This window comes from Dermacentor albipictus, chromosome 5 (genome assembly GCF_038994185.2).
Source record: "Dermacentor albipictus isolate Rhodes 1998 colony chromosome 5, USDA_Dalb.pri_finalv2, whole genome shotgun sequence".
NCBI lineage: Eukaryota > Metazoa > Arthropoda > Arachnida > Ixodida > Ixodidae > Dermacentor > Dermacentor albipictus.
Window position 1 is genome coordinate 147,227,882 of NC_091825.1, and position 142,465 is coordinate 147,370,346.

Consider the following 142,465-nt stretch of genomic DNA (forward strand, 5'->3'; position numbering starts at 1 on the left):
GCCTCAAAAGACATTTCTGTTCCTCGTTGCCCTCTTCGGCAAAGCGTAAACAAGGTTTTCTAGAAAAATGAGGCATGGAACGTATTGTATTTAACCACTGAGCTGCCTTGATTTTATGAGCAGTTTCTCTTCGGCTCCGAAATGGGTAGGCCACGCCTCATACGTACTCCTGAGGAGCAGGCAGCATTCGATCGGCAACGCCGCGAGCAGAACTGGGAATGAGCTCGTATACGCCGTGCCGATGCTACAGCCCGGGCACAAGAACAGGCTCGTGCAGCCGAGCGCAAGCAGCAACTGCGCACCGGGGATCCGGCAGCCTGCACAGCCGTCGTTTAATGAACCGTCGGGATTGACCCAGTGATTAAAAACGGGGCCGCATGTTTCAGCTTCGCTGGGTAACCATCTGTACGGAGTGCTTGGGCAGTGTTTATTATTATTATTATTATTATTATTATTAGTAGTAGTAGTAGTAGTAGTAGTAGTAGTAGTAGTAGTAGTAGTAGTAGTAGTAGTAGTTCAATTCTTCTGCACCTTTCCGCAGCTTGTACACTACACTGTCTTCCTCAACTTGAATACCCTTCAGTCGTCTGGAATGGCTTTTCTAGATCCAACAGTGACATTATAGATTGGGTCCATACAACGTTTCTAAGCATATATCTTTCCCGCGCTTTGCTAACACGGACACGGGGTCTTGTTCTGGCATAGTTGAATTATTTACATTGCCCATACTTCGCTGCGGACGTGATCGCGCGGACCTACGGTTATACATACATACATACATACATACATACATACATACATACATACATACATACATACATACATACATACATACATACATACATACATACATACATACATACATACATGCATACATGCATACATGCATGCATGCATGCATGCATGCATACATGCATACATACATACATACATACATACATACATACATACATACATACATACATACATACATACATACATACATACATACATACATACATACATACATACATACATACATACATACATACATACATACATACAATAGTTGCAGCGACGTGGTTCTTAAAGCGCACCCGCGATAGAGAACGGAAGGAGATATAAACGTGCGTGGCTATGGTACGGACGCGAAAAACTGCCTTAATACGTTTAGAGACTTGAGAAAAGTTTCGTTAGCAACCGATAACATGGCAATCATCACTCGAACACGACGAGAGAAATTATTGAGACATGGAAAATGCCCTTGAACTAAGTATGGTTTGCGAGAGAAATGCTTGTAAGTATTGAAAATTTTAAAAGATGAGGGAATACAAGATAGGCTCCGCGCTTACCGAAAGGATGGCGTCCGCACGAGACCACACCAGGCACCTTACTGAGACATGGAGCGCTCTGTGGCCGGAACAAAGCCCCCTTCTCTGCCGGCCAAGCGCAGATAACGTGCGTTCCAATGGCTCAAGGTTGCGCGGACATAGTTTAGTTTGAATCGAGCTAACTCGAGCGGCTCTAGAGTCTAGGAAAAGCTTACGCAGGTGCGAGCGTGGGAAGCTAGCCCGAGTAACCATCTCAAGGAGTGCTGCTCGCGAGAGTGAAATACCTTTATGTAATTACAATAACCCTAATAAGACTACTTTCGAAAAGTGAACGGCCCAGAGGGCTGTACTACGAGTGCTATGACTAATATATATATATTGCCTCTCTGAATTCAGAAATGTGCCATGGCGCACATCCTTCGACGCTAAGCCTTTGCTCGGCAAGTATCAGCAAGATAGGTTCAAAGTCTCACGTCTGTTGCTCGCATACCGAGTGGACGTTCTCTCTTATCCCCTTGTATCCCCCTCGAGTGCACTGCTCACCGGAAGGACAAGAAATAGCGGCAGTCGCAGTCACGTTCAAGCGCTCGTTTAAAAAAAATTAGGAGTCCTGCGCCCTCTTTTTACAGCTATATTCTCGGACCGTGGCCTTCTCCAGGCATTGCCAAGAGGGCGTGATGTGCTGTGCGGATTTTTTTCTTCTTTTCGTGCAACCTTCCTTCACATTTAGGCAGACATATTGGTTGTTGTCATGAGGCTCTATTGCGTTAGCGACATATGTGAAGTCCGTGCGGATATATATATATATATATATATATATATATATATATATATATATATATATATATATATTGTAACCATGAAGAGTAGCCGCCTGCGCCACAGCACCATCGCTACCGGCATGAGCTCATGGTTGCTGTCTGTCGCCGAACGCTTGTGACAGCTTCCCGTTCGCGCCCGTTCCTAATAAATCTCTTAGCAATATATATATAAATATATATATATATATATATATATATATATATATATATATATATATATATATATATATATATATATATATATATATATATATATATATATATATATATATATATATATATATATATATATATTTTTTTTTTTTTTTTTAATCTCATCTATGGGATCGAATCCGAGCGCTGTTGCTTTATTTCTGCGTGTAGTATTTAAGAGAACGCCGAACACAGCCGATGTTCCTTCTCGGCTGTCTCCTCCGCGTGCACTTCGTCGCACGACTTCAAAGTTCTGCGGTAAAACAAAAAACAAGCGTAGATGCAAGCTTGGTTTATTGCGTTAGCCTCTTACAGCCTGGATTAGCTTGCCTGAAGAAAGACGTTCGAAGTGCAGTTACATATACTTATATGCGAAGTAAAAACACCCAACATTACTCGCACCATTTTGTAGCCCAAACGAGATTTGCAGGCTCGTTCGAAAAAACAAAAACTGAAATGGGCATGTAGCACAAAACAATGTTATTATATTAGCATGTTTCGCACTGAACAAACTTAGACGTTCTTGCTGGGTGACAAGACATGACATAAAAAATCAGGATTTATATCGCGAGCAAGCATGCCGTCTGGGTTTATGAGCTAAGGTCCAGTACATATCGAAATCGCAGGAACCGCCTGGAAGACGTTAGTACATCCTAAGTTATTTATTTTATAGCTATATTGATTTCATTTATGCTTCTACGACGTTCTAGTTTATAAATGCGAAGAAATGTCCCATTACATTTTTCAATTTTGCGCGCTGAGCCCGTCTGATTGGTGGCTAAAATCATGGCAAGATTAAAATTTCCCCCTCCTCGATATCATCATCATCATAACAATTATCATCTTCATCAGCCTGGTTACGCCCACTGCAGGGCAAAGACCTCTCCCATACTTCTCCAACCACCCCGGTTACCGCACACCGGATATGTACACAATATATTACTAGTCATGGCTATATGTGGCGTGAGCCGCCTCCCGATTTAAAGAGTTTAGCTTTATCCTTCCTTCCATCCAACCAGCTGTTTCGCAGCAGCGGCTTATTGACGCGTTAAAATACGTTTCTTTGCAAGTTGTTTTGTTATTTGCAGTAATAACGGTTTCTTACGGAACAGTATGCCCCTAGAACTAATGAAAGCGGCGAGATGCTTTTTTTGTTCTTCTGCTTATTTCGACAGTTTGAGCTATTCGCATGGTTCGACGTCGTCTGCTAAAGCTAAAGGATGACGTTAGGTCGTGCGGTAACTTTACAGCAACAGCTTGTTGGTACACGTGCATTCTTTACTAACCTTGCCCTTTACTGCGACAGCACTTAAGAGACTCAAACTGAGTCTTCTCTGTTAATTATTTCCGTTACAGCATGCCGCCGTCCTCGTTGTGCCGTTCTTTTTCGTTGCAGACAGTAAGGGACCTTGCAGATGACTGCAGAAGATGTTGCGCTGTGCTGCAGGTGTTTGTGGCCGCAAGTGCTGTCGTATTAAATCAGTTTAGCTGGAGAAATCGCTGAAACGTTGCCTTTTTCCTTCTTTTTTTTTTACGATATGCGATTTGGTAAATACGCCTATATGCTGTCGTTTTGCTTCCATGAAAATTTGCAGGTTTATGAGCAGCAATAAAATTACAGTGCACATTTTATTTACGTTACAGAATGCTAACCATGCATGCCATAATTGATGAACTACATTAAATGTTTGCCCATTCATGTTCTACATAATTTGCAGGCAGTGTCTAATTAGTATCACCGCCAGGATGATGCGAAATTCAAAACAGGATTGTTCTTTTATTTTTTTCACTATAAGCACAGTGAAGAATAAATAAATCAAATCCCGGAGGGAAAGGTGGCAAATTCTTAGCCTATTCGCGTTTATTATCCTTGCAAGGCGCATAATGCAAGCTAATTCTAGAAAGAGGTTTCAGAGTAAAGCCGCTATACTATCGTTTCTTATATTAAATATATAAGAGTAGCAATGCGCGTAGGAAGAGTGTTAGCGGTAGCGAAATATTTCTTGAAAGAGTGTGAAATTGAACAAAACACTAAAGCAACCAAGAAAGTTAATTTAATGGTCATGGAAAGCACTTTATTCACGGCATTCGTCAATGTACTCATTTGGTACATGTAATTGAACATTTATCAGGCAAACTAGTCAAAATACGTAGCACACCAAGACACTGGAAAATAATTTAGACAGAACTCATCCATTCGCCGCAGATTTCGCTCCCTTTATTACGATGTTTGGCGTCGGTTGGTGCGCGAACAAATACGTCTCGGGAGTTCACCGGGTAGGTGTTCGGCAATTCAGACCGAAACAATGTTCGTCAAGATTACAACAAGCGCTTGGAAACCTCCTCGGTAGTGCCTAGGCAGAGTCATTCAAGGAGCAAAAGCCCCCGAATTTTCTCTCTCGCACCCGCTCTTACTCGCGCCTGCGCACAAACGGCTGGCGATCCCTCAAATGAACGTCTCGTGATGGATGGATGTTGTGAGCGTCCCCTTCGCAACGGGCGGCGGTGGGTTGCACCACCAAGCTCTTGCTATTATACTGCTTAATCTCCTTCCTAGGTTAAAAAAGAATAAAAGAAAAAAATTATGAACTCCCACAACCAAATTTTCTGATCCCCTGTTGCAAACTTTGCTTTTGTACGTATCTGTTTTTTGTCGTTTGTCTACTTTTCTTCCACCAATCTTCCAATCGCCTCTTACTAATCTCTATTGCGGACGTGTTTACTTTTCCACTGCTCTCGCTGAACCCAAGGGTTTCAAGGAGGCCAGTGGTGCCCAAATCGACCGCTGGGCAGACGTCTTCACATTCTAATAAAACATCCTAGCTTATTGTTGTTGTTGTAGCCTGTCACATGTGTGTCCTACCCACTAGGGGGGATTAGCTTTACTACAGCAAGCACATGCTTCTTCTTTCTTCATATATCTCGCTTTATAGGTGCGTGTTCTAAGGCATCCCGATCTCGCTTCGAAAAGTAATGAGCTTCCCTTTGAGTTATCATAAATTGTTTGTTTCCTGATTTCGTATTTCTTCTTAAGTAGTTACCCATGACAGGTTTCTTTTCCATTGCCGCCACCCATCAGATTATCTCAGCCTCTCTGACTTTACGCTTGACGTTCTTTGTTGCTGTGTTGCTTATCATACAGGCTGCATACTTGCTGGTATGTTTCCGAGTTCTTTTCCTCCCCTGTGAATAAATGTTATTTCTCTAGAGATACCTGAACACTCTCCCAGCCCATTTACTTTCTTCCATATTCCTCAGTCGTTCTTCATAATTAATTTTACTGTGAGCTTCCCTCACTTCAAAACTTGTCCAGCCCATATCACCCTGCACAGCTTCATTTGTAGTGTTCCCGTGAGCGCCAAATGCGAGGCGGCCCACTGACCTTTAGTTCCCATCGAGTCTTCATTGTGCCCCTGATTTAAAGCAAACAACCGCATTTCCAAAAGTAAGTCCTGGAACCATTACACCTTTCCACATACCTCGGAGGACCTCGTACCTATTGTATCCCCATAGCGCTCTGTGCTTCGTTATGACTGCATTTCTGTTCCCCATCACTGTTATTGTTTTTTCCTGTGCTTTCATATATCTATTGCCCTCGTTTATTCATGTACCAAGGTATTTATATTCTGTTACCCGAGGTATTTCCTGACCCTCTATCACCACTGTCTGTTCACTGTTTTCATTGAATACCATAGCACCTTATTTTCTAACTCTAAATTTAAGACCTAAATTATTGCCTTCCTGTCCACAGATATTAGCCAGACGTTGCAAATCACTTAGCTTGTTAGCTAGCAACACAATGTCATCCGCATAAAATAAACCTGGGAGCTGCTGCTCTACTACTCTACCCGCCGGTTTGTATGAGAGATTAAAGCCGATATTTCTTCCTTCTAGCGCCCTCTCCATCCTCACCATGCACATCATAAACAGCAGCGGGGATAAAGGGCACCCCTGTCTCAGTCCCTTGTTGATATGAACTTTCTCCTCACTTCTCATGCCTTCCCATTCATCGCAAACGGTATTTTCTAGGTAAATTTCTCTCAAAAGCTGTAGACAATCGTCACCTAAGCCTTCCCCTTTCAGAATATCCGACAAAATGTTGCGTTTTACGTTGTCTTAGGCTCCTGTAATGTCTAAAAGGCCACATATAACGGTCTGCTTTCTACTTTTGATATTTCAGTACACTGAGTAAGAACAAATACGTTATTATCTAAACACCTACCTATTCTGAAGCCATTCTAAAGTTCTCCCAAAATGCCATTATTCTCGGCCCAAGCTTGAAGCTTTAATACGATTGTTCGCATTGCTAGCCTGTATATTACCGATGTAATGGTCAACAGTCTATACGAGTGAATTCTATCTTCTCCCCCTTGCCTTTATAAATTAAATTCATTCTACTTTGTCGCCATCTGTCTGGTATTCGTCTATCTTTTAAAGTTTGTTCCACTGCTTTCACCAGAGCTTCCTTACTTTTTGGTCCTAGTTCATTAATCAGCCTAACGGGGACCTCGTCTAGCCCTGTGTATGTGCGCTTAGGAATTTTCTCTTCCGCTTTCTTCCAGTTTAAATTTGTCAGCACCAGCTCATTTTCCACTTCGGTCTCTTTCATGCTCTTTTTTTCTTCATATACAACCTCGTCATTTCCTTGGAAAGATTCGGCTGTTATTTTTCGGATGTAATTTATTGCCGCTTCTCCTTCCAGTCTGTTTTCATCTTCGTCTAGGATGTGTTGTTGTATTGTTGTTGACTTCCTGCCCAATAAATTTATGTGGTTCCAAAATATTCTAGGTGCGGCCTTCTTTTTCTCACGTATTTCTGACAACCAACGTTCACTTTCACCTTTTAATTTTGCTTGCACCAATATTTGAACCATAGACTTTTTCTTCCGGTATATTTCCCATTTACTGGTTACTTCATCCTGCGGCAACTGCGCCTTCTTTGCCTGCCTGTGCTCTCGAGATGCTTTCTGTCGTTCTGCGATCGCTACTCGTAAAATCTCCCTGTTCCACCAGCTTTTCGGTTTCTTAGTTCCTTTCCAACGAACATGTTGTTTCTCTTTCCGTATTTCTGTCGTTATTACACTTCGAAACTCACCATATTTCCACTCTTTACTTGGCCATTTGCCGATTTCTTCTTCGACTATATTTGCTATTTGTTCAGCCTTCAAATATGGACTGGCCATTTTGCGCTCCTTACTCTCTTTCCCAACTACATATCCCATTTTTAAAATGATACGTTTATGGTCACTTTCTATGCTGCTATACCCTTCCTCATCAATGACCATTTCTCTCAACTTATCATGAATTCCTTCTGTCATCAGACAGTAATCAATGATCGATTGCCGGCTTCCCACTTCCCGCGTGATCTGCCCTTCACACTTAGGCCCTGCATTCGCGATAACAATGTTATGTTGCTCAAAAATGTCTAGCATTGACTTCCCGTTGTTGTCGGTATAGCCATCTAAATCATGTATGTGGGCATTCATGTCACCTTATAGGACAATTTCAGCACCATTCCCGAAACTCCTAATATCAGCGCTTATGCATTCCACTAACTCTTTGTTCTTCTCTATGCAATTATTTCCGGTCCACAAATACGTAACGCCCTGCCAAGTTTTTTTCCCACTCATTGTACTTGATAACCAAGGATGCTCTTACATTTTGAATTTACTCTTTACCATTTGGCTCCCTGATGGATGAGCATTCCGACTCCCCCTCCCTTTCTTTCCGACTTAGTTCTGTTGCACTCTTCCCTAACATAATTCTCAATAACTGGCGGCTCTTCTGAGTCTCTAAGGTGCGTTTCTGTAACCGCATACACCCCTATTTCTTTTCTATTGAACTGCTCCTCAATCTCTGCCCACTTTTCGTTTTTTCTGCCACCCTGCATGTTTATGTAGCCTATTGCATGGCGAGCTCTCCTTCTTGCTTTCCTCCTTTCCTTTCTATCGACGGCGATGCTTTTCTGAGGTTCCCCTTGGGGGCCTTCTTCATTACTATCTACTCTGGCCTCCTGAGTGCCCGCGGGCCCCCTAAAAAAGCAACAGCGCGACCAACAATTCGCCAGCCCACTTCTTGTGCCAGCCTGTGATTAAAGTGGACCCCGTCTAGTTTAAAACCACCACACCTTCTCACTTCGCTGTTTACATCGACCACCTCGAAGCCTCTCTCTCGGCTCATTTTCCATATTGCCTCATTAGCAGCCGTTACGGCTCTTTGTACGTGACTGTCACATACAGGCACCTCCGGCACCGTGCACACCACGATCTCCACCTGAGGGAATAGCTCGCGCAAGTCGTCCATACCCATCTGTAGTCTTCCTGTGAGCGCCCAATGCGAGGCGTCCCACCGAACTTTGGTCTTTGGTTGCCATCGAGTCCTGATTGTAGCCCTGATTTCAAGCAAACAACAGCATTTCCAAATCTAAGTCCTGGAATCACTACACCTTTGCACATACCCCAGAGCAACTAGAAAAAGGCGCAGCAGCGCCGCTTGACGGCGGCTACCGTATTTTATATACCAATTATATCCTCCGAGATATGTGCGAAAATTTCAGAGGCCATAAGGTAATGCATTGGCACACCCTTCCGCTTGCGCCACTAGAGGAGCATTGTAAGTTCACTTTAAGGACAGCACAATTTGAGCAAGCACAAAGCAGTAAGTACAAAAAAACTTGAGGGGGAATGGCATATTTTCGGCAGATTTCCGGCTCAATCCTTACTGCAGCTTTCTACCAGCCAAAGCATGGCCTTTAAGATTTGAATTCTTAAATTCAGGGGGCGTCATTCTGAGACATGATGGAGTCTGTATATGGCACCGTTTGGTATATGGCTCCTTCAGGGAGCCATATACAGTTACTTTGGGGCGTGGATTTGAAATCATAATTTCTCAGTACATTAACGTGTTATAGTGAGAAACTCTATTTTTGCAATGTACACTACACTGGACACCACCAATCGCTTTTGGTAAATGCAGTCAGTAAAAGCATGGCCTCCGAGATCAACTTTTGTTGCCCAGAGAGCCGTTCTGGGGACACTTTTGCCACCAGGGGAACGCAATATGCTGTCTATGAGCTGAATACGTCGCAAAAGCAGAGCGCGTTCTGCTGTAAAAAAACTTTTGCCATCAGTAATGAAACTGGTGTGTGAAAATAAAAAGCCACCTTCGTTACCTCGTCGGCTTTTCTCTCTCTCTCTCTCTCTGGTGCACTTCAACCCAACCACCCCGTTTCAAGCAATACACTTACATATCCATCCAGTCAGCTGGCCATGTAGCAGAGGTGGTCAGCTGCCTACTTCATTATATGAGCTGCCTGTCAGCCTGTCAGTTCACCGAGGGTGAGTACAGCAGTGTTGACTGCTTCCTTATGTGTTTTGCTGTGTTGACAACGAGCGTTTTTATTTGGCAAGTCCGTCCGTGAAACTTTGGATTTGTCCGTTAATTCAGCCCAGCATTGTGTTGTAGGCATTGCTAGAATTCGCTGCGCCTCTTCTGTTGCTTTTTTTTTTTCGCTTTTTACGGACGTTTTATACCATAACGCAGCGCTTGATTTTCTCCACTGCACTAAATCTGAACGCCTTCTCCACATTTAAATTGTCACAATCAGAAATTCCATATTTCGGCCTGCAAACCGCCGCGTCCGCACAGTAGCATTCCAGCCGTCTTAGCACTCCGAAACTATACTATTGCTCAACCGGGGTCAACCCTGTTGAGACCACAGTTGGGACGCCCAAATGGCGTTAACACTAACTAGTGCAAGCACCATTGATAGTTAACTATCGCAATCACTGCGGTATTGCTTCATTTTTACCGGTGTGCCTTTAGGTACAGTGTTGACACCTCGTTCCCATTTTATACCGATGTCACACAGCCACTTTCGATCACGATGGAGTTCAATCCTTCACCACTGCGATTTGCTCCTTCCGCAGCTTGCACAAAGGAGCGAATCACGACCGAAAGTGCTCCGGGTGAAACCCGTATTCGGGAAGTGACATCTTTGTTGGTTAACGGCAGCACAGTGTGAAAAGTTGAAATGTTCGTGTTCGAAAACACTCGGCTCGCGGTGAGAGGTTGCATCAGCATTTGCTGTGACTTGCCGCGTCAAGTTTTACTGTTACGTAGTCGCACGATGTCGTTGCATTTGCATATAGACTACAATGAAAACGTAGGTGGACGTCTTGAGAATTGTGCTCTACCTTCCGTGTTGTCACGCACTTTTTTCATTATTGACGCCCGTAATGTATATGACGCATCCATTGTCGCGAAGCGTTTGCTTTATTGTGTGCATTAATTTGAGTCATAAGCAAATTGTTAACGCTGCTGAAGCGCATTTGGAAGAGCAGTTTCTAATTACGCAGTTCCCGTCCATTTCTGAAGTACTATAGCGCCAAACAGACAACACAGGAAGAAGAGACACGGACGAGCGCTTCCTGTGTCGTGTCGCTTCCTGTGTCGTCTGTTTGGCGCTATAGTACTTCAGTAATGTACCAACTAGCCCAACAAAAAGTTTTCCCGCCCATTTCATGGTGTGGTACTACTGTCACACGGCGCACTTTCGATCGCACTTGGAATCGAATTTCTCGATCGCTATTGGCCCCTTTTCGCGAGCTGCGGGACGGAGCGAATTGCGGTCGAGAATTTCGATCTGGATGAACTCAATATCTATCCGAATTGAGCCTTATGACAACGGCATTAATGTAATGGCCATTCGGAAGTTTTACGTTTTGCGCAGCCAAAGTTTGGCAACTCAAACTTTGGCTGCCAGGCGTACAAAAAGAACGCAAATATGTATAAAGTGAATGCAAACAAGGCGTGGGTCTCTGGGTACTCAGACGCTTGGGTGCACTATTTATAAAACTCCCTATTTATGCCAAAATGTGGCTGTCGCTTTTCAGGCTTGTTCACTTACGATTGTAATTCCCTTTGTCAAGGTGAGCAATGCAAGCAGAAGGATTTCGAGGCCGAGGAAGAGGCCGCGGAAGAAGCAGAGGTGATGGGAACCGGGGCAGAGGCCATTTGCAAAGCAACAGGCCGCAGCCACAAGAGACAGATCTGTCACGCACACCACCCCGTGCAAGTAAGGACCATTCAAAGATTCATGCTTCAGGAATTTGTAATTTGTTGACTGATACCATAATGTTGTATGTGAAATCCCCTTCTCGGGTGTAGTCGTTGCTTCATTGGCCAAACTGGCTGGTGTGTCAACGACTACATTGCAGAGCATGCCAATTACTAAAGCCAAATACGCCAAATACTAAAGCGTTACTGGCACCTGTGTGCACCTTAGATCTGAGGCTTTCTGCATTGACAGGAAAGCCGACACATGCATTAGCGCATTGTCAGTATTGCTCTTCTCCAAGAAATTTATTTCTTTCAAGTTGACAATGGACCATTTTAGTGACTTTTTTTTCGTTTTGTTTTTAATGTCTTGTTCCTTTACTTGCAGTTCAATTTGTTTACTGTGCCTCTACCCTTTTGAAATTTCACGCACCTTCATGCATTCTTGCGTGCACAATAAAAACCAGTTGATAGTAGTCAGCTCTTCACCTTGTCCCTTGCAGTTGCTCTTTTTGCCTTCAACTTGTACCAAGCGGCCCAAGTTCACCTTTTAAGGGTCGCGACATCACACATTACTGACAAGCAATACTTTCAGGCAACTCCCCTAAACAATTTACTTTATTTACACAATAGTACACAACAATTTATTTACACAATAGTATAGTGTGTAGCTTGAAACATATTTGAATTCAATTTGAAGCATGTGAGGGTAGTTAACCTCAGTGTGCAGCACCTTATGACATTGACATCAACTTGGTGTGGCTTGTAAACATTTAAGGCCAGACGCCGCCACTTGTCGCAGTTTTGCCAACTGTGACCGAGCAGACTGTGCTGCTTGCACCCTTGATTGTCCCAGGACTGCAGTGGTGCACTGCCACTTTTCCTCGGCTGTTGCTTTAGGTTGAACACTCTCAGTGCTCGTGCATTTTTCCCTTAAATGCACACAAAAAAAGATTTTGTGCTCACTGCTGCTTTGTTCTTGCAGAATTATTGCAAAAAGATTGTATTTTAAGGTCCGTATCGCTCAATATTACACTTGGCACTCTTGCATGGCTCCGGTTTCTAAAGAGCAAAAAAAAAAGCAAGATTACCTTCATCTTTGAGGAAGCTAGCTGCTGCCAAGGCAGCATTAGCATAGACTTGTCTCATGGTTGCGTAGTTCAATACCTGCAGAAAACAGCCATTCCAGCAGTGTTTTCAAGTGCAAAAGGTGGTTGCTATTGTCACATTGTAGTGATGGCAAACAACCACAGCAGCACAGCACAAGTCACGGAATTGTTTATTGCACGAACCTGTGCCCAGCAAAACGAGCAACTTGGTAAAGGTATGCCAGCAAGCGGAAAGGAAACCAGGAAACATATGGAGGCATAACACAGAAAGGAACAAGAAGGTTGCTGGACTAACAGGTGACTTTATTTCTGGGAAACAGCATCCACAAAGACCAAACAGCATGTGTAACAGTAGTGCAAGTCACTTGAAGCCAATCTAACTACACAAGACAACCTTTATCTAAAAACAGGAGCTCTTTTCTCAAGAACACAGGTGGCGCGCTCGCACATTTGTCTAGACCAAGTTACTTTCCATAGGCACGGGTGGCAATCTACTGATACATTGTAAACAATGTAGTTGTGCCCCCCTTTTCAGCAACATTTCAGTAATTGGGAAAGCTAAGACTAGAAAGGCAAGGGAAATTATGGAAGCTTTTCACATGTGCAAACTTGGTCCAGATAACTATGTGAGTGTGGCATCTATTATCTTCATGAGAAAAGAGCTCCGGTTTGTGGATAAAGATTGTCATGCGTAGTTAGTTTGCCTTCAAATGACTTGCAGGGCTGTCACGCATGCTCCGTTTGGTCTTTATAGATGCAGTTTCTCAGAAATGGTCACTCTTAGGAACAAATAACACTCTGAACAATGATAGCGGTGAGCAGACTCTTTGAAATATGATCTGCAGGTCAGATGCATCGGCTATTATATATCTGATTCATGGAATGTCCAGTACTATTCATATTACACATGCAATCAGGTTACAAAATGTTCAGCGACAACACAGTCAACAGAAAGATCGTCTACAAGAATCCCCAATGTTCAGATTTGGCAGTCCTGTGCTGAGCAGTGAAGTTCGACATTTGTTAGCCAGTGAAAAGCGGTCACCAGAAAAAGGTAAACACGTGTCAGCGCCCCGCACTTAAAAATGAGCATTGTCTCAGTGCTGCAAACAGAACACAAAAGTGGAAAAACAAAAGTGCAAGCAGTACAGAAAAATAAGTCCCGAAGTTCATCAGCGTGCATAGAATAGCTTTCGACTCGCCATCTGGCACTCTTAGGTTGTGCGTGGTGCTGCTGTGATTATGTAATACCATCCGGCATGACCTCAGTCCGGTGTGCCGATTGGTCGGAGGATCTTGCAGTTCAAATAACTATAGTCTCAAATAATGTATAGTATAGTCTCAAATAACGTTGCAGTAGCTTTTCACTCTGTCCATGTTGGCAACAGAAAGCAGAGATATAATGTTTGGGCACTTATACATGCAGTAAAGAAGAAAGGTTAACAGAAAGAGAGTTGTATCAAGACTCGTATTCGAACTTGTTGCTTTCATGTCACATTTACTTAGAAAGGTGGTTTGTTGGGCGAGCTGGTAATACATCCTTGACTTAGACAGTGCGAAATAACATAGGCAGTGCGGAATAACACACAGAAAACACTTTCCCTCCGTCTAAGTCAGACATTTACTACTAGGTGGCATAGCATTGCCACCCATAGCATTGCCATCCACTGAGTGGCATAGCATTGCGCTGCTTAGCCCGAGGCCATGAGTTCGAGTCCCGGCCACGGTGGCAACGTTCCAAGAGATTTAATGCAAAAAGATTCTCGTCTACGGTGTTTGGAATGCGCAGTCAAGACACCAGGTAGTGAAAATAAATATGGATGCCTGCACTAAGGCATCTTTCAGTCCACTTTTCAGCTTCTCAACGTGAAACTTAAACCCTGCTATTTAACACAACTGAACACTTTCCACACATGTGCACTTGAATAGCACACCTTTATGCATGTGTATCACATGCAGGATAACGGAAAAGTTGGGTGAATTATCTGTTCATTTTGCATTGACACACACGTATTGTAAAAACAGGTGCAGTATACAGAGACGAGAATTAAATCTCAGCCTTCGGGCACACCAAGTGTGAAATGTAAATTCAATGTGACACACATAAGATCAATAAATACCCTATCTCTACAGACTCCCGAGAGTGAACATGACCACCTGCTGACTTGTAGTTTATTTTTAAGCATCAAGTTAACATAAATGTTCACGCTTGCCTTTACTTAAGCCACAATTAAACTTTTTTTATTATCGCAAAGATAACAAAACAAGAACTGGCCGGAAACTAATGATTACAGGAATGAAAGTGCTGTGCCAGCCTGCGCAAAAACGCTAATTTAAAATCAAATTGCCAAATTTATCAGGATCTGTGTGTTCAATGGCAACCACACCTCCATAGACATGCATTGGCTAGTGCTTAGCCCTGCAATCCAAGCCTGAGAAATCTGCTACAGCGTCTGTGTTTTTGAAGTGTGGCTGTGTTTTGTGGCATAACTGTAACTAGGCCACAATAAAATAAAAACCTTTTCGTGTTGTGCATTGCATTATGAATGTTTTGTAAAAGTGTTATGCATTTGTGTATATGCTGACCAGCTAAATATGATTTGAACTGGCGCTCATTTCATGGGGCAGTCGGGAAGAAAAGCCGCGCTGAATGAACAAGGTTGTGCAGTCTGCTCAGCATGTAGCTCCTCACTTTCGTTATACATTTTAGCACTTGATATTGCGCCCTATTGGTACATCTGCATTGGTTAATGGGTGAACACTGTGCATGTGACATTCTAAATTTATTTCACATGTGCACCACGTCCGGTCACCGGGATGATAGTACAGCCAGAGTCCTTCCATGTTTTTCTGGTCACGAAACTCCGCCGTCACTCTATGGGAGAGGTTCATATACTGCCCAAAGGTGCCGCGACGTGGCGCCACTGTGCCACAGAGGGCATCGTTCGCGTACCGAAATGCGTGCGCAGTGCGAGGCGAGCTGACTGATCGGGTGCGTTCTGCGCGTGTGCTGTGCTATTTTTCGAGTGTTGGGCTGTTTGGTTGAAGTGGTGGGGTGGGACAACGATGCCGAACACGTGTTGCATGCCTGGGTGCTGTTCCGGCAACAAGGGCACGACTGAAAACGTGTCGTTGTTCTGTTTACCAAATAACAACGATCAGCGCGAGAAATGGAAGCGGGCCATACCGGGGCAGGGAAGTGGCGGTTTTAATTTCGAATCGAAGTATACACGTGTGTGCGCGAAACACTTTGACGCCTCGGACATCGTCACAGCAAAGGGGCGAGCTTCATGTCCAGCAGGGGGTGGTAGGAAACCAACCAGTTGAAGCGGTACCAGTTAAAGGGACGCAGTAGGTATCACGATTATCGTGTAAAGGTGACCACTTATAAAAAATTGCGATGCTGATGATGGAGAATAAGGGTGTTGTGAGATCTGATCAGGGCATTGATGACAAAACACTTTGCTTTATGCTTTGTTGCAACCTCAATTTGTGTTATACCAGGATAGAGTAGTTCACAGCAATCGCGCCCTTATCCCGACCATCTATGAAAGGTATAGCATTAGAATTCCTTTAAATGCAAGTGTTAAAACAGAATAATATGCATTGCTTTATTTTCCATTGTCCTTTAGTCTTGGCTATTGGTGGGCTACAATTCTTCAATTGCATGTACTTTTAAGTCTATAAGCTGCTATGAGTAAAAAGGTTATTAGCACACTGTTAGCTACATTTGTATTGTGATTTGCTGAGCAAGTTTTGTTTGCATGTTTAAGTTATAACTGAAGAAGTAGAAAGGTGGTATCTCTAACAAGCCATTTAAAAAAAAAAATTGCTGTATTTGTGATGTGGCTACTTGTATTCGTTGAGCAGCGTGAATAAGTGCTGGGCTTACTGACGCTTCTAAACGACTGCTTGCTAAGGCAATTGCCTAATTACTGCTAGTTTCAACTGTGCAGGTCCTAACACTTCAGGTTCGCCTTAATCCGTTGTTAAAAGCCGCACCGAAGACATTTAGTAGCGAAGTTCGTCTTGCATTAATTCTACCTAAATCTTATTCAGAAATGGCATCGCTTCGCAAGAAATCTTAAGCGCATGGAGCAACTCAGTTCCATTTTCTTTGTCATTAAGTATTCTGCGGTAGCAGCCCTTTGCAATAGCAATTTCATTCTTTTGATCTCGCTATAAGATTCTGCCCACAGAGTCCTTCTCTGCCACAGTTTAACAGAAACTGAACAGCTGTGCTCGGCGAACAATCTGGCGCTATGCGCAACGGAGAATTGGCGCTTACTCATCTGGTGATAAGTGGGACCACTGGCGTTTTGTTGCGAATGCGCGGTGTTTAATTTAAGGCCAATATTAAAAAGCGGAGCCCACCGAAGCGTTGAGGCGAACGGTGATGACGAAGCAATCCGGACCGAGACCGCCCGGCCGTGTACAGCGGACGCATTTCGACGGGGGCGACATGCAAAACACCCGTTTATTTAAATTTAGGTGCACTTTAAAGAATCCCTGGTGATCAAAACTAATCCCGAGTCCCCCACTACGGCGTGCCTCATAATCGTATCGCGGTTCTGGCTCTTAAAATTCCAGATCTTTATCTTTTTCGGTCTGAGACCGCCGCAAGCTCCATGTTATGAGCGTTTTTTTTTTTTTTTTTTTTTTTTTTTGTCCCATGCGCTCATATCATCGCAGAAGACACGCTCAGGCAGTAATTTAATTATATTCAATGTTAAAAATAGTTACGTGAGAGTAAAGCGATCGTTAAGGAAGTTGAGAAAGCTAGAATACCGAGGCTGCCCCACACACAACCACAGCGGTAGCGGCGGGCGCTGGCGCTATATGAAACTGAGGCGGCAGTTTCGTGACCAGAAAAAACATGGAAGGACTCTGGTACGGCTTACCGACAAATGGCCTGCTTGCTTTCGTGGAACTTCTTGGTCACAAATATCCATTGGCAACCGCAATCATCACTCAAATTTCTTCTCATGGTACACTATTTTCTGCCTGGCCACACCACAGAAAATTAAGCTCACGGTGCCACAGAAATAAAGCCAAGGATGTAAAGTATAGTATTTAGTCAACCTTAGCAGCCAAATTGTGGTCGTAATTAAACATTCTGTGAAACCGCAACCTTCCAAAATTGCATTAGGGGCAACGGTGTTCACGATGCGACTTGTGCAGATTGAATCCGAAAAATTTTAATTAACCTTGTTCAGTGAACAAAATATCCATTGCCTTCTTATGGCTTTATGGTGCCTGCGACATAACCACGAATAAGCTTGATTAATCTAAGTAATTCAAAATATTGGTCGGCAATGCCGGCCGGTAAGCCTGTGAACATTTTATCCCTTTATAGTTTTCAAAAATATCGTGGAGATTTTGCTGGACAATCGCCATGGGAAATACTGGCAAACATGCAATGACCATAATAATTTAAATTCATAAACTTGCCTACTCTATGAGATGTAAAGGAAAAAGTTGTGGATGATGTTGAGAAATGACCGATAACAGCATTTAAAACCTAGGATTCGTGAAGACTTTCTATTAACAAGAAAGCAAGCCCACAATATGGATTAACAGAAACTGCTGTGACCATGACGATGCTTCTGCACCCCAAAGATTGCATCAGTCTTTACACGAATCTCGTGAAATAAGGGCACTAGGAATGAGCTGCCACGCTTTTTTCTCACTGTGTCGGCAGTTTTTGGCACGAATTTTTCGTCCCTATCAAATGCAAAGTAGCGCGAACTTGTATTCCGAACCATTACAAGATCGTGGCCCAATGCATGTTCGTAATATACACGATGCACTAATGACGATGCTTATGTGCAAGACCACTTATATTACTGGTGTGAGGATATGTCACGTTTACTTTTTTTATTATTATTATTTGCAGGCTTCTTCTTGTTTTCTTTTTGTCGGAAAAAAGGACCACACAAGACCTAAGTCGCTATATAGGCTGTTATCAATAATTTATCAATGTATTCCATAACCTTTCATTGATGCTTATTGAATCAGTAAGGCAATAAATATTAGTTCATTAAAATTGAATATTAGTTGCTTGTTCACAATGCAAAAATAAATTTGACAAGCTTTAACACAAGCTTATCAACATAGAGTGGGCACTGTTCACAGAAAACTTCGTTTTTTTTTTTTTCTTGGCCACATTTATTTGGCACATTCGGAATGTAGTTTAGTAGTGGTTCCTGATAAACTTGTAGCTTCATGCTGCAGTTAGGTGGGAGATAATTTTTCCCTGTCATGCATTGTGCTCACTTTGTGGGCTTCCGCAGAACCGGCCTGCTGTAACCCAAGTGTTGTACAAAGTCAAATAAGGAGTACCTTTTCTTTATATGCCTGTATTTCGCTCATATTGACTGTTACTAAGCTGCTCCAAAGCGCACATTTACTGCTCCAAAACGGACAATTCTTGCGGCAAACCTGCTCCAAATTGCCAAATTTGCTGGTCCAAGAGCTGCTCTAATGTTTCCTTGGCCGCTTCCATCCCTGCGATTATTTCGGTGGAAAATTACTGTATCGAAAATATTTTGCCTTAGAGACAAATAAAATGCGCAGAGTTAATGCAGGCACAAAAAAGCTCAATGCAGATGTGCATCTTTTTCGCACAAGCAGTTTCTTTTTTCCAGGAGCTCCATGCAGTTGATGTAACAATGCAGGTAACGCTGTGCTTTTGCAACATTTGAATGGTGAAAATAATTGTTTGAGCTTGATCCAGATCAGATGGTGTAGATGTCCTTCAACATGAAGCACTTGTGGCTAACGGTCGGCATACAATTAATGCACGCAGTCAGGCAGACGCACAATATCATGCTTCTACAATGCAGTGAAGCGGATGAACACACACTGCACCCCTGGCCGCTGTAAATTTTTTGCTGTAGGTGACGTCTGTGACTGGTGCCCCGCATGTTCCTGTGTTTGTCTATTGTTCTGCAGCGAAAACGAACACAGTCTGCATTTAAATGCCCTAGGGAGCCTATCAGTCTTGCCTTCATAGTACTGCACTGGGCTTTGTAACTGCGGATCTGCTCATTGTTGTGAAGCGATGTCCACATTTATTTCCATGTAGGCGGCATCGTCCTGTTTGTCTTGCTGGGGCAGGTCAAGAGGGCTGCAGGTCACACAGAGCATCAGAGTACTTCAATCCAGATAGACCGCAGCGATGTTGAATTCCTAGAGTCTGACTCCACTGTGCTAGGCGACCTAAATGGTCCTTTAATATTGGCAGCCCCAACACAAGGCTTGGTGGTCGCATACGACTTTGTAGTGCCTCCCTATTATAAAATAATTCGCTTTGCTTTCAACAATGACCAGCTAGTTATCATAAGCTGGGTACTTTCAACTTGGTCCTTTGTTTGAACTAGCATGGCATCAAGGCTTGTTGGTATGGACTTTCCTTCTCGGGGTCTTCATCAGAGTTTGTAAGTATCGGCGGTGACTGCAGGCATTGTTTCAGCTCTTGAAGGGCTTCGACTTGCTGGGTTTCCCACATGAAGTCAATGTCAGATTTCGTGAGATAGGTTATTGGCTCGGCAGTGCGTGAAAAGTCTTGATGAAGCAGCTGTAATAGGCACACAGGCCAAGAAATTTCATCGCCTTCTTGTCGAAGGGCCACAGGAACATAGCGACGTGATCTGTCTTCTGCAGGTCGGTATGGATGTCAGACTTTCGGATGACATGGCCCAGGAACAGGAGCTCTTCATACGCAAAGTGGCACTTATCCAGATTCAAGGCGAGTCCAGGTGATTTGCCTTGAATGTGGTGAAAAACAAGCAGAAGGCGCTTGACGGATTTCAGCAAAGCTTCTCTAGCCAGCGAAAGTTGGTTCGAGGCTCGTGAAGCTTCCAGAAGTTGAAGCAGCGCTCATGGTGTGGCTGCAAAATGCGAGAACAGCCAACTTTTCAATCACCACGGCATTGATGATGAAGGCAGACACACTGGCCTTGCAAATGGGCTACACAGGTTTCAGCTGCAGCAATGGCTAGTTTGACAATTTTAAGAAGCAGAAGAATGTGGTGTCAATGCCTGTACACGGTGAAAGTGGCAGTGTCGACGTAGTTGCTGCAGACAACTAGCGCAACAGTCGGCTCGCCAAGCTGCAAAAGAATTATGCCAACAGACATTTTCAACCTTGATGAGGCAGCTCTATTTTATAAGATATTGCCGAGCCGCACTTTCACACTGAAGGGCAAGCGTGCTCAAGTGCAAAGCAGTGAATGGACTAGAGTGACAGTTTATTTCGGAGCCTGTGCCTCAGGCGATGAAGTCGCCTCTTCTCATCATCAGCAAAGCACCGAAACCTAGGTGCTTTCAAAATGTAAGACTGCCAAACGGCGTCATCTATCGAGTCAACAAATCGGCAAACAATACATCCGCTCTGTTGATAGCAAGATGGCAAAGATGAATAGGAAAGTCCTATCCATTGTGGACAATTTCCCAGGCCACAGCAAGATATATAACTTGGAGGCAGTTACAGTTGAGTTTCTGCCGGCCAACATGACATCTGTGCTGCAACTGATGGGCCAAGGTGTGATTGAAGTTGCCTGCAAGCTTGACAGAAAGAGCTTGCTGCAGTGAACTTTATTATCATACAAAAACAGCAAAGGATATAAAGTTGGCTTGCTGGGAGCAGTCCATCTCTTCTGCAGCGCTTGGCAGCAAGTTCGTTCAGCAGCTATCGCCAGCTGCTTTGTGCACGTGGGATTTTCTTGTGCCACCAGTTTTTCAGAGGTGGAGACAAAATTCACTGGTTGAGAGGAACTCTGCCAAAAAGTAATGAAACTTGCTGGGAATGGTGCTACAGAAAGCAACGTAAGCTTTCACGAGTATTCGCTATGCAAGTAGGATGTACCGGTGACAGGTGGACTTGGTTACTCCAAAACTGTTGGGATGCCTACAAATGGAGGAGACAATGAAGACGATGGCAGCGATGACAAAGGACCTTGAGAGGTGCCGGAACAAGCAACGTGCTTTGCTTGCTGCAAAATAAAGTGAGTGCAGCAGCTCAAGGATGGCTTTCTAGGTCCAAGTGCTACCACGAAGCAGACCAGCCTAACGCAGTATAATATGGAAGTGCTGCTAAACAGAGCTGGTTGACATCTCTGGTCTGTTTTTATTTTTTCTTTGGAACCTTTATGAAGAGCCACTTTAGAAGCTCTTGTTTAAAAGCATTGATTGTGATGTATTTTTTTTAAAGGAACTCGACTTTTCACTGCAGTTCTGCAACTTTGCTTATCTCGGAAATCTGTCCATCTCGAAATGTTTTCTGGTTTTTCTACTTCAAGTTAATGAGGCATTACCGTAGTATGTTCCAAGGACACCGCACAGTCCTCTCCTCAGCTTGATGCAATGCATGGACATTTGCGAAATAGTATTGATTATGTTTATAGCTGCACCAAATTGACAATGTTGTGAAATTAGTGTAGCTGCCACTCAGATTTCTAGGGTTTGTATTGGCATTTGTTTTTCTGGTTTTCTCCGTGTTATATATTTTTTGTAAAGCCTTAAGATGCCTACAGAGACCACTGAACCCCAAGTGTTAAACCTCTGAGTGTGTGCTGAGAAGCAGAATGCCGTAGCCCTTGAGCCAGTGCAATGGATAGTCTTGCCACGGGCAATTTGGAAACCATGAAGCCTACTGATGAACTATAATTGAAGAAAATTTGGTTAGGAAACAAGTGGTAAGGGTGAAAATATATATTAGTGCAAAGGTGCTATGAAACTTGGTTTACATGCTCCGATTGAGCTGTGAAAAGTTGTGGTCACTGTTCCCATTTTTAACACAAAAGTGTTTTACGCTGGGGTCGATCATCAATTTTCTGTAACGGATGTGATGTAAGCACGAGTGTGTAAAATATGCTCTCTTGACAAGGATGGTGCCACCATCTAGGAGCGGTGAAGTGACATACTGCATCGTGACCAAGTGCGTCGACAGCGAGTGCTTCGGTAGTCTCAGCGCAGCAGAGGCTCCAACGCGGTGTAGCCTGTTATAGGCGGTGTAGGCATTTTGCTGAGGTGACGCCGTAGTTTCCGCACATGGTTTTGTGGGACGACCAAGCACAGTTAAGAGCACAGGGGTTTTATGTGTACGTCCTTTCACTTGATGTACTTCATTGTTTCTAACTCCTCTTTCTCATCTCTTAAACTGTACCCCACTATTCACTCATGTCTGAAACCAGCGACATGCCAGAAGAAGAAGAAAAGTTTGCCACAGGTGGGCACCCCCTGCGGACAAGTGGCTGTGATCACTTGAAGAGGTGTTCATAATGGGAGCCAGTTTGATCCTTGTGATAGCAACCATGTTTCATTCCCATTGTGCAGGATTGTGAAATGGTGTTCAGAATGTTTGATGATGGGGGAAAGGACGTCGTAGCATAGCTGAAGGGAACGACGAGGCATGTCAGCACGGACCAAAGCATGTGAGGATGTTTGCTGGTGTAAGGGTAGGAAAATGTGCCTTTTCATGTGAGCAGAGGTTGGTGACGGACGCAGGTTGTGCATGAAAATGCGTAGATGCTGGATAAAAGATGAATCGGAAATGGTGGGCATAGATACGGGGTTGACAAAGTCGCCAGGTAAACGGAAGGTGCAGCCGTTTACCTGGGCTACAGAGCACCGAGTTCTGGTCGGAGTGTTGACCGAAGGCCGAGCATCACGATTGGAAGTGTGATAACCAATCCTCCACGTGATGCTGAGTGGCAAGTGCAGCTTTCAAGTGTCGATGTAGCCTCTCGACAATGCCGCTGGATGCAGGATGGTAAGCAGTTGTGTGAATGCATGCACATACCAGAAGGGATACAGATGTGAAAAGTGATGCTGACAGTTTGAGTCGGCAATCAGCTGTCACCGTTGATGCCAAACCAAAATGGCTAATCCATGTAGACAGAAAAATATGAGCGACTGTCTTCGCTGTTATGTCAGGCATTGGAGCCGCTTCAGGCCACCGTGTGCACCGATCAATTTCACGTAAGCAAATACGTATAACCACGGCATGGTGGCAAAGGACCAACAATGTCCAAATGAATGGGGTCAAAACATGCATTGGAGAAAGGGAATTTGCCCAATGAAGGGAGGCTTGGTTTGTTGTTGCACCTTGATACATTGACGTGCCGTACAAGTGCAGACCCAATCGTGTATATCGGCATGTATGCATGGCCAAATACAAAGTTCAGTGATAAGGTGTTCTGTGGCAGGTACGCCTAGATGGTAAATAGAGTGCAGTGTATCAAAAACTGCATGATGAAGAAGAACAGGAACATGAATGCAGGTACTGTTAGGTGAAATGTTGCACCAGAGTGTGACGTCGTGGTCTGGAAAGTTTACTTGCTCCAAGTGGAGGAATGTAGAAGATTGGAGTCGTGGAAGTTTATCGTCCCATGCTTGAGCCGCCACTAGTGAAAACAAGGAAAGGTGGATAGAACTTGGCATGGTGTTGATGGTAATACAACTGAGAGCATCCACTGCCCTGTTAAGGCTGCCTTTGACGTACTGTATGTCTGTCGTGAATTCGGCAATAAAAGCAAAATGCTGGAGCTCTCTAGGAGTATGGGTGGCACTGCAGGAACATAAAGCCAAAACAAGTCGGTAAGAATTGTAAATTGTTGCTCTTTAAGGAAGTACCTGAAATGCTTTACTGCGAGGTAGGCCGCGAGGAGCTCCCATCTGAAAGTACTGTATCAGCGTTCACAGCGTTGCATAACTTGCGGGAAAAGTAGATGGGGGCCCATGCATCATGAAGTGCAGCTCCCACAGCTTCTGAGGAAGCGTCCACCATAAGGCTAGTGGGAGCAGACTGTGAAGGGTAATGCAGGAGGACGGCTTGTGCAGGTTTGGTCTTAACGGCAGCAAAGCTTGGTCAATGACCGTGTCTCAAGGAAGTGCAGTAGACTCAGCCTTCGAAATGTAAAGGAGTACTTCAAGAGGCTGCACCAACTTAGAGCATGCGGGAGTGAAAGGGTGATGAAAATTTGAGTCTTTGGAAACTTCACAAGCTATATGTGGACTTTGGTGGCAGGTAGTCGATGATGGCCTGAACCTTGTCAAGCAGTGGAGTGGTGCCATGATTCGTGATGTAATGTCTGAGAAAATCCATCTCCGGAACCCGAAACTGACATTTGTGAACATTGATGACGAGATTGTAATCGCGAAGTAGAGGGAAAAGCTGACGTAGATGTGCTTTGTAGGTTTCAGCATCTCTGTTGGCTACGAGATCATCCTCTATGTAGGCAAAACGAAATGGTAAGCCTCTGGTGACTTCATCTATAATACGCTGAAAGGTTTGAGCTGCATTGCGCCATCTGAAAGGCATGCGTAAATACTCACGGTCAAACATGGGTAGTTATAGCAGTTTTTGGAAGGTCGGCAGGCCCAACAGGGATCTGGTGAAAAGCTTTCACAAGATCAATTTTCGAATATATTGTGCCGATTAAAAAGGCATTTATTTATTAAAAGGCAAGTATCAGTCGAGAACAGCGACTGCATTCATTGCGCTAAAATCACCACAGAGCCGCCAGTCATTGTTCTTAGGCACCATGTGTAGTGCTGACGACCACGAGCTTGATGATGGCTGAATGATGTTTAGTTGCAACACATGCTCGAATTCATTGCAAGCAACTCAAATTTATCAGGACCAAGTCAGCGGGGTCGGCAGTGAACGGGCGGGCCTGCGGTAACAATACAATAGGCTACAGTGTGCTTAGGAGTTTTATTCATTGGACACAGTGTAGTAATCTCTGGAAACTCGTTAAGTAGAGGTGCATACAGTGAGGTAGGCAGCTTGGTGAAAGTAGGGTTGAGAGCAGTAGCATGCAACACAAACCGGTGACTGGCAATGAGTTCAAATACGAACGTCATTGATGACATGCAAGGCTGCGATGTGCCGATTTCTGCGACCATTACATTTGAAGACTTTGCAGACGTCGACCGCGTGGTGTTGTATGTCGAACTGAATGTTGATGAAACAATTGAGCAAGTTCTCCCAGTGTCAAACTGCGACTCTGGCCTTTCTCGAGGATCTTGCTTACAGTGCCAGGAACACGTCTCTTAAAATGGTGATCGTGTCTTTGTTTGGGTTTTTACCGAAACAAAGACATGACTGGCTGAGAGTGTTAGTTCAAGGCGGTAAAAAAACCGAACAATGACACGAAAAATCTGAGTTACCGCAAGTTAGCTGGACAGACTACGGAGTCCATATGGCAATGTAGAAGTTACCTCGCGTTACATATACAGCCGGCAAGATGTTGTGAAGCGAACACGTCACCATGTTGGAGACCCTAGTGTTCCTGGCACCGTAAGCAAGTTATGAGAAAGGCCTGAAATACAGTTTCGAGGTGAACCTCAGCGGACAGCAGCTTTTGGCCCTAGCAAGAAATGTACATGATAAAGCAGAAGAAAGCGAGTGAGAACGAATCATCAATGAGGCTGTGGACTGCCCCCTGAAGAATGCCAGTTGTGGGACGGGTGGGACGGCATCCCGACCTCCACTCAAGAGGATGGTGACATGCCTGAAGGACAAAAAAAAAACTGTCCGTTCTCCAAGCAGATAAAGGAGGAGTTGTGGTGCTGCCAGAAAACCTGATGAGGATATCTACCAACCAGGAAAACCGGGAATTCTCAGGGACTTTGAGTAGTCTGGAAATACTCACGGAATCTGTGCTTCTATTGGAAAATTAGCTGCAATTTTATTGAAAGGGAACGAAAGTCGCGGTAATGCTGGCTCGCGTAACAGAGAGGGATCCTAACGAATAGGTCTTTTGAGACTGTGTTCTCAGCTGGAGGAGTTGGCAGTGCGCAGTCAACGACAGACTTTATGCGACACCCGATAATTTGGACAGCTTCGCGGTACCACCAACTACCCCACCGGGTCAGTGTATAAGAACGTCTGAAATTTCGGATGCAAGAATCCTTCGCTGTCGGATTTTCCTGACATTTTGCCATGACCACAGGTCTGAAATGACATTAAATCAAAGCTGCCACGGCCACCATTTTGATTGCCTCTCTGCCTCTAACCGGCGCTCTCACACGTAAATCCGCTGGCAGCTGTAGCCACCACCGTGGCAATGCTAGGCCTAACTGCTTCGACATTCGCTATTAAGCTTTGTGCCATTTGGTATTACGGTTTTCATTAAAGCATTTTGCCGCTGTCAGCAATGGCACTGACACCACCTTTGTAGTCCTCGCGATTAGCTTCAAAGCTTGGAAAACACGGCGCATCGCATAATGCCGGTTTCGGAAAGTCAGCTACGCCTCAATACACCATTGTTACGCTGCGAAGCATGTGCGAAAGTATTTGCAGTAAAGCATAACAAGCATGGGAAGGGGTAATTGTCATGGAACAAAGTTTGTATTCCTGTTGTAAATCTCGGCGCTGACGCCCCTTGTTGCACCTGGGCCGCAAGCCCCAAGGGTAGCGTTGGTTGGCATCCGAAGGTCCCGGCAAAGCATGAGTCGACTGCTAACAGAACAACTTGTTTATTCTAGCATCGCAAAAGAGCGGCCGGTCAGGTCGACTGAAGTGGAGAGACGGGAGAGCACGTTACTCAACAGAAGAAATCGGAGCCTCTCTCCTGGCGTCTGGGGGCAGCTGCTTTTATACTCTCGGAGTTGAGGGCAAGAGGGAACGTCGCGGGACGAGGCCACGTGACAGCGGGGCAAGGACACGCTGAGAGACATGTTGAGATGAGTGCAGCGACGCATCCGCCGAGCCGGCGCCGGTCAGACCTCCTCGCTTCACACTTGAGGAGCTCCTCTCCCCGGTTGCCGTGCTTTGACAAGCGTGAGCACACACACACGCACACTCGAAGACTTGTGGCACTTAAACATGCCTGGACGCGCTTGACGGGGAGGCGTTGCGGCAGCTCCGAACGGGCCAAAATGCCCGCCGCTTTGGACGAAGCTCCGGCGTCCATTGCATCCGCGCCGGCTATACCTCGCGTCGTAGGCGAAACGTAACAATTCCTAAATTATACACGCGTGCACCTGCCATCTTCTGTCGCAGTACCAGCACCGATATGCCTAATAAGTGTACTGGCTGGCCTTCAGAGCTTTTTTGGGCATGTCTGTGGCGATTTGCGCCCTTAAGGGCAGTAAAAGACATGCATTCATTTTTTCGAGCTGCTCGAATTTTTGGACGTTTTCGCAGTCTCTAGGAAGTCCATAAAATCGGATGTTGACTGTACAGCTGACCAAGAGGATGTTTCAAATGGTTCGTGGGGCGAACGCATGATGGAAGGACAACGAGAACAAACAGGACCGACGCATTGAGGAATGAACGGGAAAGGAAGCATGCCACCACTTCTTTGGAGGAGCCTGAGCTCAAAAAAAAACAGTGTTGGCTGACGCCGAGGTGCAGGTGTCCCTCATCCAAACTACAATAAACTCTTAAAATCAGTGAAACGCAACACTGAGGTGTTGTGCGTGGTCCTAGAGTATGTCGGAATAGTTGAGCTTGACTTACCAGCTGTTGTAAGAGAGTCTCACTTGAAGTTGTGACAAAGTATCGCTCATATTGAAAAATATGTGCTTCAGTATGCATCTCCTTCTTATTTGTATTTGAGAATGTTCGACTCGATTTGCGATGGGTTTTACGATTTTCTTTAAGATGTTTTATTTGCTGTGCATTTTACTAACCCCTCCCTTCTGTTTTCTTTTGGTATAAGCATTGCTTAGTATTCAAACTGGATTAAAGTTGTTTTTCTTTATCATTTTTAACATGCTTACTAGAGAGTGATAGCATCAGGTGACATGTTGTCAGCCCATCTTGACATAAAGCTAAGTTCTGCATCACTCAAGGATCTTGCAAAGGCACTCAGGGAAAACCTGTAAAACTCGGGGAATTTGGAAATGTCAACTTGGTAGACACCCAACTGGCCAACTGGCTTCAACGACAGGGCCAGACAGCACAATGACATTAGAAAAGGATACGGTAGTCTTTCGGCTGAACACTGCAAGAAGTATGCATGTACACTATGTTCGGCTACAGAAATTTCTTGAGTAAAGAATACACAAAAACAATGTGAAAAAGTTGAAGCGTATTTTATAAGGAAGGCAGGTGACAAGTGTATCGCCTGTCTGTCTTTGGCTTTGCAGGAGAAGAAAAAGAAGTGACGTTTCTTTTTAGGTATCTAGGCACGTGAACTGATTGACCATACAATCGTATACGTATGATGATGAATGCATGATGTACATGATGCACTGTGCATAAATAGATGATTGTTTGACATAAACGCCACTTAGAAGTAGTGCCAGTCCTGTCGTATGTGTTATTGCACATATAATTGCCTTTATTGCATTTATTGCCCGTGTCTTTATTGCATTTCTATGAAAACTGTCAAGATTCAGTAATGTGGAAAGTTGGGATAGTTGGTGATTAATTATCATACCTTGCTGGTGAAGCAGCGCACACACACGGACACTGTGTCCGTGTCAGTGCGCTGCTTCACCAGCAAGGTATGATGTCAAGATTCGTGTTCTACTGATTCCTGTGAAAGAGGAATCGGCCATCATTTTCTATACAACCGCTACCACAACAGTCGAAACCTGCTAGATTGCTGTATTTTCTGGTGTCGTAAGAAGCTTTATTTTTTCCAAATTTTTCACTGTGTTCGTCTTATGCCTGCTGGTGTGAACAGTGTGTTTTTTCAAGAGTACAAGAAATTGCGTGCCACAGTATTCTGAAAAATATCGAACCTTGCTTTAACAGTGGGGCAACCCTCGTGACGAAAAGTTAGGCATACTAGCTAGCTCTTAAACTTTAGTTTTTCTTAAAGAAAAGGTTAAACAAATGAAACTGATGCCATAAATTTTTTAAATGCACACCTTCTTCTGTCCTGGTGCTTGATTTACACTTATAAAAAAATGCCACCGACAGTGTGTTGGAGCATGAAACTTTCAGTGACTTTGAGCTATGTTCAATCATTTAATTTCCAGTCATACAGATGTTCAATTTGTCCCCATCATGCATTAGTCTCTTATGTCTAAGAGGAATGTTGGTTCGTTTTATTCTGCTAGAATTGGTAGCTTGTAAAAAATTGTTTACAGAAATTTAGTGCCCTAAAATGAGTTAGTACAGCATCTCACAACGATTGTACAAGTGTACATAACCTTTTATCATGCCAGTTAGGTCAAAACATGTGTGACTAATGCAGTAGATTTAGTGAAACCACATTATAAATCTAATACTGGCACCACAAGCATGGCCCTCAGGATGACCGAGCAGCAGAGAGCCTAGGTTTTGCAGAATTACACAGCTAGCCATTGTTGCACATTTGGAGGAAGTGCATAAGGACATAGACTGCAACATTTTGTCTTTGTATTATACTGTGTATGACTAAAGCCCCTCCATACACGTTTCCGCCGACCAGGTCAAGTACCGCCAACCTATACTTCTCCTCCACGCTCCTCTCCCACTCACCCCCTTAGCTTCCGGCATCAAGCGGAACTTGCGTAGCTGCAGCTTCCTGTTCCGAGTAGGAGTGACGCTGTCTTTATTTATTTATTCATTTTCTTAAGCGTTGTTTACTGTCGCGTCGATGGAGAGGCTTTATTTGCACCAGCTGCGGTTTAAACTGCGAACGCGATTCCATCCAAGAACCACCGCCTATTGTAATCGGCGATCTGATCGTGTTCGCTGCTTCACATCAACCTGCGACAGGTTGTGCCACAAGAGACAACGTAAAGTGGAATGTAGTGCCTATGCACTTGGAGACCACTGCCATTTTTCGTGCATTTGGAAAACGGCGACCGCAAACTACTACTTCAGCAGAATACAACAGCTTGTCCCCTTCGCATTCATCTCGTGGTGACTGCCACAGCTCTGCTAAGCATGCGTGGGCGTCTCACCATCGTCTAACAGCAGTCAAAGTGAAAGTTCCCGCAGCGCAACTCCAGGAAGCAGAAAAGCCGAAACCGGAAACCTTGAAACGGGAAACCTTGAAACCGGAAATGCCAGAACCGGAAATGCCGGAACCGGATTTGGTGCGAGGGGAAAAGGCAGCGCACAACAAAGGTTGTCGCTACTTAAGAAAGCGGCGGTGACGCGTGGATGGAGGGGCTTTATGTATGACCATATCTGTATCAGTACCTTGCATACCAACACCTCCACACATCATTGGAGAGTTCTTAAGTAGCACAATTAAGCACAATTGGTTAGCACTGTACTAGCACAAGCAATATGGAAAGAGAACATGAGAACTGAGGGGCATATAGGCTAACGGCTTAAAAATGCTGAGTTTATAGAATGTGAGGATGATCTCACTGGTAGATGGCAGTAATAGTGGCTATAGTGGCTGACATTTGCCACTGCCAATGAAGAGGCAAGTGGGAGCGTAGACAAGAATGGCGGAGGTTGAGGGACGATTTTAGAGGACAGGGGTCATAATCATTATCGGCCACAAGTTAATACCAGTACCTACCTTTCCTGTTTTCAATGGCACCTGCACGTATTGCCACAGTGGAGTTTGAGGGTATCTGGAACATACTCTTGTGTTACCGACATATTGTTCGCGATAGTGCACTGATTGCCCCAAAGCTCTTTCGAGTGTGTGTGAGCAATTGCATAGCACAAAACTCTCTCTCTCTCTCTCTCTCTCTCTCTCTCTCTCTTGAAAGAAATCATGTAAAAAAAAATTCCCTTTCTGAATTAGAAATCTGAAACTTTCACTAACTGAGGTGACATTTGAATTTTTGATACCGTGTAAGTGAGTACAAGAGGTGATTAGTAAATTTTGCAAGTTTTTGGCACATCAGTTCTGCAGAGGTGGAGGAAGGTTCATGAAAGGTATAATTTTTAGTTTTGTGCTGCAGACAAGTGGATAACAATTTTCTATTTCATTATGGCTGGATTTCATTGGTGCCTTGCTATCTTATTATTTTATTTTTTAATAAGAATTTTTGTTGTTGTTGTTCTTAGAATGGGCAGTGCAGACTGATTAATATCTTCTGACATTTTCTAACAATCTTTTCAGAGTATCCAACTCCTGAAACACCTCCGCCTACTCCACCTGACATGCCGAGATCCACTGGAAACCGACCACCAGATGGAAGCACTGCTACATCTGCTCTGGAACTAGCTGGCTTGCGTGTAGTGCTGCCTGGTGTCAACTCGAAATTCCCCCGTCGTCCTGATTATGGGACGGTTGGACGTCGCATTGATGTAGTTGCAAATCATTTTGAAGTAGTGCTGCCTACAGGCAACATGTACCACTATGATGTAGACATAGGCATTCGCAAACAAGGGGGGAGTGTGCAGTCTGTGATATCAAAGGATTGCAAGCGTCGTGTTTTTGGGCTTCTGGTGAAGCAACATGCCAAGCATTTAAAAGGCAACTTGCCTGCATTTGATGGCCAGAAGAACATGTATACCAGAAGTGCCCTGGGCTTTGAAAGGCAATCATTCACTGTCATTATGCAGGAAGAAGGTAGCTTAAAACCAGATGAGTTTGTGGTTAAGATACAGTTTGCAGCACAGCTAGATATGAGTCTTATGCAACAGCTTTACAATGGTCGGTCAAAGACACCTGAAGTTCCAAAATCTGTAGTGCAGGCTTTGGAAATTATCCTCCGGTATGGTCCATCTACACATCTTGCAGTTGTGGGGAGGTCTCTCTTCAGGCAACCTCGAAGCGATGCTTCTCTTGGTGGTGGCCTTGAGCTCTGGCATGGCTTTCAGACTAGCGTGCGACCTGGACAATGGAAACCCTTTGTGAATGTCAACACAATGGTTACTGCTTTTTTTGAGTCCGGGCCCCTAGTGGATCTTATGGGCAAGATATTAGGTGACTGGAGAGGTAACTTGGACATGAATAAAATTGTCAAACTGCAGGATGTCCAGATAGTCAAGCTGAACAAAAAGCTGAAAAAACTGAAAGTGCATGCAACCCACTTGCCTTATCGCCGCAAGTATGTGATTGAAAAGTTTACTGCCGCTCCAGCAAGTCGGCTCACTTTTGGGGATCCTCCCATGACCGTTGCTCAGTACTTTGCTCAGAAGTACCAGTCACTGCGTTATCCAAACCTTCCATGTATTGAAGTTGGTTCCAAGAAAAACTACATTCCCGTGGAGCTTTGCCATGTGATTCCCGGCCAACATTGCAAACGCAAGCTGGATGAGAACCAAACCAGCATGGTTGTTAGAAAGGCAGCTGTGCCTCCATCTGAGAGGTTTCGAAACATTGAAGAGGATGTCAAAGGCTGCATTGCTGCAAACAAGCCTTACTTGGAGCACTTTGGCATCCGCATGAGTGAGAAGCCGGTGGCGCTTTCAGCCAGAGTGCTGCCCGCACCTGATGTAGTCTACAAAGGTCAACAGCTGGCTCATCCTACCAATGGCGCATGGGAGCTCCAGGACAAGCAGTTCATCGAAGCTGCCAGTATGACTGACTGGACTATAGTGGCCACTTGCAACCCTCGCTTCTGTCCTCAACATGCAATTGACGATTTTGTGTCCATGATGAGGCAGTATGGCAGCCAGCTAGGTATGACTGTGAAACAACCTGCAAAAATCACTTACTCCAACCCCAATGTCGATCCTAAATGGGTGCTCTCTGAGCAGAAAAGACAATTTCCAGACCTTCAGATAGTTTTTGTTATCCTTGCTGGCAGTGGCAGAAGTTCACCCTTCTACAGTCCACTGAAAAATGTTGCTGAAACTGACCTTGGCATTGTGACACAGTGTGTAACAGACCAAAGTATCACAAAAAGATGCAACCGTGCAACAGTTGTCAACATCCTGCAGAAGGTCAATGCAAAGTTGGGTGGTATCAACAACACAATTCCAAACGAAGTAAAGACCATTGTTTTCCGCCGCCCGGTCATTATAATGGGCGCTGATGTTACTCACCCAGCACCAACAGAAATGAACAAGCCTTCCATTGCAGCTGTTGTTGCAAGTGTGGACCCTCATGCATTCCGCTACATTGCCACTTTTCGCATCCAAAAGCAGAACACAGTAGCAAAAGCACGCATTGAAATCATTGAAGACATGAAAAACATTGCAAAGGACCTCCTTTTAAGCTTTTACCTAATCAACGGCAAAGTCAAGCCCGAGAAGATCATCTTCTATCGAGATGGAGTCAGCGAGGGGCAGTTTAGCCATGTCCAGCAGTTTGAACTTGCTGCCTTGCGAGCAGCATGCACAGAGCTGGAGTCCGGCTATGAGCCCGGTATCACCTTTCTCACTGTGCAGAAAAGACATCAGACTCGCTTCATGCCAAAGAACAGGAGTGAAGGCAGTGGAAAGCATGGCAATGTGCCTCCAGGCACTGTCGTTGACACGATAGTCACGCACCCTGTTGACTTCGACTTTTTTCTTTGCTCACACTTTGGTATCCAAGGCACCAGCCGCCCTGCTCACTACTATGTGCTCTGGGATGACAACGATTTCAAAGCAGACACGCTTCAGAAGCTCACCTATGGTCTCTGTCACACGTATGCCCGCTGCTCTCGCTCGGTGTCCATTCCCACACCAGTCTACTATGCCCACCATGCTACAAAGCGGGCCAAGTGCTATGTAGACGCTCGCACTGACTCCTCCGATTCTGGGAGCAGCTCCAGTGGTTCCATGCTGCCAACTTACGTTCTCGATGATGCTGTTAAGATAGCAAAGCTTATGGAGAAGAAAATGTTTTTTATCTGAGGCTAGGCATTTCATACTGTGGCCCAGTTCTCTCATAAGGGAATGCTGTGGATTAGCTGCTGCCATTGAGATCTATAAGCGAGTATTTATTGCAATATTCCTGTGCATTTATTTGTATTGACATCTAAGGTTTGAAGATGCCAAGGCAGTTCTGTACTAGCTGGTTACTTTTGCTGGGGAGCTCTTCTCGTGTTCAATGCTCCATAAGTACGAAAATGTAAAGTTTCCACACTTCAAAAATTCTGCAATGTTTTCATTGTGCTACTGCTGCTTCACACAGTCCATCATCGCGATTCTGTTTATCTGAACACCTGTTTTTCCAGGTGGCGATGTTGCTATTTGCGTTCATCATGCACAATTTAACTATTTTTAACCACAGATAAAATGTTTAATTGCACCGGAAACTATAGCATAGGCTGCTTTGATTTAGTTTGAATTTGTTTTGACAGCATAGATTTGCTTAGTGGTATGGTGATCAATATTTACTGTCATGTTTTGTTGACTCCACCTCAATTTAATTGGAGTTCTAGTTTTCCGTTATCGTATTTTTATTGCTGCATCCACTAAGCTTCTTCTTGTGTCTGGATATGAATGCAATGTACCTGCACAGAGTGCAATAAAATTTTATTATGGGAGCAGTACAGTGTATATATGTCTCATTCAAGTTCGTTGTATGGGAAGCAATTCTCGTCACAAAGCTAGTAACAAAACAGCTAAAACTCCACCGTCAAGTTGCTTCCCATTATTTATATTAAATGACAGCAATATACAATAGAATTAATATTTGGTTTAGAAACATGCGCAATTGAAAGAAGCAGCCTGGCAACTGGCCCTGAAAGATCACAACACCAGCCTGTTCAAGAAGAATGTTTAAAATATATATATAAAAAAAACATTGTCCAAGACCTCATCATCCAAAAAAAGCTATACAAGAAGCAAAGTGGTATCATTTAGAAAGGTAAGGACGCAATGAACCTAGTATCGCCAAGATGTGCAACCATAGAGAGACGGGCATTCGAGGGTCGTGCACCACAGTTGAAAAAGATCATGATCCCTTAGTAGTGAGGTGCACTGGACATAGAAAGCAAGACGCTCCAATATGAAGTATTCAAATGTGTCGCAGGAACCACATTACAAGCCATTCGTAGGTTTTGTAGGCAAGTATTGGCCTCGTGCACAACTGATGGCAGCACTGTTGTAATGTAGTCCATGCTGTGGATAAAACAGCTTAATTTTTAACTTTGTGCTCTCGCTATCGCTGCATGCTCAAGCAACATGGCACTACAGTTACTGCATATTCTTTGCTATGTTAATTGTGTTTTGAGGCCAACAAGCATTAAAATTTGTTCCTTCCATAAAATAGATATATAGATACAATTTATTAAAATAAGAAAAACCGCTAATGGTCGGGGCCCTTAGTCCAAGGCTCCGCTGGCTCTTGCCATTTTCTCAGCTCTCTTTATCAGCTTCAGCTGGTCATCGAGGGCCAAGATAGTCATCGAAGGCCAAGCTGGACAGCAGTGCCACCCATTGCTCCCTGGTGGTGTTCGTATCTAGGTGTTCTGTGTTGTGTAGTGTGCACTCCCACTTAATGTGGTATACAGTTGGTGTGGCCCCACATCATGGGCATTCGTCCCTGTAGGCTGTGGGGTGTATCAGATGTAATAGGTGTAGGTTTGTGTAAGTGCCTGTCTGGAGCCTACGTCAGGTGGCGGCATCTTCTGTCTTTAGATTTCGATGGGGTGGTGGATATTCCAAGCGACACCCTCTGTGGTAGTTCACGATGGCTGAATACTCGAGGTCGACAGGGTCCGGCTCTGCTGCAGCCGGCGTGATGAGTGCTCGGTTATGTACAAATCTTCGAGCTGCTCTGTCGGCCTGCAGGTTGCCCGTGATGCCAGTGTGGCCCGGTATCCAGATGATGGTTTCGGTAGTGAAGTCCTCGGGGGTCCTCCTTAAGTATTCGGGCCAGGACTTGTGCAGCAGCTCTTCCAATTCTTCCCTGTAGGAAGTTGTGGCAGGCTTGCTGGGAATCCGTGAGGATCGTCAGTGGTTGGTTTGCATGTAAGCCCTCTGCGATGGCCAGCTCTTTGGCTTCCGTGATCGTGCAGGGGCGGGTCGATGCAGCGGAAATAACGTGGCCTCGGTGGTCGCATGCCACTGCCACTGTGCCCTTGTTGTTTGTCCCATACATGGTGGCGTCTGTAAAACGGGCCGTGGTATTGAACTTGAACGCTTTCTCCGTGTATTGGACTCTTGCTCTCCTCCTGCCGGAGTGTATGTTAGGGTCCATGTTGCGTGGTATCGGGGCAACGTGAAACCTGTCCTGGACGTGACGAGGTATCAAGCAGGTTTCTTGGGTTCGTGTTATTGCTGGGAACTCGGTTTGTAGGACCTGCCAGCCCGTGCGAGTCCGTGCAAGTCTCTGTTGTTGCGAGACGTAATGGGCTTCTGTCAGTTTGCTGATGGTGTTGTGCAACCCTAGCGCCAATAATTTTTCAGTCCATGTACTCATCGGCAGGCGGAGAGCGGTCTTGAACGCAGTCCTCAAAAGTGTGTCGGCCTGCTTTGTCTCAGACTGTGTGAGGTGGTAGTAAGGCAGGCTGTATGTGATTCTGCTCACCACAAGGCTACTGACCAGTCAGAGGGTGTCCCTTTCCTTCATGCCTCTGTTCTTGGATGTTACGCGAGAGATACTAATGTGTGATATTGCACTGACCAGTCGGAGGGTGTCCCTTTCCTTCATTCCTCTGTTCTTGGATGTTACGCAAGAGATACTAATGTGTGATATTGCCTTGACAGTGGTTTTGAGGAGTGTAAGGGTGTGTGTGGCCTATGGTTAGACTGCAGCCATATGCCCAGCATCCTCGGCAATGGCTTCTCTGGTATGAGGCCTCCGTTGAGGCGTACTTCGAGTCTTCTTGTTGGATCTGTGGGGACTGTGTGGTTACCCCGGCCTCGCCAGACTCGTAGGAGCTCAGATTTTTTGGCGGAGCATTGTAGTCCCCGTTGGCTGACCAACGGGAACCATCGCGGACAGGAACACGCTTTCGTGACTAGGTCATAAAACATCATGCTAAGTATGGCAAGCTAGTCTCGGCTTTGGAACAGAAGCACAAACTAAGGCCTGAAAGCCACAGCATACGTAAGCACGAATTTCATTTTGCTCGTTGTTCCGTTCATTTGGCGCTTCATAACTTAGGATGCAGTTGACGAGAACGGTGAATTTCACTGAAAATGGGAGGCAGTATCTGCTGTAGGGACTTGTATGCGAGTACGCACACACTGCAGCTGGTGCAGTGCTTTGCGAGAGCTTGCGCATACTCTTTAATTAAAAGTTTCCACCCTTTGGGGCGTAGCTTTCCCAACAACAATAATCGTCATCCGTCTCGTCCGCATTTCTTTTCGTTATAGCTGCATGCCCGGTAGTTTCAAGTCTCGAACGGCATGTGCGTCATCAGCATGACAGCTAGCATTCTCGACAGGAAAGTAGGGAGCGCAGCGTTTCCAAGGAAACGCAAGCAAGACAGATGAGCCATTGTGGGGCAAATATATACACCCCAAAGGGTGCAACTGTTCTACGAGTAAGTACAGCGCTCTAAAGGGTGCGTTATGGTGATGCTCGGGGCAGTCTCTTTGGAAAGGCCTATTGCAGAAGTGGAAAACCATTGCATATCAAGTAGACAAAAATATAGTTATTGGCAGTTCATCCATTGCAATAGCAATTATATGGACACTCCAGGCAAACTTTCGGCGCCGCCATGAGGTTCCCTGTAAAGAAAGTGATAACAACCTGGCCATACGCTGTAGGTGAGCCTCGATTTGTGACTTGATGCGACGGCGTCTTCTCGCGCGTGCAAGGGAGGAAGGCGGATCGGTTGCTCTGCCGGTATCTGTGGTCACATTTTTCTCTGGATGCTTGTTCCGCTTCGTTTGTTTCCTGCAAGGCATGTGTTGCGCTTTTAGGGCGAGTTGTGAAAGGTTCACAATCCAACGTCGGCGCATTTAGGCTACAGGTATACTTCGGCCGAAGTAAACAGACCGTTGTGAGCACTAGTAAGCGATATTTATTCGTCACAGTTTTGACAGAGGCCTTGCCCGTGTGTACTTTGCCCTGTTACGCCAGCTCTACTGATTAGCATTGTCGCTGGATCAGTGGCACCTTACGCATGAGCTAGGGTTTGCATGTATGCTATTGATCGCATTTGCTACGTACGTGCTGTGCTGCTTTCTCGTGAAAGGCGGTGCGTGCTCAATCTGTCTGCTCCCAAGAAAAGCAGCAGCAACTGCAAACAGCGCTTGTTCCAACTTTTGGAGTTTGAGACCCTTAATTAATGACCGGGTCATGCGATCTCCGCTATGTTCCCAAGCACTGATCTTCGAACACTGCGTACTGCGAACACGAACGAGCGGTAGGTCATCGGACGCATACGATCTTATTAGAAAAGATTATGGGGGCTTTACGTGCCAAAACTACAATCTCACTGTGAGGCACGCCGTAGTGGAGGACTCCAGAATAATATGGGCCACCGGGAGTTCTTTAACGTCTAACTCGTAAACTAAACGTTGCTTTATCCCTCACACGAGAACTGACCACTTTACGATTCCCTTTATAAGTGAAGGATATGCGTGCTTAGCTTCTGAAATGACAACAGACATTACTATGCAATTTACTGTAACCCGAACCGCAGCGCACGGTTACCGCAAAAGCAGTCAGCAGTGTAGTGACGCCGTGCCACAGAACACCTGCCGCGCACCTTTCGGAGAGGCCTGCAACATTTGCCTTCAACTTCCGACACGCATAGCGCAGCACTGCGATTCCTTGCCACATTACAGAAACTTGAGCGCGGCATTAAGCGAAAGTACCGCGATGGTAGCCATGTTTCTTGGTTATTTGAAGTGTTTCAAATGGTTTCGAATGCGTATCGAGAAAAAAAATCAACCGGGAGTACTAAAACCTACCGCGCGCTCTGACGTTTTTACCACGTGTTGGACCGCCACATCGGCTTCAATCGCGTTGTGGCAAGCTCCCCCCTATTATTTCATTCCTCCATGCTTGGAGGTAATCTGCGCTGGGTTCGTAGGCTAGCCGACCTAAGATAGCTGATGGCTTCGTGTGCGCTTGTGCTCTCGTGAGCCTGGTTCGCGCTGAAGCGAGAGGCAGCACGGAGGCGAATTCGCTCAACGCTGCTGCCGCTACGCGGTCATCGAGTGAGAAGTCTTCAAGTTTGCTTGTGCGCGCGTGACACCGTGAATGTTATTGAGCGTATGTTTACAGCAGTCTATTCAGCTGGTAAAGCAAGCCCTACTGCGCATAGCTGTCTAATAACTTGCTATAAGCAATCAATGCTTCGCAATTAAGGGTGTAGGATTGGACTTGTTGGTGAACCATGCTTTAAAGTTTGAATAACAGCGCAAGGACAGCAGAGGGGACAGAGGCGCATTAGCGCACTATTCTCTCTTCTGTTCCCTCTGCTGTCACTGCGCTGTTATTCAAACTTTAAAACAATGCTTCGTCTTTCGTGCGAAACCGCGACTTTTTTTTTCTTTTTTTCTATGCAGGTTAGCACTGCAGCACATAACTGCATAACTCTGATTGTTTCACCCTGTTAGATCGATTTCCTGGTATTGAAGCCCTCTCATTAAATTCAAGTGATAATGTACTCTCCTCTAATGTCGCTTGATATTTTGTTTGTTTATTTATTTGCATTCTTGTGAAATGCGAGGGATCTTAATGCAAGTGAAATGAGCACAATATGTCTGGCAAGCCCGGGACCAGACATTTTGCAACAAATCTGTGTTCGAAATTTATTCGTCCTTTCTGAGCACTTTTGATTTGCCACGTGCTCGACCATTAAACGCTGCTGATCAGGCGCTCTCAAAAGGAATTCCTTTAAAGGGAAAGGGGAAGTCCGAAACACTTATCGAAGTCGACATTTAGAAGACATTAAAAATACACAATTTCAGAAATGATTTGCAACAACAAAAAGCACTTCAAGGCGTTCAGCATGCATAAATGTAGTTATTGACAAAGATCGCGTTTGATCCCCTTCGCAGTACTCCTGTAGTCCTTCAATGCCTTGCATTGAGGTGGCTAGCGGTGTGCACGAATTCCCACAACGCTCCGCCTACTGAACGTCACTGTGGCGCATAGTTCGAGCTTGATTTTGAATGTTCACGTAGACGCCACTACTGCCAATTTAGGTGCGTACAACGGGCCAAACTTGGAGGCTATTCCTCAACTCACGGTTGAGTCCACAGTGTCTCATCCATTTGATGCGTTTCTAGATAGCTACGCGAGGCTATACTCTCGCACCGAGTGACATGAGTAGTACATTTCCTTCAGCACTTATCTCTACGAGAGAGAGCGTAAACTTTAATTTCAAATCAGCAAGATTTGAGTCCGGCGTCCTTTAGTGGGTCTGGGCACCCGCCGCGGACGCGGTTCCGAGACCTTGTCTCGAAGCGGCTTCCTCGGCTCGCTGGACGGCCCAGAGTTGTTCTGTCAGGTCAGAGCTGAGCAGTGCGGTCATCCAGCGTGACTGGAGGCTGGCGGTGGAAGAGACGGAGGGGTCGGCACTGCCCGACTTGTTTGTTAGGTCCCGACACTCCCATAGCATGTGATTTAGTGTGGCAACCTCGCCACACGATGTGCATCTGTTTGTAGTGTACATGTCTGGATACATGGCGTGCATGAGTCTGGGGTTTCTGTAAGAGTCTGTTTGTAATTGTCTGAAGTGTACTGCTTGCGTCCTGTCTAACATAGCGTGAGGGAATGGGTATATGCGTCTTTGTAATTGGTAGTGTGCCGTGATGTCGTGAAAAGTGGTCATACGATCCTCCCATGCCCAGACGTTTGCAGTACCCCGCGGGGGCTCTTCCTCCGATGCTGCTCGGTCAGTCAGGCCTCGAGCAACGCCGTGAGCCGCTTCGTTGGGGGTGCTCATTCCAGTGTGTGCCGGGATCCACAGCAAATGCCTTCGGGTATCAATGTCGGCCTCTCCCTGGTGTATGGGATGTCGCTGGAGTATCTGATACGCCTCTTGCGAGATGCGCCCATTTGCAAAATTGCGAATTGCTGTTTGCGAGTCACAGATCACGTATGTAGCTTTGGTTTGTGTGAGGGCCAGTGCTATGGCCGCTTCCTCTGCCGCTTCGGCATGTGCCGTGTTCACGGTGACGCTCGTGAGGTGGTTGCCTCGGTGGCTAGTAACTGCTGCCACGAAACTCTTCCTGTCTCGATAGCGGGCTGCGTCGGTGAAGACCGCATCCTTGTCGTTAGAGTAACTTTTGTTCATTTGTTGTGCCCTGGCTTTACGCCTCCCCGTGTGGTGTTGGGGGTGCATGTTGCGAGGCAATGGGGGTACGTATAGTTGCTCGCGTATGGGTCTTGGAATGTCTACTTTGACGCCATGTTGCGAGTGGTATGTGATGCCGAGATTTTCAAGCACGTGTCTGCCCGGGCGGGTCTTGGATAGGCGTTCAAGTTGGGACACTTGTTGCGCCTCCACGAGTTCTTCGAGCGTATTGTGTAGGCCTAGTTCTAAGAGCTTGGTGGTGCTGACTCCAGGCGCAAGTCCCAACGCACATTTGTACGCCTTGCGTATGAGCGCGTTGAGCTTGTTTTTTTCCGCAACCGTCCAGTTGTGAAACGCTGCCGTGTACCTTATCTGGGAAATGACGAAGGCTTGGATGAGTCGGATGACGCTGCCTTCGCGCATGCCCGCGTGTTTGTTGGTGATGCGTCGAATGAGCTGCATCGTGCTGGTGGCCTTTGCCGTTATCTTGCGAAGTGCTTCGCCATTGCCACCCTTATGCTCTATCATCATTCCTAGTACCCGGATTTTCTCTACTATAGGGATGGGTAGGCCATTTGATGCCGTTAATTGGATCTTTTGCTTTTCCTGGGGGGTGTAGCATTTAGGTGGGCGCCCCTTTCTGACTGGTCTATACAGCAGCAGTTCGGATTTTTCGGCCGAGCAGGCGAGTCCCGTGCCCACGAGGTAGTTTTCTACGCATTGGATGGCCTGTTGTAAACGTTGCTCGATCGCTCCGTCGCTGCCCGTTGTCGTCCAGATCGTAATATCATCCGCGTATAGCGTGTGATGCAGTCCTTCGATTTGAAACAGTTGGTCGGGCAACCCCAGCAGGACGAGGTTGAAGAGCATTGGCGAGATCACCGAGCCTTGCGGGGTGCCCGAGCTGCCGATGTTGATTTGCTCTGACTGTAGTTGCCCCACTCGCATGCGAGCGGTTCTTCCCGTGAGGAAGTCTCGGACGTAGTTGTACGTGCGCAGGCCGAGATTTAGATTGTCTATTTGTCGCAATATGGCATCGTGGCGAACGTTATCGAAGGCCCTCTTCAGGTCCAGCCCGAGGATGGCTTTCGTCGAACGCCCCGGATTGTCTATGATTTGGTGTTTTAGTTGCAGAAGGGCGTCTTGCGTGGAGAGATGTCTTCTGAACCCAATCATGGTGTGTGGAAATAAGTCGTTGTCCTCGAGGTAATCCGTGAGTCTATTGAGAAACGCGTGCTCCATTAACTTGCCCACGCAGGACGTGAGGGAGATGGGGCGCAGGTTTTCCAGCTGTAATTTCTTTCCGGGTTTCGGTATCAGTGTGATATTTGCTTCTTTCCATTGTCGGGGTAGCTTGCCGTGCGCCCAGCACTCATTAATGTATTTTGTTAGTTTCTCGATCGATCCGTAATCGAGATTGCGTAGTGCCCGATTGGGTATTCGATCGGGGCCAGGGGCCGACTTGGTGTTCAGCTTTACGAGGGCCGCCTGGATTTCGGCTACGGAGAATTCCTCGTCTAGGGTGGCGTTGCTTTCTCCTGAGTAGTCTGGATATATTTGCGGTGGCGTTTGGGATATGTAAAGGCGTTCCGTATCCCGTAAGAATTGTTCTTCCGTTCCCCCGTAAGCGTGTATGATTTTGTATATGCCTTGCATGTGTGTGGTCTTGGTGTTGGCGGGATCGATCAGGTACCGCAGTATCTGCCACGTGCGACGCGTGGTGAGTTGACCATCCATCTCCGCGCATTTCTCTTCCCATTGTTGATGTTGCAGGTTAAGCGCGTGCTTTTCTATTTCTTTGTTGAGCTGTGCAATCCGTTTACGCAGTCTCCTATTGTGTCTCTGTTGTTTCCATCGGTGCTGCAGGTTAGTTTTGGCTTCCCACATGTGCAGCAACCGGGAGTCTATTGTCTCGAGCCCAGCTGTCGACGGGATCGTTTGCGTCATGCGCTCGATATCCCACCGCAGTTGGTCGGTCCACTGTTCTATATCTGTGATGTCTTCCATCTGTTGCTCATCACGATGTTTGCGTAGCCGATTCCAGTTGGTGATCTTCATTTGACGACCGGCATTGTGTTCCTGCGGACCGCCTTCTGCTTCTATGGAAATAATGTAGTGATCGCTCCCCAAGTCTTGCATGGTGTTTGTCCAAGTGACTTTGCGTGTGTTGCGCGTGAAAGTAAGGTCCGGCGTCGTGTCAGTGCTTACGCTGTTGCCCTGCCTTGTTGGTGCCGCGGGGTCGGTGACCAGCTCGAGTCCGGCGTATTGCGCCGTTGCCCATAGATTGGTGCCTTTGGGGTGATCGTGCTTGTAACCCCACGCCGTGTGCGCTGCGTTAAAGTCCCCCCCAATGAACAGCTGTTGCCCCTTGGCGATGTCGATTGCCCGTTTGAAGAGGACATGGAAGCGGTGCTGGCGGCATCTGGGACTGCTGTAGACGTTGAGTACGAAGATGCTATTGCGGGTCTTGCGTGGTGGAATTAATTCTACGAGAACGTTTTCGATGTCTCTGATTTTGGTATCGTGTTCGATAACTGTGTGCGCTCGCTTGACCAGTGTGGTGACGTTTGGTTTCTCCGCCTTGCCTGTTATAGACTGGTACCCCGCGAGTTTGGCGGGACCATTCGTTTCCTGCAGTATGATGACGTCTGGGCGTTCGGGGATCGTTTTCAGGTATTGTTGTAAGTGCGCTCGTTTGTTTTGGTAACTTCTGCAGTTCCACTGCCATATCGTGTGTTTTTGTTTCGATGAGTGTCGGGCCATGCTAATATCTTGTTACATGTGTTGCGCCGCTTCCCTATGCGACGGTACGATCGTGCTGTTTGCGGCTTCTAATCTCGACAGTCTGAGGTGAACACTCTCCAGGCTCCGCTGGATGGTGCGCGTGATGGACGCGATGATAGTTTCCTCGAGATTGCTGAAGCGAGCCTCGAGTGCATCTATTCGCGCGTCGCGTATCGCTGCGCGCGTGCGTTTGGGTCGTGTTGCCTCTGTAAGGGTGGGAGTGGGTCTTCGTTTGGTATCGGGGAACTCGACCTCGTCGTCCTCTATGGGTTCCTCTTCTGTTCCCTGCGTGGCCTGAGTGGTCTGTGAGGGAGCGGGCCTGCGTTTAGTGTAGGGGTATACGACTTCGTCGTCGTCTATTGGTTGTTCTTGAGTCTCATGCATGGCCTCTGTATCGGTACCGCTCTTCACGGCATGCTGGAGTTGTTGTATGAGGTCGTCTTTTTCGCGAATCTGTGTCTGCATGTGTTCTATTTGCTTCTGCAGCGCTTGTATCGCCTGTGTTAATTTAGTTACCTCCGTCTCTGTTTTAGCGGGTGCTTTGTCGCCAGCCTTCGTGGTTGGTGCTCGTTTTCCCGTGACCGCATCTGCCCAGCTCACCTTCTCGGTGGTTTCGGTGTCTCTTGTTGAGGTCCTTCTGGGGGTGCGGCTGCGAGACCGGCGTTGCTGCTGCTGCTGCCGTGGGTTTGGGGTGCGGCTCCGGGACCGGGAGCGGCCTCGGCTGCGGGTCCTGGATCTCGAGCGTGGCTTGCCGGCGGGGCTGGTGGCTTTGGCGGCCGCCTCCGCTTCCTCGTTGGCCCTGTGTCGTTCCCATTGCCTCTTTGTCACGACGTAGGGGGTCTTGTACCTTGCGCGGCAGTTGCGATCCGCTGTCATGTGTGTTCCCCCGCACAGCTTGCAACGTGGGGAGCACTGGTGGTCGGGGCCTGGGTTGAGGGCGTCACAACCACGGCACACTTTGTCCTGAGGATTGGGGCACACGTCCATGCGGTGACCGAGTCTCCCGCAGCAGTGACACATGTCGACTTGCTTGCGATACAGGGTGCAGCGAAGTAGGGCGCCGCCGTACCTGACGTAGGAGGGCACTCGCGGTCCCTGAAAGGCCACTATGACCGTCTTGGTGTTACTGAGCCGTTTGGCTGCCAGGGCGTCGGGGTTGCGGGCGTGAACGATGTTGGTGTGAATGGACTTGGCGTCCTCCTCCAACGGGATTCCCCTGATGATTCCCTTCACCGTGTAGTCGGGGGCCGTCTCATAGGCACTGACCTCGTGGCGGCGATCACCGATGGTGATGGCTTCTAGTTGTCTGTACTTAGCGGCGTGAGTAGCGTGAGGTGTACTCACGACTATGATGTTTTGGCGGTTGTTGGTGCACACCGTGTCCTCCCCTGCTTCTTGCCCCGGTACGTTGGCCGCCCGGTAAATGGCCGACGCGAGGAGCACGGTTCCGGTGGCGGCAACGTCGAGGCCTCCTCTTGGTCGTATCACGACCTTGAAATCACTTCGTGGGAGTAGTGGCATTTTACTGTTCCTGATGACTTGCTGCTTGACGTTACGCTGTCTTTGACGCGAACGCTGTCGGTCGCCGTTCGCTCCCTCGCCGGTGCGGGAGTGGGTTCCGTTCTGGGTGTTGCTTTGCGCGGCCTCGCGGTTGAATTGGGTCTTGTATCGAATGGTGCACCAACCGTTGCCTTGGAGAAACTCTTCAGGGGAGATGTCCTCCCCGTTCACTTGAACTTCCATCACCGCTCCGGCGAAGCGAGCTCCGGTGAGGGTTAGCGTGGAGCTGGTGAAAAGCCTCTGTGATTGGGAAGGAAGTCGTTTCCCACCTTGAATATGGTGCCAGTAGAATCTTGGTGACTTCCTGCACAAGCTGGTGTTACATTCATGAGGTGAATGAGCGATAATCACAGCGAAATTCTTGGAAAACGGAGCCGACGTGAAGTGCGTTCGCTCCCTTCGGCGACTTCTTCTTCTTCCCTTATCTCTACGACAATCACACAATTTACGAGGGCCGAGCAAACGTCATCTTGGTGTTCACTCGGGCGAGTACGTCGGCAGCGCGCACATCGGCACAGCGATGGATACTGCGATGGCGAAGCACCTCGAGGGTGCGACTCGGGAAGCAGGCGACCTATTAATGCGATATATCGTTAAGGGCGCGCCGTTGTCAAATGGGAAGAATACATGGTACCCGTAGGTAACGCGTCCCGGAGCATTCATGTACTCATCAATTCAGCGTCATTCGGTACAATGACCCCGGCGCTCCCCCTCTACCTGGGTTGACTGGGCTTCGGCTAGGGCCAACAGGTAAGGGGGCTGCTGTAGAGCAGCACAAACTTTTAGCTACTGCGCTCACCACACAAACAGCCATGTCGGTCTTACAGGACTTGAGCTCGACAGACCCTCGGATTGCCTTAACACAGAAGAGGTCAGGGCAAACAACCGTGGAGACCACCAAAGCCGTCCGCGGTTCAACGCGACCGCACGAGGGTGCGCCACGACCGTTTCTGGGTTCCATTGAAACGAAAAACACGTGTATCGAATGGCGCATACGGCCAAGTCGGGAGACCTTAGACGCATGCATCACAACTTAACAGGGAGCTTTCTGCCTGACTCGTCAAAGATCACGGTAGTGCGAGCCCATACTTTGAGAAACTTCTCGCCTAAGTGATGCCGCTTCCAGGTGGTATGGAACCAGACCTCTTTCCGTGTTTTTGCAAGCGCTTCGTGAAGGCCCGGCGCCCGCCCCTCGAAAACTGCATCACAGCGTGCTTGCCAAACTTGGTACAAGTACTCTACAAGTAGCACGAAATGGTCGATCGCCTGCTTAGGCAAAGGTTGCAAAAAACGAACAGTCTGAAAAGGAACACCTGGGAGGATAAAAAGACTAGCTATCCGTTAAAGGAGAGCTGTGGAAAGCAAACATTGTGAAAAAATATGTAGCGTATCCTCACGTCTACCACAAAAAGGGCACACACGACGTGTTGGGATGGCTGCCAATCGTCTGTAGCTCACCGGCAGACAGCACCGTGCCAGGCGGTACATGAACATGAACGTAGCTCGCCTGGCGTCAAGTAAGCTGGCCGTTATGAGCTTCCAGCTTGGCCTATGGAAGGACAGATCGTACCTTTGGCAATGCGGGGAGAGACCTGGGGTAAGGATATCGACTAGTTCTTTAATTGGAGTTGGAACTACATCGATGCGGGGGTGAACCTTGCGAAGGCGCACCAGAGAATTGGCAGCCGCCGCGTAAATGGTGGAAGGGGAACCTGAGCGAGGCACGCAGTTTGCGAAAACGAACGAATTAAGTCGAGTGCCATGAAAAAGAAAAAAAAAGCTTCGAGTCAGGAGCATATCCGAGGTAAGGATGACCTGGGTCCATCTGACATGTAGAGCAGCAGCCATGATACCCAGGTCGGGAATCCGATAATATTGATAACTGATAAGGGTTGATAAGGGTTTGTACTGTTCGGATGAAGGCGCGTAACATTAATAATGACACCGGGCTGCATGGTGATGAGCAAGATTCACAATGCTTACGCATACTTCGACAACTACCAGAGGAGTTCCTGTATGAATTTGGTTTTTCTTTTTTCATATGTTACAAGCTGCTGCTTCTTGTCTTACTCCATTGTCTCTTGCAGTGTGACAATTATTAACATTGGCTCCTGGACATTGCCGCTGAGAGAAGCCTTGATAAGTGTGTACATGTCTTAAATGGACACTAATGAGCAAAAATGATTTCCCCTGTATTGATATTTTATCCGTTCACAATACCAAACAAACGCCTCTCTTACCGGCAGGAGAAGCTCGATAAGCACGAGAAGGCGCCAAATAGTGCACTCTAGCGCAAAACTAAAAGACGGGTGTCGACGCCGCCTTGAAGTTCCCGCACCAGCTTGCCGTGACGACACAGATTTCGACGGCGTCTGCAAGGGCCTATAGTTAATTTAGGGATAAATATCGACTACATTATGTTCTAAAGGAGCCAAAGACTGAATATGGAAAGTTTCGGGAACTTTCACTGAGCTAACGCGGCCCAAATACGAACAAAACTCTGAAATCGGTGACGTCATGTGACGTACCGGCGTGGAGGTGTCGGCACGAAATTTAAGGAATTAAACTTTGACCTTAATTTCTCTTCCACTAACAAAATTGTTAAAGAATAAACGCTATTACTGGTCCCAAGTGACCGGGCCTTGAGTGCTTACTTTCTTAGATATTTAAGAATTCTCGGAATGAACTCCACTGAGAAAAAGCGAGAGTCATCCGATTCTTCAACAGACAGGACGTTAAAAAACGAACATAACTGCGGAAGACGCGTGCGCTTCGTGCAGCCCACAGAACACGTAGGCGAAGATCTTTGCAAAACTCGTCGAGTGGAGCAGCCTCGTGTGGGGAACAAAAAAAAAAAGTGTTGTTCGTTTGTACTTGTACTTCGTTTGCTTCACTTTTACCGCAAGTTGCACGTAAATGACCGTCGTTCCGCATTGTCTGGTGGGCTGAGCAGCGAGTGGTGCCGAATCGAAGACCGTCACGGAACTGTGGCTTCGCCTTCCAGAACAAAGGATCGAAGTGTAGCCACTGTCGCGCGTGCGAAGAATTGTGTGGTTGGACGGGGAAGCAGGTCAGCCGAGACGCCGTCAGTGGCGGCGAACTGTCCGAATGAGACACGTCTTCCACGTTGGGCCGAATCGCACGACCTGCAGCGTGTGTTCAGCAGCTCCGGGTGGTCGTCGACACCTCAACCGTTCGACATGCTGGTGCGTACGCAGGGCTCTGCGTTTGAGGCTTCGCGGAGACAATCACTGTCGTGCCAAGTTGTTTAAAAGGTTGCTCTATAGTACTCTGGAAAAATACGCCGAGCTCAATGCATGCCACGTTGACAAGAAAATTTAAAAAGGGGTGGGGCGTATATTGGAACGTTTTCGTCGGAAGCTCCTAATTAAGTATTCTTGTCTGCCTGCTATACTGCTGATAATCGCGGTTAGAAATTGAGGATGCACTCAATGTGAACGCTTAGTAGTGAGTTACTTTCTTATGCAAGAAAACTGTAGGATAAACGGCAGCTTTGGGTTCTGGCAGCACGCTATTGAACTGAATTTATGGGTTCTACGTGGCAAAACCTCGATGTGATTATGAGGCGCGCCGTAGTGGGGATTCCGGATTAATTTTGACCACCTGGGGTTCTTCAACGTGCTCCCAACGCACAGTACACGGGCGTTTTTGCATTTTGCCCCCATCGAAATGCGGCCACCGCGGCAGGGATTCGATTCCGCGATCTCGTGCTATAGCAACGAAGATCCTTAGCCGCTAAACCAACAAATTTTGCTCGATCATTGCTTGTACGAGCATCAGGTATACCGGAGTTGGCACCGAGCTAAAGCGTCCATTCACTGGAATTCCACAAGCGAAAAATCCTGGAGGAACAGACTTGCACCGCAGCACCTCACGTAATTCGTGTATGCGAAGAATCATGGCGCGTGGTATGCATGTGCGAAAAATGCATGTGGCAGCGCGCTTTCGTCACTCGACTAGAAGCATGCAATGGTTATACGTAGCACGAAACACAGCAATGCTGAAAACGGACGCTACGTTTGTGACCTGTCACATTAGTGAATTGTGAGTGCGTTGCTCAAGGACATACGAGGCGTGTCACGGAAGTGGAGCGCTGAACAGCCGTAGTAGCCCACAAAGATTGCGCGTTGTGCTTGTTGGCACGGCATACTGAAGGCCTTAGGCGTAGCGCATCTGAAAGGACAAAAAGCACCAGGTGTGCGTGCGTGCGTGCGCGCGCGCGCGCGCGCGTGTGTGTGTGTGTGTGTGTGTGTGTGTGTGTGTGTGTGTGTGTGTGTGTGTGTGTGTGTGTGTTTCGGATGCGTTTCGCCTAACGCCTTCAGCGCGCAAGCATGTGCACGTTACGGTGCAATCAGTAACGTGCACATGCTGCATTCTAAACAGTAAAAAAAAACTCGTGTGTGGAGCACAGGGTTTGTGTTTTGTTTGTATATTTGCAAACAAAACACTAATATAGCAGCTGTAAAGTGTGCGTTTTGGTTCGTGCTTCGCAGCTACCAGCAGTCTGCACAGTGCTGACAGCAATACAGACATTTCCTCTCGACGATCTATATCCACCAGCTTTTGGAGAAGCTTCCAAAGAATATCCAGTCATTGTATCGGCCGACATTAGCAGCAAACTGGGTTGGAATCTGCACGTGGAACCACTGCGAAATCGAGAAAAAGCAAGAATCCGCACTCCAGCTGGTTTAACGAAGAGACCAGCCGTTAAGCCCGCTAGGTCTGTCAGGTTTTCATACCATGAACATCCAGCCTGGAAAATGTTACTCGCGGACACCAATAGGTTCGTCGACGCCATTGACAAGCAGGTAAAGCCCACCAACTCCACGAACGGAGTGTCGTCCAAGCCGAACACTCGTACGGCAAATACAGCACTCGAACTCGCGGTGATCAATGGTCTGACAAATGCTTCCGACGTTTCATCACCTGAAAACCGCGTGCATACGCCAACAGGCACGCCGTCGTGCCAAAAGGGGACTTCCCGGTCAGTTGTGGAATGCTCCAGAGTACATGTAGTACCCGAAGAAGTCGCTGCACTTGCCCGTGGACCGGGCCGTGCTATACCAAGTGCTGTGTCGAAGCATTTGTTGCTAAACGCGAGTCCACTAGCGTCACATAACGGCAGCGCGAGCGCATTGGCCAGCCGAGTACCTTTGAATCAGTCGAGGCTGCACGGTTACAAGGTCCTAGCGCCAGAGCCCAGCGTTGAATCTAAGAGCGCCGGGAACACCTTTAGCGGGAAATCTTCGTCGGTGACCGCCGCGACATCCCCGAAGAGGCCGAGACTGCTTCGCGGCAGAACGGCTACTATCAAGCCAACTGCAACAAAGCGGCTCCCCGAGTTTCCAGGGGCAACCAGAACCAGTGAGACGAGAACGGGTCACGACTCAGCCCACCGGGTTGACGCCGCAACAAAACGTGACGACGGCGCTATATTAGGACAAGGAAGCTCAAACAGCTCCAAGCCCCGGAGAATTCGGCGCAGGAAAAAACGGCCGAAGCTAACCCTTTTCCAACCAAGGCGGCGCAAGCTGGCAGCAGACGTGAAGTGGCCCCGACGAAGCAAGTGCCGCACTGTTGGAGCACGGCGGCGCACCTGCGAACCAGACCAGCAGAGACCGGAGGACCACATGACCGACTCGTCCGTGGTTCGACCGCGAGTGTACGGTTTGGATCCCGTCGTCGGGAGCGAAGAGCGGGAACAGCAGACGAGGCAGCCTGCCGTAAAACGCACTCGTCAAGTGCACCGGCCGCCCGAAGAACCGACGAGTCGTGAGTCGCGAGAGGATTACTACGACTATTCGCCGGAATACCACGCCGAAGAAGACTATTACCACGACTCGTACCCCGAAGACGTCAGCGACGAGGATTCGCAAGAACTGGCCCGTCGAGAAAGTAATCTCGCAAGCCCTGATGCTCCGGCACAGAAAGGAGGCCTGCCGAAAATCGACGCCAGCTCGACCTTAGAAAAAGCAGCCGCTAATGATGTCGGATCTGACCACGAATCGATAACGGGTACTGACCGTTTAAACTACAGTGACGCAAGCAAGGACGCAGTGGATCCGGCAAACCAAAGCGCGAGTTCCCGTGCGCTGAACGACACAGTGGAAGGCTTTACACTTCTAATTGAAAGTGACGGCGAGCTCGCCTCCGTCGGATTGCGTCAAGACCCACCGAATTCGACAAATGTCGAGCAAGGTCCGACCCGTGACCCCGATGAAATAAGGTTACCGCGCACAGACCCAACGCCGGCGGCTGCGTCGGAACTTGCCGCCATGTCGGGTGTCCAGCTGATTCGCGATGCAGACACCATTCACGGAGGTGCACACAGTACTTCGAGCGATCGAAGTGAGGACAAAGGAGCATCCAAATTTTTCAGGTGATAAATTTGTTACGTAAGATATTACATTCGCACCATCATACCAGAGCTACAATTTGTGTAGGGATAAAAACATATCCTTCGAGAATTCACGGCTTGCACATACTAATGAATGAAATAACGATCACGAGGAGTGAAAGCTGCTGGCAGTGCGCATTTTCTGCCAATCCACTTACTGATACGCGTGATTCAAGGGGAAATCAAAAGAAGCTCGATGGCTCTCAATTCCTTTTCTTTTTTTTTAACAATACGTAATGAATACAAGCTGGTTGGAGGTATTCGTGCGGGATGTCGTGTATCAGAATTCAACAAAACGCATTTGCGCAGTGACACAATGACCATTACGCACTGTATGGTCTTCTCTTAAAGGCAACACAGCTACGAAGCCGATATAACTTCAATATTTAGCTTTATAGGAAAATGACGCTCACATGGCCCGTTAGGCACGTACCTATGCATAAATATAATAAAGCCTTCCATTAGTTCTATCAGTCGCTTACGTCTGTTTAAATAAATAAACAAGATAATTCGCCGAAATCAAGCTCCTGCAGCCGTCTCACTGTGCTTCACCTTTGGCAACTGAGTAGCGTGGGGAAGCTTACGCAGATCGGCCGGCTTTCCCATCACGCTGAGGAGCTTAGTAGCAAAGCCCAGTGAATTAGGGGAAAAAAATAAAGTTGCAATCGCAGCACGATCCCGAGCACTGTGCAAGGCCAGCATTACAAAGTTGTCGTTGTAATCGTGTAAATGCGCTTATGTTCAATCACAAGCATTTTTAAAAATATTTTTGTTTTGTTCATTCATCAAAGTTTTGCAGAGGTTTCTGCACATGGACAGCACCGCTTTGGCTACAGGAAAGGCAATGACCAACATTTCATTGGAAGGCTGGAGCTGGCTGACGGCCCGCGTGTCAAATCTGTGGTTGTGTGGGCAGACAGAAGAGGAGGCCATGGAAAACATATCTGGGACTACAACCACAAGGACTGATGACAACACACTGCTGTTATATTTACACAAAGTGTCTGCGCTAAATGCTTCATGCCTGAAACTGCAGTAAAGCAAAACTTCACTGAAAAAAAAAACATCAATTGGTCTCAAAAAACTGTTCATGTAAGTAAACATAAGTACATGAGGTTGCCAGAGACAAGGATACATATTTTATCAGGCAACATTTTTCTGTCCTCAGATAACAAGACGAATGAATTAATCAACATAATGCATTGGGAAATTTTCTTGTATACTGATAAAGGAAACATAATGCATTGGGAAATTTTCTTGTATACTGATGAAGAAAACAATATGCAAGTCCCTGTCCTTTACACAGCATATTTATTTTTTATTGCTAATTTGTCGAGGTTCTTTTTTTGTTCAAGTGGACTGCAAACCAATATTTCCAAACTTTTGCAGCAATAAAAAGAACCTGTAAAATAATATTTATACTACAGTGCAAAGAAAGATTATACTTTGGATGATGAAAGGGTAGTGTGTTTCTTCAAATCTAAAGTACCACCGGTGGCTTATGGTTGAGATATGTAGATACTTTGTCATTTACTAAATGTTGCAGTGAGCATAGCTTCTCCTATTTCAGTTTAGCTTCCTTTGGGAGTTTAAAATTAGAAGTTTTGGGTTAACCACTTATCTCTTAGAATTTCACTAACACATAATGAGATCCTTCAATTACCAACATGGTCTTCTAAGGTATTCTGGTCAGTTGTGGGTCACATCTGCCTTCATGGAAGATCTGCCTTCATGGAAGAAGTAACGAGTATTCTGTCTGTAAAATAACATTGTGGGAAACCTCCTGTATTTTTGTACCACCCACCCCTTATGTAATACCCCGCAAGGGGTCTTTAAGGTAATAAAATGAAATAACTTCCCCAGTACGAGGCAGTATCAGATAGTTTTGAGACTGGCTCTGTTTTGAAAAAAAAAGTAATTTGTGTGCATGAAAACAATGTCACTTTTGAAAGAGTCCCCTTGCACAGCAATACAGTCCTTCCAGTGTTTCTGCCACTTTTCAAATTTTAATGGAAGTATTCTTTCCTGCATGTGCATTTTAGTATGTGTGGCAGATGGTTACACGTCCTTGACGTGTGTGTTTTGTTTGTAGTTTGCAGTACTGTGCATGTTGTACCTGTTAGGGGCCAGTGACTAACTACAACAGCTAAAGGCCCAAATGGTAATTACTGTATTTTGCATTACATTCCTTTATTTAAAAATAAGGTACCGCAGGGATTTGTGCTCGATTTCAGCTATTGTGTCAAAATGGCGACCATTGGGCTGGGTTTTAATGTGATCAGCATGCTTAGGGTACATCACAAACTTTCGGGGGGGCTGACTATCTATCCATCCATGTCTCTGTTTCCGGCCAACTCAGATCACTAAGTAGTTTATAGTCTATTGGGTAGCACATCTTGCTGTCATGCTGAGGGCACAGGGTTCGAAACCACTGTCGGAACAACTTTGTTCACTGGCAACGTGCTGCTGTTCAATGAACCTCCTTAAAGGGCAGCTCTGGCGTTTTTCTAACCATATTAGGGTACTGTCATTTTCAGATGGCACTGACAGTCCTGTCACCGATAGGGTGGCTCAATTTGCTTATAAATTCATCAATAATATTAAATAACCAATAAACAAGATACCAAAAGCGAAACGTGTAGCTGCTTTGTGTGACGTCACGATGAGTTGATGACGTCAGATCCTACACTACCATAATGTAAACACACAGAATGCGCGCTAAACATGCAGTAAACGTGGCGCTAATGCCATAGAAGCAATGCGATTATGTCTCCTGACTACACAGGGAGCTCTTACAGATTTTCGAAACCAGACAGTAGCGATTTCAGCTACTGTTTTAGCGACAGTGGCGGTGTAGTCTCTGACGTCATAAATACACGGTGACCAGTAGAAAGTCGTCAATCAAGAACGCAACCAACCTTTAAAAGTGATTCTCAGGAAAACTAAATGACTTGCAGCCATATTGTTCAGCACAGATAATCAGAGCACAAAAGAGAATGCATATTCAAATTTTTACTAAGATCAGTGAACATCAAAAAATCACTGGAGTTGTTTTTTAAAGGGCCCCTGAAACTGTTCGGACAAATTTTGTAGACACATAGGGTACAGTTAAAGTTAATCACTCACTCCAAAATTTGTATGAAACATCTATATTAAGAGAGCTATGGACGATTACAAGTTACCCTCTTCCATAGTCACGCATTTTCTCCTCAGCTCGTTCGCCGAGTGATCGGAGCTAAGCTTCACCTTCACTGGCTCTGCGTCATGATGGCACATCGTGTCGACGACTTCCAGTTTTCTAGAAACGAGCGCGCGAAGCCTCTCCGAGCTCTCCTCCAGCTGCTTGGCAGTCGACCCCGAGTGAGGGCTATCGAAGCAGCATGCGTTGCGAGCATTCCGTCACAGCATCGAACGTGTCTGGTATTCCGGTAACCACAAGCGAGCTGGGCGTTTCGACGGATGGCTGGAGGCATAAACTCAAGCTGATGAAGTAACTTTAGCGTAGACGTACGTGAGCTGCCGGATCGATCTCCATGGTCCAGCCAACCGTTGGTGCAGGGCTTAACCAGCCAAACAAAGAGCTAATATTGCTCTAACCAAGTGTAAAACATTTTAAACATTTACAAAAACAATGTGTTAACAATTACACTCCTGCGAAAAATTTACACCAGCCGCAAAGAAGAATACATTTTGTTGCTGCTACTGTGTGTGGTTGAGCTCTGTGCTACCAGGTGGCTGCACCATGCAGACCATTCACATTTGCACTTCTGCTCATCCCATGAGACGACACAGTCAAGCGGCCAGGCCCTGTCCCATTGCTCTTGCGATTACCCTAATGCCGGACTCGCGAAACTCTATTGCGTTAGTAATCTTCCAGTGTAAAGTGACGGCCTCAAATGCACAAATCCTGGCACTGATCGTCTAGCGGCAGTTCGATGCACTGCTGCCAGTCAGCTCGTCTGCTGCTTTGCAGCGGCACACGATGTCGCAGCTTGACATATTGCCAGTCGCTACGTTTGCAATCCACAACACAACAAAGTTGAATCATAGTGCTCGCGAAAAAACTGAGACCAACTCTGACTGTGGAGCTCTCGTCGAAATGGAGCATGTTGTAACACAAGCAGACGACGCTTGCTCTATGCCGGAAGTGCTTAAGTGTAGTGAGATATTGTTCCTGTGCACTCTCTTTCTGTTACTTTCTTTTTATAGAAACAAATTAACTAACGTTTCAACTATTACGAAGATCATTTGTGCACCATAAAGGTGGAAAAATTATCGATAACGCGCCTTAGGCAGCCAATTGGATAGCTCGCCCACATGACTTCATGTGGGTAGGGGCAGCTGAAGATTCCGCCGAGCAGTGTGCTGCGATCGGCACCGATGTACAGGCGCCGATAAAAGTGGTATACTCCATGCAGCGGGAGCCGGAACAGCAGCACACTGCATCGCGACGCCATCTACAGGCGGCATCTGGGATCGAGACAGCCAATGGGTGCCCTTTATTATCGGCAGACATGTTCCCAGATGCTGCCTGTAGATGGCATTGCGATGCAGTTTGCCGTTGCTCCGGCTCCCGCTGCGTGGACTGCATGGAGTATACCACTTTTGTCGGCGCCTGTACATTTTTAAAGCCTTATATTAAATTACATGCTTTACGCAGAGCACTTAGATGCGTCTATTAATGATCAGCAGGATGTACTATAACGAGTCGGGACGTTTGTACAATATCGTCAAAATCGTTTCAGGGTCCCTTTAACGTCACTGTGGCAACTGGCAACAATGTGCAATTGGGTATGAGTCCTATGGACTTGAAAAAAACCTCTTTGACATTAATTTGCATCACTGGGTATGTGCAACAGGGTATGTGCCAAACTTCAGTAATTTTCTTCAACGGGTATGTGCCTCACATCAATGAACCTCTCTGATGCCAACTTGGGGCCACTGGGTACATGCCACTGGGTCTGTGTCGTATCCAGTGTTGGGTGGTACTAGATCCTCGTCATATATATTCATACAATCTTCTCTGAATATTCACACATGCACCACATAAGAACTTTGCAATGGGGCTGCCACATGGCACAATGTGTCAAGAGAAGGCCAAGAGAGGAGCCAGGCTGCATACATGTATCATACATGATGTGTTTCTGTGGTACTACAGAATGTCACTAAATTACTTCAATGCTAATTGCTTTAAAGTCAACATCTATCGTAAGATGGGTTCTGCCGAAATTTTCTGATATTGAGAAGAGAGCGAAATAAGCAGGCGCCAAATCTGACAAGGAGGGTGAATATGGAAGCAAAACCATGTTTCCCGCGAGAAGCGAGTGTGTGACCTGCGACAGGGTACACTGTCTTCATGCAGCACCCAGCTCCTCATCTGTGCCAGATCAGGCCGTTTTTGCCGAATGTCCTCACTCAGAAGCCCTAAGATATGTCAATAAAACTTTCTGCTCATAGTCTGGCCATTCAGGACAAACTTATGATGCACAATACTGCCAATGCCAAAAAAGCCAATGAGCATGAACTTTGTCAAGCTGCGCACATGCCCAGCCTTTCTTTGGTTGTGGAGATGTTGGGCATTTCCACTTCAACGACTTCCTCTCAAGTTGCTTCCTCTCAAGGTTGTACGTGTACACGTAAGTTTCAACCCTAGTGATGATTGTCGGCGTGAAAGACAGTTCAATCGTCAAGTTTTGGTCCCACATATTTTGCTCTCTTACCAAAATTAAAAACCTAGCTCAAAGATTACTGTTCTGACATGATTCCTGAAATCAAGCATAGCTCACAAAAGGTGCTCAACTCATATAGGAAAAAATACCTCCAATAAATATTTGGAAAATGGCAACACCAGAAGTACTGTATTGCTCCGGAAGGGGAATATTATGAAGGTGAGTGTTTGAATGCGCATAAACAAATTACTTTCTTCAGAACAAGGCCAGTCTCAAAACGTTTTGATACCACCTTGTATGCTATTAGAATGCTTTAGCGCACCATCAACACTGCACCACTAACACTGCTTGCCTCGGCACATTCCAGCCTTGTGTGCACTTGTCATGCTGACTCTCGTACAGATCACAATAAGAACAAATGTGAGTGAGAGACTCTACGTGCTCTCAGATGCATCATTCTGTCTATATGTAAAATGTTAATATAGTCCACTGGCTTACTATTACATTGAATGTACAGTGCTCAGTGATCAAAACATGATACAATGCATGGCTGCTACCACTGTTTTGTTCCACTGGTGAGTGCTGGATGATTGTTATGAGATCAAATGCAACCACAGCGTGTCACAAAGGCTCTCGTTTTCACCGTATACCACAATGCATCCAAAGCGTCAGCTCGGTGTCTATGTATCAGCATCGTCAGCACAAGATGCGCTGGCAGTCATGCGCTACGAACATCCTGTTTCAATCGCTGAGCACTCTACATACACCTCTGGACGATGGCCAACTGATGGTACCACTTTGCCTTTTTGTACAGGGCTTGCTTTTACAGTCAAGTGCTCTTCTTAGGGAGCACATCACCTACAATTGTGCAAGCCTATTCAAAAATTTAATTGAAAGTAGTTTGACCAATATAAAGTATTCATTCAGTAACTTAAGTTCCTTTTTTCTTTCCTTTGATGTAGTTTATTATAGTAATGACTTGTATAATAAACAAGTAAACAAGCTTCTGCCAAATCATTTGTTTGTTGGTTCATGTCTATGTTGTAGCATCACTGTTGCTTAAATCTACAGTAACAATTCAAGAATGCTATATAAACAAAAAATGCAGTTTCATATGACCGTTCACGTGTAGTTACATTACATGGTTTTATTCAGGACTGACAAATCTGATTTCATTATTGTGTAAACATGTGACATGATTACAGCAATGACAATAGCTTTCAACTTTTTCAGTGGAAAAATACAAGGACTTCGCTTCGCTCACACCTTAACACTACACATACCAAAGTATCCTACATGAAAAAATATCAAATTTACAATTATCCGCTCCCAAGCTATTGCTGCTTAGTTAGAAAGCACCATGCCAGCCTGCATCGATACCATTTCTAACCTATTCAGATAATTAACTAAAAAGAGGAATGGTAACCTTGCATAAAAAACTTGTGCTAACTTTTTAGCAAAGCTAATATGCAGATGAGAATGAGCTTTAGAACACATTAAAAACCAAAGTGCCCCCATGTTCCTTCAACAACGTCAAACACTGCATGGTTTCAGCTTTACATTTGCCAGAGCAGCTCATCCTTGCATTATATCTGTAATGAAGGAAGAGAACTGCAAAAGCCAGTTCCTACTGTTTAAACAGGGCCTTGGTCCCCATACTTGAAGACCAATACTGCAACGGAGATCTACCTTTCCATCAAGTAAGGTGAGTGCTGCTCAGTGACCGAGCAATCTGCAACTGGCAGGTGGCCCTGGCAGTCACCTTGCGTGCTCTGGATGTCTGCAAACTGCTCAGGGCTAGAATCAGCTGGTGGGACATCAAAAGAGGCATGCTTCGCACCAGCTGTGGTACGAGGCCCAACGGGGCAAACTGGAGCACACGGTGTGCCTCTTCACCTGCACACAGCACAACCTGCTCAAACAAAAGAAGGGGGAACACTGACCGCTGGCTGATAACAGAGTCTGAGGCTATAGCCATCAACAGTCTCATCGTGTCAGCCACCGCCTTGCTCAAAGGATCCAGGGAGCGGTAGTTTTCTTCAGAGTGGCACTGCAATGCAAACGGTGTGTCATCCAGAAGCTCAGAGTCATTGAGGCCCCGCCTTATCTTGCTGGGCCGCATTCGCTTAGATTCGTCCATGGCCTCTTCAAGTTCCATGTCCCAGTAAGGCCGTTTGCGACCGCCCCTCTGCATGCCCAAGGTAGGCGAGTTTGTTCTGGCCTGCAGCGCAGCGAATGTGCTGAGAACCACCAGCCTTGCCAAAGCAGAGCCTCTGGGCTCAGTGAGAAAGTCTTGTCGTGTTTCCCACAGGAGGTAGTTCGGGAGCACTTGAGTCAAAAGAGCAAGTGCACATTGCTCAATGTCTACATGAAAGAGGCCAAAAGAAAGGTCAATGGCACGATGAAGGTCTTCAAGGTGATCATGCTTCAAAGCCTGTCTCACTAAAGTGTCAGTGAACCACTGGGGACCACCAACGCACATAAGCGTGTCCAAGCTGTGAATTGCACGCCAATCAATCCAGCCCCTCGAATGAGCCATGCTGAATACCTGATCCATAACTTCCCACAAGGGAGTCTTGGCTGTCAGGCTATGTGATATCACTTGAATATGCTGGGGTGGGTGCAAATCATACATCATCTTTTTGATTATGTTTGCCATCAGTGTTGAGCGCTCCTTGTAAGAGGGGTTTTGTTGAAGGGATTGTTCCTGTGCACCTGAGCGCTCACCACCTGGTTCCGTGCTCACAATGGTATCACTAGCAAGTGGAGTCATAAACTGTTGAAGCATGTTCATTGGCTTTAACCGTTCTTCGTGGTGCAAAACAGTGATGTAGCTGCACAGCCAAGCAGATATGCACACAGGAAGGCAGCACATGCGGCTTTTGACATTATCTAGAATCATCTTGACAGTGTCAGTCGAGATTGCACCATGTTCCCATGCTATCAATATCTCTTTGATCGCCATAGGTACATTTACACACACTTCATGCCACTTAGCCTGATTGCTCTTGAAATCTGGGCTGTTGCTCATGAACTGTTCCAACAGCAAATCAACCTTAGTGGGATCACATCCTGCTAGCATCTTATCTGGACAGTTGTACCTTCCACCTTCAGCAAGGCATTCTGGCACCCAAGCAGCAAAGAAAGAGTCCCTTGTCTCTTCACTGAAGGTCATAGAATGGATACCATAATGTTGGGCAATGTGACACAGCATCAAGAAGGTAATGTCAAATAACAGTGCTCTTGTTTGTGCATTCTTAGTTGCTTCTCCGCTACTCTGTTTGTTATATTCATTGAACTTTATCAGCTTCTTCACAAAGCTGCTCAGTTTGCCTGTAGCTGCAGCAGCAGAGAGGATAAGCTCAAAGCTCTTTCCTGATATGATGTGACACAGGATGCCCAGCAGACCCTCTTGATTCTTTGAATAGTCCGAGTCGAGTGTCTTCAGGATGCTAGTAACTGTGGGTTCGGCACGAAGAATCAGTGTAGCTCCTGCTTGCGGAGTCTGCTGATCAGGTCGTTGCAGGTTCTGCTTCTGTGTGTTCGTCTGTCTTCGATGCATGAGTGCCTTCGCCTGTGTTTCAGTCAATAGCTCAGCTTTTTGGAGCTCGTTCAAAAGGTATTGAAGGCAATCACAGTGACACTTTGAGTCAGTAAGATCAAGCAATGGAGAGTAGTTGAGCAGCTGCATCAGTCCAGCTTCCAGCTCCTCTTCCCACTGCCGGTCATCCTTTCGAGCGCTGTGTATTTTCAACAGCAGCTGCGGGACCTTGAGAAATGTGAAAGCGGCCCACTTTAGGTCCTCGTTGCTGCCGTTGGCCAGCCCCATGAAGCCAGCTCTAATTATCTCACAATAAAGCTCTGCAGAAGAGAGGTTCAGAAGCTTCTTCATGAGCAGAAGATGGTCGACAGTGCCTTGAATATCGCTGGCAGGGTTCAGCACCGCCTCTATCGCTACGTTGGCATTGAGGCTACACACGAGAGGCTGCTTCGGCACGCGTCCGCTAACGCAAGAAGACAGCGATATCTTGGGCATGTCGTCCACGAGGCGAACCAAATTCAAAGCTCCTTCCAGCGTGTCCTTGGGTATGCTGAAGCTCTGTGATTGGCTCAGCTTGGTTTCTAGTTCTTGCTGCTTTTGCGCGAGCTGCGAGTAGACGGTGGGCTCTTCGTGCTTGCCAATGTACAGGAGAGCCTTGAGGAACGTCGACTCACTAAAGAAGGAAAGCGACTCGCAGGCCTTTTCCAAAATGAGTCCATGCTCTGTGCTCTGCTTGAGCTCGACGATCTTGCCGATTGAGTGGCACATGCACAGATACAACCAGTGGGTGACGCCCACTATGGCCTTGCATAGTGCGATGCATTCCTCTTCATTGCCGTGGCAGGTTATCTTGGCTTGTATGCTATATAAGAGCTGCAGCAGGCTCAAAATGCAGGGAGGCTTGAAGAACGACTGGAATCGGCCGATGCTCGACAGCACCGCTCCGTAAGACACTACTTGGGCGCTCAAGCAGTGCGTGAGGTAGGACAGAAAAAGATTGTTGGGCCCGGGACCTACCAACGCTTCTTGCAAAATGCAGTCGGCGAGATCGTACACGTCGCCACTGACGCCGCGCGGAAGAACATTCTTGATGTTGATGCCCCACCTCACATCAGTCCACCTCTCTCGCCACGCCTGAAGAAGCAGCGACTTTATACTACTCGTCTTGCTCGTGTCCATGGTGAAGCACACCAGCAGATCGCAAAGCCGCACTCACACCGCGCTGCTACAACGCGTCGGTCTCCGGCTGTGACATTCGCTTGAACCACACTATCCGACACCGCACACGTCACATTGTTGGGTCTAAGCAACTGAACTCGGAAAAATCATAGAATAAGGGCAACACTATCCAGAGCGCCTCATGTCAATAGGTGATGTAAGAAGATGAGCAGATAACAAAGGAGGCGTTGAGATAACTCAAGCTCTACGCGCCCGCGCCATATTGTTTGCCGGTAACATGGCCGCTAACATGTCCTCAAGCCAGGATGAGTGCAAGCCAAGCTGCAACTGCTTCATAATTTGAACGCATAAGCATAGAGAAAGAATCACTTAATTATCATACCTTATAAACCAAACGATTTTTTTTGTGAAGTTCTTACTAATGGCTTTTTGTAAAGGTTCTGTTTTGCTACTGGCCAATAAGTGTGGCGGTATTTTTGAATTTGTAGTTGCCGTTGTACCAAATGACACCGTGTTTACCTGCCCTTCTACGTCACCTATGCAGTCCCTGTCGCAAAACTACAAACGTCAAATGTATTACAGTTCTCCAAAAAGAAAAAGGAACCAAGACATGTAGCGGTACAAAAAAACAAGAAAAAACGGTACAATTGCGATTCACTTTACGTGGGCAGCTACAGCAAGCGCCTCATCTGATCACCAGACGACCCAGCTTGCACCAGTGATATGCGATATATATGAGAATAATGCTTCGCGCGCACAATGGCGGTTCTTTCAAACTTTTCTAAAGGACATTATGTATAGGTGCTGGTCAGCATAAATGATAACGCTTCACATATAGCGTGACGTTTTCTTCTTTTTTTCTCTTCTTCTTTCTTTCTTCTTTCCCCAATGCTAGTAGTATGTTTAAAAATTACCCGTAACTAGAGATCAGTGTTCGTGATATGCAGCGCAAGTATACTCCGTGAGCTGGATTACTCTAACAGATGAAGATTATTTTCACAAAAAAAAATATTTTTCATTACCTTTTAAATTAATAACTTAACGGTCGGAATTAACATCCCTATAGAAAAACCATAAGTCAAACATCTAATAATCATATTAGTCATGCTGCTGTAGCATTAAATTGAAGTCGGCTATACATAATTGAGGAATTCGCCAATGGAAGCAGCCGATCGAGTGCGCATACATCCGAAACTTGAATATGCGTGCGCTGTTTGGGATCCTGCCATTGACAAACTAATTAATTCATAGAACTCGTGCTAAATAGTTCAGTTCGTTTCATCTTACGTAACTACAGCAGAACTTCAAGTGCGTCTGCCATGAAAACCAACTTTGCGCTTACCCCACTTTCTTCTCGTAAAATCGCACGTTTAGTCCTTTTTCATAAATTATACCATCATTCAACACACCGAAACGATTTTATTTTTTAGCCACAATACGTATCGCCTCGAATCGACCACCGTTATAAAGTTGGTCTTGAATCATGTCACACTAAAATTTTTTTGCAGTCATTTTTTCTGCGGTCATCCACGGAATGGAACCATCTTCCTGGTGAAGTCGTATCCATTTACAATAACCAAAGATTTCCAGCAGCTGTAGCTAACATGGTGTAATCGAAGCATTTTTTTTTGTTGTTGTTTACTGCATGGTTGTCCTAAGTGCTTTTGTATTTACCGCTTTACTATCTTAGTTTGCTGACAATTTATCATAAGGTTGTAAACCCTAGCTAAAACTGCAGTGTATAATCAGAAGCCTTTGTACTTAAACGTTCTAACAGCTTATATTTGTTTCCTTTTCTCATTTGCTGTAACCCACTCCCCTCTAATATGCCTTTGGCCCTCAGAGTAATAAATAAATAAATAAATAAATAAATAAAACAGGACATCGTGTTCTAACCACTGCGGCTGTCATCTCGTGTATGTGCGCCTCGAGAAACTTCATGAACATCGATAATCTAACCGGAATCGCTATCTTGCCACTATACCCATTGGACCACCAAACGTCCCGCAGATGTCCAGCACGGATCCGAAGCGGGACATTCGAACGTCCCTAAGACATATGTAAGGAGTCTGTGGGTCATTCTTGAATGTCCGTGGGATCGTCCCATGCACGCCAATCGACGTTCCTAGAAATGTATACGCAAGCTGTGTCGCAGCGCAACGTTCTTCGACGGTGACATATGCAGTGCGCCCTTTGTTTGCAAACGCTCGCAGTCGCAGCGCTACACAGGATCCGCGTCGGTCCGCATCTCCTCGTGGTCGTCTCGAGTCGCCAGAAAGTGGGGCGCAGAGTCCCGACCAGTTACACAGCGCGCAGAAAGAAAGAAAGAAAGAAAGAAAGAAAGAAAGAAAGAAAGAAAGAAAGAAAGAAAGAAAGAAAGAAAGAAAGAAAGAAAGAAAGAAAGAAAGAAATGCGTGACGCACGCCGTCGTGCTAGTGCCATGCTTACTTCACAGTGTGTCGCCACTCTGCAAGCGTCGGGAGCGCGCTTAATGCTGGGCTACGGCGTCTCAAAAGTCATCGTCATCATCGCGAACCGCAGACGAAACACGAACGTTTCTCTGACCTAGCGCTAGCGCGCGAGCGTCGGGCGGTTGTTTGGAAACACGCGCAGACACACGCTCGCTTTTATTCGCGCGCCAGAGAGAGAGAGGCAAAATACGCGAGAAGTGGACGCGAAGGACACGTCGGCGTTAGACGTTACCGCATTTGCCCGTACACAACGTGCCTCATATGCGTAGCGTTGGCCGAGACATTCTCGATAATTTATTCTATAACGAACCTCGCGGTTGCTGTAAATAAATTCTGCGCGACGGGTTGGTTTCTAATTGCTTGCGTTTGGCTCTTGTCTCAGAAACCTGCATGAATAGCTTTCCCTGCGACACGTGCTGGCATATTTCAATGAAAGCGTGGAACCTTACTCATGCATGCAGAAGTTGTAGAAGGAGTTTTGGTAGCTTGCTTTTCATTAGCGAACGCGTATGTATTGTATGCCTGTTTACTTCTTGGCCGGCAGCTCTCAGAATTCTTTCTCGGGTAGCCCTCTATTCTGATATATGTCCACAGCAGGTGGTGAATGTCTATTTTTGAGAGGTCTGATGTGACGAAGACCATGCAGGTGCGCCTGGTCCACGCGTCACGTTGGTCCTCATAGTCGACCCATGCGTTAACGCGAGCACATAGGTCAACAGTCATTGTAACTAATTGCTATATGAGATAATCAAGGGTACTTGTAATAATAATATTTGGGGTTTCACGTGCCAAAACCACTTTCTGATTATGAGGCACGCCGTAGTGGAGGGCTCCGGAAATTTTGACCACCTGGGGTTCTTTAACGTGCACCTAAATCTAAGCACACGGGTGTTTTCGCATTTCGCCCCCATCGAAATGCGGCCGCCGTGGCCGGGATTCGATCCCGCGACCTCGTGTTCAGCAGCCCAACATAGCCACTGAGCAACCACGGCGGGTCAAGGGTACTTGTTTCAATGTTGTTTTAACCGGTTTCATTCACTTATTTCCCCATTTATATTTTATTATTATTATTTTTCCTGTCTCATGAATTACCTGCGATACACTAGTGGTGCAGGTCGAGGCATCTCTCCTTTGTGCCTCTCTCACTTTCTGTCTCATGAATTAAAGAACATCGTTTGTTGGCAAGTCTTTCAAATAGTTGTATCGGAGCATCAGAAATAGACATTCACAACCTAGCTGCTGTGGATACACCGGGTGGTTCAGCGAACACTTTCAAAAAACTTCGAAAGTTGCCTGTGGCAGATACCCCAATTCTAGTTCATGAGCTGGTCTACTCGAAGTGACGGACAATACCTGCCCAAAAAATTAAGATCCAAAATCGACGAATTAATAAAAACTAATTAAGTTTTAACTAATTACATTATGGCCCATATTGCAACTTACAAATTCTAGCCGTGGAGTTCACAAGGCACGTTAACATGTTAACAACATGTTAACATGTTAATTTGTTAACAAAGCGTCTTTTCATGCACTGAAGCACACAAGTAACTGGAACGCCAATGCATTTCTCCGCAAAGTTCGGGAACTTATATCTCGAAACTGCTGTCATCTTGAAAATTCGTTCCAAGTGGATCCGCCTTGTGAACTCCACGGCTAGAATTTGTAAATTGCAATATGGGCCATAATGTAATTAGTTAAAACTTAATTAGTTTTTATTAATTCGTCGATTTTGGATCCCAATTTTTTGTGCAAGCAGTGTCCGCCGCTTCGATTAGACCAGCTCATGAACTAGAATTGAGCTATCTGCCGCAGGCAACCTTTAAAATTTTTTTGCAAGTGTTCGCTGAAACATCCTGTATAATCAGAAATGCGGGCTACCTGAGAAATAATTGTAAAGGCTGCCGGCTAAAAAGTAAACAGACATACAATATTTATACATACGTATGTAACGCATTGTAGTGGTCGATGCATTCACACTCCCTTTACGAACGCATCTCTGAAAATGTTTGCAATTCTTGTTTTTGTGGTAGTTGTCCATGAATCGGGCAGTTATGATAAACGAACAACGATAGGGTGTCTGTTTTTTTTTTTTTTCAGATGTAGAAACACGGGAAGGTAGGCTACGTCAGAGCCGGCATACCAAATATCTCAAATTCGTTACTCAAGCAACGACAAAAAGAAAGAAAGAAGATGTCAAAAGGCTGACAGCCTTTTTGGCATTGACAGCAAATGACGGCGAGAGCCATGCCGCGCCACACAAGCACGACCGTTCAGTTCATCAGTTATCTGACAGTACACACGCCCTACCTGCTTCGGTCATCCCAAAATTTTTCCACTTACGAGATCTAATTCGTGCTTTGTTATATGTCTTTCTCCCAACGGAGCGAGCATTTGTTGCATGTTAGACTCCTCATATGAATTGCACGAGCCGTGCACTCAACTACTGCTTTAGATAAACGGGTTTCTCAGGAAAGAAGGGGGAGAAAAAAATTGAAGGAAAACGTAAAAGACGAAGAAAGAGGGGAAAAGAGGGAAAGGGAGTATCGCGCAAGAGGCACAAGTTCGTTCCGCCGTGGAGGTCACGTGGGCTGCACGTATACGCATTCAGCGCAGTTCCGTGGCTTCGCGCGCGCGTCCTTTATTAGACAGTCGGCGCATTAAGAGGGGGTCACGCGGCTCACAGAAAAGGTAGCGGCAGCAGATTTAAGGGGAGGGTGGGCCGCAACGCACGTGGACCCGGTCTTGCGTGTACCGCCTCCAGCAACGGCAGGAGGAGTCCCGCATCGGCGGCGACGGGGGGCCCGTCGCTCGCAGGCCGGGTGACCGCACGCCGCGGCCTGCCCGACGGAAGGAGTCAACAAACCGGGGCAGGGCCCGCTTTTTTCTCGATAACACCGCGACGCGCTGCATCGAGGGAGCGAGCCCCAGACTCCCTCCCACTCCTCCTCCTCCCACTGCGGCCGCATGGCTAGGCGCCGGTACTCGGTCAACCGGCGGCCGACCGTGAAGCCATCGCTTCTGGCCGCTCGGCGGGCGCAGGCTGCGTGTGCATCACATTTTGGAGAATGCCCGTTTAGCGTTCCGCGACGTTTGCAGCGATTCCGCAACGACAGTCGCACGGAACGGGCAGTATGCGAGAGCTCGAAGCGGCGGGCTCGGGGCGAAGCGACGAGGGGGATGTACGAGTATGTAAACAGCAGAGATATATTGCGAGAAATTCCTTCACCGCTTAGCTCCGCCATTACGTGGCGCGCTCGAAAACAGCCCCGGTCGCACCGGTGCTCTTGGTGTGCGATTACCGGCGGCGCAGTGCGGCGGTTGTCCACCTCACGCGCCCGATGCCCGTAGTTGAAATACACTTTTGTGTTTGTGGCAGGCGCTCCTCATGTTCGTCATCCTCTTCGCTGGGCGTAATCATCGTGATTATAGATATCTTCCGCGCGCTCTGTCCAGGAGCTGCCCGCTAAAAACGCCGGCTCGGCCTCTGTCTTGCGATGAATACACAGCGCATGCATTTGTCCCGCTTGGTCATCGCCTCCTAGCCAGAATGCGAACCAATAAAATGGTGTATATAATAAAAAAAAAGGGGGGGGGGGATACGAACCAAGCCATACGTGCTGTACTGATGTTCTTCGGAATCACATCTCTTAAGCTATACGGCTGTCAATGAGCCCGCTTGACACGGATACATCGAAGCCAACTTATAACGAACTCGAAAGCAGAATATCGTTCTCTGTCGAAAACAAGAAATTCCTATTTATTGGCCTGAATGTTCCGCCCACCAGCGTTGCAGCGACTGTTTGAAGTAAAGAGAATACGATCTAGTTAAATATATCATCAGTGTGAAGACCTATTCCACAATTGTGCACGTGCAGTTACTCAGCAACCTGGTGGGACTTTACCGCAACCGTCTTAAGACAGCCGTTCGCGGCTTAATGCAGCTCAATTTTGTTTGTTTTATTCAATGCCAGGGTATGTGAGCGAGTCCACACATCAATAATATAACCATTTATGCGGCGCATATCCGCCCTTTTGACTGTCCTGAAGTTCATTTCAGCAAGTTGGAATGCACGTGTATGTTTTTTTTTTTTCTACATGTATGCCATTTGGAGGATACCGTGGGGCGACTGCTTCTGTCGTCACCGATACATGCGTGTGTCGTTCTTCTCTGGGTACTTCGCCTGAGGGCTGGTTTTCCAGAATTTGAACTGACTGCTTCTATAACTAATGTGAAATCAGCATTATATACTATATCCCAATTGCGCCCACATTTTGAAAGCGTAAAGAAGTGGGCTTGTTACTACGGCATATATGCACGGAACATTTTTGACGTCTGCTGTCATCCCAAAATTGACAAGTGCTACGTTTCTTTTTATTTAATTTGCGTTTGCCAGTTACGTAAATGTGCTTGAACCAATAGGCGTTATTCACTACACATCTAAACCACGGCTAGTGCAAGCGCGCTTCTTTCGTTTTGTTCAGTACGCAGCCAACAACAGCGGCATCGTTTTTCCACTGCATGGAGAGCGTGACGCACAGACCCGTGCCAGGAAAGCAAGCAAGAAAGAAACAGCGCGGTGACACAGTGATAGCGAGTGCAGGGAGGAGGGCAGCGCATTTCCTGGACGTTCAGTCATACCTGTAGCCAGTCGACATGCAGGTTATGGAGTCGTGAACAGGAAGCACGCACAAGCGTGTACGTTTACCGACCCTCGCAGGCATACGAACGAGGCAGACAGTCTGAACCACTTTGTGTATACAGCCAGCTCATATAGTTTGCAGCGCGTACCACGAGCTGTATACAGCTATGTTTTACATAATACCGCGCAGTGGCATGGAGCATGCAGGTAATATGTACACGCACGGAATTCTCGAAACACTTGCATAGAAGAAGAACAGTTCCCGACTGACCGTCGCTCGTGCAATGGCCAAAACACGATAGCTTGCGATTTAGTCAGTCCTGCGGCCAGATGCGAACTCAGTCATTTTAATTGCGCCGAAGTCTGAGTGTTCTGCACGCCCGATAGGGCATCTCTCGGGAGTATGATTCGAGAGAAAGGACGTTATGCGTGGAGCAGACCTGTACAAAGTATACGGTGTGCACATTGAGCCTCGACTTAACGAAGTCGATGGAACCAGACAGTTACTTCGTTAAAACGAGAACTTCGTTATGACATTATATTTATTCAGGAGGAAAAGAACAACCAATTTTATTTTTTGCATTCCTAGGTATTTATCGCATTTGTAAACAGAGTGCGCACCTTTGATCATCCATGGGAGCGACAAATAGACTGTCGCCCGGCATACCCAAATTTTGCCCAATATTTTGCCTGTACTTCCACAGTAATCGTGCGACACGTTGAGTTCATTTTGTTGCTTCGACGTTTTCAACGCATCAGGTTTTATGAATATCTGTCGAGGAATCGAAAGCAATTCGTTAAATCGAAAATTTCGTAAAATCGAGTTTCGTGTTATTGAGGTTTGACTGTAGAATATCTCGGCTAATTAATGAGTAGCTGCCGATGTACTTCAACAAGGTAGCACAATTTTTAACTGCACCGATGACATTGGAGTCAAGTTTTCAAATTGCCCACAGATCTGTCGAGCCATTCGAATTCGGCTCCTGGCATATCCCCCTGCCGGCGCTACATATACGCAAATATAGTGCATCGAAAACAAAATAACAGATGACAATAATGATGTTTAAAACGTGTCACCTACATCAGTGGCATATCCAGAATTATCTTTCCTTTATGGGGGGGGGGGGGGGGCGCACATGCCTGATGTGCCACCCTCTGGCCTACATTGTGAAACGTTTCTGATAGACCTGTAGTTAAATGTCGTTAAACGATGTCGGAAGGTACACGGCGGTCAGCACGTCGTCATGCGCCGTGATCACTTCAAAGTTTTTCACAATGTTTTAACATCAGGCATATTTTTTTCTTCTCTTTTTTTTTTCAATGGCCGTATATAGGTGCTCTCTAAGTATGCTGGACATGAAAAGAAAGTTAATGTTCTCATATATCGCGTTCCATGCAGGAACCTCTCGAATGGAGTCCACATTCCGTGAACTTGCAACACAACGTCACCGAAGTATATTGAAAATTATTAATCCGTTACGCAGCTGTACAACTTTCGTGATTCTGAAGATATTCAAAAAAAAAAAAAACACCGCGAAACGAAATTTTCAACGGGCACAATGGCTGCGACACGCCGAACGGTTCTATCGAAACGCAGGTCCGTTAGGCGCGTGGTCGTGACACTCGCCAACGAGAATGCGCAAACATCGGGAACCGGTCCGCAGCGGCGCCACAACCGCGGGCGGCGCACTGCGTCATTCGTGACGGACGCTTCCGTGTCAACGAGCGGGCGAGAGCCAACCTCGCCGCAAAAGCGTGGCGAGAGACCGCGAAATTGGAGAACAAGAGCTCAGCGCCGGGTGCGTCGGGGTCGCCCGCGAACGGTTTCGGTCCAGCGCGCGGCTTGTCGCCGCCGTCAATCGAGCCAAGGTCGTCCCTCGAAAGGCGCTCGATCGGGCGTATCGCGGCATCTCATCGCACCTGCATATATATATATATATATATATATATATATATATATATATATATATATATATATATATATATATATATATATATATATATATATATACGCGTCAGAACGGCACAATAGAAAGATAGGAAGAGAGAGATAGAATCTATACATTCTAATTAGGTTATTTTTTACACCCTACGGGGCTTACTTTGTACCCAAACAACAGAGATAGGGGAACGCGATAGACTTGCGTTCCGCCTTGGGTTCCAGCAGAACCGAAGAAGATTTGTCGGGTTCTTGGGTATACAAGCCACTGATCTCGATTTTGTTTTGCCGCTTGCGTATACCCATCGATAGGAAGAAGAGGTAGATGGGTAGAAAGAAAAGAGAGAGAATCTAACTTCTTGAAGTTATTTTCACAACATTTGGATTTTATTTTGTCCTCAAACAATTGTGAGTTTGATTAAGGGATCCAAGCGACTCAACTGAGTATATAGCAAGCGAAACTACTACTACGTCAAAGTTCTTTAATGTTCATCTGTATATTACGTGTCACTCCTTTCTTTAAACTCTTCGTTGGTTACTTCCCTGTCAGGAACGCTATGTGGCACGGATAGACGCACGCTGTTCGTGACCAGAAAATACCCGGAGCGCAGCGCGAAAGAGAAGGAAATGCAAGCAAGGTAGAGCAAGATTATTGTTTCTGAGAGACAAAACAGGCCTCAAAGGATGTGAATTTTTGTTTTGAACTGGACTCCACAATGATCTTTCTGAGAAAAATAATCTATTAATTCCCTCCCCAATGACAACAATGACGTCATATCGATATGTCTATATGGGAATCCACTGCTCGGACATGGATACCCTTTACGGATTTGTCGAATACGTCCTGCGAACGTCCCTCAGATGATCGTTTCCCCGCACTTTCCGCGTCCCGCGCGAACATATCTCTTGCACGTGCGCGAGGACGACATTACGGGCACGTGCTGCGTACGTTTTACGGACATATGCGAGGGTCTTTTGCACAGTGTCTGCTATAACACATATTACAGTCGCGGCACATACTGTATACCACAGATGCAACGGGCGCTATCGAGCGCCCACACACACCAAGAACGTTCACTACGCGTGCACACAAGTGTGCTGAATTGCAGCACGATATACTCCTCCTTCTTCTAGGCCTTCCAACAAGCGCAAAGTGGCTTAATTATTGAACTAAATGAAGTTTTGAAAGTAAACTACGTCAGAGAATGCTTAATGCACGACTGTGTACACACGAGCTGCAGACAGGACAGCTTCGGATTTTAATTCGAACACGCGAGCAAACATAATGCTGTTACTAGGAAACTCAATGACAAAGCCTCAATTGAAGAATAAACATTCACGTACGTGTTTGCAAAAAAATATATATAAAAGAAAAAGTCCATGTGCGATATCCTTGGGACATGCGTGGTAGCATATCCGAAACGGTGAACAGACATAGAGACATGATTCGGATGTACGGCCGAGTTGTCTTCACTGGGTCATCCTCAGTTTATATCCTAACTGAATCCGTGTTCCATGAGCCCGCTTATGCTATCTCACCAGTGTTCGGTTTTATGCTAACTTAATTGTTGGACGTTCAATGCATATCTAATAATGCTGAATTCCAATGGCAGATCCAGAGTGGTCCGCAAGCTCTGATACAGAGCGTCATCCACCGGCGCAGAGCACTTGCTCCAGATCCGCATTTGGAGCACTCGCGCTCTAGCCAGAGCAGTCATGGCTGCACAATTGACCGCATACGAAGTACCGGCATTCATCACGCCGAAGTGGCACTTGTCTTCCATTTACCGAACGGAAAATTTCGAATACACACAAGCCTGGCTGTCAGGCCGGTTTACCGTGTCAGCGCCTTGCCACACTCATCGTGGCTTGATATATCTATATATAGAGAGCCACGATGAGTGTGGCAAGGCTAGTGCGGAACTTCAGACCTTTCGATGCATAAAAACTCAAAAGCGAACTCTGAGAAAGTTTGAGCTGATCAAGAAGCAATGTCTCTCTTACCTTTTCATCTAAGCCGCGGCCACCACTGTAAAGTTCGCAACTCTGGCCTTCTTGGTTCGGCGAACGGAACAGATCATCAAACGTGCGTTTGCAAGCGCTATTTAAAGACATTTGTTGTCGTCTTCGCCCATTTCTTCACCCCTTGAATCCGAGAAGCTGCTTTCCGAGGAGTGATTTTCTTAAGAAGAAAATGTGTGTCAATTACGACGTTCATCTCTATCCATCGTTGCGGCCGAACAGCAAATCGCTTGTGCTGTCTCGTATCGTCTGCTCAGTTTGCTGTCTACTCTATGTCGTCTGCTACATGAACCATCTAGTGGAGAATCTACACGCTTTCGTCCCGCAGACTTCCGATCGAATCTGCCCATTTCGGTGGAGCGGTCTGGACTGCTCCGCAAGGCGATCTGGGATCGAGATCTCGATCTGCCATTGGAATTCAGCACAAGCTTTTCTTTTTTCATTTTCTCTCTTTTTCCTCTTTTCTCCCATCAGACCACGAACATATTGGTACGGAACAGCCGTCACAGCGTGGCTGCATTGAGGAGAAAGAAGACGACGTGTGCCCGCTTGATATAGCGTCGCCATCTTTGCCACCGTTGGTCTACGTGTAAATATATTGTAAATAGACTTGCACATCAGCTACACGTAACAATATCAACAGAGAAGAATTAATCGGAGTCCACCTGTTTTCCGTTGTCGTTACAAAATATCGCACCCCCATTATATTCACAGTATTTTCAAGCAATAGCTATGAAGCAACCACGTTGAAGTCATCCATCGGTTTACTACGTAAGTAGTATGATAGACAAGCAATAATGCTTATCGTCAATCCTTTCAAGTAATAGTTAGGAGGCAACAACAATGAAGTCTCCCATCAGTTTACATACTACGTAAACGTCGTAATAAACAAGCAATATTGCTGAAATAAACAAATAAATACATAAATAAATAACTAGCTCCACACGACGCCAAAAACGTCACAACGCCCGATTTGCGCGTGTACAAGAAGCGAAGCTCAGACAGTACGCAGCGCAAGTGAGCTCCACTAGCGAAGAACGTATACTCCTATATATGCTACACCCATCAAACCACTAATATTGATCCCTCAGGCGCTGAGGGATCATTATTGTTACCGTACTGCAATGCTAATAATAAGTGGCGTGTATGTGAAAGGCGGCATTATCCAATCACGTTGCTTCTTTGAGCTCGTTTGTTATTCTCCACGACGCGCACATACTCGTCCCCACGTCGAAGAGAACAGCCCCGTCACCGTCGATAACCATATCCAGGCACGTCATGCCGAACACGTGGCTGGATCCGTGGCGTTCATATATTCGAAGCCTTGCAATTAAGCGCTCTGCGTTGCGGAACGCCGCGTCATGCGTAACGGTTCTGGGCAGCAGTATGCTTGTGCCTATAAATACTACACTGCTCTCAGCGTGCCGCAGGGGGAGGGGGGGGGGGGCTGTATTTCCTGAAACACAGCACGGCACTAAACAGGAACGCATGAATACCAGACGAAGCTCGCTGAGCCTACCTGCTGTACGCGGTTTAATTGATCAACACGATATGCGAAGCTACGAAATTCAAAACGCTCCCTTAATACGTTTCCATTATTAGATATTTCTGTTTTTGTCAGCAAAAAGTTTCTTCCTTCAGATGCTTGCAAAGCGGATTTTGCAGAATTACTCATTTATTTTTTACCATGTCGGTAAAAAAGTAAAATAGACTCCCGTTGATACGAACCCCGTTTAGCGGAGCTTTCGGATATAAAAACAGTGCTTTTTCCAAGGGTTGAATGCAGAAGAAATACGCTTAACAGGAATAGATACTTCGGTTAGACTGAACTTCCGCGGACAGCACTGTAGCCTGCCTGCTACTCGGCTCAGCAAAAGACCCGTATCAGCAGACTTGGAGAAGGTGACTCTGCTAGCTGCTTAAGAAGCAAACAGTGTTTCAATGGACACAAACAGCTACGCCAGCGTCGACAACGACGTGGAAACCTGAGGAGCTGAAACCGAAATTTGTGATAGAGGAGTTTATCGAAATGCTCCCGCAGACTCGGTGGCGTAGCCAAGGCGTGGTACACTGGCCACGTGACTCCCCCCCCCCCCCAGTAGTTTATGCGTTAGTATGCAGTCTACCAAGCAACCCCCCCCCCCCCCTTTCACTGTCCCCAGTGCATGCACACCCCTCCCAGTAAGGAAATGAATAACAAAGTCAGTTACGCCATTGCGCAGGATGATAATTACGGGGATGACACCGCTGAGTGGTCACACATAACAGAGTTGATAATAACTTCGATATATTTGTTAAATTCTTTTCCTTCAGAAATACAAGGATATATTGTATAATTTTGTAGCAAGCTCTAGGTGAAATTTCAGCTTCTGTGACAACGCATAGGTTGGCACAGTACCAGCAAACAATTACTACTACTCAACAGCGGCATAAAGCAACGCTTCGCATCATAACGAGTCCAATAAATGTCGCTTTCTACATACGTATCTATGCATTAATCCTATCTTAGTATTTTATTTGACATGATGTAGCAGGATAGGTTGGCGCGTGGCACCGGCGACTCCTCATCGCTTGGGAAATAAACATGTTATCACAATATGTACGACAAATGTAGCACAGTATACAGAAAGACAGCATGAACACAAAGTGCTGTGAAAGATTCTAGCAACCAGCAGAAGATAAACATGCATGCAGTTGCATATGTAAATACCAGCACTTGTAAATACGCACACAGAAGTTTACAATTTCACAGAGGACTGTACGAAACGTGAGTAGACGTACTTAGCATTTTCATTTATAATTTTGTGTCATGGATGTTTGGGTGCGACAAGAATATATATCTCAAGTTTTTTTATCACTTGTGTTTAGACAAACCGATTTTCACTGTCAGAGGGTGAGGAGTACGTAAGGCGTAGTTTTACGTCGTGCCCTAAGAATCGCGAGTATGTGCCTTACACGCACTGAAGCTGTTGGTGACATGCAGCTGAAAAAATTAGCTTCCACCGAATTTATTTTTCTGTTGTTATGCAAACAATAACTCAATCGCCAAGCGCGCAATGACGTGGCAAAACGTGACGCTCGATGATGAGTAACACCGGCTCACGCTCATCGACCTTGTGGGCGGCGTAGTGCCGCGGTGCTTACTAAGAGACGCAACGAGAGATGCAGCAATAAACAGAAAAGAAAGAAGAAAAAAATGGGGGGAGGAGGGGAGGTATAGTATATATTCATGAACTCGGGGCGAAGGGCACCACTAGACGTGGAGGGCGAAACAGAAACCAAAACCAGCGGGAGCGTCGCGGCAAAGGTTTCCGCCCACCGCGGCACGTGATCGGATGACGCCACGCCGTCTTGTTTTTCTTGGTGATGCTCGTTCTTGAATCATCCAGTTTTGTCGGCGGGCGCCCGTGTCTGGAAGCGAGTGCGTTGGAAACAGCTCCGAGGCCGAGCAGAGACTAGCTGTGCGACGTGGAGAACGTAGTAGTGCTCTGTAGTGTTTGGTCATCGTTTTTTTTTTCGGGTGCTCTCGCGTGCCCTTGCAGAGTGAGTGAGATCGCATTGCTTCTCCTGCTAGAAACTCGTCGGAGTGGAGTATCTCTGTTGTCTGCACCGTACACAGTGGATTGTTCAGAATGGTGATCAAAATGTACATCTCCGGCATCTCCGCCAGCAAGGAGGTAGGTCGTTTCGTTCGACAACGCCGGTTGCCGCGACGGCGGCGGTGGTGGTGGCTGTGAGGGAGGAAGGGAGTGGGGCCGGCCCACTCCTTATTCAGCGGCTTTGCACCAACAATCGCGAGCTCGAGTCGCCCACCAAAACGAGCACGGCGTGGAAGACGGGAAGCCGAACGACCGTGCAAAGCAGGGACGTCGCTCGCGACCGCCTCGAAGGCGCATCCTGTTTACGCCGGGAGCGTTCCTTCCGGACCGCGTTTTCCGAGGATAGCGGTACCGGTCCACGAGAGCATAGGAGCCCGCCGGAGGGGTTGGGCCGCGCGGTCCCACCCAGCGCATATCGCGGATTGCGCAGGCTCGCACGCATGGGCTCCTGCCAGCAGCGCTCTTCTTGGGCTTTTGCACGGCCGTCTTTCTTTCTGCTGTGCGACAAAACCGCTAGAATATAGCGCGGTGTTGAAACGCCGGGACGCCGAGCAATGCGCCACTTTTTTTTGTTGTTGATTCTTTCTATTGCTGGTCGAAAAAAGAGCTCTGAGCCGTGCCTTCGTAGACGTTGGCGCCGAAGCACTCACGCTCCTGTGATGTGCCCGGGGACTTATTGAAAACAAAGTCGCTGGCGTGCGCCGCTTCCTGAACCGTCGTCAAATGCGCTCGCGTTACTAATTGAAACAGAGGGAAAATCAAACGAAAAGATCAGTCACCCGGCAAGTTAAACCACAGTATTTGTGTGTGGCCGCTGCCAGCTGCCTAACTGCTTTTGCAGTTTCAGACACGACCTACTGTATAGCGGCGTGTTTCAGATGGGTGTCTTTGTTTCTGACGATGCACCATATGGCACGTGCTAACGGTTGTCGAGAACGGAATGTAGAAGTGTAGAAAGTTTAGGTGCAGCGAAAAGCACACAGTATGTGCACCGGAGAATTTGACAAGACATTAATTGTTCTATAGCGACTGATCTTTGTGAACCTTTGTCAACAAGCCAAGATTACGGCCATGACTGGATCTTCAAGATTAAAGCCACTGTCCATTGCCAATTAACAGTCTAGACCATGGTTACAGCAGGTCTATGTTATTGCTTCTAGATTGTAATTGGTTTTGTTTTGTAGTTGGTCGTAACTTATTTTTTCGATCTCTAAGCGCAATTTACATGTCAGATGTAGCAGCTTCGACTATTTTAATCACTTGCTACTATTTTGCTGTTCATGCATATGTTATCATGTATTTCAAATGACCATTGATACAAGCCCATCCTAATTTTATGCAGTGCACATGCTATGCTACACAATCCTGATAACTGTGCTCAACTGTTTAAACTGTCTTCCTTTCAGGTTAAAAAGAACCAGCAAAGGGCCTTAATGATCTTGGAGTCGATAAAGGTGCCCTTTGAGAGTATCGATATCACTGAACCTGGCAAAGAAGAAGACAGGGACTTCATGAAGGAGCATTGCAAGAAGGTTGATGGTGTTTGCACTCTCCCACCACATTTCTTCAACGAAAAGGAATACTGCGGGGTAAGACAGCTGTTGATATACTATTTGAACAGTACTTAAGACAATGTTTACCTCTACTATTATAGTGTCTCATACTACTGCAAGCCTATATTTATTTGTGCATAAATGTTGGTTGGTTGCATTTCTTTCGTGACCGTTTTCAGTAGCAAAAGTTTCACTTGTGTAGCCATGTGTAGGTGTGTGTCAGCAATGAGATCACTTTGTGCTTGGTTTGTCTTATATTTTTAATGTCAGGGCAAGTTGCAATTGAAATATTTTGTTTCACAGGTCTAATTGTGCCTGCAGAGAGTCAGAGATGCGAGCCCTGTCTTAGGCACATAATCTAATGGTGCTGTTATTTTTATTATAGGATTATGAAGACTTTGACCAGGCTACAGAAGAGGATAGGTTGATCCTTTTCCTGAAGCTTGACCCTTCAGAGTACAACCTGAATGGATCGGTAAGTCAGTCCTCTTACTACTGCTGACATATGGTATGCTAACATCAAGTTTTAAAATGTTAAAAGGATAGTTTAGGATTTTTACCTTAAGTGTTACATGTGTCACCGTCTCTGTATTGTCCTTTTTTTTCTCTTTTATTTGCCTGTATGAAGTTATGCCTAAGGAAAATGAACTGCAAAACTTGACAGAGACACTGTCCATATTCAAAACTTTCGAATAATGAATCAAATTATGTGCTGTTTGATTCGGTCTGATTAAAATTGTCACGATTCTTAAATACAAATATTTTTCTATTAGGCTTTGACCATTTGAAGATGACTGCTTTGCACAATAAGATATAAAATTTGAGCAATAGTGTAATAAACTTTGTCACCATGTGCATAGTATAGGCGTAACATGAGATCTTATGAAGTGGAGCAGGCTACATCACAAAGAGAGCTAAACTTTCCTACAGTCAGCATTTATTTGCGATCTCCAAGGAACCTTGCATGCGCAAACTGCTTCTTTTGCTCGCAACGCTCTAATTCAATTTCTAATAAAGGATGCCTCATAATGTGCAATGTAATCACAGAAACTTGCTAATGTTACAAATAATTGAATGTGAACATTGTTTTCTGATAAGTGTGAAAATTACTGTTTGTTATTAAAGTATTCGAATTGCTTCTGACACTAATCAATTTGGTCTCGGAAATTACTATTTGCACAACTCTAATTTCTTTTTGTTTGAATCTCCCTTTGCAAAGGAGAATTGGGAGCCCGCAAAGCACCATATTTTTCACCATATGGTCAGTCTTTGCAAGCTTGTTTTATTCCTCTCTCCAGAGTGTGGTGCCCGAAGGCTTGGAGCCCATTGTCTCTCCTAGTGACAAAGGTGATTTAGAGGTCGAGTCTGGTATGGTGAATGGTACACATGAAGACAGCACACGTGAGGGTGGTACCGGGGACCGTGAAGAAAACATGGAGGTCAGTGGTGACAGCAAAGATCAGAAACAGGAAGGCAGTACAGAGGAGGGTGATGCCGAAGAGAAGGGCGAAGTCGACAAAGTTACGGAAAACGTCGAAGAAGGAAAACAAAAAGATGTGGAGCAGAAGGATGAGGGTGGGACTAAGGGTGACGAAGTTGACAGCAAATCTGAAGAAAAGACCAGAGGTGCTCCAAATGATGAACATGAAGAAGAGAAGGCCGATGACGATGAGATGAAAGCTGATGATGAAGCAACAGAAGAGCTAAGTGGTGAAAAAGAAGACATGGCGGATGTTGAAGAGGAAAAAGAAGAGTGATCTCTTACATCATTAAGGAAGAAAAACACTTTAGGAATTCGCTGCCGTTGTGTACATTTTTGTGCAATTTTCTATTGTTTGCAGTGTTCACTGTGGTGGAACAGCAGAGTTCAGATGTCTCTTTTCTTTGTTTGAGAGGGAATGCAATAGTAACGTGTATACTAGCAAGACCACTGCCATCAGCAGTCTGGAACCAATTCTGTATTAGGATGTCATTGATGTGCAACACATTACATGAAGTAATCGGGCATTCCAAATTTGCTCCTTTTGCAGATAAAAATCTGTCGTCACCCATGTGGCACAATATGAATAGTAAGCATTTGATGTGTAACCATAGCATTATTTTTTGCATAAACCTATGGTTGCATATAAAAGAGAGTAAAAAAGCTGTTGCCCTGGCCACTGGATACTACTAGGTTTTGCTGAGCATTCATTATGCCATAAATGACTACAGATGCTACATTTGGCTTATGCCACTTGTGGCTTTATCTGACATTTATTTTGCCTTGTGCATATATCCTTTTTTTTCATAGCCCTTCTAGAAAGAGACAGAAGCTACATTTCGGGAAAGTATGAAAGCTCGAACTCATTTGTCACACACACCCTAGAACTATGAACTTCAGTTGCTAAGCTTTGCCAATATCACCTGAAGCAGCAGCTAAGGATATCTATCCTATTACGAGAGGTGTTACTGATTATATGCTCAATTTTTTAGGCTTGCATATTTGTATATATCATTGCAGGTACAAAATGTGCCAAAATTGCTGTAAAAAGCTCTTTTCTAGAACTACATCTATATTAGAGCTTAATAAAGTGGTTCGTTATACATATATTGACGTTCTAACAATGTCTTTTCTTTTCTTGCAGCATGATCGTGCGTGTGCACCTAAAGCCTGTACAACTACTACTGCCTGAACAAATGTTTTGCCATCACGTCTACCAAGCATTGTGGTTTTTCAGCATTCACTGCAAAGAGCAACCATTTTCTTTAAAAAGTGCTTAGCCTGCAGGATTGCCTGTATAGGTTGTGCGCTGCCTGTCCACTAACCCAGGACTGTGTGTTCTTAGTCCTTACTTGCATCGAGTGATCGGAGGAGACTACTGAACTTTTCGCATGCAAGCATGATTATGAGTGTTTTAGTATACAATGTTCAATATTAAACCACAGCAAATCACTGAACCAAAATGAAAATGTCACTGTTTCCTATTGATTACTACATATTGTGTTCAATTATTTTAATACTAGCGCTGCATGATAGCATGGTTGAGTCACGGTTGAACAAAGCTAATATAATGATTGAACAAAGTTGATTGCTCAGGCAGTGAAAAATCGTTAATGGAAAATGACCAGCGGCTGAAGCTGGGATGACTTTTATTTTTGAGAAAAATGTTGTTAAGCAGTTATTACTGTCAATGCTGTCACCTTCAGTCTTGTGACACGGTATGCATTTTTGGTTGACGACCACTGACCGCGTTTTGCTCAAGCCCGAAGTGTTGGTGCAGAAAAGCGACAGAACAAGCATAGGCATTTAGCATGCGTGCATTATGAAATGCTGTGGAAGCTTGTAAACTAACCACGTGTGCAAAACATTTCAGCGATTGTGCATGTTCTTGTGTATAATATGCAGTTAATTGTACAGCTCATAAGCCCCTTCCTGTGACCATGAAATGCAAGCAAAGTTGTGAGTGTCAATCTTTCATTTCTGGTGATGTGTGATTATTTATTGTTTTTGCTTCTGAACTTACCTACTCCCTCCTCACTCGCACCTGAAATGCCACGAGGTACCTAGTTAAGAGTACACCCGAAGTCTTAAAGAACTCTGGTACACCCTTGGAAAAAAAAAAGTATTTATCTTGTTGCAAGCACAGTTTTGTGCCAACACGAATCAAAATGGAATGTTTCTAGGCCTGTTACTGCTACAGAAGTGGATTCTGGATAACCTTTTTGCACTAGGCCATCTTGTTGGTTTAGTGTACTACCACGAGAATGTACTTTCACACATTCTCATGGTGTGCCCAGGGCTAAAACGTTGCCATATTTCCTTCTTACAATGCATAGATGTCGTGTATTGACCAGGTGCCTCTGTACGTGTTCGTTGTGCTTTATGAAGGTTGTGTTGCCTAAAGAAGCTGATCATGTTTCAATGCGTCGGTACGGAATGTTGAGCGCTGGAGCAGCAAAGTGCACTATTATAGTATGTTGCAGTTGAGCTGCTTGCCCAAATTTTTATGACATGTTATGTGCACACGCCGCACAGCGTCAATTAAAGCTACTGCTTGTTCTTTTTTTCTTTTCCTCACGGTGATGGTGGAAGTATGTAAGTTGCTTTGTACAATTAAAATAGTCCCTTCACTTTTTGAGAAATGTGAGCGCAGTTGTTTACTGTTGCTGGCAACACTCGCAAAAATCATTGCACCAGTAACAGCACATAACACATACTCATACCACCAGTGAAGCAACGCTAGTGTGTATGGCACCTTGCAGGCCAGTGCCATACACAATATGTATGAGCAATATGTATAATAGCAAGCGACTATGCAAGTAGAAGCCATGTTATGCTGCTAGCACATCTTAATGCAAATGCATACCAAGACTCCTTAGAAGCGAGTAGACACACATCAACACTGACCCCTGCTTTCACGTATGTACAACTCTGCCTTTCAGCTGGAACAATGAGTACACGTCTATAATGCTTCTGGGAAGTTGCCAAGATAAAATTTGGTGACCATTCACTTTTAATGTCTGCTCAAAGGCACTGAAGTAGATAGGTGTTTCTTAGCATCTCCTCATTGCAAACATCGCAAACAGATTAAAGCATGTTGTTCACATCAGTTGAGAGCTGGCGCTGCTTTACACTACATCTGTAAATACAAGGGAGAGTCTAATGGTTTCGTTGGGGCAATGCAGTGAAATACCTGCCGTGGTGGAGTAATGGCTTCAACGCTGCTAAACTTGAGGGCGTAAAATCAAATCCCGGCAACAGTGGCTGCACTTTGATGGGGGCAAAATGCAAAAATGCCTGTGCACCATGCATTGGGTGCTTATTAAAGAATCTTAGGTGGCCGAAATTATTCCGGAATCTCCCATTACAGTGTGCTTGAATTGGCAAGTAAAACCCCATTAAAAAGGTGTGACATTGCAGCTGAAAGCTCTCCTAGTCTACACAGGCTGTCAGGGCTACGTGTTCAATTCAAAGCTGGTCATACTAATGCTTATTTCTTGGCATTGGCAGCGACTTAACATTGGCCCTTTTCATGGCGATCCTGCGGGTGCTGTAAATCACGGGGCGACGCGTCCATTGCTTGCCTCAGCTGCCAGTGTTTACGATGGATGTAACATGACCCCATTTTGGGGATACCGCAGACGGTGAGTGGGTAAACGGCCCACGAAGCTTTGGCCACAGCTTCAAAGGACATGTAAGCGCTTTCAGAGCTCGTTATGCTTTGTCCGAATTGCGCGAGCAGCATATACCGTGCTTTTAGTAAAAGCGGGGCTAAAGATATATTCCATGCTATCCAAACTTCCCGCTATGAATTGAATCAGCACCAGTGTGTGTAACTTTTTGTTCTTTATTAAGCAAGTACTGTTAACCAACGGCTTGTCACGTTTCCAACTAAGTAATGTTCTTTGAGCGGTCGCTATCCGATTATTTTCAGCCCGATTGCTCACAAGTGTGATCAGTTTCGATAGATTTGTTCTTGCTGGGCACAAGCCTTGTAACGTACATGTTCTGTACGTCGCAATAGCTTGTAGCAAACACGTATTACTGCTAGTTACTCCCTTACTGTGTGGCCCGTTACAAAACGTTCAGCTTCGAACGTGCACTGTCGGTGCAGTTGCAGTCACCCATGCTTCGGCGGAATGATTCAAGTGTGCAGCCGTTCACTTATTCTTAATAAATTGGCGATAGAGTGGCCGTAAGTTTGCATGCGAGAAACTTTATTATAGGCCAATGATGCGGCGCTACTCCATTTGTCACTGTAGCGGTACTCGCACATTCCGGGGTTGAAGTCCTTCCTTGTAGGTTATCGCTAGAACGCTGGCGGATGAGTGTTTCTTTTTTTTAATCCTTGAGGGAAACTGTTCATCGCAAAGAGCCAGCAGCGGTCCGTGAACTTGGACACACAGATTCATTCCAGTCGCACATTCCATTGCTCCACATTTTGCAGCATGGACGGAGCACAATGCGTTAGTGAAAACCCAGTTGCACTTCCGACAGCTCGTCGCACAGAAGCAGGGGAGAAGAGGCAATGGTTTCTTATTCGTGCGCTTTCGCTGAGGAAGCTTGCAGCGTGCCATCGAATGTACTATCTCGTTTCTCTATAGCAAACTGCTTTGAGAGAGGGAGTAATAAACATTTTCACAAGAGGCTTATTGGATGTCCCAAAGCTCAATACCGGACAATGGTCATGGTAGCGCAGAACACCGCAGGGAGTAGATGCACGAGGTTTATCGCATGTGGCTGCCAAGGCCCCAAGAGCAGGCGATATCTGTGCCATAGAAAGGCTACAGCATTGGACATGGCTCGAAACAGGCACGTACCCAGGATTTTTTTTCGGGGGGGGGGGGGGGGGAGGGGCCCACCACCTCCATCATCATCATCATCATGTTTTACGTCCACTGCAGGACGAAGGCCTCTCCCTGCGATCTCCATTTACCCCTGTCCTGCGCCAACCGATTCCAACTAGCGCCCGCGAATTTCTTAATTTCATCGCTCCACTTAGTGTTTTGTCGTCCTCGATTGCGTTTTCCTTCTCTTGGTACCCATTCTGTAACCCTAATGGTCCAACGGTTATCTAACCCGCGCATTACATGACCTGCCCAGCTACATTTTTTCCTCCTGATGTCAATTAGAATATCGTCTATACCCGTTCGCTCTCTGATCCAAACCGCTCTCTTTCTCTCTCTTAACGTTATGCCTAGCAATCTTCGTTCGATCGCTCTTTGCGCGGTCCTTAACTCATTCTCAAGTCTCTGCCCCATATGTCAGCACTGGCAAAATGCACTGATTGCACACCTTACTTTTCAATAATAATGGTTAGCTTCCAGTCAGGAGCTGGCAATGTCTACCGTATGCGATCCAACCCATTTTTATTCTTCTGTGAATTTCTTTCTCATGATAAGGGTCCCCTCTGATTAATCGACCTAGGTAAACGTACTCCTTCACAGTCTCTAGTGGCCGACTGGTGATCCTGATCTCTCTTTCCTTTGCCCGGCTATTTATCATTATCGTCATCTTCTGCATATTAATATTCAACCCTACTCTTACACTCTCTCTGTTAAGGTCTCCAATCATTTGTTGTAACTCGTCTGCATTGTTGTTGAATAGAACAATGTCATCGGCAAACCGAAGGTTGCTGAGATATTTGCCGTCGATCTTTACTCCTAAGCCTTCCCAGTTTAATAGCTTGAATTCTTCTAAGCATGCAGTGAATAGCTTTGGAGAAATTGTGTCTCCCTGTCTGACCCATTTCCCTATAGGTATCTCCCTGCTTTTCTTGTGTATAATTAAGGTAGCTGTAGAACCTCTGTATATATTCTTACGCGAAGGACGAGCCAGTAAGACGAGAAACTATTTACAGATTATATTTACAACAACGGTTGCAGCGCTGACCGGTTAGATTCACAGCGCGAGCCCAGTTCGTTCTTCCTCCTCTTTTCTGGAGTGATGGCGCCCACGCACCTCGTTCAAACAAACAAATACCACACGCATGTAGCAATATTTCTCAAGCTTTTTACGTAAGCGTTCTGTAGTCCTTTATTACGTCGTGCCTCTAGACTGCTGGTATCTCTACTGAATCAAATGCATTTTCGTAATCTATATAAGCCACATAGAGAGGCCTATTGTACTCTGCAGATTTCGCGATAACCTGATTGATGACATGGGTGTGATCCATTGTAAGGTATCTCTTCCTGAAGTCAGCCTGTTCCCTTGGTTGACAAAATCCAGTGTTGCCCTTATTCTATTGGAGATTATTTTGGTAAATATCTTATATAATACTGGGAGCAAGCTAATGGTCCTATAATTTTTCAATTCTTTAACGTCTCCTTTTTTGTTGATTAGTATAAAGTCTGCATTCTTTCAGTTTTCTGGGACCCTTGCAGTCGATATACACTTCGTATAAAGAGCCGCCAGTTTTCCAAGCATTATGTCTGCTCCATCTTTGATTAAATGGACTGTTATTCCACCTTCTCCTCCCGCTCTTCATCGTTTCATGTCTTGCAGCGCCCTTCTGACCTCATCGCTAGTTATAGGAGAGTTTCTGTATCCTGTTCATTACTGATTCTAAGTGAGGTATCGTGACTCCTCTGGGCACTGTATACAGGTCAGCTTAGAATTTTTTCGCTGCTTTTACTGTATCTTCAAGATTGCTTATGATATTATCCCTCTTATCTTTTAGTGCATACATCATGGTTTGTCCTATGCCAGGTTTCTCTTTTACTGATTTCAGGCTGCGTTCATTTTTTTACGGCTTCTTCAGTGTTTCACATGTTATAGTTTCGAATATCAGTTATTTTCGCCTTGTGGATCAGTTTTGGCAGTTCCGCCAATTGCGTAACGCTGTGCGGCCGCCAGTCCCATACAACCGCGTAGAGCGCAGGACTCTGCGATTCTAGACGTACTGCGCTCACCGAGAAAGGTTAGAAAAACACCCACATAATCACAGGAGAGAAGTGGCTACGTGAGGTGGTTCGACCGATAACTGTAGAAGCGTCATTCAAAGGAAGTAATTATTCTCCACTTCCGGCGGCGTTTTCTCTACTTCCTTTTTAAATAAAAAGATGTTGATCCATAAATGTTATCATAAAGAACGGTAAACATTTTTATTGTTCGCTTTTGCTTGCAGTTTGGTTGTTGCGTTGGCTCTCTCCCTTAGTAGATCGCTTAATTTCTCAACTCCTTGCGATTTTTGTTTCCAGTTTCCAATTTTGCACGAAAAGTGCTATACAATTAACGAAAAACAGTCGAGGTAATGGGCGACAGTCATCTTGCTTATGGGTTTAAGGGTTATTGCAGGGTTTCATGATGGACGCTCTTTCGCATCATTTTATTTCCCACCTTATCTAACCCATATCACGTGTATATGGTTCCGGGCATCTGCCAGCGTCGCGGCGAGCCGTAACTCAAGGAAATAATGAAGCAAAGGGAAAAGTTAAACGCAATTGGCGTTTTCTCCCGCCGCAACTCGTTCCATGAGAGTACAGACCAGCTGAGTAACAGCCGCATCCCTCTCCTGGTCCCAGGATCAGCCTAAACAAAGAAGGTTGAACTAACAAAAGCAACAGCTATGCGCGTGACGGTTGAATAGATGGTGACAACTGAACGCATCTCGAGTTAATCGCGTGGGTGCGGAATCTATGAGAAAACTGTCCTTCACATTACAAGAGATGCCGATAACTACCGCCATCTAAAAGGAGTGAAAAAGGCAGCATGAGGCTGACCGATGAACAGCTGCCAAGTCTCAACATTAATCTGGCGGCGCTTTGGGAATGTGTGAGGAGTGGTGGCGTGGGTAGGGAGGGGGGGGGGGGCGGGGGGGGGTATGCCACTTGATTTCGGGGGGGGGGAGGGCCCCCCCCCCCCTGGGTATGTGCCTGGCTCGAAATAAGAAATTGCAGTTGCTAGAGATAACTATTTTTGCAGGCAATATTAAACTTTTGTTTCAATATGACTCCTACAAAAACCACTGCCCAGTTAAGAGTTTTTTCATTTACCACCTTGCAAGAACGTTGATTGCAAAGGACTTCAAGGCCTTTCAGATGGCCATGTGTAAAGGGTGTTTACAAGTATTGACTGAAATGGGACAATGGCACTAAATGCAAGACAACACATTTTATGATTTTATTTCTATGTTCGTAAGTTATGCACCTTGCATGCAATGAGAAGTCAATGTAACATGCCCAAGTTCAAAGAACACTGAATAACAAATGCAATGTTAAAATGTGTAGCTTAAGACTAGACATTCACATCAGACAAGACTTTACACCAGATATGGGAGCTCTTTCTGTATTTTACAAAACTTTTTTGCAGTGGGTAAAAGTAGTACAGAACAGCCTGATATGTGATGCAACATAAAAAAGTGTGAGCAGCAAGTTTGAGTAGATGATGCAAAGAAGTGAAGGCAGTGCTAGCTGCAGTGTGTCTTCTGCAACAGCAGCTCTCCTCTTGTGTCATCAGACTACAGACACAGGCGACCACATTTTTGCACATGCACAACTCACCCGCAGTCCCGGTCACTGGGTGACAAACTGAATCTCGTACTGGACTGTGCCGCATGTTCAAATAAAGATTGCACAAGGTGTTTCAGCCAAATACACATGGTATATGCATTATGAGCACTCCCTGTTAGGATAAAGCCAATTGACATTCTCTTTAGCTGTACAGCTTGGAACAGCATGAAGGCAATTGGCCTAGCAGTCACTAGACCCCAAGTAGACTTGGAGAAGGTTTTTGTGGAAAAACAGCTGTGTTTTGCGGGAAAGTGGCTGTTAAGGGTTCCATATGTGGATTGCAAGATTGCACTGCATGTTTGACCAAAAATGGCCATCTTTGGGATTGACCCAGTACACTGCATGTAGGAGCACACAAATGGATAGATATGAGATGACAGGCACATGCTGCCAGTAAAATCTTTTGCCAAATATTTTGTGGTTGAAGCAGCTCATAAGTACTGAAAAATATTTTGGCAAAGGCACAGATGAAGGCAAAGCATCAACAGTGGTTTTATATTACAACATACAGGACCACTTCTAACATACAATTACACAAGATTGCACATATCTGCAGCACAGAGTTGCAGAGCTATAGCGCCACTACATTGACTGTGTTACTGCATAAGCACCAACACATGTACAGATCTATTTTTCTGTGGATGTTGCTAAGCATTGTGAAGCCAAATAATGAACCAAGCTTGGAGCAATTTCTAAAACTGGCTGCATCACTGTGCTTTGATGCTGTTCAATTATCACTCTGCAGGGAAGCAGACACCTTCAAGTTGCTTCGGTCTGTACACTAGTGATGTATTTCGATCTCCTGGGTTGCCTTATGAGACAGTCTTTACTGTGGCCTGGCTGTTTCATCCCCTAAAGCAGCAGCTTCAACGGAAGCAAATCACTAAACTGAGAACTTCAACCCTCTCATAGCACATTTTATGCTGATGAGATGGTGTGTTCCAAGTGAAGATATCGTTTGCAATGCTCGAGCTTGAAATGTTCAAGCAGGTTCTTTCAATCCTTTGCTGTTTCTCCCAGACCAGTCAGAGTTGCACTAGCACAAAAATGCTATGTCTGCAATCACATCAACAAGCATCTGCAAACTGCGAATTTCACACACACTAAGCAAAGCTTGTGTGCGAGACAAAATAAACCAAAAATTTGGAACTGGTGTGAGAACTTCGTAGGCTACAAGAAGACTTTAGAGAACATCTATACAGTAGTCACCTAAGCCTAGCATGATGAACCAAGTGCATTACAGTTGTCTAGGGCAAAACTGTGATACTGTATACAAGTTCTCCACAGTGATATACTTTGTTGATAACAGCTTCAGTGCTAAGTAATTTTTTGTCCACAAGCGGAGTGCTACAACAGTTCTGTGTTTTCAATAACTAATGTTGACACAGCAGAATATACTTCCTTTGCAAATTGTTATGAAAGGCACAAATACTGACTGATTCTTTTTCTGGAATGTGCCACACACTAAGCAATAAAATGGATGTGACTGTATGGTTGAGAATTGAACACTGCATAAATGTAGTAACTTTGTATGCGAATCAGTTCTGCTCTTGTATTTCACAGCAACATCAATGAACTCCAAGTATGAAAGATCTGTAAAAATAAGTGCTATGGAAAAAAAAAAAGAAAGCTACTATTTTCACAATGGATAATGTGACTACTAAACATCTGCGAGGAACAAGACTTCAAAGTAAAATACACAGCTGCACAGTCTCAAGTTTATGCTTCACAACATGCTGTCGGACAAGCAAAATTACAATCTTTCATTTTGTAATATTGCAAGTATAAACACTAATATGGAAATTAAATATGATGTTTAGTATGTAATTATGACCTGTCATTCATTGTAACCGCCTGCCTTCCTAACCACATCAAACACCCTTCACATCTACTTCAAGAACTTCTATGGACAAAAAAATGATTGGAGATCAGTAAAGCAGTACCAAAAAGTGGTCTTCATGTTGCAACTAGCCCAAGCTTCAGTCCTTATTAACAAATTATAAGGTTTTACACTCCAGAGTGACATCTCTGATGTCACAGCTACAGTGCTGAAAATTAATTTTCAGCACTTGAAGTCCCCAAAAGAAATTGTGCAGCTCTATACACTTCCCTACACTAAAAGGTTTTTATCATCATATGCTTGACAACCACAGTCAATGACATATACATTGTTTAAGGTACTTATATATAGACTATGTTTAGGCTTAGCAAGCCTAATGGGGACAAAACAATAGTATACCGGCATGAAATTTCATCAAGCAGTTATATTTGTTTTATCCAAGGCTGCTAACACATGGAAAGCTTATTCTGGTACAATGATTGCATACTCTTCATCCAAAATACTCAAGATGCACTGAATCCAACTGGAGCTAAGACGAAACTATGTGCATGGCCTCGACAGCACCTGCAGCACCTTGTGGCTTTGGAGAATGAGGACTCCTGCTTTCACTACCTAAAATCTTCACAGCGCCAAGATTGTCACAGGAGCCCTAGCACAATACAGAATATACCGGTCATGTATGCAGTGGCCCATATGCTTCTGTCAACGTAGATGCTGTTCCAACAAGTACACATTTTCGTGCAGAAATGAAAAATAAAGAAAAAGCTTGCAGGAACCTATGCAGTAACCATCACAATGCCACAGCATAGCACAATGCACAATCTGTGAACACAATTCATGCCAACAAGCCATCGAGGCTAGAAATTCTGTCAACTTCAAGCTTTATCACTGGGTTCCTTGCCAAAACGCCACCTTTTGGGAGTGATGGATGATAAGCATGAAATAAAATCAGTGAAAAAGGACATGTGCAGCACTACAATTGGAAGGTTACTGTATTCTTTTGCAAGCCAGCTATCACTGTAGCACAATATCAAGCCGCCACTGCTACAAACATGTATAACAAAAACGTCTCAAATTCTTCATATACAGTGCATGCTGCATGACATGTTCATTAAATTCTGGGATTTAACATGCTGAAACTGCACAGTGGGCTGTGCAGGATGCTGTAGTGAGTGGGCAGAGGGAGGGGGGTTACTGTGGTTTAACTTTAAAGATGTGGGAAACACCCAAAGCATGGCACAAAAGTGTTTTTGCATTCCGACCCACATCCTTATGCTCAGCAGCGCATTTCCGTAGCCACTGAGTCACCGCGGCAGGTATCCCACACAACATACAACACCGTATATATTACAGGAAGCCTACAGGAAGCCTTTGTCAGGGGGAATAAAAATGTATATACTTGTGATGAGCAGTCTATCATTGCCAATTTATCTTTGAATGCTTCCGAGACACATATACATACCAAGCTACCTGGCTGGCGACTGTCCTTTCATTGCTCTGATTTGCCTGCTTATGCATAAGCTATGGTGCGTGACTGTATTGTCTGCTGTTGCTTCCGAAATACATGCACAGTTTCCTTGAACCAGTGTTATACTACAAATCCCACACAAAATGCCAAGCCACAATTACATAATAGCTGAGCGGGTAGAACATCCAGCTCCCAGATTCATACTGCCACAGTGATGTGATTTCAATCTGCAGTAGTGGCCATGGCCAATGTCTTATTTTTACAGTGAAGCTGTATATGGCTAGCCGATTCGTCCGCCCAGCGGTCTGTCGCCTGTACAGCGAACAGTCCTCTGGCGCAAGCCCATGAGCATGCGCAGGGGTGGGGGAGAGAGAGAGGCCACAATTGGCTGTGCCAGTAGTGACGACGTTGCTCTCCGTTGCAGCGGAGTGCATGCACAGCAGTTTCTCTCTAGCTCGGAAATGGGTAGGCCATGCGTCATATGTACTGCTGAGGAGCAGGCAGCTTTTGATCAGCAATGCGATGAGCAGAACCGAGAATTAGCTGGTCTATGCCCTGCCGGTGCTGCAGCGCGGGCACAAGAACAGGCTCGTGCAGCCGAGTGCAAGCACCAACTGCGTACAGAAGATCCAGCAGCCTACCAAGCCGTTGTTTGATGAACCGTTGAAGTTAACCCAGTGATAAACACTGGGGCTGCACGTTTCAGCTTTGCTGGTTAACCATCTGTACGGAGTGCTTGGGCGGTGTTTTTATTATCCTCTTTGTCATTATGTCAGCTACACATGACCACTAAGACAATGTTATGCACTAACGAAATAAATGGTGCCTATTCTGGCCATAATACTACAAAAAGCTCTTGTAGTTTTGTGCGACAAAGATGCCCCTTTGCCAGAGAAGGCACTGTTCCCAGCTGCAGAGTGTGCTTGTGCAGCTGCTTTGGCACTAGCACACCTGATGCCTTGCCTTGAGGCAATGCACTGTGGTAGTGGAATGTGCATTGTGCTAAGCTGCAGTGTGAAATTAACACAGTTCACAGTAGCACGAGCTAATGAAGCAGTCATGCTAAACTGACAACAGTTTTCAAAACACTTTCTGGCTGTGGCCAGCATCCCTCCTCACTTTGATAAGTATAAAAACGTATACAAACATATGCTACTGACAGTAAAATGTGAGATTCCATGCCACACCCTACAAATCGTCAATAAAAGCTGTGACAGCTCCATAAACACATATTGTACATGCATGTAAACTGTAGTTTAAGGAGGCTATTCAACATTTCTAATGAAACTGAACGCTAAAATAAATGACACAAATGTCTATAAAAGTACAGATATCAACAACTGTTTGGAATGATGAAATCACATTGTACTCAAGCAATCTTTTAATTTAGTAACAACAAGCATGTGTGAGCTGCACAGAGCAGCAGGAGAGTTGGAAAACTGCTGTTCTGTACCGCCAGGAAAAAAAGCTGTAAAAAATTTTAAGCTCATCACAGCATGTGGTAAGCTAATGGCTCCATTCACGTAGCAACAACTCTGAAAGGTAATAGAGAAGGCATCAGTAAATGTGGTCAGAAAAACGGCATATCACAGGCATTTAAAATACAGAAAATTTCCAAACTGAACCACCAGTGGCACACAGAAACCTGCATATGCGAACTGCCCTTCAGCTCTATACAGCCGCAGTTATTAACATAACTACTATAGCACAAACCCACAATTCATAATGCACCTGCATCTGTGGGCTTTATAGAGAATGGGCTTAGAGTGGGATGTGGATGGCCTATCTGCTATTGCAACAGGACCTGCACATCTGTTAGAACCAGTGCATAGCACTGAACTGAGACATTACATTAAAAGGTTCATTCACTGAAAAGAAGTAGTTGCAATTTATACTAAATGCAAGATTAAGTAGAAAGACTAACAAGAGTCTGCAGCTGAATACACTCCAGATAACATCTAGGCAGTCTGGCACTGGCAAATGACTGTTAAATTCATTTTGAAAAAAAAAAAAAGCCCCAGGTGAACATAAACCAGTTGGACTACAAATGACAAGTAACATTTACATTACCTTTGCTCAGTGACAGTGGTTCCATTCACTTCAGTGGCTGACTTGGAAGGAGAAGCATGGGTAACAGCTTTGACTTCAGGTGGAGCTTCTGGGCCGATATTCTCGTTGGACTTCGCTCTGGCTTCAGGTGTAGCAGGCACTGCAATACCAGGTACTGCTGTAGTGGCCCCATGAGCAGGTGTAGTGTGAGGTGATGTGGCAAAGCGTGACAGGGACCGATCCACCAGACCATTTTCGTCATCACTTGGAGCTACGCTAGTTTCACTGATGTCTTCCGGATAAAAGAAGTGGTACCTGCACAGGTTCCGATAGTCAGTCTGTTAAGGCTGGGCAAAACGCAGGCACGACAGGCACCACCTCTGAGAAGTAGCACACAGGTATCAAACTTTGCTGAGGGATCAGCTCCTAATTTCAGAACAACCCTCACCGTGTTTCAGGAACAGTTTTGTTGTTTCTTTGCAACCAATAATAGAATGAGGCTGTGTGCCATCAAAGGTTTATGTAACTTGTAAGCATCATTCTAATAAGTGGGGCAACTTTTATGAGAATGCTCAAGTACCATCTTGCATTCCCTCATGTTTGTCTGCCTTGCATGACAGTCAAGTGATAGTTGGAACCAGTAGGCACAGCAACTACAATGAGACGGTACCACTGCTCTTTCACTGGCACCAGTAAAACCAGTGGCACCAGTGAGTGTAGCAGGTACATGCAAGAAACTTTGTCCCTCTTCTTGAGGGTGGAAAATTGTTGGTGACACATATTTACACACACAGTCTGGGAACAGAAGACAAGCATCGCACTGACATAGGCAAATAATCAGTAGTAATTGCCCGAGTTTATGGGGCAGCACCTGCAAACAATGCTCAGGTTGGGCTCTAGAGCTTGCCATGGGCACATGAACATTAGTTCAGGAACCCAAAGGCACAGAGCAAAAACACTGATTCCTAAGAAGAGTCTTTCCAAGGAACTACAGTCCTTCTAGCTTCAGTAGACAGCGTTTAGTACTAAAAACAACAACTAATGAATGCTTTTTGTGTGATCATCTATGTCACCATTTTCTTTATTTGCAAGAGCAAAGTATGCCATGGCTAGTTTATGTGCCATATGTGTACTTGCAGCCACAAGTTGGAGTTTGCAATTTGCAATGCACCAGTTGCACAACCACACATTTTTCAAACTTGCACAATTTGCAGCAGCAGGATAAACGTTCACCCAGCAGAACAGCTTGATTAACAATGATTATGCCTTTTTGAACACTATATATCTATCACTCCATATGCCCAATTATTAATCAATTCATACATTAGAAGTCTGCACTTTGTACAATGCATAAATGATATCGGGCGCTTTCTTACCTTAGGTGCTGGCTATCTTGTGTCTCATCATCGCTTTCCTCATCAGGTGAAACATACAGGACCTTGAGTGTAATCTCACCTTGCTGCAAAAAATTGCATGTTGCCAACAAAAGATATGAAAGGGACATTAGACAGGATTATTAAGTAAATATGTATCCATAAATTATGCTTCTGCAACATCGAAATGGCTGGTGCTACCACAAGAGGAGGCTTGGTAAACCAATGAAGATGCAAAAACATGATAGAAACTCCCGTGGTGCTGCTGTTATGTTTTTGCACCAGCTTGGTGTGATGTCATTCATTTTGACAGCATCTTCTAAGGTCTAGTTAGCATTTGCTTTATCACCAAAAAATGACTATGCAGCATTCTGCAGGCACTAAAGACTCAACCTTGGCAAGTTTCAAAAATTTTCCTGAGCTAAAACAGCCCCAGTATGAAACATTACTTCGAAATCTGCAATACTGCACTGACACACCAGCACCAGTTTCTTTAAATCTTAAATCTTAAAAAATACAGGCTTGGCATTCATTTTCGATGCTGAACTGATCTGGTGTTGCATCTTAGCATCCCTACAAATATAAAGTTCTTGAATTTATGAAACAAACAGCATGAATAACAGACGTCACATCCATCTTTTAACCTGGATATAACGAACTTCAATATAACGAAATTCTCTATATAACGAAGTATTTAAGCTTTATTAGATTCTTGTTCCTAACCATCATGTAATTAGAACCTCAATATGACGAGGTGTGTTTGTATTTAACGCAATTTCGCTTCCGCAGTAAAGGAATGCCCAGACAATAAATTGACACTAACGCGGACGAAGATGGTCAAATGACTGAAGTGGCTGCTTGCAAACACACCTCTCAAATTGCGCTCGGCGCGATCGCCGAAGTGGATCCGCATGTGGAACCGCATCATGTTCCGTATCAAGTCCGAGCGCGATAAGATCCTATCGCGCCCCGCGCACTTCGTGCTTTAGGTGCGAGTGAAAGTGCGCGAGGGTGAGACAAAAAAGATGGGGGCTTCACAGGTGCCGCCTTACCGCGCGAGCAAAGGGACAGAGGGGGAAAGGAGCGAGCTCGCGGTAACGCGATCAAGCGGGCGCGAAAGGCGGGCGAGGGGAGGTAAGTTCGCGCACGCCGCTGAGCGCATACGCAGCCGCGCACCTTGCTGCCACATGTGCAAAGCGTGGGCGTGCCGAGACGCGTGGCATCACGGAAGCTGTCTTCCCGCGCGTTTAGCATTGAAGGTTGCGTAATCGCGAGTTTCGGTGACCCGTTGGAGCGAGAGGCAGACGAAGCATTCGGTCCCCGCTGTCGGCGCTTATCTTGATAGCGTCGTCCCAGTGCGAGCGACGCTATCAACCGCGGGGGTGGAGTGCACGCGAAAACATGGCTGGCTTCGCTTAATTCGTGCCGCCGATGTGAATATATCGTCGACGCGGCATGAGACCGTATATTCGTCGCCGACTCCCAAATTCATCAAAACGAATTATTTTCCTATTCAAATTTGCTTTTTTCGATTGCCCGATAATTCAGAAAATTCTGCGGCCCCTTTCCGTGCAAGAAAAATCGATCGGCGACTGTACTTATTTGCACAGAAAGTCGAATTTCAATACAGCGAAATTTCGATATAACCAAGCGAACTGCGGATTTTACCTACTTCGTTATATCAAAGTTTAACTGTACATTCAATGCACAATGCTATCTGTGCTGCTACCTGAGAAACAGACAGTTCATACCAGTAATGAGCTTTAGCATGCTGTGGCTGTTTTGTTTTATATCTTGCACAGAACGACCACCAATGATACGAAAAGGCTTACTTTTAAAGTCTTTTTAAGCCTGTCATGTTTATTCAGGTAGCAGAAACAAGATACATACCATTTAGCAAACTTTTTAAAAAATGAACCTGCTGTTCTTGATCCGCGATGCAATTTACCATAACTCAAAAGGCACCGAAGCTTATTTGGACAAAGCTAATGAAATCTACAAAAAAAAGGTATGAACTCCTCCTAAAATCTCTGAATTCTAGGATTTATGATGTCTGACAAAATGAAAACATTCCTCCTCCTATGTTTTATGCTATGTTAAGTTCTGCACTTTGGCCAACTTCTGTTGGTTGTTGTTGAAACACAGATTTGAAAGAATTAACACACCTGGAACATGACACATGTGAAAATCTAGATTGGCTCAAGAAGCTCGTCTTGGTACTACTAATGTGAACTTCTATGTTACCCACAGTATGTCACTATAAAAGTTCTTGAGCTCAACTAACCACATGGGATTAGCATTAATGGCATACGTTTGGCTTATTGCCTAGAGCTACTATAACTGTGGTTAGGAGATCCAATCTCGCAGAAAGGCACTGAAGATACCACTGGTCCTTAAGGCTTCTGCTATGGCCATGTTGTCTTTTATGAGCATGTATTGAAGCAAGATTTAAAGCCTGTAATGGATTGATTATCAACAGCCAAGCAACTCGAAACATTTCCCTTTACATATGAAATAAGTATACAGTCGAGTGCTTCTACAACAAATGCCTATATAATGAAATGACCTGTATAATGAAGGAATAATTCTGTCCTGGTTGTATTGCGAGGTGTCCAATGCTTGATCTGCATGTGAAAGATAGCTTGAAAACGCAACAAATAAAATAAAAGGGCCCATCTAACCTGACTTCAACATAAGCTCCGAATAAGCAAGGGCACTAAATATAGCATACCAAGCCCGAAAGAACCTTGACAGCATCATTGTGCTTTGCTTCCCTTAAGTCGATACCATTGGCAGCAAGGATGGCGTCTCCAACGAACAACTTGCCACTCCTCCAGGCTGGCATGTCTGGGAGTACTTCAGAAATGACTATGGGAACACCATGCTCTAGACCACCCTGCAAGGACAGTAGTGTTTGTCTAAGATTCCACACCAAACAGCTCAATGCCTGCACATATGCAGTTGTTTTTCACTGCGTAGTTAGTACACACAAATGTCACAGAGTAATCTCACTTATAAATTAGTACCACTGAATGTTGTTACGCAGAACGAAGCACAGGCGTTAGGGATGCTTACAGGTTGCATTTACAAGAAATGTGCTGCGATGAGCAAGACGGAATCCCGCTCACACAAGGTATGGTCCCTAGAATATTGGCTAGTCTGCCGTTCGTTGACAGGAGTGAGGACTGTTTCCGAAGGACGGTGGCGGTAGCAACGCGAGCAGTCGTCATACTATGGCATGGCACTCGGCCGTCCGGCTGCGTGTTAGCAAAGTGTGTGCGCATTTCGCGTAGTTTAGCCATTCCGTATATTTTAAATAATTTTCTGTCACCACGTACTTGCGCCGCATTAGAGCAGTACGCATTTGTTACGGGTGTGATGAGAAGTTTTAGCTGCGTGAAGTGGTATTCATTTGCAAATACTTTTATGCTGAGCCGTATCAAACATGCCTGTGGAGTGGGGATGCGACTTAGAGCACAAGGCGATTGCTCAGCCTGGAATAGGTTAAGCACCGAATTTATTTATACTGCTGCCCTTTGGAAGCCAAGGCCGCAGTGTTTAAAAGCGAAACAATCAAATTCAAGGGACACTTAGTTATCCTTACGTAGATGAATGCGAAAGCATTGTGATCACCGCGCAATGTCTATGCTCTTTTCAGTCGTCTTAACTTCACCTTAATACCAAAGGTCGAGGGTTCGACTCCCTATGAAGGTTGTGGGTTCAAGTGCTTTAATTAACTGTGCCTTAACTTCACCCTAATTAACATCAAAGGATGCGGGTTAGAATGCCTTAATGAATGCTAGCTTAATTAAACCTGCCTTTATTAACTTTGGCTTAACTGACTACCTTAACTAATTAACTTTGCCTTAAGTGACATTATCAATGCCTTGATTGGCTCACTTTTTGGATTATCGGGGTCACGCCAACGTCGACAATGCCGGATTTTCAGCCTGGTGAGTCATATAATGCTTGCACATTACCAAGCAATATGAGGTACAGGTGTGGGATTTGGCATGGTAGAGGGCAAAAAAAAAAAAAAAAAATCAAACCCAATCTTGTTCAAAACCTATACAAGACATTAGAGAACTCCCAGTGAAGGGCGAGCAAAACAGTGAGAAGAAATATCAACACATAGTAATGGATAAAATTGCAAACGGCAAAAGTACATAAAAAAATAAACATCATTTGCGAAGCACATGCATGTGATGCAAGGAAATGATGTGACAAATTGATATTGCGCATGGTCAAGGAGAAAACCCGAATATGTTTCGACACTAGATAAAATTGTGGAAGCCCATTTCACTCCACAATAATCCCACAAAAGTAATCAAGTACATATGCAATCAGGTACACAGTCAAAATAAATTATAAAGACAGAAATGAAGAACCTTTGGAAAACAGTGTAAACAAATTTCAGCACACAACATCCGATGAAGTGGCAAGAGGTTCGTGAATAAAAAGAATTATGAAAAAAAAAACAATTACAAGACCGCTGGGTGTACGTCCCCGGTGTGATGCAATTGGCAAAATGCAATTATTTGCATCTTCTAATTTTCAAATGTTCTAGCTGTTCTTTCTTTGCTGTCCTTTCATTATTGAGACACTTCGTGAAAAACCGGAGATGCAGATGAGGTCGTAAACCCACCCGTGCAAAGCCGCTGCGGTGCATGCAGGCAGCCAAGCAGACGACAGCGAAGAGTGTAGCAATGGATGGATGGATGGAAGGTAGGAGTGTCCCCTTTGAAACGGGGTGACAACAGCTGCCACCATGCTCAGCAATAGAATAGAGTTACTGTATATCCTACCATAGGTAGCAGAGTTGCGCGTAGGTCCGCCAGCTTGCCTGAGAAGCAACCAAGTCTATGCGGCGAAGCCGCACTCCGTTTTTGCAGGCGACATGCCTAGCATATCGCTGATCAATCGCGGGCGCTTTTGCATCACTTGTGCACCGCTTTTCCGCCTAATCGCAAACAAAGCGCATCGAAACACCTGACTGGATTAGATTGTGAAGAAAGAGGCGCTGCCCTTTATTAGCACGCGGCGGAAGATGCAGCGCGTATATTAGTTGTCTTTTGGACTTGCATTCACCTGTGCACTTTCTCCGCCCGAATAACGTATGAGCACTCGCGTATCTAGAATAGATTGTGTATTCTATATACGCCGATTAGATGCAGCATTCGTGAACCGCGACGGTAACTATTAGATCGCACCGAATAAACTTAGGGAATATGGTGATGTTATTTTATAGATTCCGGAAATCCTACAAAAAGTTTCGTGCGAAAAAGCTACTTCACAAGGTAGTATAAGGTTCAAAATAACATAGCGTATTAAAAACTAGACAAACGTTAGTAATTGAGGTAAACAATCAGATACTTTAATAACTTTCCTTCGCTTGAATACTGCTTGGCACTAACTCTAACTAACTCTATTTACTCACACTAACTAACTAACTCACTCTATTTACTCTATTTACTCAGGCACTAACTCTATTTTACTCAGGTTTTGTTTCAACAGAGATAAATACGCTACTAAGAGCAGTGCAGTGCTCTTTTAGCGTGTAATTAACAGTAACAAAAAGCACCGAGCCGCAACTACCTCTTTCTTTTGGCAATAAAATCACAATGCGAATTTCAAAGAAAAAAACAAGAACACTAGTGTATGTGCGTTCAAATATTTTGATATAGTGATCTTTATCAAGTGGTGCTCTTTTACAAAGGGAACTGTACCAAATATAATGAGGCCCATACTTGCCATAGCTCTCAACATGTGGCCAGTCTGAAATATTACTGGTGAATCAATGACCAACCATTGATATTTCGACTCTGGTACCCCATTAGATCTTGTGTAGGAACATATACATCTACCAGCAAGCAATAGATATCAGCTACACCTGCAAGTGTGATTTCATTATGTGCCTTTTCATTGCAGGGATTCCAAAAGTAGCCTTCTGTGGGAGTGTAGCGAAAGTTTTTCTCACAGGATTGACATAGCTACATTATAGGGAATAATTCAAAACACAGTTAAGCCATTACCGTATGTTAAATGACGACATTCATTCCTCTTGCATCCTGCTTCGCATAAGCTGTAGTAGATAAAATATCTTTACTTAGTAGTAACCTCTTTCATATTCAGAAACAACCCAAGCAGTGCATAATCATGAAAATGTGAGCTGGCTTTCTCACGACACTTCTGTGAAAGCAGTGTGGTGCATCACATGCAGAAAACTTGTAATCCCAGCTAAATCTTCTGTATAACTCTACGTGCTTCCATTACTTTAAAAAAATCCAGACTTGCAGTAGCTTTCAATATTCCAGCTGTGAATTTTTTAGCACAGCCCAAAAAGCACGTAGCTGTTAGTCAAGCAATTTCATCTCATACACACTTGACGCAATAGGCAGTTGACTGAAAATTTGTTTGTTCAGGTGTCTTTACCTGAACACCCTTCACTAGTTTTACAAAGGAAGAAAAACAATTACTGCAGTAAGGTGTCATGAGGCAGGTAAGGTGTCACGAGGCAGGCCGACGAAACAAACATGTGATGCGCTGCGCACGTTGCGTTGTTGCTACGTAGCTAGCACGCACGTGAACACCGAACGGCAAGATCGGCCGGATTGGATTTGAATTTGACTGGCGATAACTTGTGTCAATCCAGTTCGCTGCAGCAGCGGCGTCGGGAAATACAAAAATTGGCCCGAACATCTGCTTCTCCGCAATGCACGGTTGCTTGGCTACCACGTGATGACGTTCATTCAATAGAGGCGCTAGCGGCGTGATAAAACAGACGCGCAACTCTGCTACCTGCGGTAGCACATACAGTAACTCTACAATAGAACTGCTTGCAGCGCCCTCTGCACTTTCATTTAGGAAACATCCTGCCCATTCCATACGGCACAGCGATTGGATGGTTGACTAGCCAATATTCTAGAGACCATAAACAAGGGTTCTTTGTCAGTTTCCTTATGCTAAATGGTGTTTGCCATGGCGGCAACTGTCCCATCGTAATATCAAGGCAACAATTTTTGATATGTGCTGTCCATGGATGCTGACAAAACAGAAGTTATGAGCTTACAATTAAGCAATTTAGGTGCAGTAATGTTACAACATATAGTGGCAGTCAAAATGCAGGCCAGCTACCTTATGATGAAAGGCCTCCTTTATTGGCGTGAATGTCGTGGAAAAGATGGCCAATTTCAAATGATGTTGGTCTTTAGGTGAGTATACCAGCTTACAAGAGTTGACCTGCATATGAGGCTTCACAAAAGTGAGCCTCCATATGATATAGATAAGATATGAAGCACCTGGCATTCTAAGAAAAAAAAGGGATAAGAAAAAAAATGGCAGCATAACTACAGAAACACAGTCCAGCATCTCTTTAGTAATATCCCACAGACAACATTGCACTTTTAATCATTTTGCCTAAAAATCTCCAGTTTTCACTCACAATGGCGAACCAAGAAACACTACAGTCAGGCCTTGGTACAATTAATTATCAATATAACAAATAAATGCTTACAATGAATATTTGATACAACGTAGGTATTTTTTGTCAGCTGCTATTTCATTGTAACAAGGTTTGACTCCACACAACATAGCAAACGTAACTACGGAAAAGGCAGGGAAGTGCGAGTACCGAAAGCGAGAAGTTGAAGGCCTGGAACACAAGCGATTGTCACACCAACAACAGCAATGGCTCTGTTTTCATTTAAGCTACCATGCAACAACAGGCTTGTCATCTCCCAGTTGCTCAAAACGTCTGTAATGTTATTTTGCTCGACTGAAAAGGAAAGTTGCAGCTCTTTACTCTTTCTTCGTCTACGTCCATGATAAGAACAGATGGTTTCAACCATTCATCCGCAGCTCAAGTGTGAATCACACACCGTGATGGAGATTCCCAGTCCCTCGTCCTTGCCCTTGGTCAGCCGCACGGTCCGCACATCCCCGATTCCCTGGTGGCGGCGCAGTGGAGTGCCTTCGTCAGGCATTGCAAGCTCTGGCCCAGCCAGGGTAGCAGCATTGGAGGAGCGGCCTCGGCAGGCTCGGATTACTGCCTTGTGCCTGTGCAGGTGGATCTCAGACTCGAGCTGATTCCAAAGCCGGTCATGTTCACTTGGGTTGAGGTCTCTGCCAAGCAGTTGTATCTGTTGGATCCTGAATAATGCAAAGGTAAGGGAGGTGTTGTCATCAAACAAATGGCTGAACCAGCCATGTCTTAGTGTTCTGTGCTCAATGTTGTAAATGCATACACGTGCAAAAGCACACTGCATTCTTAGCAAACATGATCAAGCCTTGCATTTACAAAATATCAAGGTACAGTTCAAGAGGCTGCTTTACTATGCTGCAAAACATTGGTACAGTTCTGATCAAAAGTATTTAAACCACTGAGTGGCCAGTGCTGTGCTGACATTCCTAATATCTGGAGGTCGAGGATGAGGGTTTTTAATATTCTTCAGAGGAGCTCCACTATATTACACATTGAGTTAGTTACAGTTACACAGTCTGCCCTGTGTGCTATTCAGAAAAAAAAGAAGAAACACAAACATGTAACATTAAGTGACAGACCTTCTGATAAGCATAAGTGTTAAAAATGTGAAACTGTCCACTAACTTTCTGCAGCTACAACACAAGGTGTGGCAAAATTTAAAGAAAAAACCTGCAACACTTCTGAATTATGATAAATGAACTAGCACTGTACACACTGCTGGAAGTCTAAATTTTGCTCAAAAGATTTCCCGTCATTTCCTTCAACTTATGAAAAACCATGCCATATATTTCTTCCTTATTCTTGTGGAGGGGTGAACACTAAAGCTGTTGGGCAGATTTCTTCAGATGCCATGACTAAGTGGTGTTTCCAGTAGATGCAAATGTGGAGAAATCAATAATAAGGTGGTGGTGCGATCTAGTGGCAGAGTATGATGCCACGGCACTGATATAATGGCCTACGAGATCAGGTGGCGCAACATGCTCTACAATCTCTAGGTCACAAGCTCGGTGTGATGGCAGCTGGAGGATGACAGGCATTGTTCCATGTGGGCAGAGCAGCACAGCTTCAAATGCCATTTAATTGACATTAAGAGAGGAAGGCTGCAAGGGTGGGGCAGCAACACTTGATTGGTCATAAATGTATTCATATAAGGCGCTTTCAAAAATATGCCACCAGTAAAGATATGCCAGAGGATGCACTCCAATTCCATAAACACTCCATATCTTTCATAAAAGGTGCTACAGTGTTCCTTTAAGTGATGCCTCGCATCTGTGCAACTTCTAAAAGTGAAGCTAACCTGCCAGCCAGTTCTTTGTCAAGGTACTTGGCAGCCAGCTTGGCCCCAAACACTTCACTCTGCAGGGACACAATGTCCCTGCGAAGTGCAGCATTCTCCTTGCGCAGCTGGGTCACCTCTGCCTCTAGCTGCATCTCACGGCCCAGGTCCATTCGGTACATAGTCATCTCTTGTTCCTGCAAGACATTACACATACAGCCATAACAGTGAATTCCAGCTGTTCTCATGGTGGGCTCATAATTCACTGCAGAGAAACTTTTAACAGTCATGCACCTGCTTCAATTATTGGCTAATTAGGGAAAATGGCATTAGCTGAACACCCGCTCAATTGCAGGCCATGCCAGTCAGTTGAAACGTTAATTGCATAGCAAGGCTAGGAGCGGTTGTACCAGGGTCAACAGTGCAAGGTGGTAAATAGGTTCAACAGCCTTGAAGACAAATTCATAACAATGTCAATTCTCAACTAATGTTAAAAATGGTTCAATCCAAATACTCCGATGCTCCTGCAAACATGTAAATATAGATGATGTTTTTCTCCTGAGCACTTTGATCAGTCTGTCACTACTAACCAGCAAGGACTGAACAATACGTGCTGTCAAACCCAAGGTTCAAGCGCTCGCTTGTAACAGGGTACTCACCAGTTTCTGCTTGATTGCAGTAGAGTCGCCTGCATGCCCCATCTGCGCAGACACTTGCAACTGGGCTGAATGCAGCTGCAGCACCAAATGCTGAAGCTCCTTATTCAGCACAGCACTAGTTGATTGCGCCTCATACAGATCGGACTTGAGCTCCTGTAGTTCACACTGAAAAACACAAAGCCAAGGAATTTGACGGCCAACTTTGATGACATGGACATGATAATGTAGATCCACTCAATACTTCTGTACAAAAGAATGGATCTCAAAATTAATTTTTAACCTGTGCTTTCATTATAAATATGAAAGAAAACCAAGCAAACCACACCAAATACTTTTGATTTAGGCATAGAATATGTCAGAACAGCCTTTTTCTGAAACAATTCAAGTGTACATGCACCATCTGTTAAGGACATTTCGGTCTTTGGAAACCAGTCAGTTCGATGTGTTTGCCAGCTCTGCTTCAGTCCAGTCCTGAGTTATGTCCCACGACCACATGAATTTCCCACGATAATACATGATGTGCCATGCGTGCACACAGTTCCTCTACTATATTTTAACAAACAAATGTGCACAGCCAGCAAAAATTTTCCACCGATTGACAATAATGAGCCTCCTCATGCTGCGGCGGCCATTGAGCACGGTGTAGGATGGGTTCTAGCTAGATTTACAAACACGCTAATCTGCCCATCTCTGCACTTCCATCGTTTGTCTATGCCCTGAACAATGTCCCAACTGTAACCACGCTGAAACACACGAAAGCAACGCGTGCCATTCACAGACGCAGAATGTCATATAACGCCGGAGATAGGGCACGGTGGAGCGCGGTATTCAAGGCCAAGAAAAAAATGCCGAGCGGGGCACCACCGGCGTCAGAGAGGCATGTCCCAGTGCTCAAAGGGTCGGGCTAAATAGAAGGAACAAGCACACACAACCGTGACGGGTTCAGTGACGGCGACAGTGTGGTGCCCGCTGGAGCTCGCGGTGGGTGGGCCGTAGACCCTGCGCCCCCTTTTCCCCCACAATCCCCTCGTCCTTTCCCGCTTCGCCTCGTCCGCGCGTCCTCCCTGACGAAAAGCAGCAGCCCAAGGCGCACTTTTGACCGCGGCGGCAGCGGCGGCGACTTGAGAGAAAAGAAGCCGCGCGAGCGCCCATCTCTCGCTCGGCCGCCGCCGGCTTTCAGGGAGATTACCACCAGGCGGGCCTGGCCCGCATCCTGCAGCGCTCGCTCGCGGCGCTCGGCTGCTGCAACTGGAGCCGCCGTCTCGCCACGGCCGTGAAACACGCGGCTGTTCTTCACCTAGTCACGCGACAGTTGACACAATGACGGGACGATGATATGAGAAGCCAACAACGTCCGCGTTTCTCGATCGCGCTATATAAAGCCAATCCAATCTTCACGTCGCTTTGAAAAGTTTGTCGTGCGGTGTCGTGAACGAATCTTCCACCAGCCTAGCGCAACGCAACGTCTGTCATGACACGCACAGTTCAGAAACTGTCGCTCGCGCTTCCAAACGTGGCAGCTTTTCGGACAGGGGTACTGCCTCGATCGTCGTGCCCGTTCGCACAGAAGCGCTCGGCGGGGCAAGAACCGCGTAGTTTTCTTCTAGGGAAGACCGCGTGCCCAGACGCCCGAGTAGTCTCACGTAGTCCCACGGCGATTACAAACGCCTGTGGCCAACATGCAAGCGCAAGACGTCCGCTCCTACAGGGCGCGTCTCTCATTTTGCGCGACCTCCTCGCCCACGCTACTCCACCCCGCTCCGGCGAGCGAAGCACAATCACAACCCGGCTAAGGTCGGGCGAAAGAAAATGAGAAGAGCGGCAAAGGCAAAAACAAAAAGCCAAGAGGAACGGATTCCCAGGCAGACGACGTTGTACGATAGAGGGTCGGCACCCACGGCCAGCGGGGACGGACGCAGAAGCCGCAGTTCGCGCTTCATATAAACTTGGCGGAGATGCGCGAGCCGGCAGTGGTAGTCGCAGTGCTCCTGGTGTTCTTGACGACGTGTCCGTTCCCGAAAGTCGACGCCGGTGCCGTGGCGGCGGTGCAGCATGACCATCGGCGCTCGCAGCATGAAAGAAGCCGGCGAGACGCCACGACGAGCAAGCCGCCAGAACAGACGCCGGCGAATCCCAAGGGATTGGACTTGGGCCCCGACCTGTGGCACAGCGTTCCCCCGTACCTCAAACAGGTAAGACTGGGTTATAGCGTATAGCGAAGCATAAAGGATGTTTAAGCTTACTGTTCCGAAGCAGAGAGTACTTATCTGCCTTCACTTGACCCTGTAGATTTAATTTGAAACACTGCCAAGTCGACGGGCGCTGTGACAGAATTCCTGTAGCACGTCAGGTCTGCCACGAGCACTGTCTCACTCACCGAGAATATAATGTGACAAAGCATCCCTAATTAGGCCCGCTGAGGTTTTCAAAGTTTATTACGACCTGTAATTAAGGTGATTAAAGAACTTCGTAGTAGGAATCCTCATTTCAATTTTGAAAACTTTGAGCTCCACGCCTACCAAATATAAGAACGGCATAATTTTTTGCATTCCGCATCTAGCAATACGACCACCGACCTGGTATCTGCGCTATCAGCGGCAACTAATTACCACGCCACGTAAGCAGGGGATCATGAGGTCCAAGCGCAGCGAGGTGTGCGAAATAACAGACGCGCGTGCGCGTGTGTATACGTGCAGCCTTTGTCAAAAGTATACGGGCTTCTCCGTGCTCACCATATATGTTGTTGGGCTGTGTGTGGTTCAGAGTGCTCCTGACACTCTAGACCTATGGAAGGGGAGCACGCGAGTTTTTTTCGTTCCCTAAGGCGTTGGAACTTGCGGCATATCGCAAGAAAAACTCTCTCCAGCAGCCTATGCTCGCAGGGAACGTGACCAGTACACTTCTGACAAAAAAAAAAAAAAAAGTGTACCTTCAACGCAGGCTACACCAGCTACTAAAGCTTATACTGTTTCGCTTCCTTTTTCGCTCCTTATCTCAACGATAAACATGTGAGCCACGCAGTTCTCATCGTTGTGAAACTCTTACATTTCGCAATCAGCCTTGGAGTAGTTGGCCAATGCGCGCGGTGTCCTTCCATTCAGGCGTGCAACCACGTGGCAAGAACCGCGAGCATCCGAATGAAAACAGCTCGTCATATCTTGCAGGGCGCCGCGAAAGAGCCGCGAAAGAATGAAAAAAAAAAAAAGAACGCGTCAAATGCGAGCTGCGCCGTCTTTTGACAGTTTGAGTTCCTCCGCGTGGACATCTGACAGTTAATGAGCCTTGCTGTTATAATGGAACGCGGCCAATCTTCCGATACCTATAGATTCGTGCTGCGATCACTCGAGCACAATGACTTGCCAGATGTACTGTGGGCAAACTATGATGTGTATACTACACAAATCCGGACGCTTTCGGCAGGCTAAGGCAGCGGCGCAGGAAGGACAAATGTCACAACGTAAAACTGATGCCACAATCGTCAGTCAGGTCACGTGCTTGCGTTCTTCGACCTTCCAGCGCTGCCGCCTTCACTATGCCGAATCTATAGCCCGTGAACACAGTTAACATCACTCAATAAAGCACGTTTGTTCAGTAACGTCACTTTAGACCAGTGGCGTAGGCGGGGCTACGAACATGACCGGGGAGGGTGGCGAACCTGTGTGCCACCCCTTAGGTACACCACTGCTCCAAACGCAGCGAATGATCACATTTTCCATTTTGTTATTGTACATGCGTGGCGTACTGCACAGCCATATAAGCCACAGCCATATAATGGTTCTTACGAACGTTAGCCAAGCATCTCGCGATGCGTCTGGCATGAACAATAATAGGGTTGCAAGCTATACGTACGACGCGCGAGTGCAAGGAGCTCCAGGCACGAGTGTTGAGTACAAAATTCATTACCGCTAAATATTGATTCGCCTTGGGTACGAGTACTAAGCAACCAGTCCTTTGGCACCACGAGTGCCTATCAAAAGTCTTCTAGGTAGACTGTTTCAGGAGTGACCGGGTCATGTGGCCCGACCGCATGGTGGAACAGCGCAGTACTCCTGATGCTACAGTTGATAGCGGGGAATAGGTGCCTTCCTCGCTCTCTATCCACAGCACCAGCAAAGCAACCAGTGCCCTGGGGGCTTTGCTGGTGGCGCTTACATGTGTCAAGCTCAATCTTGGGCAATAGTGCGGTTCCTGCGGCATTCGCTGGGCTCCAGAGCTTTGGATGCCGAGGACGCGGCAGATGGCTGGAAGTTTCTGGTTCGCACATACAACATCAGGGTGTCTACCAAGTTGACATTTCCAAGTTCCCCGAGTTTTCCAGGTTTTCCCTGACCACCTTTGCAAAATTCCCTGAATGAGCAAGAACTTTGTTTTATGTCAAGACAGGCGACACCATGTTGCCTGATGCTGTCACTCTCTAGTAAGCATGTTGAAGCGAAAAATGACTTATTCCAGTTTGAATAGTCAGGAGTAAAATCTTATTTTATTTGAAACGAAAAGAGAAGGAAAGTTTTAGTAAAATGCACAGCAAAAAAAAAAAGAAAATGTAAAACCCATTCCGAATTGAGTCGAGCATTTTCAAATACAAATGAAAAGGAGATGCATAAATAAGTAAATATTTTTGAATATGACATATTTATATGAACTGATAGCAAGCTCATCGGTATGAAGCCTGAGCTTTGTCACAATTAAGATTCTCTCTCAGCAGCTGGGAAGTCAACCTTAACTGTCCTAACATACTCTCAGCCCGTACACAACATTTCAGTGCTGGGTTCCCTGCTTTAAAGAGTTTATTTTGGTTTGGATGAGGGACACCTGCATCTCGGCGTCAGCCAACACTTTGTTTTTTGAGCTCAAGCTCCTTCAAAGAGGCGGCGGCACGCTTCCTTTCCCGTTAATTCCTCAGTGCGCCGGTGCTTTCTGTTCTCATCGTCCTTCTGCCACGCGTTAACCTTATGGATCATTTGAAGCATCTTCTTGGTCGGCTGTACAGTCAACGTCCGATTTTTCGGACTCCCTAGGGGCCGAAATCGGACGTTCGGGTGGTCCGAAAAAATGAACGCATGTCTTTAAGGGCCAAAAGTGCCACAGGCATGTCCGAAAAATCTCTTAAGGCTTGCCAGTACACTTATTAGGCCTATCGGTGCTCGTACTGTGACAGGAGACGGGGGTGCACGCGTGTATAATTAAGGAATACATACTGCGTCCCGTGACAATTGCCCCTTCCCACGCTTGTTATGCTTCACCGCATAACACTTCTGTACTGAGGCGAAGCTAACTTTCAAAGACTGGCATTACGCAACGCGTTGTGCTCTACGAGCTTCTAAGCCAATCGCGAGGATTACAAAGGCGGAGTCGGTGGCATTGCTGACAGCGGCGAATTCTTTCAATAAAAAATACGGCACCGCAAGCAGCTAGGCCTAACGTTGCCGCGGTGGTGGCTATGGCTGCCAGCGGATCTGCGTGCGAAAGTGCCGGTTCGAGGCGGCGAGATAATCAAAATCAACATCAGGTGGTGGCTCTGATTAATGCGATTTCAGACCTGCAGTCAGGGCAATATACATTGACTATATGGAGTACGTGGTGGTGCCGCAAAGCCGTGCAAATTATCGGGCATGTCCGAAAAATCGGGCGTCTAGAAAATCGGTCGTTAACTACTCTAGTTAGCTACTCGTGCCGATGACACGGCGTCAACGACGATTCCTTGCGATTCCTCTGTTACTGGAGCCAGCATTAACACGAATTTCGTTCCCTTTCAATAAGTTACAGCTAATTTTTCCTGACAGAAGCACAAATTCCCTGAGTTTTCTCTGAGTATTTCCAGACTATTCAAATTACCGGTTAGTAGACCGGGAATTTGACACCCTGAACATAGATGCGCGCAGCCCTCGCAGAGAAACGGCCGCACGTTTGAGACCTTCGGCAAGATTTCCCATATGCTTGGGATACATTTAATTGAGACACACCGTAGTGGGGGACTCCGGAAATTTGGACCACCTGGGGTTCTTTAACGTGCCCCTAAATCTAAGTACAAGGGTGGTTTCGCACCTCGCCCCCATCGAAATGCGGCCGCCGTGGCCGGGATTCGATCCCGCGACCTCGTGCTTAGCAGCCTGACACCATGGCCACTAAGCAACCACGGCGGGTAGTGAAAGGCTCTGCTCATGTCACTGGAATTCATCACGCAGATTGATCGAACAGATTGGACGAAAAGAGAGAGAGAGAGAGAGCGCAAGCTCTGCCTTCAAATGATTCTTTACTCAGAAAGAGGAAATGCAATCCTGTACAGCTACTGCGAAAGCGCGCATCCCAGACAACAACGGTCAGATGGCTTGCAAAAAAAAAAAAAAAAGGATCTTAATTCCCACTTCCTATATACAGTTATACTCGAGAAACCTGCATGATTTTATACTTTGTTTTTGCAGTAAAGAATCAGGTGTAGTCAACGCCTGTCGGGGGTTTCTCGAATTGACACCAACTACAGTAATGAAGCTTGTCAGCTTCTTAAACCATCTAAACGCGAGCGGATCTCTTCGATGACGCGCGTCCTCAGGTCATGCTTCGGCGGGGCGCAGGTGCTGACGTCCATCGACGACCGGCTGCGCGGCCTGGATGCGTTCGGATCGGCGCTGCGGCTCACGAGACTCGACTTCTCGCTGGAGCAAGTGCTGCGCAAGCTGGACTCCTTCGACAGCCGGCTGGGCAGGCTCGAGGCCAAGCTCGACGTGCGACTCGAGAAAGTCGAGGAGGCGCTCAACGGACGCGGCAAGGACGCCGCGTCGCCGGCTCAGCAGCAGCAAGGTGCAGCGGATGCCTTCCACCTGAGCCGCCGCTTCGACATGCTCGCCGACAAGCTGAACAACAAGTGAGACCGCCCGAGAATACGCGCAACGCTGCGAAAAAAAATTTGCCCCATCGCAGTCCCACTGCACTGCACTACACATGCAGCGCGCTCCACGCGCACTGCTTAGAGAATATCACATCTTGTATAGAGGCTCACGCAGCACTCTTCGAATGTGTCGAATAAGTTGAATGTTCCTCGTAATACAGCAATGTCACCATGGCTTCGTCTCAGCCTTGCAAATGCGCATGACGTATGTGAGCGCGAAGACCAGTTTACACATACGTTTTGTGAACGCACTCGAGCGATTCGCGATGTTTAACCTTCCACAGAGACGCGCCGTACGGTATATAGTAAAGGTTTCGAATTAACTTCGGCTATCTCACGTGCGCCGCAAGGCAACGTCACGTGCTTGCCGTCTTGTCGTATTTCTCTGCTTCTCTATCGAGTTTCTTTCTCCCATGGAACGCTGCAAGTGTCTCCGATGCCATAGCCAGGACCGTTCCGTGTCGCAGGCTGGCCTTTCTGGAGACCAAGCTGGACATGCGCGCCGACCGGCTGGCCAACAAGCTCGAGCTGCTCGAGCGCGACCTGCAGGACGCCTCGGAGGACGCGCTCGAGAAAATGGCGCGCGGCGACGAGGCCCGCGCGCGGCTCCACGCGGACCTGTCGCGGCTGGCCGACCTGGCGGAGCGTGCGGACACCGCGCAGCGCCAGACGGCCACCGTGCTGCGCGTCGACGTGGCCGACGTCATAAAGCGGGCGGACGCCAAGATGGACCTGTTCAGCCACGAGATGTTCACGGCGAACACCATACTGCGCGCGCTGCAGCAGCAAGGAAATGCCACGCAGCAGGCGGCATCGTCCTGCCAGGCGATGTCGGCTGATGCGCCTAGCTGGGAACAGGCGAGTAGAGATTCCTGCTCCTATAGCTGTCCGGAGAACTCGATACGGACGAACGTTTCCTTTCAGAGACACAGGGGCGTCGGAAATTGGCGGGAGAGCAAGGGAGAGCGACTATACCACGCAACCGCGGACTTCGGTATCACATCCGTTCCAAACGCTCTGGCAGAGCAGATCCTGATCCAGCAAAAAATAAAAAAAGGGGGTTTTACGTGCCAAAACCACTTTCTGATTATGAGGCACGCCGTAGTGGAGGGCTCCGGAAATTTCGACCACCTGGGGTTCTTTAACGTGCACCTAAATCTAAGTACACGGGTGTTTTCACATTTCGCCTCCATCGAAATGCGGCCGCCGTGGCCGGGATTCGATCCCGCGACCTCATGCTCAGCAGCCCAACACCATAGCCACTGAGCAACCGCGGCGGGTCCTGATCCAGCCATTAGCCAACCTCATTTACGTGACAATGACGCCGACACTCCTGTATACAGATCTATAGTGATTCTATTACACTATATACAGATCCACAGGCCCTATAGTCCCTATAGGGTGAACTCCCACGTTCTTTCGCCTATATAGGGCAACACACATTTGCCTGACCTCGAGAAGTTACCCGCTCAAGCAAGGTATACATAAATGTACACGATAGTCGTACGTGGGCACTGGAAAAACCGTCAACATTGTAATGAGTATCTTCATCACAGGGAAGTGTGTGTGTGTGCGCGCGCGCGCGAAAGGCTATTGGTAGGGCTGACCGGCAAGCATGTAATGCACACAATTGTGATACTGATCCAACTCGCGTTAGAGAGTCACAGCCCTCGTGAGAGGACGCAAAACGCTCGTTTTCACCGAAAGGAGGAACAAGCGATCCCACACTTGACTCGTCGCGTTAACTTAATCCTTTTGGTTGCCAATGACGATTTGACGGGAATGCAGAAAAGGAAGGTGAACGGATCTCGCCGAGCACGTGGGGCCGTCGTGCCCTTTCACTGGCGCTCACACGAACGCGGCGCGCCCCCGCAGGTGACCAACCTGACCGAGCTGGTGGAGAAGATGGTGCGCGTGGGCGGCGAGCAGCTGCGCGAGATCGACTCGGACGTCGAGAGCTACACGCGCAAGGTCATCAACGGCATCTACGAGCTGCGGCGCACCACCGACGAGCTTGTGCGCGGCGCCTTGCAGGACACCGTGGAGCAGGGCAACCGCACCCGGGTCCTGGTGCGCGAGGAGTTCCGCAAGCTGCACGAGCAGATCGAGCCGCTGCCGCTCATCGAGCCCCGGCTCAGCATCCTCAGCGAGGGGCTCGAGAAGCGCATCGTCGAGCTGGGCGCCACGGTGGACCACAGCTTCGCCACGCTGCTCGTGGCGCAGAACTCGTTCATCTCGTCCTGCAACCGCATCCAGGAGGAAGAGGTGCAGCTGTACGACCTGCTCGAGCGCATCATCCTCGAGATGCGCAACCGGTCGCTGGACGACACGCAGCGCATCAGCGACGAGCTGCAGGGTCACAGCCACGAAGTCGCCGCGCTCCTCAGGGGCGCCGTGAGCGCGGTGTTCGCCGCCGGCAACACCACGCTGGCCGAGGTGCGCAACCTGCTCGGCAGCCGCCGGTCCGACTGCAAGCCGTCGGTATCCGGAGTCGACGACCCCAGTGGTAACGGTACGACCGGGACGCCATCTAGTGCGGCTGCGATGGCGGCTACGACGCCGCTGCCACCACGTTTTGCCACGACGGCGCCTTCCGCAGGCTCCCCCCCTGCTGGTGCCAGGACGAGGGACGGTGCTGGTGGTGGTGGCGGCGGAGGCGCCAGTGGCGTTGTGGCTTCGGCGGCGACGCGGGACTACGAGTATTACGACGACGCCCTCAAATAGGGGGCGGCAAGACTCGGCGATATGTTCGGTCGTGCTTACAGACGTTGGTGCTGACACCTTGCCGCCACTAAATGTTGACTGCATATATGCACGGTGGCGAGAAGGGTTCTGCGTGCTGGAATCGATGCGCGGCGAATCGGGCATGTGCGTACGTGCTACTTGATGAAGAGTACGCGTATGAGGTGTATATTTCTGAACGCACGTACACGGCCAGCGGGAAGGGGGAAAAACAGACAACCCAAAATCTGCTTCTTGCAGAAAGCTGTGATGCCAGCAACACAAAATAAATCAGAACTGCGTAACATGTACCCACAAACTTTCTTCGGGACAATGCAAGTGCGTTTATGCGTCTTTTATTATGTAATCGAATAACGATGTTGGCAGTGTCTGTACAGCTTCAAGAAGAATACCTTTTTTTTTTTCGTTGTCAAAGGTTATTATGCGATTTCTGCACGAAATCAATGCAACCATAACGTTGCTGCTCCGCGAGAAATATTGGGTTAGGTTAACGGCGACAGCATAGCACATTTACACGATACTACTCGCCAGCTCGAATAACGCGAAAAGGGAGTTTAAGACAAGGGGACATAGGTGAAAGCCGTTTACCACGCGAACACCAGATCGTAAAGGCCCTTGAAGAGCTGCGTTTCGGCTTGCGATGACAATGGTGTTGTTTCTCCTCTTAGCTTAGCAAAGATTCCCGACAAGTGCGGTGCTATTCACTACACTTTTCAGTGGCCTATAATGGGTCTTATGCAGCGTCCACAGAACAGATTTAGAATGGAAGCCTATGTGTACGCGACATGGCCGGCGACGCTGCCAGGACCGGTGGCTTCGCGCACGCGTACGGAAAGGCAGACGAGCGAAACACAAACGACTTTGCGCACCACGAATCCGCGCTAACTTGCTCAGCTTCCCGTCGTTCTAAGCAGGAAATCTGTCTTCGAAGTTGTGGCAGTGATTATGCAAGCTGACAACTGAGTCAGCAAACGAGGGTTCTCACATACTGATGCAGCGGCGCATGTTTGGAGGACGCTAAATCAAGCACTGTTATATGATCGCGTCCCAGGTTGAATGAATTTTTAGCTATACCCTTGTAAGGACGTGCAAACACCTCAGAACAGCTACTGTCAGTCATATGGTTGTGACAAAAGAGCCTCTCGGATTCCCTTATTCTTCGCGCTCGTTGCATAGCGAGGGCCACGAATTCGGCAGCTTTGATGCCATGAGGTAGGAAGCCTGCTAAGAGTTTGTTGGCCGGTTGCCTGCTCCCAAGATTCCGTACCACGTGACGCCAACGGTTGAAACACGGAGGAAGGGGTGGAAAGGATGGATGGTCATCCGACGCCTTAGCCATGAGCGCCGCTGGCACTCGCCCCCCCCCCCCCCCCAAAAAAAAAAAAATTGTGGATGGCCCACAGTGGCATTATGAAATTCTAAGGGTTTACGTGCCAAACGACGATATGATAATGAGACACAACGTAGTGGGGGAACTACGGATAAATTTTTACCACCTGGAGTTCCTTGAAGTGCAAGCGTTCCTGCATTTCGCCCCCATCGAAACGCAGCCGCTGCAGCCGGGATCTGATCCCCCGCCATCAGGCTGTAATATACGTGATGAAGTAACATTAAAAGAGCACAAAGAAAAAAAAAACAGGGGGGGGGGGGGTCATGGACAAGACTGAACACCACAAGCAGTAGTGGTGTTTAGTCTTGTCCATGTCTTTTTTTTTGCGTTCTTTTAACTTTAATACCATGGACCAACTAGCTCAGCAACAAGCCTTGTTGACGAATATGCAAGTTCGACTCCCAGCTGCGGCAATTGGTTCGTCCATTTTCATTTCCCTTTACCTTATTATTTCTACATTTCAATTAAACATAAACATTTCATTCCCCCTACATATGCTTCATTTTCGGCAAAAGAAAGAAGTCGAGTTCCTTCGATTACTGTCAGACTAGTCATGGCTTATCGGCGAAGTGCGAAGGACGGCCTCGAAGTAAGCGCGGTCTATGCCAAAACAGTTTTGAAGCCACTCCGCAATACCCGTCGCCATGCCCTGTGGCAAGGCACGTCTGGCACTACGAATACAGGGAGAGCCAGGAGCTCTCCCGAAACTCGGAATGGGCAGTTTCAGGGGTGCCCCTGCACAATAGTTCGGCTGCTAAGCGCGCAAGTTGACTACTTGAGGAAAACTGCGCCCCCATTGCTCCTCTCTCTATAGCAACTCTAATGACGCGATAATTCGAACTCCACGGCAATTCTCAGAAGTGAAACCGCGAAGCCTCTTCAAAAAATTTGACAGCTCGGCTGCCTGCTCACGGATACCAGAAATCATGGCCTACTCGCCCTTCGTCACCTTCCCTGCCTGCCCGCGTGCTCTGCTGCATTATGGTCCCTAGTAGGGACCTGCTGCAGCCTAGGAGGCACGGTGTGAAGGCGGCTGTGACGGTGAGGCATATTTCACTGAGAGAGCCGGGTCATGTTTCCAACTAATAATAATAATAATAATAATAATAATAATAATAATAATAATAATAATAATAATAATAATAATAATTTGCATTGAGCGCTTCAATAATTGTGGTTCTCATTAGAAGGAAGAAAATTAAAAACGAAAGCCAGACGGAGCGAGCGCAAGTGGCACGGTTTCCACCCGGAAGTAAAGAAACAAACACTTTTGCATATGAAAATGTGTCGAGATGTTACGGCGCCGCACGCATCTGCTCGCTCAACGTAAAATGTCACTTCGACGCTAGGACACAAATGCGACCTGGCTGCTGCTGTGACACCTGTCTCCTACAATCAATTATAGGGCTAGATAATACAGCCGGTCGAATGACCGGCTCGTAACTGAACTCTAGCTCGATGTATATGTGTTTATGTACACAGATGCTACCCTGTGCACATAAATGACTTGTGTTCTTGGGTAGTGCATGAACATGGGCCAGCTTAACACTAGTAATAAAGTAGCTTACATCAACCATATATTTATGCGCTGAAAAATGAGCGTTCTATACAAAAATGCTCTACATTTGTTCGAATTCTTAATGTGCGCCTTCTCCTACAAAAACTAAGCGTTAGAACGAAAGCCCAGCATATGTCGGGTAACTCTCTCGCTCCGAAATTAGCCTCACCGGACCCAACAAACTCGCAGGCATGTCTTGTTACCGACCTACCACATCGTCACCGGTTCTGCCGCAACTTACACCCACGCTTGAGATTAACAAGAAATAAATGTCTCTCGAGAAACCCTCGATAAATATGGTGAGGAATACTCACGACAGCGATCGGACAGCTCCGTATCAGAACTTCTACTTCGACTGAAATGAAGAAATGTAATGAAACGGTAGCGTTGACTGACCTCCAGTTTCTCGTTGGTTTCGAACACAGTCTGAGCCTTGTGACACAGCTGGGCGAAGGCGCTGCTGAGGGCAGACATCCTCCGCCGGGCTTCGTACGTGATGTCGCACTGCTCCTCGTCCACCTCTCCCAAAAGAATGTCCAAGTCCAGGTAGGCCCTGTCAAACTCCTTTTCCAGAAGTTCCAGCCATTTCATGGCCACGGCGGACGTAGCCATGATGAATGGACGTCAAAGCGAGACGTTCGGTTCAGCGATGATGCGTTCGATTTGGGAGGCACCAAACACGAAGGAAAGTGCATGCACGCTTCACTCGGTGCGCGCCGTCAGGGCCTGTCGCTGGGAGGATTTTCAGTATCCCTCGAGCATGTCATAGAAACAAAAACGCAAAACATGCCCGCCGAGGGTGAACTGGTGAAGTGCCACTGGTGCCACGGCAAATATTCGGAAACGTAACAAACGCGAGCTCCGCTCACCCTCCTCGCACGCGAGCGAAACAGAACATCGGCAGACTCGTCTTGGCTCGATTCCTAGCTAACCTCTAATTCGTCAGCGCGAAGAAACACATCTGTATGACGCAGAATAACATTAATAAATTGTATCACGCGACTACTGCAATAAAATTATAAAGCGACGAACAAATAACAAAATATGCAACGTGCGCGTAAGTGACCATTCAAAAACCGAAACCGATGGACGCCCAATTCGGGAGTCGCCATGCTCGGCATGCCATGGACGGCGTGCTATGTCGACTGTTGTTTTGAACTGAGAAACTGAAGTTGTGCAAGTTCTCTTTTCGCGTTGTATGGACTAATCTTATTTTAAACCATTAATTATCAATTGAATGTCCAGGATCTGCAATGGCTAAGAAGGGACGTAACCACAGAAAGAAGACGAGGCGAAGAGCGGAACGTATGTCGCGCACTGAAGATGTGAGCGCTAATCTTTTGAAGTGGATGACTGCAAACGGTTTCGAACTGCACACGCAGCTGTCTCTCAGGGAATTCCGCGGTAAGCTTTTAAGCAGCGTTAACTGCAATGAGTTCATTGGAACCGATAACATACTGACTACTCTGCTTCACATATTTGTCCCAGGGGAGATTGGATGCAGTACTCCTTGCTCTTACGACTCACTAATTTCAGCAAAAGTAAAAATTTCAGTGTGTTTGTGTGTGTGTATATATATGTATATACACGCGCGCGCTACAGAAGGATGGAGTAGTCGGTTAATTCCTTCATCCATGGTCTAAGTGGCCAAAGTCGCTGCAGTAAGGTGTTTGTGCAGTCGCAACTTCTGTCGACATGTTTGTTTTCTTTGTACTTGTAGAAACTGGGAGAGGGTTGGCAACGCAACAAGTGCTGTCTTCTGGCGACGCGTTTCTGAGGGTACCAACTCGTCTCCTAATAACCACTCAGACAGCTTTGTCAAGCAGCTTACACTATTTTGTAATCAGGTTGGTAAGCAGACTGGTATACTCCCACTGTTTATGAGGAAGCCTTACATTTTGGCTGTTTTAATTGTTTTGGTTGCAACAAATATACTTACTCTTATTTCTTTTTCCAGAAATCATGGGCAACTTACTCCTATTGAAGTGTTGACGCTCTTCCTTATGAACGAAAAGCTCCGAGGCCATGATTCAGAGTGGTGCTTCTTCATCAAAAGCTTGCCAGCTACCTACACAACACCTGTGTTCCTTGGAAGCAAATTGCTTGCCAAACTGCCCTGCGACCTGTTCCGAAAAGCACAGACCCAAGTGTCCAGGATACGAAGCACTTTTTTAAAGTTACAAACTTTGTTGACAAAGGGAAGCACTGGTGGCAACTCGCTGCTTTCTAGCCTTTCCAAGAACTTTACATGGCATCTGTTTGTTTGGGCTTGGACTGCTGTTAACACTCGCTGCATCTTTAGTGGGCACAAGACAGGCCATTCCCTTTGGGACGACGACAAGTGTGCACTAGCTCCATTTCTGGACTGCTTGAACCACCACTGGAAGGCGAGTGTAAGTAAGCACTCAATCTGACTGTCCATTTTTCTCAAATACTGTCTACTGTTCCAGTGTTAAAATTATGTGCAGCTCCTTCATACTGTACATCACAAATACTAGCATCTTAGCAAATTATAGGTCACCATTAAGTTACATTTTTTAGTTATTCAACTTAAACTGCATCACCTAGAACAGAAACGAGTAAAGAGAACATGTGACATGGCAACTGTCCAGTGTTCTTTCCTTATCCATGTTGCAAGTGTCGTTCAAAATGTATTGCCAACTTACACAATTTGCAATGTTAATAATAAAGTTTTCAGGTATTATTGCGCAATCTTTGGTTGTTTTCAACAAATTTTTAGCTTTCGATAGAGCTTAATCAAGGCTTCGTTTCTTTTAATACTTTTGCTTCTATTCATTTCTTGTAGGTGCAAACTGCAATAGCGGACTCCTATTTTGAAATTGTTACAAATAATAACTACCAGCCAAATGAGCAAGTTTTCATCAGTTATGGCTCGCATGACAACAAGAAGCTGTTTCTGGAGTACGGCTTTGTTCTTGCCGATAATCCCAATGACGTGGTTGCAATCACAAGAGGTGAGAAAATTTGACCAAGGCTGTATTTTCAGCTTCATAGCCTTAAAGTTAAATGTCAGTGCCTGCACCATATAGTGCTTGTGATGAAAGGCATACCATGTAGGTAGTAATGGCGTAACCACAATTTTAAACAATAATTACCTTTACAGAGCACCTATGTAAGCTTCACTCCTGGAAGGCACAAGCAATCCCACATTTTTCCTCAAAGCTTTCCTTTCTGGAGGCAAAAAATACTATGAGGTATTCTGTTCTTGCATTTTTCTAGTTGCTAGGACCGAGAAATTTTATTCCAATTGTCAACAGTAATTCGCATGCATTACAGTGAATCTTGTGGCTTTACTGCGGATGGATTGACATGGAATGGGCAAATTGTCATGCAAGTACTGTCTCATCCCAAGGCATCAAGGTGTGCTCAAGTTGTATATCAAGGCGATTTGATTGCTCCACGTTTTGTTAGCCTTGTGATATATGAAGCCGAAGTGGCTTGCCAGTTTATGACGTACTGTCATGTCTGGTACTCTTTCTAGGTTGGAGTGGAACAAATTGCTGTTTCGGTCCGAAGAAGAGGAACTCAACGAACAGCAGTGTCAGTTGGTGGTGACCTTAATAGAAACCATGTTGTGCGACTATGGTGCTCTGCTACCTGAAGGCAAAGACTTCTGCTCACAGACAGTGGCTGCATTTATCAGAGAAGAGACAAAAATTCTCAAGAAACAGCTACAACTCTATGAGAAATAAATGCACTTCCATGAGTGAATGCGGTAGTGTGAAACACACAGGTCATAATAACTGGTCATAGTGATGTAGTTTGTCTACTTCACCACGTAAGGGTGTTCAGCTAACTTTAGTCACCGTTTAAAATTATGCTGGAGCCCTCTAGAAGGATGCGACCAAATGAGTGTTGTTGGCTATTGCATGAAGTAAGTCAAACTATTTTTTGTATTCTGCTTAACTGCATAATTGGTTAAAGGGGTACTGACATATTTCTTAATGTCCATTTTTTTTTTGCATTAAAGCGGCCCTGAAACACTTTTTAAACATAGTAAGAAACTGTTGTTGATTGATTACTAGAGCACCTGTAAACATGCGAGCCAAATATTATTGTACTGCATGCAGCGTCATCGCAAGGAGCTGGACCCACCAATAGCTATTGACTGATTTCGTGATTGTGAGTACATTCTTAGTTTTTAATCAGAAATTGCGAGAAAATCTTCATTAAATTACTCATGGTGCTCTGGGGATTGTCTATATTTTCGATGACTTAAATGGTCTGAGACTCAATAAAAAGATGGGGGGGGGGGAGAAAAAATAGTCAAGAATATGTCAGTGCACCTTTAGGACTGAAATTAATTACCTAATTATTAACATTTTTGGGCAGAAGTTCTAACGAGAAAGTTGTGGGGCATTCTTGGAAACGTCTGTTCCAGCAATACCTGCTTTTTACATATTTTTCTGCATCCTAAAGAAAGCCTATCAAACATAGAAAAATGCAAGTGACATGGCCACTTGCACGCTGCGATTGCAGTGCTCTCAAGCATGCCACACAGGAATGACAGATTTAGTCTGGCTTGCTGCAGCTTAAACCTTGGCTAAAGTTAGTAGGAACACCCTGCAGAAAAACTTGCACTCATCCATCTGCCCTTCAGTACAGCAGAAACACTGTTTTGCAAGACTTTCACAAGTACTGCAACGACTGTGCATTAAATAGTGCTGAACTAAACAGCTAAGTTGTGTTTGAATGCACCTGCTCTGTGTTGTCGTTTATTGAATGTTTTCAGAGCCGCACGTGAGGCAGTGAGAAAGTGCACAGGTGCAAGCACCACAGCTGCTTAATTTTGCAATGGACACATGAGGTGTCCCATGGTTAAAGTAGCAAATGATGTGACTAAATCCTGTCACAGAACATCTAGCCGCTTACTTGTGTTTACTGTGTTGACCCAGTTCTAACACGTCCTCGTATGTAGTAACATGGCATGCTGTTTGGAGCTGTCTTTTTAAAGTAACAGATGGTCTAAATCTTCTTTATTCTTTTAATGACCGTAAGGCTAGATAGGTGTAGCTACAAACTCAACTGAAGTTGTCCTCACAGTGTATTACAGAGCATAATGGTCAAGAAATTAAGGCATGAGGAAACTCAATGAGTTAATTTTTTTTCCTTTTTATTTGAGCGTATCTTCCTGCGAACAAAGGAACAACTACACAGTACATTGCGTACTTCAGTCACAAACGTCATAGCAAGCATGGCCTGGGTTAGCACATCTGCACCCCAACACAATGGCTATCACACATGTCAGCTTTCCGGGGGTGCAACCTTGCATGCTGCACTCTTAGCTATATGGGGAGCAGTCAACACCACCCCCATTGACATGGGAGACATTGTAGAGCAGAGTGTGCAAAATAATTATCGGATCCTTACTCACTCGTACAAAGTGGTGACCGAATTAACGGTGCCTACGAAAGATGATGCTGTGGCCAACGACACCAGAAAAAAGCTAAAGAGAATACAGGACAATGGGACAAATGTTGAAATCCTATGGACACCGAGGCACACCTGCACGGATGGGGGAAACGCAGTTGCCATGCAAGCGGGTAGGCTTGATTACATGTACAGCTCCCCACACTCCATTTCCTCGCCAAACCATGCGAACCAAAATCCGTACCTAAAGATATTGGCCGAAGGCTCTCCTAGCAGAGCACTGATGCATTACATTTGCACTAAAACAAAAGCAGACAGTAAATGGAGACTATTAGAAGCTACACCAGTACACGTATTCGACGACAAGGGCGGGCTTACTCGCACGGAAGGTTTTTTTTAATAAGGTTATGGCCAACACTGCATACACACACCACACATACTTGAGAAATGGCACCAACCCAGACAAGCTACGATTGCGAACACTTATACCCGATGCACACATTGCCAGGAGTCATGCAGAGCAGACTTGCAACACCTCATTTGGAGCTGTGCAGCTTTTTAACAAGGGAAATCCAACATTCAACATTTACTACACGGAGACATTAGAACACTAGGAATTGGAATACAAACTAACCCTGAAACACAGAAAGCCATTGCGACATATGGCAGACAAAGTGGCTTGTTTTGAGTAGTGTAGAAGGGGTCGACCAGCCCATGCAAGAGCGGCGGAAGTGAACATGCACCTGAGTCTGCGTGAAACGGAAGATCAAAGACTGAGATGAAGATGTAGTTCAGCCAACAATCCGGGATCCCACATTCCTTTACCTCCTAATTCCCAACAGCGGCCTAGAGCCGTCCCCTTCCTTAAAATAAAGGCTTCATTCATTAATTCATTCTCAATTTGAGCTAACACAGGCCATATGTACTTGAAAGAAACTACGCAATTATTCAGCAGCGATACTGGCAACTAGTCTGTAAACATGCCGCTTTCATTTTGCTGCAACAAACTCCTAATTATATATATATATATACTTGCACTTATGGAATGTTAAAAAAACAAAAAAAAACATGAGTTGATAGTATTGTAAAGTTGCAGCACAAGGTTGAAATTTGGCACTTTATACTGCAAACTGATTTTCTTTTTGTCAGCTTTTGCACAGTTTAACTGGAGGCCTTGGGTACTGCCTGAATTTAAATTCAGCTTTTTACTGGCCCTATGCAAGGATGTGTAGAATGAAAAGAAAGGTGATGTACAAGGACAACCAATGAATTGATTTAAATTATATTGGCATATACAAAACAGCATTAATCTAATCACTGTGGGGAGCAGAGTTTATGTTTAGGACCTCAAATTTCTTGAAAAAATTTACGAAAGGAGGAAAATTCAACAAAACTGCAGCATTGTATTTACAACTTTAACTTGACAATGAAGAGATGCCATGATTCTGTAAGGAAAATGTTCAAGAGAGATATATTGCACATTACTCTAAAATATAACCCAGTTTGTAAGACTGTTGTTTAAAGGAGTGCTGACACATCAAAGGTTGTGCTGTATTTTGAGCATCTCTAACTGTTATCATTAAAAGGTGATGTAATTAACTCTTTGTTTCACTCTAAACAACTCGAGACTTCATATTACCATTGCAGAGTCGACAGCTGTTTAAAAGAAACAATAAGGCGAGACAAAGTTTTTGTGTCGGTATTCCTTTAAACGAAGCAAATGATACAAGTATATTATGTAGAGTGAAAATAATAGAGAATATGTCTGCTTTAAACAACTTAACAGAATTGCAGTCTGTTTGCAGATTTCCATCAATATCTGTAAAATAGGATAATGATAAAAAAAAAAGAACTGAGGGCCACTTTGCACAGTAAGTGCACATACTTTCATATTGGCTCAGACATTGTAAACTGAGAACATTTCTGTGTTTCACACACATTTGAATCAATATGGCATGACCTAAGCCTTTCTCTTAATACACAGACTTAAATGCACTAACACATGGTGGCATGGCCTATGAGCAAGGCAGCCACACATGTGTAAGATGGTCTCATGCGAGTAAATTGAACTTGTAGTAAGTGCATAAGGCAATAAGAAAATGTGCATTTGAGCCCACAAGAATCTTGTATATGAGCATGTATGCGTCTTCAAAACAGTGGTTTTCATTAGCCAAAATTAATATGGTCTGTCACCACACTCATTCCTCATGTATGTGTCACCCAGATGCTGGGTAGTGAGTGTGTGACTGGGTGGCTGACAGTTGTTCATATTTAATGGAATGCTGCATATGTGTATGAGTGAAGGCATACTAGCTTTCAGGCAGTACTTGTTAAGGCCCCTTTGTGTTAATCTAAACAAAAACAAACATAACATTGAATGCAGATTTCTCATCAACAGCTCCGTCATGCAACAGTTTACCTAGTCATGTAATGCCACCCGGAGCACATGGATTTATGTTAAGGTATGTCACCAATGCATCCAAAAAAATAAAGCTTGCCTATTTTAGACATCTTAAGCACCCTCACACATTAAACATTTTTGCAGAAAAAATTGGGTGTCTATATTGTTTTGCTCAAAAGTTGTGAGAAACTTTCAATGTAAGAAATCCTTGTTTGTGAGCACTGACAAATTCACCATAAACATTTTTCGATAAAGCTCCTTTACAGTTTAGGCTTTACAGTTTAACTGAAAATAATTAACTTTTGATGATGATGATGGCAGATTTGGGGGAGAGGAAAAGGGGGAGAGCTAGAATGCACTTTGCACTAATCAGATGGCAAATGAATATCCTAGCTCACTGCATAGTCTGCTTACTTAATTGGAAATGTTATATTTCTCATTTGTTAGCACACTTTAAAGGCTTTTGAGATGGCCCTTTAGAAGCCTAACATGAAGTAATAAGATAAAAAAAAGTTGAAAGTTGTTGACATACTTTAGTAATCACATTGAGCAAAACGTGAACAAGGTGAATGCAGGAGCCAACGTTTCGACAAGTGGACTTGTCTTCTTCAAGGCGACATATGCTTTCCTCGCCACAGTATATATAGGTGGGGTTCTTCTAAAGGGGAAAGGGTGTGAGGCGGGAGGATGCGGAAACGAGGGAAAATTTGTTAGCGTGTCGAATTGAGAGTAAAGAAACGCTGTGTACGAGGTTTCAAGAAATCAAACACTTAGTTTGATTTCTTGGCGTATCCCCCCCCCTTCTTTTTTTTTTCTCCCCTTTCCTTTCCTTCCTTTTTTTTTTGTCAGCTGGCGTGTCAGACGCCCTTGACACGCCGGCTAACGCGCCTGTGTTGACAGACCGGGGGGGGAGGTGCCTGGTTTTGACCTTGTACGCAGTGTTTCTTTACTCTCAATTCGACACGCTAACAAATTTTCCCTCGTTTCTGCGTCCTCCCGCCTCACACCCTTTCCCCTTTAGAAGAACCCCACCTATATATACTGTGGTGAGGAAAGCATATGTCGCCTTGAAGAAGACAAGTCCACTTGTCGAAACGTTGGCTCCGGCATTCACCTTGTTCACGTTTTGCTCATCATCTTGAATTTCCATCTCCCGCATTCCCCGTCTTTTCTTTAGTAATCACATTTTCTTTTGAGTTCTTTTTCGACCAGTGTTTAAGATAACATAACCAGGCACGGTGGTCAGCTTAAGGCATAGTGGAGAGACTATCACAGAAAGTTCTTGCCGAAGGCATTGTTATGAGATTACAATGAAATATTCATACTGTTCTGAGCCTATGAAGAAGTGAATAAAAGAGGATCAGTACAGTAAAGCGCCACCCAAGTCATAAAAATGGGGTTTGGCCTACAGCAACCTGTCGGGGAGTGCAACAGATATGGTCTTTGTTTTGACACCATGGGCCTCCAAGAACGGTAAGTAGCCTGCAACCACTTCCTTGGGAGCTTCAAGGTGCACATAGTGACCAATGTGTTCATGGAGAATGTGGATGCTAGAGCCAGGAACGAGTTTCCTATGGGCAGAAGGCATAGACACAAATTTACGAAGTGCAAACATCAAAGCTCTGGAATAAGAACTCTGGAATTAACTTGCATCGCTTGCGCTTATCATTACAACATTCTTGTGGCACATGTAGGTGGAGAATGTCGCCAAGTGATTGTGTACTATTTAATTACAATTTCAATGAATCTTGCAGGATAAAACTGGTTTGTTGCAAGGACTTTCTGTACACAAGCGCACTATTAACATTTATTACTATTGTAGTGGAGAGTACAAAGTGCCATTACAAAAATAATGAAAAGTGCTAGGCATTCGTGGACATTTTTTTTCAGTAAAGCAAACACCAAAAACAAAAATTCTATGATGTATGAAATGAAAATAAAGAAAGGCGGGGTTGTAGGGAGAAAAAAAGAGAGCACTGACCTGTAGTGCTCCTGAAATGGTGGTTTGTTGACAGGATCGGCCGGGCCATATATCATGTGAACTTCAAGAGGAAAAGTAAAAATGAAGGAGTTTTTGAGCTGTCTCAGGCAGCTCAATGTATGGTTTTTAATTAGTTACCTTTGGAAGCCGACTTTTGCAGTGCTCTAACCCATCTCTCTTCATTTTCGAACCTTTCGTCGATGTAGGAGAGGAGCCTAAATGAAAAACACAAATTGCAAATACGTGATGTGCAACTTTGACCACAAGGTTTCATCACAGTCGTGTAAAAAAACAGACACTGACCACATAAAAATACTACACGTTTAGAAAAAAATACAAAAGACGTTTCAACAGCCATATGGGAGCCTTATTCACTAGGCTCCAGTAATGCAAACAATGATTCCATATGGGATAAAGCATCTTTCTTTTTAACTTGTAGTGCTTTATGTGGTCACTGTCCATATTTCTTTTTCTTTTTGCAGAACTTAACCACAATTATCCCCGACCAGATTAGTTCTCGCCAAACCCTAGATTGCAGCGTACAGTTTCATGAGTGGCCATTAATTTGTGTCAGTCACTGCTGCACTGACATAGTACCACAAAGAAGAGCGTGCACTTGGAAAACTGTATCCAATTCCTCTGATGCACAAAAAACAATGTCAATGGTTGCTAACCAATAGTATTTCATTTGCAATAACCAAGCATAGTTTGCTTACAATATCCATACTTGTGTACCATCCAAATTATGAAAGTTCTGGACATTCGATCAGTACGGCCTTTACACGCACAGTTTCGTGTACAGAGGATTCCAATAATGGACTTGCACCAAAGTCAGCCATGCAAGTACTTACAGGCCAAATACCCGGTAACCATCTTTCAGCCGAGCCAAATGCCAGTAATTGTGGACATCTGTTGCGGTTGGTTTAGTGTTGGGGCCAAAGACATCAGCCAGTCTGTTAGAGAAAAAGCAAATAAAATTAAATTTTGATCAGTGCAACTATGGAAAACAAGACATTGAGAATGAGCAGGACCGAAGCTTACGCTACTCTGAAGACCAGGTGGTTCATGAACCTTGAAGCCACAACACCAACGACAGGCATTCTCAAGATCTGCAATGCACAACAGATGCTGAGAGAACTCAGTCACCGTAATTTATTTAAACTTAAACTTTCAAGGACATTACCAATTGAGACCATCTTGGATGATGATGTTGAGGCAAAATTCCTAAACAGGCAAATAAAGCAAGTTGTAAGAATGTGTCCCAAGTCGCCATACATCCAACACTTATAAAAAATGAAACATGTGCAAGCATCAAGTACATACCACCATTCATCATACACAAAGTCGAAATTTCAAATGACAGGACACCTTCCCTGGAAACAAACGGAAGATGTCATGATAACTCGGGATTCACATTGATGCACACACTGACCTTAGGAAAAAGGCGCAGTTCCCATTTTTGACAAATATACACAGAAAAAAAAGACGTCCTAATGAAGTTCCAATGACAATGTTTGTCCAAGCTTACTAGTTCAGAGTAGACTTGAGACAAATATATCACCATGCGCTGCCTTCGAATTTTCTTGTTCCACTGAGAATATGAGCTTAGTCGTAGCAGCAAACAAGAGTCTCTTCAATGAGGCACATACGTTGAACACACAGCTTGTTTAAGTCAACATGTGGTTAATATTTTAGTAAAACAAGAAAGAAAGGGGGGGTGGGGAGTTGTCTGAATTAATACTAGCAGATTCTCCAACAGCAAAATAATGTTAACAAATTTTTGGTATGAAGGTCAGTCATAACTGGTCTTCATACCAAAAATGAACTGCATAATTTTTTTTCTTTAGCAGGCTGCATAAGGACCATATAGCCTGTGAACATTACTGCTGCCATGTGAGGGCCTTCAGGGACACTAAAGCTGCACGTTGCAGCTTTTCGCCAGCAAGATCCCCAACAAAGTTCGTTGGAAATAAAAACATTTCTTATTTCTGCCACATCCAACAGTACAAAAGACTGAAGAACATGACTACAGTAAGAGCTGAACACACTGTTACATTATGCCATACTCAACTAGCACAAACCTTGAGGTTTCTTAGCTATATCACCAGCAGAAGCATTGCTAACCAGTGGAATACAAAGAACTAAGCTACAACAGAAATCAGCAGGCTATAACTACAGACTGTGCAACAAGGAAAGAAATGTCCTGAGGCTCGTAGGAATGACCTCTACGCAGTCACAAAATGCCTGTGTGCTCGCGAAATGCAGTGCAAAATTTTTGTAGCACTGTTCAGAACTTGAGAAACAATAACTAACTTACTGTTGCCTAGCAAGAAGTTCCTGGGCCACTGTGTCTCCGATATCATGAGCTAGGACATGAACGCTGCGCAAGCCCAATTTCTTCACGAGGGCTTCAGTAATGTTGGCTTGTTCAAAGATGGAGTAAGTGTGAAACCTCTAGAACAAACAAGGACATGCCATGTGCGAAACCTCTGAAACCAGCAAGTACACGCTGCAGCTTCATGAAAAGTGGCTTGCTAAATTAAGAATTTTCTCTGATGGCCATTTGTGGTAAATTACAGCTCTCACAAATTACCAGGAACAAAGCAGAACTTCCAGTTTTGGAATACCTTCACATATTCATCTTTTTTCAATAATATTGGCTATCACCTTTGAGCATTTCTGAATATTTTCAACCAAGATACTGTCTATCTTCTGAGATTTTAGAATTGCAATAAAGTGCATGTTTGCTGGGCCATGTGAACATGGAGATTATGCTATAGAGGCCACTACTTTTACAGAACCTGCAGCAAGCATGGATAACACTTATGGTAAGCCAACTTGGGAAATTATAGAGACTGCTTTATACAGTGACTAGGTCTTTGAGGCAAACAATTAGCCTTCTTGCAATTTTTTTTATTGCATATAACACACACAGGTATGCAATCCTAATTTTGCTGTTGCAGTGCACACACACATTGCAAAGGTTACAGCACACACTGCAAAGGTTATTTGAAGCTAACAACTTCTTAGTGGCTTGAATAGAACTCCAATTCTGAGTATTACTTTGTGTTTGTATAACAATCAGTGCACAGAAAGAAAGTCATTTTTTTCTTATTTCACTTGTGTAAATAAAGGCAGTATATATTGTTACGATGAACGTGCTTGCAGTCCCGAGTTGGGGAAGGTGAGTGCAAGAGCGGCCAGCTGGTTGAACAACTCAGCGTTGTTCTCTTCTTCGTTCTCCCACTCGGGACCGCAAGCCTGTTCACCAATCTTCATTTCCTTCATGCGTAACAATATAATGCTACAGCGTTATATATTAAAGTACTCTTTAATTCTAACATTTCATTGGGCAATAGCGTCCACTACTCAATGAACTTTGACATGCTGTATGTATGCACAGCGAGGCAGTCAAACAAAAAAATTCATCCATATAATTCATTGGACCACTAACATATGTGCTCCTTTACAGAATCGTGTTTCAGTGGGGGCTACATACTTACTGGCTTATCACTGTAGCCTAATCCCAGAAAATCAAACAGCACAATTCTGCCAAATATTTTTCGCAGTGATGGCAGGACCAAGTAGTAGTCAAAGCTAGAAGTTGGAAAGCCATGGAGACAAAGTAGCACGTCCTTGTTTTCTGCATTGCCCTTGACATCTGCAACAGAGAAGTTGGCACGCATACACAAGTAATATTTTCAGCGGATGCCGAAACTTGAAGATAGAAAAAAAAAAAAGACTGACTGTAGAAACGAAGGTGGCGATATGGGCTTGTTGGTCGGTCATCATTGAAAGGTATCTGTATAGCGCAACAAAACAGACACAAGAAGAAACGAAGATGAAGAAAAGCGCTTGCCTTCGTTTCTTCTTGTGTCTTTTCTAGCGCTATACAGATACCTTTCAATGTAGAAACGAAACCCGCCGGTCTACCTTGTGCAAGGTAAAAAGTGAAATCTTCTCGTCGTTTACTAATAACAGAAAGCTTTCGACGATGAAGCTCACTCCGGCGGTCCCAGAGTTTATAGACGCTGCTAAAATTTAGGGAGACTTTCCAGCGCGTTTAGGTCAGTATGCTTGCACTCGACCATTTCTTTTTTACTTGCACATTTCACGGCTGGATAAACAACGAACCAGCACAGAGTGTGCAGAGTTCGTTGCGGTGAAAAGCAATTCACTCAAACAAGCTCGAAGTGAGAACATGTCCTTCGCGCCTGCTTTGGGTGCGGTTACAGACGCCATAGAAAAGCTGGTGCATTTGCCAGCACAAAACAAAATGTCAATGAAACTTACCTTTAAAAAATATGTCGTAGTCCTGAAACTTGAAGTACGAACCACCGTCTTCTTTTTCCCACTGGTAAAGTAGCGGTGATTTCGGCGGAGCGGGATAAGTGTGAAAAATGGCAAAAGCCGCAGCGCAGGCAGCAATCAATATGCTGACAAGCGTATTCATAGTAAAACCGCCAGCTTTAGGTTCTTTAGCGCAACAAAACTTTCTGCCGGCCAAATTTTCACGGAAGCAGCGCGCCCACTTTTCCAAAACTAAAGATGCGCCTATTTTTTCTGTTATTAACGATAGATGACAGCACGTGCGCAGGAGCTTCTCAATAACGCCGAGAGACGGCCAGCGAACCCCGCACTAGCGAAACCGAAATCGAAATTGTCATTTATTCGTGCGATGGTTATTTGGAGCCGCACGTTCACCAAACGGCGTCCCGAGACTTTCGTTGCAGCAATTCATAACGACGCAGTTAACGTCTCATGACCAGTTGTGACTATATTTTAGCTTCTACGTGAGGCTAGCGTCACCAATTTGTAGCTTGTGCTGCTCAAGCTGCGGGCTGATCACTTGTCCCACTCAGCGCTTGGTGCTGTTGTGGCCGTGGCCATCCAAAGCAGAAACTGGTCGGTGGAGTTGGGTGAAACGAAAAGGCGATGATCTGTTTGTTGATATCATAGCCGCGCGTCACAAGACTGCTTCACGCACGCTGTGGTAATTGTCAAAGTGAAATGATCGTTTCTAGACAGAGGTAACGGTTGTGCGCATCGTGATGTTCAATAGGAAAGGCCTATTTTGGAAAACCGAAGGATTCCACTACGGTTACTCGACGCCGTACCAACTATTTGATGCCGCGAAAGGTGCGTGCGACCTGCGTTTATTTCGGTGTTGCCGACCTGCTGTGCTCTAGTGTTGTTGTGACAGAGCCTTTGGAGGCCGCAAGCATACCGCACGGATGTGCGCGTCAAGGCGCTAAAGTCTCTAAAAATAAACCTCGCCCAATAATTTACACCATCTAGGTGCCGCCGTCGAGACGCGCTTGTCTGTTATTATTTACTAACTATTTCGCTTCATCTCTGTTTTTTCATCATTTTTCAGGCAGCTTGTCCTTCGTACAAAAACTGCGCCTTGAAGTCAAACTTCCTGTGCACAACGGCTGTGTAAGTGCGACGCACATATCCTTTTGTTGGGTCTCTTCTAGTTTTATTTCGCTGTTGCGAAAGGATTGTAGTACGCAACACGCAACTATATGCTTCTGCGCTGCATGTGGCATTATTCACTTTACATATTGCGCGTGCATACGATCTGCTAGCTCTATACAGATCTACTGGTGCTTAGAGCAGGCTCTTTTACATCACGATGGTGCCATTAAACTATAGGTGCACACAGCTGCATATAAACTGTTTCACTACGTTGTACCTTGCATAAAACTCGTACGTAATAGCAAAAGTGCACGTGTCGGCAAGGGTGCAGACTACCTAATTATGTGTAACATATATATATTATGACTGAAATGTCTCGTTGCATATGCTGTATTATATTTGAGACAGCAGTCAGCTGTCTCTACTGAATATGTCTGCACGTATGAGTTCATGCGCATTTATATATTTCGTGACATAAATATTAGTGCTGGTTACATGAAATTGTTATTGCTGGTACATTCCCCATATGGCTCGCATGTCATATTTATTCTGGTGCTGTTTTACATGTGCGTAATGCAAGTGTATGATACAATATGTGTGACTTTGTTTATAACTCTTGCTAAATGCAAAAAAGTTTCCTGCTTTAAGGAACACGTATGACAAGTTGCAACTGTTTCCCCGTTTCAGGCCTTGTTATGATAATGGCAATGTAATGTATTGTTGAAGTTGCTAGTGGCTGGTCCTATCTGGTATACACCAATGCAGTGCAGATGCAGTAAAAAAAAAATAGATTGACACTTTACATACCGTATATCAAATTCCTGTCATTTTTTTAATCACAGAGAATTCATTCTCAACAGCATACTTTCAATGTCCATACATTGTATTTACTGCATCATTGCTCAGAGCAAGTGCATGATTCAAGTTGAACAACTTGAATCGCACACTTGTGGCCAATCACGCATATGGCCATGCTGCTAGAGCCAGCTAGTTAATAAATGCATCTTCTTGCGATAGTCTTCGTGAAAAATGTTAGCTAATGCACTTCTGTACAGCTGCTATATGCTTTGCAATTTGGCATGTTGCTCTGTGAAAAAATGAAAAACGGCTTAATTCACTCACAACTTAGAATGCAAGAAAGCGGGCAAGACACATAAAGTGAGCAGGCCAATTTCATGGCACTTTTAACGGCCTTTTAATTGCTCGAACATATTCATTGTGGCATCATCACCAGTTGGTCACGGTGCTTATTGCTTCTGTATTACTGTGAAAATGAAGGTGTTTCCTGTAGCATGGCAGCCATACTCTGCCAAAAAATTAATGCAGGTTAGAATGTTTGTTTCCTCCAATCGCAAATGCAGTGGTGTCACTTCTCTGAAGCTTGAGAAAGATGCAACGACGCATGGACCACTGTTGTGTCATGATGCGTAGGAATTGGAACCCCGAAAAGTATTGCTGCAGTGGATGTACTAAAGAAAGCTTTCACATGTGCTCGCATTCCTTGCTTAGTGCCTTGCATTTGAAAGTTGTACTTTGCAGGTTAACACCATATGCTGGAATGATGCGGGCACATACCTGCTGTCCGGCTCCGACGATCAACATCTGTGCATCACAAATGCACACACACATGTGGTATGTTATATCAGTGCAGCATAAGACACAAGGAGTAATGTCTGCAATCATCACAGAGTGAGTTTTCCATTGCCAATGCAGATTCTGGCACAGATAAGGACTGGCCACACGGCAAATATATTCAGTGCAAAGTTTCTTCCAAGTTCTGGAGATCGTTTGGTGAGTGCCTTTGTCAATTGTTATGCTTGTAAGCAGGATAACAATGTTCTCTGTTTTGGTGGCCTAAGAATTATTTTTGGTTTGTTAATCAGCTGCAGCAAATTGATGAATACATGAAATGCGATTGCACACTCTCGTTTCAGGTGGTGTCCTGCTCAGGAGATGGCGCCATACTTTTCTCAGATGTGGAGCGTCCAGAGACGAGCCTGCGCAACCTGTTCAACTGCCACTTTGGCACTGCGTACGAGATTGCCACAGTTCCGAATGACCCCCACAGCTTCCTCTCGTGTGGTGAAGATGGCACAGTGCGCTGGTTTGACCTGCGCACCAAGACGAGCTGCTCTGCTGATGACTGTTCAGAGGTTAGTGTTGTGGAGGATTTCTTGCACACCTGACATGTGAATTTGTTGTTGTTTGTAGAGTTTTAACCCTACTGTACGAGTGTGTGAAAGCACACTTGTTACAAAAATGACATATTGATAAATAACGGCGGCCGAAGAGGAGAAGTCTTCGGAGCCAACGTTTCGACTAGGGAGGTTGTCTTCATCAGGGTGTCCCCGTGTTGAATTGTTGGCTACAGATACATCTCTTGTTCAAATACTGTTGATCACTTAAAGTCTATATCTTCCGGTGTACCTCTGTCTTGTTTGGATGTCAAAGACACAAAGGAATGATAACATGGGCATTGTTGTAGTTTATGTTCCTTCTGTGTAGAGCTATCTTTCTAGCACTAAATTTGGTCTTTTGGTAAAGACCAACCTGACCGAGAACAAGTTCTAAGTACGTTTAGTTCTGTAGACTTTGTTGGGAAATACTTGCAGGTGCAGAACTTGGCCAATTTAGTTATGGCAGTGTGGCTATGCAGCATTTTTTTAACTGGACTAAAGGTATGCTAACTCAGGATGGTGACATCACCTTGTTTAGGATAAAATCATCTGTTATACATTGTTCTTAAGCCAAGTCTGAAGAGACTGAGGAGCTCATAAGGTGATGCCACTTGAGCTACTGAAGTGGTTCTATTGTTGCAACAGTCGGGGCTGCTAGATACTTCATCTGTTGTTAATGGATGCTTGACTGCCCTTCTCCTCCCTTCTCTCTTTATTTAAATCTTTCATATCATTTCATTCATCTCCACCTGAAGTAGCTTGCGTGTAGTAGAGCTGTCCTCTTCTATTTTCACTAAAAACAATGTTACTCTTAACTATAAACCTTCTGCTGCATAACCGCTTGTTTCCTGGTGGTTCTTACCCAAGCTCTGTTCTGGGGAAGTACTGCACTTACATGCATTTTGCTTGATGGAAAGTTTCACTGAATGGCCAGATGTGTCTATGAAACGATAGTATAGCACAGCTAAGGCCCTCTTTCAAGACTTTCAGAAATTGTGAAAAGTTTTCCTTTCAATATCTGTAAAATGTGAAACAGTCCAGAAAAACAAATCTATAATGAAGGCATTATTACTGATATGTTGCTTTAAACCCTGTTTGCTTACCCTTTCACCACTTCTCTATGAAAAAGTGGTATCAAAAATCTTTTAACGGCTATTATAGTTTGGAAGGAGTCCCCACAGAAATTTTTATGTGCTCCTGCTGATTAAGAAAGTAATCAAACTTTTGCTACGTTTGGAGAGTTCACAAAAAATCAGCTTCCACTTGTTTGCAGTTGTGTGTTGGAAGTAGTTGTAGTGGCAGAAAAATTACATGGAAGATGGACACATGAAAAATCGGGACTCCTGAGGCTCACTTCATATAGTTGCACGTATTGATTGGCATTGCAGTCAACCTGCGATAACTCATTTGGATAACTTAGCAATGAAAAGTAGCTTTCAATTTCAAAGGTGGTTTTAATTTAGCTACTATAGGTGACTTTCAAGTGGTATTTGTAGGAATTGATGGATTAATATGTATTTAAAGTATGGCTCAATGTAATTATGAAGTAATTTTTTATGGACATATGCTTTAAAACATTTTATTGCCCAATGAACAATCCTCTTTGCAAATCTTTCACCTGTTTTATATATGCAACCCTATATTATAAGGTATTATGTAGATCGGGAACAAAAATATGTATTGTGTATACAGCATAATTGTCTGTGATTTATCATACAGATAATTCAGACCTTTGATAATTAAAACAAGAGCCTCTAGTCGTCTTGATTTCAATTTAAGGTGAGCCAGTTGTATATCTTGTACTGGCTGCCAGAATTGCCCTAATATTTCATTGAGGTTTACGAATAAAACTGCATGTAATAGAAAAAAGAGGTGACATCTGTGCTTGATTTACAATCTAGCTTCTCTAGAAGTATTTTAGGCAGAAAGACAGCATCTTATGAGTTCATTTTTTTTTGTCTTGTTTTGCAGGATGTCCTGATTAACTGCCATCGTGCAATTACTTCAATTGCCGTGAATCCATTGACACCATACTACTTAGCTGTAGGGTGCTCAGACTCAGCTGTCAGGGTCTTTGACCGGCGAATGCTTGGAACTCGAGCAACTGGTGAGTGCCTGGTGTTTGTTAACTCTGAGCTCGTTATTATTTCCATTTAGAGAATGGTCAGTGAAGAGCCGTATTTGCAGAGTAGCGCACATCACTTCATTATTGTTTTTGCTGATCGATTGAAATGCTGTGTAGTTATAGCACGTTTATCCAGCACATACTGCCTCTATAAAATTGGTCCTTCGGCTTATGAACCATAACACATCGTTTGTATATCGCATCTGTAACACTGAGCCAAGTCATCCTTTCCTTGCCAGGTAATTTCATGAGCAACAGCATGGATGCCATGACATCACGGCTCACTGTTCCTGAATTTGAGGGCCGAAGTCATCGAATTACTTCACTGACGTACAGTGCCAACGGGCAGGAGATGCTGGTCAGCTACTCTTCAGACTACATCTACCTGTTTGATGCAATGGTATGTGGTGCACACCCTGAAGCGAGACGTGTGCGGTTGGCACTTGAGTCTATGTTTTAGTCTTTGTTATTACACCACAATGTTTTCTATGCACTTGCAATTGTGACAGCAGGCACCATCTACAAAAAGTGTATTTATATAAGATATCAGTGCTTAAAGGTGGAACAATAATAGCGATGCGAAAATCCAAATTGCTCCTCAGGTTAGCAAGCCATGATGATAGGCTTTTGCACACAAACTGGAGGACTAAGACAGGAGACCCGACTAGCACAAATGCAAACTTTCAGCTGAATTTTATTGGCGAAAAGGGTGAAGTTTTATACATAGATAATGTATGATGTGCATCCGGTTGGTAGAAACACAAAAATGGTAATAAATCTTTACACAAGTGTAATATATAAGAATGGTGACATGTGCAGTCCACACTGAAGGACCTATCTAAGCACAACGTAGGCTTAGAAATGCAAGTTCTTTAGCTGTGGACATTGCCATAGATAGATAAAAGTGCTGGATTATTTATGACAAGGTTCAAAGTATAATGATACCTCTTTTAATAATCCTGGCTTTTTTTTTTTTAAATCACAAATGGCACGTTTGGATGAAGGGAAAATGAGACATCCACCCGATCGTAGCAATTGCTACAAAGGAAACCCATACGGGTTCCTCGAAAGAAAAGCCTCAAAGTTGAAGAAAAATTCGTCCTGGTCCGGGACACGAACCCGGGACCACCGCCTTTCCGGGGCAGCCGCTCTACCATCTGAGCTAACCAGGCGGCTAGCAGATGGCAGGGCGAAGTCGAATTTGTCGACAACACGAAGCAAATGCAAGAGTTTGACGTAGTGGTTCTGCGGAAACCCGCAAGGTGAAGAGCTTTTCTTTCGAGGAACCCGTATGGGTTTCCTTTGTAGCAATTGCTACGAACGGGTGGATGTCTCATTTTCCCTTCATCCATTACTTCTCTCCACCTTGCGGGTTTCCGCAGAACTACTACGTCAAACTCTTGCATTTGCTTCGTGTTGTCGACAAATTCGACTTCGCCCTGCCATCTGCTAGCCGCCTGGTTAGCTCAGATGGTAGAGCGGCTGCCCCGGAAAGGCGGTGGTCCCGGGTTCGAGTCCCGGACCAGGACGAATTTTTCTTCAACTTTGAGGCTTTTCTTTCTAGGAACCCGTATGGGTTTCCTTTGTAGCAATTGCTACGAACGGGTGGATGTCTCATTTTCCCTTCATCCATTACTTCTCTCCACCTTGCGGGTTTCCGCAGAACTACTACGTCAAATGGCACGTTTATTTCACAGAGACAAAGCTGTAACTGCATGTGTTTGCCATTGAGGAGCGCCCACTTTTTTTGTTTACATTGAAGGTGGATTGAATTAATTTCAGCATTTGGAAGTACTAGTAGCCTAGAACACTATCTGTATGTGCTCTCGGGAGCAGAATACTTGACATTACGGGAGAGGCAAAGCTTTCTTGTGTCTTGAACATGCCACCGGGGCCTAGGGTATTGCACTGGTTTAGTTCCACATGCAATTGTGCACTGCACTATTTTAATTGAGGCTGGATGTCTGTGTTGCAAGAAAGAAATAAAGAAGAAAGATAAAGGAAGGAATGTGGCATCGTCCATGGTATCTGGGCATTTACTCGTGATGACACATGCGGCAGTGTGCAGTTCTATTGTATCTGTTTATTATTGGTGCACCATGTGCACGAACTATGTTTTGAATGTCTCCCATGCAGGGAAGTGCACAAGAGGAACCAAAATCATATGGCACAGATGGAAGGAACTGCAGCGCTACAGAGGTGATGTTTTGCAGTCACTTTTATAATCATGTACTATATTTAAGGGGTCTGGAATTTTTGGTGCTTTCCCGTAAGAGATTAAAGAGACCTGGTAATCCTAATATTATAAAATCACTTGGCACTCATTATGACAACAATAAGTCAAAAAGTCCACTGCAGAATGAAGTCACCTCCCAGTGGTTTCATATTACCTCCCCAGTTTTGCATCAATTGACTCGGGCAGTTCATAAAACCAGAAAGTGTCAGTAGTGCAAGAGAGCATTATAGCCCCTCTTGACCTCCTTCTTGCATGCACACACACGCATGCAAAAAAAAAGAAGCAAGCTGATGATGACTACCGGATTTGTTCAGGAAAACAAATATGAATTAATTTGGGCTAAATACTGGAAAAAGCAATGTGAAATATTGAGAAATCCAATGGCTAGTCATAGTTTATCAACACTGGATTTGTAAACTGCGGGACCATTTTGTTACTCTTAGCGGAAAAAAATTACCTGAAACATTGATTCATGCTGTTGTGGAGTTGTGCTGTAAACTAGTTTTATGTTGAGAGTGTTGCGATTCTTGACCAAGTGTGTGAAAAAGTTCGCATTTAAGACATTCAGCTATCTTTCTTCTTTTGATTGCTGATTGGATGCATTTTGTATGTTATGTGTTTTCAGGCCAAGCAGAAGGAATGTCATGTTTCAATGAAGCGTCTTCGGGTTCGCGGAGACTGGTCAGACACCGGACCCAATGCTAGGCCTGAGTGTGAAATGAGGGGTGAGTGCCTCATGCTTTTAAACTGGTCTAGCTGGTTGCTACTATTTTTTTTCTCCTGATTTCTGTCAAGGTTGGTATGACAAGAGCATGCAAGCGCACATTATTTGCTTGCCTGTTGTATGCTCTCAGGACTGAATTTTAATTTAGCAGGATGGCTTAAATGGGCTAGTTTGATCCATTCTTTGTCCTGTTTAAGTTCTTGTTGGCCTTTGCACTGTTCACTTTCTCAGATTAATTTTATTGCCCAGCAGGGCACTTTGTGCAGTCTCATCATAAGTATCTTTCTATGTTTTCTCACACACTCAGTTGTATTACTAAATTGTGCACAATTTGAAACAACACTCCCCCCCCACCCCTCCACTCCCCTGTTAACTGAACAGACGCAGCGTTGCTGTCTTTTGCTATTGTAAAGACTGTTTTGTGTTATGCTTGAGGTAGACAATTCTACCCCTAGAAAAAAAAAGTTGTTCTGTTTTTATGATGTAGTGTTACGCGCTGCCATTGTACGGGCACATTAATGTTCCATTAAAAGCAGAGGCCAGGAAATGCTTCTGTGAACAGCTCTACATTCTCAAAGTAACAGCATCAATGGATTGAAGCAAAACGGTTACATAAAATGCTGGCCAATGATATGCTGACTGTACTCAAGAATGAGCTCCAAGAGCAACATTGTACAGAAGCGCTGATGGACAGTTATTCAAGGATTTGGGGTTCCATTAATCATGTCTAGGCACTGGCTTGACACCTCTTTTGTTGTAACAACATTATTCTTTTGTGTGTGCATCATTATTGACTATATTATTATTTTTTGTCTGTGTTTCAGCACTCGGTGAACAACAGCCGCGCTCGCTGCACGCAAGCTTGATGCAGCGCATGTCTGACGTGCTGACACGCATGTTCAACTCGTCCACGGGAGCTGGCAGAACAGCAGCTGCAGCTGCCAGGCCTCATGCAGGCTCATCACTCTCGTCTTCGTCTTCAGCCTCGCCTGGACACAGCGGAGGCGACAGCTCCACAGATGAAGACGTTGAGGCCACCGTGGCTAGGCACTCGCGAAGTGTGAGGCTTGCCAGAGGTGAACTTTACTCTCTGTCTTAATGAGTTGGATGTACAGCCTTTGTCGAAAGAATTAAAGTCATTTTGCGCATAAGCACAGCTGACCTTGGTAATTCTAGCTGGTTTCCTGTAACGTCAGCTCAGGAAATGGAGGCAGGCTGTTATACAAAAACTCTGCAGCTTTGTACTTTCTAGTTTCAGATGCTTCACAGACTCAACATGACATGGCCATGAATTGGCAACACTTGTGCTTTTTGCAAAGGCTGTACATCATTAAATAACAGAGGGAGTGCCCTCCTTGATACGTGTTACTGTGTATGAAATGTGAAAAATAATGTGTTGATGCCCTAAAAGCAACACAGGTTAAAAATAGCATTTAATAGAAATGTCAAATATAGACTTGCCTAGTAGCTTTATATCTTACATCATCACACATTTACAGCCATCAAGCAACGCATCCGGCGAAAAATGGCCAGCAGGGCTGCTCAGCAAGAAAATTCAGAGAGGGAAGGAGAGGCCACGGCACAGGGCACATTGTCAAATGTGGTCGCACTGGACTTGTCTCAACCGAGTGCCAGCACCTCTGGTCAAGCGACGTCTGACGAAATCAAACAGCAGAAGCGACTGGGAGATGCTTGTCCAGCATGCAGCAGGTGGGCTTCTTCCGTTAATGCATATTAGTGAGTACGTCGATAGAAAATGGGTTGCAACTTCAATGCAAAGGCTCAAGAAATTAGGCAGAGAAGAGATGAAAAGTTTTTGTCTTCTCAGCCAAGTATAAGCTGAACTTTTGCTCCTGCCTTCAAATGTGTCTTCCTTATTTCCTAGCGTGTATATGCAATTATGCTCAATGCAGCGTCTTGTTGTATCGGATGACACAGGAGAATACTACATTGATCACTACTTGGATGAATTTGTTTAGTGAGGAAT

General features: G+C 45.5%; 9 protein-coding genes and 1 non-coding gene across 12 annotated transcripts in view; 7 read left to right on the forward strand and 3 right to left on the reverse strand.

Moving 5' to 3' along the window:
* Window positions 1–9,426: 9,426 nt before the first annotated feature.
* Window positions 9,427–34,775, forward strand: LOC135906246 (protein argonaute-2-like). 2 transcript variants are annotated; one of them, XM_065437544.2, is made up of 3 exons: window positions 9,427–9,659; window positions 11,253–11,398; window positions 31,469–34,775. In XM_065437544.2, the coding sequence occupies exons 2-3, from the start codon at window positions 11,260–11,262 to the stop codon at window positions 34,135–34,137; spliced, it is 2,808 nt and encodes a 935-aa protein (XP_065293616.1). In that variant the 5' UTR covers window positions 9,427–9,659; window positions 11,253–11,259; the 3' UTR covers window positions 34,138–34,775. The 2 variants fall into 2 exon arrangements, with proteins under 2 accessions (XP_065293616.1, XP_065293617.1); XM_065437545.1 differs by having other exon boundaries at window positions 9,654–9,726.
* A 13,836-nt stretch (window positions 34,776–48,611) lies between these two features.
* On the forward strand, window positions 48,612–58,846 carry LOC135906245 (uncharacterized). The gene is made up of 3 exons (XM_065437543.2): window positions 48,612–48,985; window positions 50,294–52,179; window positions 52,989–58,846. The coding sequence occupies exons 1-3, from the start codon at window positions 48,980–48,982 to the stop codon at window positions 53,164–53,166; spliced, it is 2,070 nt and encodes a 689-aa protein (XP_065293615.2). The 5' UTR covers window positions 48,612–48,979; the 3' UTR covers window positions 53,167–58,846.
* A 147-nt stretch (window positions 58,847–58,993) lies between these two features.
* Window positions 58,994–62,870, reverse strand: MED24 (mediator complex subunit 24). Its single transcript, XM_065437542.2, has one exon. The coding sequence runs from the start codon at window positions 62,584–62,586 to the stop codon at window positions 59,563–59,565; it is 3,024 nt and encodes a 1,007-aa protein (XP_065293614.1). The 5' UTR covers window positions 62,587–62,870; the 3' UTR covers window positions 58,994–59,562.
* Window positions 62,871–76,916: 14,046 nt separating this feature from the next.
* Window positions 76,917–81,397, forward strand: Sh3beta (SH3 domain binding glutamate rich protein Sh3beta). 2 transcript variants are annotated; one of them, XM_065437540.2, is made up of 4 exons: window positions 76,917–77,335; window positions 78,664–78,846; window positions 79,196–79,285; window positions 80,109–81,397. In XM_065437540.2, the coding sequence occupies exons 1-4, from the start codon at window positions 77,291–77,293 to the stop codon at window positions 80,565–80,567; spliced, it is 777 nt and encodes a 258-aa protein (XP_065293612.1). In that variant the 5' UTR covers window positions 76,917–77,290; the 3' UTR covers window positions 80,568–81,397. The 2 variants fall into 2 exon arrangements, with proteins under 2 accessions (XP_065293612.1, XP_070395250.1); XM_070539149.1 differs by lacking the exon at window positions 76,917–77,335 and adding an exon at window positions 77,483–78,039.
* Window positions 81,398–93,471: 12,074 nt separating this feature from the next.
* LOC135906241 (Golgi-associated PDZ and coiled-coil motif-containing protein-like) lies at window positions 93,472–118,925 on the reverse strand. The gene is made up of 8 exons (XM_065437538.2): window positions 118,419–118,925; window positions 105,447–105,611; window positions 104,809–104,984; window positions 103,408–103,678; window positions 98,262–98,426; window positions 95,534–95,616; window positions 94,179–94,472; window positions 93,472–93,643 (listed from the first exon to the last, which is right to left on the reverse strand). Exons 1-8 carry the CDS (start codon window positions 118,632–118,634, stop codon window positions 93,628–93,630), a joined length of 1,386 nt encoding a protein of 461 aa, XP_065293610.1. The 5' UTR covers window positions 118,635–118,925; the 3' UTR covers window positions 93,472–93,627.
* On the forward strand, window positions 106,271–115,480 carry LOC135906240 (uncharacterized). The gene is made up of 4 exons (XM_065437536.2): window positions 106,271–107,638; window positions 112,019–112,308; window positions 112,800–113,190; window positions 114,208–115,480. The coding sequence occupies exons 1-4, from the start codon at window positions 107,402–107,404 to the stop codon at window positions 115,054–115,056; spliced, it is 1,767 nt and encodes a 588-aa protein (XP_065293608.1). The 5' UTR covers window positions 106,271–107,401; the 3' UTR covers window positions 115,057–115,480.
* Window positions 118,926–119,120: 195 nt separating the features above from the next.
* LOC135906242 (SET domain-containing protein 4) lies at window positions 119,121–121,754 on the forward strand. Its single transcript, XM_065437539.2, has 7 exons — window positions 119,121–119,426; window positions 119,743–119,869; window positions 119,980–120,415; window positions 120,829–120,997; window positions 121,147–121,237; window positions 121,320–121,403; window positions 121,525–121,754. The coding sequence occupies exons 1-7, from the start codon at window positions 119,276–119,278 to the stop codon at window positions 121,733–121,735; spliced, it is 1,269 nt and encodes a 422-aa protein (XP_065293611.1). The 5' UTR covers window positions 119,121–119,275; the 3' UTR covers window positions 121,736–121,754.
* A 1,381-nt stretch (window positions 121,755–123,135) lies between these two features.
* On the reverse strand, window positions 123,136–132,370 carry LOC135906238 (mesoderm-specific transcript protein-like). The gene is made up of 10 exons (XM_065437534.1): window positions 132,089–132,370; window positions 131,299–131,456; window positions 130,113–130,249; window positions 129,119–129,168; window positions 128,979–129,019; window positions 128,837–128,904; window positions 128,647–128,748; window positions 127,934–128,010; window positions 127,796–127,856; window positions 123,136–127,385 (listed from the first exon to the last, which is right to left on the reverse strand). The coding sequence occupies exons 1-10, from the start codon at window positions 132,246–132,248 to the stop codon at window positions 127,220–127,222; spliced, it is 1,020 nt and encodes a 339-aa protein (XP_065293606.1). The 5' UTR covers window positions 132,249–132,370; the 3' UTR covers window positions 123,136–127,219.
* A 122-nt stretch (window positions 132,371–132,492) lies between these two features.
* LOC135906236 (DDB1- and CUL4-associated factor 6-like) overlaps window positions 132,493–142,465 on the forward strand; it is a 28,610-nt gene continuing 18,637 nt past the window's right edge. The window contains exons 1-11 of the mRNA XM_065437533.1: window positions 132,493–132,934; window positions 133,173–133,234; window positions 134,756–134,848; window positions 134,930–135,007; window positions 135,151–135,369; window positions 137,365–137,500; window positions 137,758–137,918; window positions 139,655–139,717; window positions 140,380–140,479; window positions 141,303–141,554; window positions 141,978–142,188. Of these exons, the coding sequence (XP_065293605.1) occupies window positions 132,847–132,934; window positions 133,173–133,234; window positions 134,756–134,848; window positions 134,930–135,007; window positions 135,151–135,369; window positions 137,365–137,500; window positions 137,758–137,918; window positions 139,655–139,717; window positions 140,380–140,479; window positions 141,303–141,554; window positions 141,978–142,188 (1,463 nt within the window). The 5' untranslated portion in view covers window positions 132,493–132,846. The remainder of the gene's footprint in view (window positions 132,935–133,172; window positions 133,235–134,755; window positions 134,849–134,929; window positions 135,008–135,150; window positions 135,370–137,364; window positions 137,501–137,757; window positions 137,919–139,654; window positions 139,718–140,379; window positions 140,480–141,302; window positions 141,555–141,977; window positions 142,189–142,465) is intronic.
* On the forward strand, window positions 138,974–139,048 carry TRNAS-GGA (transfer RNA serine (anticodon GGA)). The gene has a single exon. It is a non-coding gene; the product is annotated as a tRNA-Ser (tRNA).

Coding starts and splice junctions, on each gene's coding strand:
- MED24 (XM_065437542.2), bottom strand. CDS start 62,586: ATGGACACGAGCAAGACGAGTAGTATAAAGTCGCTGCTTCTTCAGGCG.
- LOC135906241 (XM_065437538.2), bottom strand. CDS start 118,634: ATGGCTACGTCCGCCGTGGCCATGAAATGGCTGGAACTTCTGGAAAAG. Junction 104,985..105,446: donor CTGCAATCAAGCAGAAACTG/GTGAGTACCCTG, acceptor AATGTCTTGCAG/GAACAAGAGATGACTATGTA. Junction 95,617..98,261: donor TCAAGGTTCTTTCGGGCTTG/GTATGCTATATT, acceptor AATTTTTTGCAG/CAAGGTGAGATTACACTCAA.
- LOC135906245 (XM_065437543.2), top strand. Junction 52,180..52,988: donor GGAGCATCCAAATTTTTCAG/GTGATAAATTTG, acceptor CATTCATCAAAG/TTTTGCAGAGGTTTCTGCAC.
- LOC135906246 (XM_065437544.2), top strand. CDS start 11,260: ATGCAAGCAGAAGGATTTCGAGGCCGAGGAAGAGGCCGCGGAAGAAGC. Junction 11,399..31,468: donor ACGCACACCACCCCGTGCAA/GTAAGGACCATT, acceptor CAATCTTTTCAG/AGTATCCAACTCCTGAAACA.
- Sh3beta (XM_065437540.2), top strand. CDS start 77,291: ATGGTGATCAAAATGTACATCTCCGGCATCTCCGCCAGCAAGGAG. Junction 78,847..79,195: donor ACGAAAAGGAATACTGCGGG/GTAAGACAGCTG, acceptor TTTTTATTATAG/GATTATGAAGACTTTGACCA. Junction 79,286..80,108: donor AGTACAACCTGAATGGATCG/GTAAGTCAGTCC, acceptor TCCTCTCTCCAG/AGTGTGGTGCCCGAAGGCTT.
- LOC135906242 (XM_065437539.2), top strand. CDS start 119,276: ATGGCTAAGAAGGGACGTAACCACAGAAAGAAGACGAGGCGAAGAGCG. Junction 119,427..119,742: donor GTCTCTCAGGGAATTCCGCG/GTAAGCTTTTAA, acceptor TTGTACTTGTAG/AAACTGGGAGAGGGTTGGCA. Junction 119,870..119,979: donor TTACACTATTTTGTAATCAG/GTTGGTAAGCAG, acceptor TTCTTTTTCCAG/AAATCATGGGCAACTTACTC.
- LOC135906240 (XM_065437536.2), top strand. CDS start 107,402: ATGCGCGAGCCGGCAGTGGTAGTCGCAGTGCTCCTGGTGTTCTTGACG. Junction 107,639..112,018: donor TTCCCCCGTACCTCAAACAG/GTAAGACTGGGT, acceptor GGCGGGGCGCAG/GTGCTGACGTCCATCGACGA. Junction 112,309..112,799: donor GCCGACAAGCTGAACAACAA/GTGAGACCGCCC, acceptor TCCGTGTCGCAG/GCTGGCCTTTCTGGAGACCA.
- LOC135906238 (XM_065437534.1), bottom strand. CDS start 132,248: ATGAATACGCTTGTCAGCATATTGATTGCTGCCTGCGCTGCGGCTTTT. Junction 129,169..130,112: donor GAACTTCTTGCTAGGCAACA/GTAAGTTAGTTA, acceptor GTTTGTTTCCAG/GGAAGGTGTCCTGTCATTTG. Junction 127,857..127,933: donor GCAAAAGTCGGCTTCCAAAG/GTAACTAATTAA, acceptor TTCCTCTTGAAG/TTCACATGATATATGGCCCG.